The sequence below is a fragment of the Xenopus laevis genome, chromosome 9_10L (assembly GCF_017654675.1).
Source record: "Xenopus laevis strain J_2021 chromosome 9_10L, Xenopus_laevis_v10.1, whole genome shotgun sequence".
Classification (NCBI taxonomy): domain Eukaryota; kingdom Metazoa; phylum Chordata; class Amphibia; order Anura; family Pipidae; genus Xenopus; species Xenopus laevis.
This window is the reverse complement of record NC_054387.1, coordinates 5,862,631-5,995,791: the sequence shown is the minus strand read 5'-3', so window position 1 is coordinate 5,995,791 and position 133,161 is coordinate 5,862,631. Positions and strand designations below refer to the sequence as shown.

The 133,161-nt window shown below is 40.0% G+C and overlaps 12 protein-coding genes, 1 long non-coding RNA gene and 2 pseudogenes across 14 annotated transcripts in view; 13 read left to right on the top strand and 2 right to left on the bottom strand.

Moving 5' to 3' along the window:
- The window catches only part of acbd4.L (acyl-CoA binding domain containing 4 L homeolog), a 22,844-nt gene extending 8,021 nt beyond the window's left edge, over nt 1-14,823 (top strand). For both annotated transcript variants that reach the window (XM_018234847.2, XM_041576336.1), the window contains 7 exons: nt 1,155-1,275; nt 4,389-4,553; nt 8,000-8,103; nt 8,657-8,789; nt 10,479-10,657; nt 11,614-11,655; nt 12,180-14,823. In XM_018234847.2, the coding sequence (XP_018090336.1) occupies nt 1,155-1,275; nt 4,389-4,553; nt 8,000-8,103; nt 8,657-8,789; nt 10,479-10,657; nt 11,614-11,655; nt 12,180-12,284 (849 nt within the window). In that variant the 3' untranslated portion in view covers nt 12,285-14,823. The remainder of the gene's footprint in view (nt 1-1,154; nt 1,276-4,388; nt 4,554-7,999; nt 8,104-8,656; nt 8,790-10,478; nt 10,658-11,613; nt 11,656-12,179) is intronic.
- A 7,563-nt stretch (nt 14,824-22,386) lies between these two features.
- hexim1.L (hexamethylene bis-acetamide inducible 1 L homeolog) lies at nt 22,387-24,267 on the top strand. The gene is given in 1 exon segment (NM_001096569.1): nt 22,387-24,267. A coding segment is annotated over 1 exon segment (858 nt). The 5' UTR covers nt 22,387-22,715; the 3' UTR covers nt 23,574-24,267.
- A 7,258-nt stretch (nt 24,268-31,525) lies between these two features.
- Nucleotides 31,526-38,324, top strand: LOC121398286. The gene is made up of 2 exons (XR_005964223.1): nt 31,526-34,622; nt 35,092-38,324. It is a non-coding gene; the product is annotated as an uncharacterized LOC121398286 (long non-coding RNA).
- Nucleotides 38,325-43,455: 5,131 nt separating this feature from the next.
- On the bottom strand, nt 43,456-68,154 carry fmnl1.L (formin like 1 L homeolog). The gene is given in 26 exon segments (NM_001092678.2): nt 43,456-44,263; nt 44,568-44,688; nt 44,768-44,857; nt 45,337-45,438; nt 45,972-46,135; nt 46,937-47,066; nt 47,570-47,650; nt 47,795-47,863; nt 47,948-48,182; nt 48,435-48,637; nt 48,732-48,856; nt 49,136-49,660; nt 50,000-50,192; nt 50,410-50,511; nt 50,592-50,741; nt 51,056-51,166; nt 51,419-51,493; nt 53,032-53,125; nt 53,314-53,390; nt 54,160-54,265; nt 54,676-54,813; nt 55,021-55,104; nt 55,402-55,475; nt 57,522-57,605; nt 58,129-58,212; nt 67,690-68,154. Coding segments are annotated over 26 exon segments (3,477 nt in total). The 5' UTR covers nt 67,849-68,154; the 3' UTR covers nt 43,456-44,162.
- Nucleotides 68,155-72,215: 4,061 nt separating this feature from the next.
- mylkl.L (myosin light chain kinase like L homeolog) lies at nt 72,216-89,457 on the bottom strand. The gene is made up of 17 exons (XM_041577503.1): nt 89,292-89,457; nt 84,356-84,481; nt 83,302-83,451; nt 82,451-82,600; nt 79,719-79,754; nt 79,116-79,243; nt 77,873-78,026; nt 77,332-77,637; nt 77,154-77,256; nt 76,474-76,677; nt 75,841-76,058; nt 75,312-75,435; nt 74,863-75,015; nt 74,411-74,531; nt 74,237-74,324; nt 73,662-73,793; nt 72,216-72,457 (listed from the first exon to the last, which is right to left on the bottom strand). The coding sequence occupies exons 1-17, from the start codon at nt 89,401-89,403 to the stop codon at nt 72,216-72,218; spliced, it is 2,547 nt and encodes an 848-aa protein (XP_041433437.1). The 5' UTR covers nt 89,404-89,457.
- Nucleotides 89,458-97,638: 8,181 nt separating this feature from the next.
- LOC121398294 (Ig-like V-type domain-containing protein FAM187A) lies at nt 97,639-98,938 on the top strand. Its single transcript, XM_041577353.1, has one exon. The coding sequence runs from the start codon at nt 97,643-97,645 to the stop codon at nt 98,912-98,914; it is 1,272 nt and encodes a 423-aa protein (XP_041433287.1). The 5' UTR covers nt 97,639-97,642; the 3' UTR covers nt 98,915-98,938.
- A 1,575-nt stretch (nt 98,939-100,513) lies between these two features.
- On the top strand, nt 100,514-102,302 carry LOC121398274 (Ig-like V-type domain-containing protein FAM187A). Its single transcript, XM_041577270.1, has one exon. It carries the CDS (start codon nt 100,941-100,943, stop codon nt 102,300-102,302), a length of 1,362 nt encoding a protein of 453 aa, XP_041433204.1. The 5' UTR covers nt 100,514-100,940.
- Nucleotides 102,303-103,895: 1,593 nt separating this feature from the next.
- Nucleotides 103,896-105,801, top strand: LOC121398280 (Ig-like V-type domain-containing protein FAM187A). The gene has a single exon (XM_041577282.1). The coding sequence runs from the start codon at nt 104,323-104,325 to the stop codon at nt 105,682-105,684; it is 1,362 nt and encodes a 453-aa protein (XP_041433216.1). The 5' UTR covers nt 103,896-104,322; the 3' UTR covers nt 105,685-105,801.
- A 1,484-nt stretch (nt 105,802-107,285) lies between these two features.
- LOC121398277 (Ig-like V-type domain-containing protein FAM187A) lies at nt 107,286-109,136 on the top strand. Its single transcript, XM_041577273.1, has one exon. The coding sequence runs from the start codon at nt 107,713-107,715 to the stop codon at nt 109,072-109,074; it is 1,362 nt and encodes a 453-aa protein (XP_041433207.1). The 5' UTR covers nt 107,286-107,712; the 3' UTR covers nt 109,075-109,136.
- A 1,539-nt stretch (nt 109,137-110,675) lies between these two features.
- LOC121398265 (Ig-like V-type domain-containing protein FAM187A) lies at nt 110,676-112,533 on the top strand. The gene has a single exon (XM_041577210.1). It carries the CDS (start codon nt 111,193-111,195, stop codon nt 112,462-112,464), a length of 1,272 nt encoding a protein of 423 aa, XP_041433144.1. The 5' UTR covers nt 110,676-111,192; the 3' UTR covers nt 112,465-112,533.
- Nucleotides 112,534-114,054: 1,521 nt separating this feature from the next.
- LOC121398272 (Ig-like V-type domain-containing protein FAM187A) lies at nt 114,055-116,397 on the top strand. Its single transcript, XM_041577255.1, has one exon. It carries the CDS (start codon nt 114,482-114,484, stop codon nt 115,841-115,843), a length of 1,362 nt encoding a protein of 453 aa, XP_041433189.1. The 5' UTR covers nt 114,055-114,481; the 3' UTR covers nt 115,844-116,397.
- A 1,047-nt stretch (nt 116,398-117,444) lies between these two features.
- Nucleotides 117,445-119,787, top strand: LOC121398262 (Ig-like V-type domain-containing protein FAM187A). The gene has a single exon (XM_041577206.1). It carries the CDS (start codon nt 117,872-117,874, stop codon nt 119,231-119,233), a length of 1,362 nt encoding a protein of 453 aa, XP_041433140.1. The 5' UTR covers nt 117,445-117,871; the 3' UTR covers nt 119,234-119,787.
- A 1,453-nt stretch (nt 119,788-121,240) lies between these two features.
- Nucleotides 121,241-123,177, top strand: LOC121398268 (Ig-like V-type domain-containing protein FAM187A). Its single transcript, XM_041577239.1, has one exon. The coding sequence runs from the start codon at nt 121,262-121,264 to the stop codon at nt 122,621-122,623; it is 1,362 nt and encodes a 453-aa protein (XP_041433173.1). The 5' UTR covers nt 121,241-121,261; the 3' UTR covers nt 122,624-123,177.
- Nucleotides 123,178-124,656: 1,479 nt separating this feature from the next.
- On the top strand, nt 124,657-126,027 carry LOC121398123 (annotated as a pseudogene).
- A 5,798-nt stretch (nt 126,028-131,825) lies between these two features.
- LOC121398339 lies at nt 131,826-132,935 on the top strand (annotated as a pseudogene).
- Nucleotides 132,936-133,161: the final 226 nt, after the last annotated feature.

Genomic DNA, 133,161 nt, shown 5'->3' with positions numbered 1-133,161 from the left:
TTCATCTTTAAGTTAAATTTAAGCATGTTCTGGAATGGCCAGTTCTAAGCAATTGGTCTTCATTTTTATTTATTTATTTTTTTAATTATTGGCCTTCTTCTTCTTACTTTTTCCAGCTTTCAAATGGGGGTCGATCTAAAATCAAATGCTCTGTCAGGCTACAAATTGTATTGTTATCGCTGCTTTTTATTACTTCTCTTTCTATTCAGACCTCTCCTATTCATATGACAGTCTCTTATTCAAAGCAATTTGTGGTTTCCGGGGTAATTGGGACCCTAGCAACCAGATGGCTGAAATTGCAAACTGGAGAGCTGCTGAATAAAAAGCTAAGTAACCCGAAAAATAAAAAACGATTGCAAATTGTCCCAGGATATCCCTCTCTAAATCATACTAATAAATATATATATATATATATATATATATATATATATATATATATATATATATATATATATATATATATATATTATTTTTAAGAGTAATCCACCTATTAGAGTGGGTAGATCTGCAGCCCTTCCGTGCTCTTCCACAGGGGACCCTATAAGTAAAAATAGTGTGTTTACCCAACATCCCTTGGGTTTTACTCCCTGGATTCTGCTCACTTGTTTTCACTTGCTGTTTTACTTTGAAACAGTTACCAAAATCTTCAAATATAATGGAAGATAGTGGAAGGACTTTTTTCATGTTTTTTTTTAAAGGACCTGTAATCTAGTTTTTGTCTCCTTTAGGGCAGAGACACACATCGAGAGACAAATCGCCTCTTCTTCGGGCAATTATTCTTCCTGCCGGCTAGAATCTAAATCGCAGACGAGATGGCATACGGAGCGCTCGTTTTCTGAAGTAGCCTTACGAGGAAACTTCGGGCGACTTTAGAAAGCGAAGCACTCCAGGTGCCATCTCGCCAGCGATTAAGATTCTAGCCGGTGGGGAGGCAGTTCAGGGCGATTATTCGCCCGAAGAAGAGACGATTTGTCGCGGGGTGACTAATCTCCCTGAATCTCCAAGTGTGTCTCTGCCCTGAAGGGAGATTTTGGCTAAAACAGGAGCTGCTATATAGAACTCTATACGGTATTTCGCTCTGGTGCCAATCTGGATGTATAAAGACAAGGTAGGTAGGTATATTCCTTTACATATGTTTCTTCATTTGCTTTAAGGTCATAGACACTGTTCCACTAGAAGACGCCTCTCCTGAAATGTTTGAGCATTTCCGCCCTCTGTACGAAGTGATCCCAGACATGCCGCGGCCCCCGGAATCCTTTTTCAGCATTGCCCCTGGTAAGTAATCCTTCCGGCACTATCCCCTTGTTCCTATGATGTTGGCAATATGAATAAATGATGATAACATAATTTTTGGGTTGTTGGGGATTAGTGACCCCAGCAGCCAAAATATTATTTCTCTATGAGGCTACAATGTTATAACTTATCTATACATTCAGACTCTCCTACTAATCTTCCACTCTTTCATTCAAACCACTGCATGGTTACCAGGGTCAGGTGGTCCCTAGCAACCAGATAGCTGATAGCATTCCAAACTGGAGAGCTGCTTAGTAATTCAAAAACCACAAAAACCAATTGCCTCAGAATATCACCGTCCACTTCATACTAATTTTAAAGGTAAACTACCCCTTTAAGGGCGGAGACACCCTCGTATTCGGGGAGATTTAGTTACCCGGCAATAAATCGTCTCTTCTTCGGGGCGACTAATCTCCCTGAACTGCCTCCTGCCGACTAGAATCTAAATAGCCGGCGGGATGGCACTCGCAGCGTTTCGGTTTCTGAAGTCGCCCGAAGTTTACTCGTGAGGCAATTTCGGGCGTCTTTGGGAAACGAAGCAATCCAAGTGCCATCCCGCTGGCGATTTATATTCTAGCCCGCGGGAAGCAGTTCGGAGAGTTTAATCGCCCCGAAAAAGAGGAGATTTGTTGCTGGGCGACTATTCTCCCCGAATATGAGCGTGTGCCCTGACCCTAAAGCGTAAAGGAATGTTGCCACTGCCTTATTCATAGACATATACAGGGCAGAAACAGTGTTTGTTTAAGCTTTACACTCAACTCCTCATTAGGGCGGCTAAAGTCCTAGTAACAGACATGACCTTTCAATAGCTGGGTTGGTTTGTGGGAGGCCTGCAGCTGAGATGTTTGACCCCTTAGTAGAGTTGGAAACAATTGCTTTAGTTGTGTCAATAGACCTTTAGCAGTCGCCTTTCACATGTAAATATTGAGGGTGGAGAATTAGCAACGGCCCTTTTTTTTCTAGCTGGGGTGGGGGGGTCTCTAAACAGTCGGCATACAATACACACGCTCGTCTCCTTGGAGATGGTATAATCCCCTGTTCCTGGGGAAGTACTGGGCTTGTGAATAAAGCTCCCCATAGACGCAAAGATTTCTCTTGCCGAACGACTGATTTTAGCCAACCAATCTTTAGAAATGATCATGCGGTTAGTGGGATTCGATCGATCGCACATCTTACGATTATTTTGGCCGACATCTGTCAGAAAATTGATCGGCCAGGTTTAAAAATCTTTATCGGTCCCAGTGCAATCTATTTATGTTTGCAGGGCCAAATATGTTTGCAGGGCCAAGCAGGCAGCTACCCTTCAGTTTTGCTGACAATATTGCCTGAAATGGTCTTTTTAGTTGATGGACAATTCGTACGATCGTTTCGAGATAATCGTGGTCTCGCAATGACGATTACATCTATGGCCAGCTTTAGGCACAAAGACCGCCCTCCTCACATGCTGGATGAATCTGGGGTTAATTTGACACCTGACACTGGCACCCCAATTTCTACCTCCCTGTCTCTAAAGTAGGACAGCCACATATTGTGTTTTACAGTTACCACGGGTGGCCATATGCATGTCCTGTTAAAATGCTGCCCCTGTTAAAGGTCACCTAATGGCAAAAATGCCCCTATACATAACAACTTATAGCCACCTATTCCGGAGTTTTATTCTTCTGCTCAGAGCCAGACCAAGGTGCCGAGGCCGTTCGCGGCAAGTATGTGTGCGCCCATGGTACTACTACACCATTACTACATTATTTCACAAAAATTAAATGAAAATACACATTTTCTACAATTACCCTCTCCCACCCAGGCTGCACCCTACGCAGATGCATGACGCCTGATTCGGGGAGATTTAGTTGCCTGGTGACAAATTGCCTCTTCTTAGGGCGACTAATCTCCCCGAAAAGCCTGCCCGCCTGATAGAATCTAGATCGGCGGCGGGATGGCACTCGGAGTGCTTCGTTTTCCAAAGTCGCCTGAACTTTCCTCGTAAGGCAACTTCGGAAAACGAAGCGCTCCGAGTGGCATCCCGCCGGCGATGTCGATTCTAGCTGACGGGAAGACAGTTCAGGTGAGATTATTTGCCGAAGAAGAGGCGATTTGTCGTCGGGCGACTAATCTCCCCGAATCTCGACGTGTGTCTCTGCCCTAAAGGAGGCAAAAGCTTTTCTGAAGTTGCCCGAAGTTTCCTCGTGAGGCAACCACGGGTTACTTCGGGCAACTAAGCAGTCCAAGTGCCATCCGTCACAGATTTAGTCGCACGAAGAAGTGGCGGTTTGGTGCTGGGCAACTAAGGGCTCTTACACATGGCCATTTTTACCTGTGCTCCCCTGTGTTGTGCTTTCTTCCATTCAGCTGCTGGGGTAGACGCAGTCAATTATTTTAAAGGGGGCTGTACTCACACAGACGCATGTAAGTGCCGAACGCAGGTGAAATGCAACATGCTGCGTCCAAAACTGCGTTTGGCGCTTACATGCATCTGTGTGTGAGTACAGCCCCCTTCAAAATAATTGCGTCTACTACTGCACTCCCCTGCGGCTGAACGGAAGGCAAAGCGAAACGCAGGTAAAAATGGGCGTGTATAAGAGCCCTTAATTTCCCAGAATCTTAACGTGTGCCCTTACCCTTAGTGTGTAAACCTTTTCTAAGCACGTCTGCAGTTGGTCTTCATTGTTTACTGTTTATGGTTTCAAAGTATTAACATTCCTATTCTACCTCTTTCTGGCTCGTGTAACTGAAAAAATCCTCTATGGTTGTCAGGGTCACCGACTCCAGCAACCAAAGCCTAGTTTCCAGGATACAAATTCCAATCCTGACGGCTTCAAAGCATATTAATACAAATTATTTTTTTAAAAAAAAACATAAAAAATGAAGACCAGTTGCAAATTTTCTTAGGATATGGCTCTGCAGTTGCAGTGAACTATCTGCTCAGTTGTACCCCATTGTACGAGCAGTAAACACTGAAGCATAGCTTAGTTTGTTCACAGAATGTTGTCGTATTTCTGTTTATGAGGGAACTGCCACGTTTAGACAAAACTGCAGCAAGCGCAGAGGCGGAGAGGCACATGATTATGTCTTTAACGCCTGTGTGTTTTGTGTTGCAGAAGAAACACCTTCCTGGGAAGCCGAGGAGAGACGGCAGCAGGAGGGGAGCGAAGAGCTGTCACATTCACTGACACAGAACCCAGTCAGCGGGGGAACAGATGTTTCTCAAGCAGGGGGAAGTCAGAGCAGCTCCACTCGCAGAGAGAGGCGCGGAGATCCTGTAGGTCGGTGCTTTAATCCATCCATAGCATTGAATTAAATACCGACCCAACGAATTCTGTTATGGCAAGCTAAAATATTATGTACTGCGGGTTCAAGGGCTATGACAGACAGATCCTCTCCTTGCCCAGCGGGGCAGGTATTTGCACTCGCTTTATCTCCTGCAGGACAGATTTCCCACGGGCAATAAAGCTCCTTAAAGGGATACTGTCATTTTTCAAAATGAATCAATTAATAGTGCTACTCCAGCAGAATTCTGCACTGAAATCCATTTCTCAAAAGAGCAAACAGATTTTTTTATATTCAATTTTGAAATCTGACATGAGGCTAGACATATTGTCAATTTCCCAGCTGCCCCCAGTCATGTGACTTGTGCCTGCACTTTAGGAGAGAAATGCTTTCTGGCAGGCTGCTGTTTTTCCTTCTCAATGTAACTGAATGTGTCTCAGTGGGACATGGGTTTTTACTATTGAGTGTTGTTCTTAGATCTACCAGGCAGCTGTTATCTTGTGTTAGGGAGCTGCTATCTAGTTACCTTCCCATTGTTCTGTTGTTTGGCTGCTGGGGGGGGGGGAAAGGGGAGGCGGTGATATCACTCCGACTTGCAGTACAGCAGTAAAGAGTGATTGAAGTTCAGAGCACAAGTCACATGACTTGGGGCAGCTGGGAAATTGACAATATGTCTAGCCCCATGTCAGATTTCAAAATTGAATATAAAAAAGTCTGTTTGCTCTTTTGAGAAATGGATTTCAGTGCAGAATTCTGCTGGAGCAGCACTATTAACTGATTCATTTTGAAAAAAAATTTTTTTCCCATGACAGTATCCCTTTAAGGGATACTGTCATGGGGCTAGAAAAATTGTCAGCTGCCCCAAGTTATGTGACTTGTGCTCTGATAAACTTCAGTCACTCTTTACTGCTGTACTGCAAGTTGGAATGATATCACCCCCCCCCCCCAACAGCCTAACAACAGAACAATGGGAAGGTAACCAGATAACAGCTCCCTAACACAAGATAACAGCTGCCTGGTAGATCTAAGAACAAGACTCAATAGTAAAGTCAAGGTCCCACTGAGACACATTCAGTTACATTGAGTAGGAGAAACAACAGCCTGCCAGAAAGCAGTTCCATCCTAAAGTGCTGGCTCTTTCTGAAATCACATGACCAGGCAAAATGACCTGAGATGCACCTACACACCAATATTACAACAACAACAAAAAATAAATTGCTGGTTCAGGAATTAAATTTTATATGAGTGAATTATTTGCAGTGTAAATAGTGTCATTTAGAAATAAAAACTATCAAAAAAATCATGACAGAATCCCTTAAAACTCTGTCTCCAAAGCTGATTGGGAACTAAAACTACTTTCAGCCTCAGCCAACCAGCAGTTGACAATGAACCTTGATCAGAGCCAGGCCCAGAAGCTTTGACACCCAAGGCAAAGTTGGCCATTTGTGCAACCGTTCCTCCTATGGTCAGGGGGTGTAACTACAGAGGAAGCAGACCCTGCGGCTGCAGGGGGGCCCAGGAGGTATAAGGGCCTCATGGGTCCCTAATTCATATACAATTTCAATAAATGTTGGTAAAAAAGGTCAACCTCTAGACATTTCGGGGGGAAAAATGAGCTGTGGGGCCCAGTAATATTTAGTTAGGCCACTGCTTGTGGTTCTACCATAGTTATTGGCAGACTCAGACCAACAGAAAGAGGAGAGACAAGCAACTGTTATTCATAAGTGATTGGTAAATGTTTGTTCCCTAGCTGGATTTCCCTACTCCCATATCTAGAATGGAATATACATATTTAATGAAGCAAGATCTGGGCTATGGCTATGGACCCACTACATTTAAACAAGGGCCCCTCGGGCCATTTTACTCCAGGGCAAGCATTCAATAGCTGGGCCCAGTGGTGCCTACAAAGGGCTGCTGCTATGGACCGTTATCAACATTGTTCTTTTGATAAGTACATTTACTGGCGTATTCTTTTGCCAAATCAATTTTTGTTTTGGCTCTGCTTCATGTAACCTTTTCTTATCAATGCCGCTATTCTGCTTAAAGGGGAACTATCGCAAAAATAAAAATTAATATGAGCATACAGAAAGAAGACACTTTCTAAATACAATCAATTAAATATTCTGCATCATTTCTGAAATAATCTTGACTATCCCTCTCTCAGCATCTGTTTCTCTTCATTCTGTCTTCATGCAGCAGTTGGGTGTCAGATATTCACTGACAGTTAGATCCAATATATCTTATAGGGGGGGGCTCCTTTTGCCTAGAAGATGTATTAGAGGTCACTCTATTAAAATCACCAGACATCATGTCTCTCTACATGCAGAATTTGTGCAAAAGGCAGTTATTTTGTTAGATTTTGTTTGTACTGGAATCAGTTATTTGAATGATCTCTAATTCATCTGCTAGGAAAGCTCCTCCCTATAAGATATATTGGATCTAACTGTCAATGAATATCTGACACCCAACTGCTGCATGAAGAGAGAATGAAGAGAAACAGATGCTGAGAGAGGGATAGTGAACATTAACTTAATTATTTCAGAAACAATGCAGAATATTTAATTGATTGTATTTAAAAAGTTCGTTATTTGAGTATGCTGAAGCTTGTATTAAATTTTAATTTTCGCGATAGTTCCCCTTTTCTCCAGGCTACAGACAGGGCTCAGTAAGCTTAAAGGGGCAAATTCACTAAGATTCGTAGTTGCGCCAGCGTCTGCTTCGCCGCACTTCACCAGGCGTATTTTCACCAGCGCTATGCAAATTCACTAAAATCCGAAGTTGCGCTCAGGGGAAGCGTAAGGTTGCGAAGTTGCACTAGCATAATTCGCCAAGCAAAGCGAAGTTACGCTAGCGATGCTTAATTTGCATACGGCGCCAAATTGAAGTTACAATGGAGGTATATGTAGCATCACTACACAAGCCTGGGAAACCTTCAAAACAGCAAATAAAATTTTTATTTTGCCCTACACATGTGCCCACTGTATAGTTAAGGTGTTAGGAAATGTAGGGGGGAAGGAGGGGAGCCCCAAAAAAATTTTCAATCTTTTTCAGCCTATCACTCATAAAAAAGAAAAAAACGCCAGCGTTTTTTGGGACTTAGAAAAATTTTTAACTTTTTTTGAAGCAATCCCTATCTACTCTATTGCACTTCGCCTGGTCTGAGGTGGCGAAGGAAGTCTGGCGTAAAAGGTAGCGTTCAGAAAAATGCGGGCGTCAGTGAATTTGCGTAGTTACATCCGTTGCTCAAATTCTCCAGGCATAAGGGTGCGAAGTAACACTAGCGAATTTACGCCAGCGTCCGTTAGTGAATCGGCGAATTAACGAAAACGTGCTACGCTAGCGAATTAACGCTAGCGTTAGGCGCTTCGTCCTTTAGTGAATTTGCCCCAAAGTGTTTTGATTTCTTGAAGAAGAATTACATTTTCAAACGTCCCCGTTCCAGGAGAGGATTCTCACCCAGTCCAAGATGAAGAGAGAAGAGGGCAGATCTTGGGAGCAGAAACTGAAGACTCTCGTGACGGCGTGGAACAGTTGGATTCTGATAAGGTCAGAAGGATTTGTTTGGTATCCCTCCAGTCAAGGTGCCATATTTTTCTCCCGTAACGACTTGATTGCCAAAGGTCTGATTTCTTTATTTAACTGTTAAACCTTTGCGAGTTTCCTTAAAGCTAAGGGGCCGATTCACCAAGGGTCGAATATCGAGATATTCAACTGGGAATTAAAATCCTTCGAATATCGAAGTCGAAGGATTTTAGCGCAAATAGTTCGATCGAAGGAATAATCGTTCGATCCAACGATTAAAGGATTATCCTTCGAGCAAAAAAACTTAGGAAAGCCTATGGGGACCCTCCCCATAGGCTCATATTGAGTTCGGTAGCTTTTAGATGGCGAACTAGGGGGTCGAAGTTTTTTCTTAAAGAGACAGTACTTCGACTATCGAATAGTCGAACGATTTTTAGTTCGAATCCTTCGATTCGAGGTCGAAGTAGCCCATTCGATGGTTGAAGTAGCCCAAAAAACACTTTGAATCCTTCACTCGAGCTTGGTGAATTGGCCCCTAAGAGTTGGTTCCAAGTCACTAAAATAGTTCTGTTTGCAGGACACCGATGATGAAGTTACATGGATATACCCTCACCTATTTCGGCCATCCTGTGATGTCACAGGCGCAGATTCAAATGTGCGAAGGCAGAAGGAAGACTCGCCCAAGGTCGCAAACCATGGCTCTGAGAGAGGTACGTTAAATAGAGAGGTGCAGCTAAAATGATTTATTGTTGGTATTATAAAACCACTCCATTCGGTGTGTGTAACTGTAAAAGGGGGACACCTTCATTATAAAGGCAACAGCTGTAACTATTATATTTTATTTAACACATATAAATAAAAACTGATATTCTGATTAAAAAGCTGCATTGTACCTCCATAGACTGTTGCAGGTCTGATTCTGACCTTTGGAGACAGCTGTCCCCAAGGTTGCTGAGCTCATGCTGCACCACCTTCATGCAGAGATTGGCAGCGGGTCATCCAAGTAGAGCTAGGGCAGCACTTAAAGGGGAACTATTGTGAAAATTTAAAATAAGCTTCAGCATACCGAAATAAGAAACTTTCTAAATATAATCAATTAAATATTCTGTAATGTCAAGTTTATCTTGACTATTCCCCTCTCTGCATCTATTTCTCTGTCTTCATTCAGGAGTTGAGTGTCAGATGAATGATCCAATATATCTTGTAGGGGGGGGCTCCTTTTGCCTAGAAGAGGTATTAGCTCACTCACCAGACATCATGGGGCAAATTCACTAAGATCCGAAGTTGCGCCAGGCGCAACTTTGCCGCACTTCGCCAGGCGTAGTTTCGCCAGCGCTTCGCAAATTCACTAAAATCTGAAGTTGCGCACAGAGGTAGCGTAAGGTTGCGGAGTTGCGCTAGCGTTGTTTCGCTATATAAAGCGAAGTTGCGCTAGCGAAGGCTAATTCAAATTTCGATGGAGGAATACGTATCTGCACTACAAATGCCTAGAAAACCTTCAAATCTGCAAATAAAAATTTTATTTTGCCCTACACATGTGCCCCCTGTCTAGGTAAGTCTAGGTAAGTTGCCATGAGTCAGGAAATGTAGGGGGGAGGAAGGGGAGCCCCAAAAATTTTTCGATCTTTTTCAGCCTATCAGCCATCATGTAGAAAACACGCCAGCGTTTTTTGGGACTTAGAAAAAATTTTGACTTTTTTTGAAACAATCCCTATCTACTCTATTGCGCTTCGCCAGGTCTGAGGTGGCGAAGGAAGTAAAAGGTAGCGTTCACTACACTGCGCAATTTAGTGAATTTGCGTAGTTTCGTCGCTAGCGAAGATTCGCCTGGCGTAAGGTTGCGAAGTAACACTAGCGAAACTACGCCAGCGTTCGTAAGTGAATTTGCGCAGTAGCGAAAATGCCAAACGCTAGCGAATTAACGCTAGCGTTCGGCGCTTCGCGCCTTAGTGAATTTGCCCCCATGTCTCTCTACGTGCAGAATTTGTGCAAAAGGCAGTTATTTTGTTAGATTTTGCTTGTAGTGAAATCAGTTATTTGAGTGATCTCTAATTCATCTGCTACGAAAGGAAGCCCCCCTAAAAGATATATTGGATCTAACTGTCAGTGAATATCTGACACCCAACTGCTGCATGAAGACAGAATGAAGAGAAACAGATGCTGAGAGAGGGATAGCGAACAATGCAGAATATTTAATAGATTATATTTAGAAAGTTTCTTATTTCAGTGAGATGAAGCTAATAATACATTTTCATTTTCGCAATAGTTCCCCTTTTAAAGTCTCATCTCTTGCCCAGTTGCAGTCAACTGATGATTAAGCAAATAAACATATAAAAACAAGCAAATTAGAGTGATACAGACTTTTTGTTTCTTATTCTTTATTTTTAATTTGGCTACAGATGCCTGGCAGATGAACCCCACTAGCGAGTACAACCTAGACAGTACTAGAAGATCACAGAGCAGGTGGCGAAAGTCCCAGCACCAGCTGCACCCTCAGATCATGGCTACAGTGCAGTCCATGCAGAACTCCATCCAGCGTTTCTCTGAGCGTTTGGAAGGCCTGGAGAAAGCCCTGAAGGTAACAAAGATAATAGGAGCTCCAGTGGCATTCAGTTGGCATGTGCCGTGCAAACGTCTCCAGGATTAAATAAATGCTTGCTGTGAAATCCAACGGCAAAGGGGGAGCCTTCTCCAATCCAATTGGTGCATAAGCAGTAGTTTATTAATGTCCACCAGCGAGGGGATGAGTATAATATATTCTGTTTGCATTACAACAGCCAGGGGGTTTATCAATAGGCCAAGCAAATGCAGAGGCTTTCAGGGAGCGCAGGATTTTAGAGGATCAAATGGGATCTTGATTTATTAGGTGAGGTGGGGCCCCAAAAACGCCTAGTTACACCACTTCTCCTCAGTGCTATAACACAGAGCAGAGTAGATATTCTATTCACCTGTCCGTGCATCTTCTCCTGCTATCCTCGTGTGACTTACTTGCTTATGGGATCCTCTGCAGTGTAATGACTTCCCTGATGATTAAGAAACTGGAGTTCATGCGAGGATATCCCTAGAATCTCTACGGCTGGGGGTCTCAGAGCACAAGGGTCTCTAGATCTGAAGCTGTGCATTGCTGGGAAAACAAGAATTAATTAGATGGAAAAAGTCACGGTAAAAGGAGCTGGAATCCGAAGGGGTATCACCAGGTGTAAATAAGTGGGGTGTAAGCTGAAGTTTTCTGTTGCCTCCGGACAGCCAGAGGGTATATAGTTTTCTTTCCACTGACCGCTAGCAAGAAAGTCCAAATGCTTGAATTATGATTCTTGTGTTCCGGTCATTGTTCATTAATAAGTATTATGTGCGCTTGAGCTGTCTAATAGATTACATCTTCCTTGAACAGTTTCCGGAGTTTCGGGTGTCTCAGTTGGTGTAGCTAGTGCCACCATGTGTTGTGGGGAGCATGGACATGTTTTTGGCTTCTGTTTTTGGGGATGTATGTAAAATAATAATACATGCTTGAAATCTGTATCTCTTGTTTTGTAGGAACAGCAGATGGTTGAACGTTCACGTCAATACAAACCACTGGTGAGTTATCTTCTCCTCTACGTACTGTGTTGTAACTACCAGCCCTACTTCTCAGGGTAACGCTGATTATAAAAGGACTGAGTATCTCATGCCAGCAGCTTCTTGATGGAGCAACAACAGTGGCCTCTCCATCGGGAAATCTTCTTGGTTAGATCTCAGAATCCCATTTGGCAAAAACTGAATTAGGGTTCTGTTTGGAGAAATGCTGGCACATTTCTAGCGATGCTGTCATTTTCCTATGTAGATGCCAAGTATTTTTGGCCACTTTCTCATGGAAAGATTGATCGCTTATCTGATCCAGCCTTACAGTTTGTATCTACACAAGAAATAATAATAATAATAAGTATCATAGTCACGGATAAGTGGCTGTGTTGACCAGTGAATTCCAGTAGCCATGTGTATTGGATAAATGAGTGACATGCCGATGACCATCAGTTTGTGTATTTGTGTGGATGTGAAAGGTCATTGTGCAGATCTGGCAGTGCCCTGACTAAATTGTGATGTTTACTTTTCTCCTTCCAAAGAAACCCTGGTTCTCATTCTCTGCTTCGTCCCGAACTCTGTTCTTCATACTTGTTTGGCCGATCATCGTGAATTGGCTTTTGCACAGATATAGAAGAAAGAGATGACGCCCTTCACCCCCATCCATCAAGCACCCATTTCTTCAATGGACATCACGAGCTTTCTTCTAGAAACAAACTGTGAAATAGACAATGTTTTAGTGCTTATATGTTCTTTCCATAATCAATTCCAGGCACCCTGGATACACCTACAGAGGAAGCTGGTACTTTGCACTTTGTTTTTAGGCATCAGGATTCACCTTTTCTCAATATTTAGCTGATTTCCTGCCCAGGTCCAGTGAAAACATCATATCACAACCTTGAGACTATAAAGCCGACAGCAAGAGTAAGGAAACTGCCAGTTGCATTTTATCATTAGCTGGAGCTCCTTTTGGACCAGACTCTCATCAGCACAACAGAAAGAGGTTGCATTTATCATACACAGGTTTCTAACAACAATATGCTGTGATGCCGACAATGTTATCTTTTCTAGACCCAGGCTCTAGACCTTTGTTCTCCTTCCTCTAGACTCGTGCGCCATTATAGGAATGTGCTGGTAGATTAGAGTCTTGGGTGCCTTACTTGAGTGCTTTTCTTTCTGATCTGATCTTATCTAGAGTCAGAGCAATATACCTCAGAGAGAACTTCCTGCATAATCACCAGTCGAAAACTAAGGAATGAGGTATATAGTTGGCATATAAAAGTCAGGCAAATCATGGCAAAGAAGTCAGCATGGGGATGTTAAGGTGTTGGCTTATTTGCAGGGAGTAGTAGTTTCTAATGGAGAGATGTATTAATCGCATGGCCTTGCACATACCATATCACCCCTAAATGTGCAGTGTTGTGCAATTAAGCAATGGGGTGAGTAACTATCAGCAGGGTCAGACTGGGCCGGAGGGACACTGGGAAAAAACCTAGTGGGCCTCACTGACCCAGACTCACCCCCCGTTCTGCTCCATGACCTCCCCTACTGACATCACGTCAACGAGGAAAAAAGTTACGTGAAGGGAGCGAGCAGAGGGAGGTTGCGGATGGGGCAGGGGGGTGTGGGGGCCACTGATGCTGCAACCCTGGTGGGCCCCTGGACCCCCAGTCCAACACTGACCATCAGAACTTCACATTGATATCAGTGCAGGGAGCAAACACTTACCTTTCACCATAGCCCTGGAAACCCAGTAGCACTAAAGGTGGCCATAGATGCAAAGATCTGCTTGTTTGGCGACATACCCAAACAAGCGGATCTTTCCCCGATATGCAGTGTCGGACTGGGCCGGCGGGACACCGGGAAAAACCCCGGTGGGCCCCGGGCTCTTGTGGGCCCCGCCGGCCCAGATCCGCTACTTAGTGGGGCGGCACGACCCCACTTTGTTTGGGGTCGCGGTATAATAGAGTAACTGCGCATGCGCATAAAGGTAGCGCCGCACGCCTGCGCACAAACACGGCACCGCGCGCATGTGCACTAGTCCCCTAAAGCACTCCGGAGCGGTAGCGGCAGCCGGAGGGGGGCCCTGGGGCAGTAGCCCCGGTGGGCCCCACGCCTCCCAGTCCGACCCTGCCGATATGCCATTAACGAGCATGGCTATATCGGCGGTAATCTGATTGTTCGGCCTTATGGCTGAACGATCCGATATCGATGTGCAATAGGCTCCAGCGGGATCGGTCGGGTCAAAATCAAACCTGACCGATCTACCAAACGACCGATCTCCGCCGGATGAAAGCTGTTGGCACTCTCCACAGACGATACGAAAATCGTACGAATCCTCTATTCTCTATGGCCAGCTTAAGGCTTGTCAATCACTACAGGAATTGCTGTGGAAGTAACTTTTAAATAGGGATTTTGGATTTGGCTGAATACCGAATGCTGCTGAAAAAGGCTGCATGCCGAACCGAATCCTGGATTCGGTGCAGCCCTACTTTTAAATGCAAAAGTGTGTGGTTCCAGGTGGCACTTCCCATTTCCATCTGGGGGCAGCCATCCACAGCTATTTAATTACCACTTCTTCTTGTACTGTGTATAATCAGTGGCCAAACTGTGGACCTACAAACACTTATCTACATGGTGCTACATCTGGTAAATGCCATGGAGTGATGCTGGGAGTTTTAGTTCCACTCTGTGGCACTTTATTAGGAGAAAGTCACCTGTGAAGTCTGTCTCTGGTTATTTTCAAATTACTGCAATGATGCAACAAATGCTGGGCCAGTGGGACGGCTGTTTGGGCCTCTGTGTACTTGAAACGCCAGGGCCTATTTTGAATCCCAGTCCGGGCCTGGTTCCAATAACCAATCAGATGTGCAAACTGCACTAAACCACTAGAAACTGACTACTGATTAGTTGCTCCTGAACCAGGGAAACCTACAACCTCTTGTAATGCCGTGCCTTGGACGACAATATGAGTAATGTACCTATAAACCAATCAGATGTATATTTTCAATCAGGTAATTATGCTGACTGGTTGCTAGGAGTTACTAGACCCTTCCATGTCACGGAATGACATTGTGCTATGGGTACAGCATATAAACTGCAGCTAAATCTTCCTTCAGCACTGGGGAATCTCTGTAATAATAAAAGGCTTCTGGTGCACTAATATATAATAAATATTTATATCAATGTGTTGATTTGTGTCTTCCCTCGTCTCATGGAAAATGCACATGGAGCGACAACTGGCAAACCCGCTGACAAACAAAGGTTGTTTACAGTTCTGCGATGACACGGGGCTGTTGTTCAGCTTCCCCACATACATGAATATGTATTATCTTATGTATTATCTATGGCTCCACTTAAACATAAAGCAAGTGGGTTTATTCAAACAATTGACCCTTTATTTCTTAATCTAAAATTATCCATTTTGATTAAAAAACCCCTATAAAGGAGTGAGACCCAATTCTCAATGACCCAGAAGTCCTGGGCAGCCAGATGCACATATGATGATTATGTTGAAATATTTAGGGTCGAACTGGCCGACATACCCAGGGTACCAACGGCCCAGGCCTAGGAGAATTTCCTAATAAGCCAATAATAAGCCTACATAATAACCTGTACTATTTGCAACTATCTTTAAAGGGGATGGTTTACCTTTTGGTTAACTGTTAGCATGTGATAGTACGCCTAAGCAACTTTTCAATTGGCCTTTATTTATTCTTTTTTATCGTTTTTGAATAGTTTCTCTTCTTCTGACTCTTTCCAGCTTTCAAATGGAGGTCACTGACCCCATCTAAAAAAAAAAAGAAATGCTCTGTAAGGCTACAAGTGTATTCATATTGCTGAAACGGCACACTGGTGAATAAATAAATCAATAACTTAAAAACCACAAATAATAAAAAATTAAAATCAATGGCAAATTGTCTCAGAATATCCCTCTCTACGTCATACTAACAGTTAATTTAAAGGTGAACAACCCCTTTAATTGCTCTGAGGGCAGGCCCAGGCCATACCTCCCAACATTTTGGAAGTAAAAAGAGGGACAATAATTTTTTTCCCGCACGTAGTGCAGCAATTTTTTGACCACACCCTTTTCTGTGGCCACACCCCCTAATTACCATGTTTGTTTTACAAAATTTGGCAGGTTATGAAAGTTTGAAAATATTTCTCCTTATCTAAACTGTGTTTTTGTGTCTCAAAATTGTTACAAAGTATCTTATTTGCACCTGTTAGCTGTTCTGGGCTCTCTGCTAAAAGCCAATTAAGTGAGAAACTTTGTTTCTTTTTCTGGCTGTTCAGTGCATAGAAAGGAGGGACTTTCCAGTACAAATGAGGGACTGCGGGTTGAGCTGTCAAAAGAGGGACTGTCCCTCCGAAAAAGGGACAGTTGGGAGGTATGCCCAGGCCTTAGTGTAAAAGGGCACACTCCTGTGGGTACAAACTCATGGACACAGGTAAAAACACTTTTAGGGCATCTTATTACCCAAATTAGCTCTAAACTGTTCAACAGAATGCCCTGACCTTGTCTCTTAGCAAGCAGTCAGTGATTGGTTTGTTTAGACAGCTGCATGAAGAACAATAACCGAAAAAATTTGATTGGTTGCCAGGGGAGACTGCATGCTAATTGGCCCATTGTTAGTAAATGAGCCTGATATATCATTTTTTTATATATAATAAAAGGGATGCTCTGCTATGTAAAGGGCAAGGCAGCAGTACCATCATGAAATCAACTTGCACTGTGCCACTTCTCTTAAAGCGGTGCTTCACCTTCAAGTTAACTTGTAATATATTATAGAAAGGCCAACTCTAAGCAATTTTTCAATCGGTCTTCCTTGTTTATTTTTTTTTATAGTTTTTAAATGATTTGCCTTCTTCTGACTCTTTCTCTTTTCAAATGGGGGCAACTGCCCCATCTAAAAAACAAATGCTCTCCAAGGCTACAAATGTGTTATTATTGCAGTCTCTTATTCAAATCATTGCACGGCCATTTATCTGACTATTTATGGGGGTCACTGACCCCATCTAAAAAAACAAATGCTCTGTAAGGCTACAAATGTATTGTTATTGCTACTTTTTATCACTCATCTTTCGATTCAGGCCTCTCCTATTCATCTGCCAGCCTCTTATTCAAATAATTGCATGGTTGCTGGGGTAATTGGACCCCAGCAACCAGATTGCTGAAATTGAGCTGCTGAATAAGAAGCTAAATATCTCAAAAACTATAAATAATAAAAAATTAAAACCAGTAGCCAATTGTCTCAGAATATCACTCTCTACATCATACCAAAGGTTAATTTCAAGGTGAACAACCCATTTAAGGCCAAGGCTATGGTACACAAGGTGGCTAGGCTAAAATTCCTATCTTTCTTGCCTCCATGTACCCTGTTGTGGTAGCACCTCTCATGCACTGCTATAAATGAGCAATGCCAGCCTTAGTGCCAGCTTGCCCACTCTAGGGTCTGATACCGTTCTAATAAACAATACCACTGTTTTGCCTGCAGAGGCAGTAGAGGACTATTAGTATGAGGACTGGGGACGGTTACCAGGACAGATACTGTTGTGTAGAAATAATGATCATGGTTCACCACGTGGCTAAACGATCCTGCCACAAAGAACAAATTAAGCTGCAGTCGGTAGCAGAGGATACAGTGCCACTGTCGGAATACCATGCACCCCAGACGCAAGAGGAAAGCACTTAATAATGGGATCAGAATGAAGGGTGCTGCTTTAGTAACAGTGGAGTGCAAACATGGTGAATTTTGTATTCACCTGTGATGTGCACTGTGGAGTTATTTCGGAGGAGGTGAGCATAGATACAAGGGGTGCATATTTACATGTCACTAAGATATGCAGGGGCCCATGGAGGTGCCAAGAATTTAAGTATGATGTAGAAAGTGACAATTTGCAATTGGTTTTCATATTTTATTATTTGTGGTTTTTGAGTTATTTAGCTTTTTATTCAGCAGCTCTCCAGTTTGCAATTTCAGCAATCTGGTTGCTAGGGACCAAATGACCCTAGCAACCATGCACTGATATGAATAAGAGACTGGAATATGAATAGGAGAGGCCTGAATAGAAACATGAGGAATAAAAAGTAGCAATAACAATACATTTGTAGCCGTACAGAGCTTTTTTTTTTTTTTTTTAGCTGGGGTCAGTGACCCTCATTTGAAAGCTGACAAGAGTCTGAAGAAGAAGGAAAATAATTAAAAAACTATAAGGGTAGGACTACATGGACGTTTTCGGCGCGATCCGACGCGCTGCAACAAAACGCCTGCGACAAGTCACATGCGTCCGATCTCGCTGAAAACATCCATGTAGTCCTACTCTAAAAAAGAAGGCCCATTGAAAGGCAGGTTAGAATTCGCCGTTCAATAACATACTAAAAGTAAACCTAAAGGTGAGCCACCCCTTTGCTGTGCTTTTACCACCTGAATGTTTACAGCAGAAACATAACTAGAGGGGGCGGGCCCTGGCGCAGGACGTGCAGCCGGGCCCCGCCCCCCTCCGTATGCCCGGAAACTGCAGCATTCATGGCCGCATTTACCTAACAACACAGTGGCATGCATGCTGCCGGGTGGGCTTGAGGGGGTGCGGGCCCTGGCCCAATTGCACCCCCTGCTCTCCCGGTAGTTACGCCACTGGTTTACAGCTAATAAAATGTATTTTACTAGAAATTAACAATAAATATAGCATGCGTGGTAATTCACAAGCCTAACTGGTACATCTACAGATTCACTGGGACTAAGGCTGCCACCTGGCCGGTATTTTACCAGCCTAGCGGGTAAAAATTATGGTTTTTCCCAATGTTATTAATAGGGAAAAAAGATAAATATATAGGAAGGTCAGTGATCCCAATGTTATTAATAGGGAATAAAGATAAATATATAGGAAGGTCAGTGATCCCAATGTTATTAATAGGGAATAAAGATAAATATATAGGAAGGTCATTGATCCCAATGTTATTAATAGGGAATAAAGATAAATATATAGGAAGGTCAGTGATCCCAATGTTATTAATAGGGAATAAAGATAAATATATAGGAAGGTCAGTGATCCCAATATTATTAATAGGAATAAAGATAAATATATAGGAAGGTCAGTGATCCCAATGTTATTAATAGGGAATAAAGATAAATATATAGGAAGGTCAGTGATCCCAATATTATTAATAGGAATAAAGATAAATATATAGGAAGGTCAGTGATCCCAATATTATTAATAGGGAATAAAGATAAATATATAGGAAGGTCAGTGATCCCAATGTTATTAATAGGGAATAAAGATAAATATATAGGAAGGTCAGTGATCCCAATGTTATTAATAGGGAATAAAGATAAATATATAGGAAGGTCAGTGATCCCAATGTTATTAATAGGGAATAAAGATAAATATATAGGAAGGTCAGTGATCCCAATGTTATTAATAGGGAATAAAGATAAATATATAGGAAGGTCAGTGATTCCAATGTTATTAAAAGGGAAAAAAGATAAATATATAGGAAGGTCAGTGATCCCAATGTTATTAATAGGGAATAAAGATAAATATATAGGAAGGTCAGTGATCCCAATGTTATTAATAGGGAATAAAGATAAATATATAGGAAGGCCAGTGATCCCAATGTAATTAATAGGGAATAAAGATAAATATATAGGAAGGTCAGTGATCCCAATGTTATTAATAGGGAATAAAGATAAATATATAGGAAGGCCAGTATTTTTTTCCAGAAAAGGTGGCAACCCTAGCTAGGACTAGTATTGCATATTTAATGGCAATGTACTTGCTGGTAAATCTGTGATACCCCTCATCCAGGGCCACCATCCAATTAAGGGCCTCATGAGAAGCGAATGTGGGATTTATGGATTGTGAAGGGAGTAGGACTTGTAGGGAAGTGGACGGGTTTGATTTAATCGGGTTTGGTGGATCTGGTGAGGTGCACCTGCTGAGAGAAGGCAGTAGCCTAGGAGGGGGCCCCCTGTGGATGTAGCAAAGGGGCTCCACATGTCCCTTAAATGTAAAGTCATACACCTGGAATGTAAAAATATCCAAGCCACTTATACCCTTAATGGGACTGATTGCACTAGGCAAATCCATTATGGAAACGGAGCTTGGAGTCCTTGTAGATGATAAACTTGGCTGTAGCAAGCAATGCCAGTCAGCAGCATCAAGGGCAAATAAGGTCTTGAGCTGTATTAAATGGGGCAGAGAGTCAAGGGAGGAGGGGGTCATTCTTCCACTGTATAGAGCACTGGTAAGGCCCCATCTAGAATATGCCGTACAGTTTTGGTCTCCATCACTCAAACAGGACATTAGTGTATTAGAGAGGGTACAGAGAAGGGCAACTAAGCTGGTAAAGGGAAAATCTTAGCTATGAGGAAAGACTGGCCAAATTGGGGATGTCCACGCTGGAGAAGAGGTGCTTAACGGGAGATATGATAACTATGTATAAATATATAAGGGGATCATATAATAATATCTCTAATGATTTATTTACCAGTAGGTCTTTCCAACTGACACAAGGTCACCCATTCCGATTAGAAGAAAAGAGGTTCCAGCTAAATATTGGGAAGGGGTTTGTTACAGTGAGAGCTGTGAAGATGTGGAATTGTCTCCCTGAATCAGTGGTACAGGCTGATAATTAGATAGGTATAAGGGATAAGATAAAGAGGGGGTCTCCATAGAGTAAAGTATTTACTCACCACATTTCGGAAGTGGCCCAGATGCACCGCCCTGAGCCCTCAGCGTGGGGAGTGGACAACCGTGGATCAAATAGTAGAAAAGTAGAAATGATTTATTGTGTCCTCTGCCTTACGCGTTTCGCTTATGATTAAGTGTTTGTAACACGAAACGCGTAAGGCAGAAGACATAATAAATCTTTTCTACTTTACTACTATTTGATGGAAGATTGCCTTTATTTGAGTGCCTGCTCCAGATTCTTTCACAGGTATAAGAAGGGGTTGGATGGTATTTAGCAAGTGAGGGAGAGGGAATACAGGGTTATGGAAGATAGCTCATGGTACAAGTTGATCCTGGGACTAATCCGATTTAGGGTCACCATATGGCCAGTATTTTACTGGCCGGTAAAAATTATGGTTGATCCCAATGTTATTAATAAGGAAAAAAGATAAATAGACAGGAAGGCCAGTATTTTTTTCCGGAAAAGGTGGCAACCCTAATCCAATTGCCATTTTGGAGTCAGCAGGCCCGGGCCTAGGGCAGCAGGATTTTAGGTGGGAAGCACGCTGCTCAATCACACCCACATTTTTTCAGAAACACCGGGGATGCACAGGAGATATGACAGTTATTAAAATTTCCTGTGCGCCAATACCCATTGCTCCGGTCCCAATGACAAAAATTTTCCCAAATAAAGGGAGGGGGAGGGGGGCAGCGAACGGCAGTGGGCCTAATGGTGCCCACTATGTAAATCTGGCCCTGGGAGTCAGCAAGGATTTTTTCCCCCTCTAAGGCAAATTGGAGAGGCTTCAGGTGGGGTTTTTTGCCTTCTTCTTCTGGATCAACTGGCAGTTAGGCAGGTTAAAATAGAGTTCAAAGGTTGTTGAACTTGATGGAAGTGTGTCTTTTTTTCAACCTAACTTACTATGTAATTATCATCCCCTAGCAACAGCGGAGGAGGTTGCAGTTGAACAACTTCACATGTTGTAAATAAAGGGACACTGTGACACTGCCTGATTGAAGGCTGCCCATTGTGACTTCTAATAATTCTGTATCTGCTGTTTGTTGTTGAATACACTATAAAAAGTGTTATGGCAATTTATTATTTAATTACTGTATGTGGTACAGGCCCGGACTGGGAAAGGGGCTGCTATAAGGTCCCATAGAAAGTCAGTATTTAGTGGGCTGGTGGGGACTGTTTGGGCCTCTATGTGGGCTGAGTGGGCCTCTAAGTACTTGAAATGCAGGGCCTATTTTAATTCTCAGTCCGGACCTAAAGTGGTACCATTTTTAGAGCGCTCTGCATCACATTTTCACCATGTGCAGGCCAAAACACCCCACTTCCGGGTGCTGCCCACACGGTCCCTTTAAGCCGGATCTACATATGGCGAAGGCGTTTTTGTCTTTCCAAGATACGCGGAGGGATCTAGGAATGAACCATTATTATTATTAACAATTATAAATTTAGATTTACGGTGGCATTTCCCGCAGCGGGCCTTAATGTGCAACCGATCGCCGTTCGTAAGGATTTCTTCACGCCCGCTACGCGTAAATGCGCTCGTGTTTGATATTTGACGGAATACGTGTTTAACGGATAAACTAATGCCACAATCTTATTTCCAAGCTAAATATTCTTCAAAAATACAAATGGAAATATCTCGTCTTGAAATTGATCGTTCCCAAAATTATTCTATTAACGAATATTGCCCTGAGCGAGTAGGAAAGCGGTACAACCCCACGCACACGCCCTTTTGATAGTTGATTGGCTTCATGACGCTCGATGGGCAGTCAATGCGGCCAATGAGCGTCCCTATTTCCACTTAGCAACTGCCGGAGGTAATTTCAACCAATGGAAATTAACAATGGGCGCCGGAGCGTAAATTCGATCGTTCGCTGAACGTTTGTAGGGTTGTGTGGGAGTGGTAGTGCAATAGAACGCTGTTCCCTTGTCATTGATTGGCTGCGCGGACTACAACTACCACAATTCTTCGGTGCGGCGTCAACTGAGGCTGCGCAAAAGGAAAGGGGGCCGGGTCGGCTATAAAAGAGCGAGTCCCAGCCTAGGAGGCTGTAGTTGGAGAGTGGTTGGCGTGTGTATCGTATCGGGAGACGTGAGAGCGAGTAAAAGCTAAGCCAAGTTGTTCATCCTGCGTGTTCAAAAGCGGCCAGCTGGTGGCAGTGTGTAACAGCTACATTCCAGTGCAGCGTTTTTACCACACGGCTGCTTGAGGAGAAAGGCAGCCAGAAGAGAACTGTGACAGGAGAGCTCATTGTAATTGAGACTGTTACACCAAGCAGAGCTTTTCTGAGGCAAACTGCCTGTCACTTTCCCTGGCTTTACGACACTTGACTCAAAGTAAAGTTGCAGTCTTGCTCATCTGTTGCATTCCCCCCACAAGGAAGAAGCTATGTCTGAAGTGGGAATCTGCAAAAGTTTGGCAGGTGGGGGTAGCCTTCTGGCCCCTAAGGAAGGCGGTGGGTGGCACCACCCTGTGGAGAGAGAGGAGCACCCAGTGGGAGATGCCAACACTGTATCCGAGGGCCACGACAAAGAAAGTGCCTACCAAAACCCAGGGCAGCTGGTCAAGGCAGAAGCTCAAGAAGACGATTGGAAGGAGCTCGGCAAAAAGAGGCATAGGAGACTCCGATCTAAAAACAAGAGACGGTGGAAACCCTACGATAAACTCACCTGGGAGGAGAAGAAGGAGCTCGAAGAGCGTCAATCCCAAAGGGCATCAAGGATACGAGCAGAAATGATTGCCAAGGGGCAGCCTGTGGCACCCTACAATACCACCCAGTTCCTAATGGAGGACCACGATCAAGAAGAGCCAGACCTGTGCCCCCCGCCGAGAAAGTCCTCCGCCGCTCTTCCCCTGGCCCTCAACAACTCGTCCTACAAAGGAGACAGCACAGACGATGACTTGGAGGAAGAGGAAGACGAAGCGGGCAGCGACGGAATGGGGGGCTACGATGGGGAAGACTTTTTGCAGAAGGATTTCTCGGAGACCTATGAGAGGTACCATGCAGAGAGCCTACAGGACATGAGCAAGCAAGACTTGATTAAAGAGTACCTGGAGCTGGAGAAATGCTTGAGTCGGATGGAGGAAGAGAACAACCACTTGAGGGTCCAGTCGTTGGCCAGCGCCCCCGCTGCTGACCACAGGGACACAAGGATCCAGGAATTGCAAGTAGAGCTTGAGAAGCTGAAGGAGGAGAACCAACGACTTCTTCAGGAAGGGAAGCAAGTGGCAGCAGACTCGCCTTAACACTGACCATTCAATGACTTGACTAATGCCACTGAACTTTCAAAAGTCAAAAATCAGGTCAACACTTTCCCTTACAACACCATCAGGGGGGGCAGCTGGAACTACTATTGGGGGGCATTTTTTTAAAGGCCTGGACATCAATTTCCCCCCCCCCCTTTTGTAGCCGGACCCATTAGGGTCTCTTGCTCCTGGGCAGGTAAGGCACTATCTGGGCCCTGGAAGACCATACAAAGGGCCTGCTCTGCTCATGGGAGGCGGGGCCTGACTGCCTAGTGCTGAATTTCTTATTGTGGCCCTGGCTTGAATAAGCATATTGCTGGCCTAGAACTGTCGTGGCTCTATGCTAGGCCTCCAGAGTTTACCCACCCTTCTCTAAAAAAAATCCAGTTTTTTTTTTAATTTAAAAAAAAAAAAATTGAATTGTAACATTCAAAAACAACACAAATCAACTGGGGAAAAGACTTCCTTTTGACTTGATCACATTAAGACTTTTTTTTTGTTTTTTTTTTTTTCTTATAGCAACTTTACAGTGTCTATATATAAATATTAAGTATACCGTTTTTTTTTAAAATGATGTTATGATTTCTTTGTCGGTTTGACTCCTTTCTGCCTATTCTCTAAGCTCTCCCTGCATTCTAACCTGTTTAATGATTTTTTTTTTCCAGTATGAAACTTTTTAATAAATGTTTAAAAAGAAAGTCGATGTGACTGGTGGCTTTTACTTTCCCATGGTATCGGGTTGAAGGTTTGCATGTAAATTCTTGGATCAGAGGAAGGGTTTGCCACTTTATGCAGAATGTGGTTTAGTGTATCTGTGATTCTAATCCCTTCTGTGCCAGATGCTTACAATGCACAGTCCTACAACGTACGGGTTGCTCTGTGTGTTAGAGAGCAGTCTGCCTTTGCCATTCTTGCAACGAGAGCTCCTCTGTTTGGCCAAACAATTCATCACTTCAAGCATCACTTTTATATATCGTTTATTTAGCTTTAGTTATGATTTAACATTTCAAGCCTTTGAATAGACAAAGGGAACATCTACCCAAATCTGTTTTTGCCTAATTCATATAATCTTTATATCAATATACCATGAGAGCAGCTTTGCTGTTTAAGGCACAGTTCTCCCGTTTCTGAAATATATTTACTATAAAGTTTCTAGGCATGGGGTTTTTACTCCTGCCGATAAAGCAGTTCTGCTTATTGCTCCCCCCCTGGAGAAAAACGCGAAGTGCAGCGAGAGTTAAAATTAATGCTTGAGTTTTGCCTTGGGATTCCTAAAGGTTAACTAAAATGTAACATGGTATCTTGTAAATCAATGCAATTAATTATTCTTTTAACTAGGGATGCACCGAATCCAGGATTCGGCCTTTTTCATCAGAATTCGGATTCGGCTGAATCCTTTTGCCCAGTCGAACCGAATCCTAATTTGCATATGCAAATTGGGGACGGGGAGGGAAATTGTATGACTTTTTGTCACAAAACAAGGAAGTAAAACATGTTTTCCCATCTCTAATTTGCATATGCAAATTAGGGTTCGGTATTCGGCCGAATCTTTCACGAAGGATTCAGGGGGTTCGGCCGAATCCAAAATAGTGGATTCGGTGCAACCCTACTTTTAACCTGTAAGTCATTGTATCATGTATACTAAAAGTGCAGCAACCAATCAGCAATTCGCCTAAATCAGCTGCAGGTAGACAAATGGATATCTGATAGGCTGCTATAGGGGTACAGCACCAAGGCATTGGTCCTGTTTAGGACTCTTCCCATTTGACTTCAAAACAACTAGGAATTCTATTAATGGGGAATGACCAAGTAATAAAAAGTCCTAGTGTGTGTCATACTGAAAGCCTGACTTTAGAAGTACTTCCCCTTTACTTTGTGCTCCATACTATTTGCTTTATAAGCCATACATGAGAGGGTTTCCCAAGAGGACACAACTTGAACTGCAAATTCTGCACGTCCCTGCTGGCTAGTCTGTACATGCCTTCAGGTAGCCAAAACAGTCATTGACAAAGTACTGAATAACCGCTGTATAGTGAAAATCAGGAATTTTGTGCAATTATTTCTGATTCCCCCCTGTTGTGGGGAGGGGGAGCAGTGTGTTAATAATGTGTAATTATAATTACAATCTTGTGGGTTATTATGAGAAATTCAAGGCAAGTATCTCCTACGAGAGGGCAGTTATTCAAATTTTTCCTGTATATTAGCAGCGGTGTGCGATGCCATAAATTGCAGTGTTTTTCTGTTTATTGGGGTGGATGAGAGCCGACGTATTGCTAGATTTAGCAGAGAAGTATCCTTCATATACTGCTGATGAGCAGTGCTATCTATTTAAGTCTACCCGATACGTCTTTGGAGAATATTTCATGTCTAGGTAAGCAGTATGTCCGTCCCCCCTCCTGTTTAATTGTAAATACGTGAAAGAAGAATGTTTTGTGCAATAATAAAACATGGTACTTGTACTTGAAAAGAAGGTTACCCCACTGTGCATTTAGGATTTTGGCAGACCCTAAATCAAGAGGAGCTTCTTTCTGCTTCTCAAGCCCAGGCGTAAAAGGAAAGGTCATTGTCATAACAAATTGTGTAGAATTTGACCAGACCCTGCATATTTTATGCTTTGCCACTTATGGGTATAATTTTTCATGTAATATGGTTAAAGGGCAAACAAAAAAAATCTAAGTGCCAGGCATGAAAGGGTTAGCAAGTGCCAGCACCTTTGAGTCTAGTCATGTTATATATAATAGTGTGTTTAGTTCTGACCCTAGTGTGAAACTTTGGGGTACATTTCATTCATTCTGCAGTTGCTCTAGAGCCCGATTGGTTTAATAAGAAATACAGTATCAATTTTTATATTTAGAAATGCACAAACCTAAAATTATATCTACTATTTTTTGGCAATAAAAGGGGCATCCTGGCCTTTCTTAGCAGGAACAGCTCTGCCCCCTGCTGGCCACATGGAGCAGGGTGTTGTGAAAAGGGAAGGTAGTAGTGATGTGCGGGCCAGCCCAAAGCCTGCACAATGTCCTTGGGCCTACTTTTGCCTCTGTGCACGACCTTTTATATACTTTGCAGGCCCCGCCCCCTCCCATGACATCACATTGGGCGGGCGCAGGTATATAAAGATGGGAGCACAATGGGTTAGAGTAGGGCGTGGGTGTTGCCAGATCGGATGCGGGTCGAATTTTAGTTGACTCACATCACTAAAAGTAGGGATGCACCGAATCCACTATTTTGGATTCGGCCCAACCCCCGAATCCTTTGCAGAAGATTTGTCCGAATACCGAACCCGGATCCTAATTTGCATATGCAAATTAGGGGTGGGAAGGGGAAAACATTATTTACTTCCTGGTTTTGTGACAAAAAGTCATGCGATTTCCCTCCCGCCCTTAATTTGCATATGCAAATTCGGTTCGGCCGGGCAGAAGGATTCGGCCGAATCCGAATCCTGCTGAAAAAGACCGAATCCTGGATGGGCAGGATATCGGCATGGAAAGATGCATTTTTGTGCCTATATCTGACATGGGAGAACAAATGGGAGCACAACGGCTTTTGTTCACCTGCAGAGGGAGAGAAGCCAAGGCTGTGCCCCGAGTGCCATTAAAAACTACATTCGCAATGTTTTTGAGGTTTTTAAATGCTATCCAAAAAAAAAGACCAAATCTAAGAAAAGTATTAAAGTATTAAGTATAGTAAAATAACGGTGCCAAATGCATGTGCCCATATCTTGCAGTTCTTGTCCAAGGTATGCCTTGTCTGCTGTAGTAACAATGGGAGCATGGGGCAAAACAGCACATGGGCAGCAACCCATAGCAACCAATCAGCAATATTCTTTTCCAGCCAGCTGCAGGTAGCATAATAAAAGCAAGCATTTGCTTGGTTACCACAGGTTACAGCTCAGGGCAATTTTGCCCAGTGCTTATAAATGAGTTTAGACTCCTGACTACAATGTGATGTCACAAGGAAGGGGATACACCAGTATAACTCACTATTATATTCCCACGTGAAGTGGTTGTGGTTCCTTGGCCGTAGCCAAACCCCATTCATTTTGGAATCTAGAATTTGAGCAGCTGGATATTGTCCCTGGCTTCCACATTCAGGATCTGGGAGTTGTAGGTGGGGGGCATTCAGAGGGATCTCCATTAATTCTTCCATTAGGTCAGTTGGTGGAGAACTGCTGACCCTGACCCCTGCTGACCCTGACCCTGCCACCTCTCATTACACTGAATGGGAAACACCAGGCTACATTTTTGGAGTGGAAAGCGCAAGTGCATCTACTGCTCTGTGTCCCATCTCTTGCATGCCTGAGATCATTTATATCTTCCTTTAAAGGGGTGGTTTACTTTAATTTCAATTGGTCTTCATTTTTTTTAATGTATTGTTTTTAAATTATTTGCTTTCTTCTGACTCTTTCCATCTTTCAAATGGGGGTCACTGATCCCATCTAATAACGAATGCTCTGTAAGGCTACTCATTTATTGTTACTTTTTCTTAAACTGCTTTCTGTTCAGGTCCTCTTCTATTCATATGTCAAGCTCTTATTCAAATCAATACATGGTTGCTAGGATAATTTGAACCCTAGCAACCAGATGGCTGAAATTGCAAACAGTAGAGCTGCTGAATATAAAGCTAAATAACTCAAAAAACACAAATAATTAAAACCAACTGCAAATTGTCTCTGAATATCACTCTCCACGTCATACTAAAAGTGAGTTTAACGGGAATTCTACATCATTTTCTACTTGGGGACTAAATCCATTTATATTAGTGAAGATTAAATTAAAGGGAACTGAAATTTGAATTTAACAGCTAAATAGTATTTTATAAAAAAAATATGTTTTTAACATCCTAATTATAGTGGAATTTTTGTTCGCCCTTCTAGGTAAATTCCCGATCTTTGACCTTGGCACCATGTAAGTGATGGGAAAATGTGTTAGTCAGGAATAAGAAAGCCCCAAAAATATTTAGGTAATGGGGAATTTAAAGGGTTTCCAATAATTAAATTTTGAGCCTGAGCCCCTTTTCCCTAAAAGTATCTAATTCCAGCTCCTGGAAGAGTTTAAACATGCTCTGGTCAGAGAAACCAATCCCTTTTGCTTCTCTATTGCTTTTAATATGTAAAACATAAATATAAAATATTAGTTTCCAGAAAGAGTCCTACGTAATCAGCATTAGGAAGCCACTCCTGTGTAAAGACAAATATATAAACAATAACTCCCATATAACCTGGTCAGAGGAATGGAGAGCGCAGGCCGGGCTCAGCACAGTCAGCACACTCATGTATATTCATCTTATGGGGTGATTTTTCCTGCATGCAAAAATAAAATAAATAAAAACCAACCTTGATCCCAGGCCAACTAAGATTTAATTAATCCTTATTGGAAGCAAAACCAGCCTATTGGGTTTATTTAATTTTATATCATTATAATTAAGGGTGCAAAAGGGTACCAAAAAGATAAAAGTGAGTATTCCCAAAAATGATAAAAATGCAAAAGTACAAAAACATTTACAAGGACCAAAGCCTGACGCGTTTCGCGCCTCCTCAGAGGCTCAGTAATTAAGTAATTAAGGGTGCCAGTGGGTGCTCCACTATTGCAAAAGCCATAAAAAACAATATTTAGTACAGTTATGGGACCTGTGGTTTTCTGGATAAGGGTTCTCTCCGTAATTTGGATTTCTATACCTTAATTCTACTAAAATTTAATTTAAACATAAATGGTTTGTTTTTACTCCAATAAGGATGAATTATATCTTAGTTGGGATCAAGAACAAGGTACTGTTTTATTATTACAGAGAAAAGGGGAATCGTTTTTAAACATTTGAAGATTAAAATGGACTCTATGGGAGATGGCCTTGCCATAAATTTGGAGATTTCTGGATAACGTGTTTCCGGATAACAGATCCAATACCTGTACTGGTCAATATGTAACAAGATGCCCCAAATAGTCCCCCTGTACTGGGCCCTAGAGGAAAAGTAAGTATATTCGGGTTTGTTTTCTGTATTTGCCTGCACCCACATAGTTTTCCGCAAACTACACTAAAGTGTGTCAGTGGCCTATTATTTGGCAAATGGATGCACTTTATGCGCAGGGTTAATACATTACAAATGCGCAGATGGCGTGGGCTCCACCGCCTACCTGTGCCAGACACACACAACTCCTACTGTTCATGCCCTGCCAGCTGTGTGTTTGCCTTGCATATTAATACCCCACGCCACTAGTATATTTTAATTACACTTGTGATGTGCTTGTGGGATGTTTCAAGCATTAATCATTTATCATCAATCATCTATGTATCAAGATAATCATTTATCTGTATCTGTATATCCGAGGGCACAGAGCCAAAGGGTTGAACTTTGTTAATTACTTCTACACAGGGCTGAGCCTCCAGAACAACATCACACTACAACCACAACATACCTGTATGGTCTCTGACAGATGGCACAAGCATTCTAGGTAAACCCCTGGGTATATTTGTGGTGCCCATTTAAAATAGTAAAAATAAATTGCAATGCATACTGTAAGGTTATCTTATATTAAAACAATGCAGTTTAAAGGGGATCTCAATCCAATATAATTTTCAGATATACATTTATGAATTTTTAAAAGATATATGTAAATGTTACTACGGACAGCATGATTTGTTTATATCTCTGACTCCTGAAACGGCGTAGCAAATGCCTGTTCTACCCCAGGTCTGTTAATTAGCTGCTTTTGGCTACATTGTTTCAGAAGTCGTATCCAGCAGGGCAGGAGAAATTAACAGCCAGACAGATACTGCTTTCAATAGCAACTACATTTACAAATAACTTTTTTTTTCTTTAAATAACAGTTTTTAATGAAAGTATAAGTTTCTTATAATTACGTTTACTTTAATTTTGTAAAAATAAAACATTTTGGGTGATCCCCCTTTAACCTGAAATTAAGACCGAATAAAGGTATTAGAGAGAATATCAAATACAGCCTGTCTGAATGCATCAATGTAAAGGAGAACCAAACCCTTTATATTAAAATCCCCTACCCTACATAGACCCCCTTCCCTGCGTGTTACCCTCTGTAAATGCCCCTAACTCTTTCTTTACCCCTTGTTGCAGATTCAGCGCTTCAGAGTTCACTGGCGACATCTTCTTCTCTTCGGTAATCTTCGTGAAGTAAGTGCTGCATTGGCGCATGCTCAGTTGGTGAGTAGTGTAGCCCGCTCGCACACACCCTGGCCTTCGAAAGTTCAGCGCCTGGTGCACAGCGTTGGAGGGATCGGCACCCTCCTCAACAAACGATCCATGCTCAGTTGGAGCAGTCTTCTGGTTTTTGACAACTGCGCATGCGCCGAAAGTGACCGAAATTGCAGAAGCTCCAGAAGAAGACCTGAAGATTACCGAAGAGAAGAAGATGGCGCCCGTGAACTCCGATGCCTGAATCTGCAATGAGGGGTAAGTAAAGAGTTAGGGGCATTTACTGAGGTTAACACCTAGGCAGGGGGGGAGCAGGGTCTGTGTAGGGTAGGGGGTTTGGTTCTCCTTTAAGATTTCCAATTACACGTTGGGGTTATTCACAAAGGTACAGTAAATGTTAGGCATGATGGTACTTTACCTGTGATGCCAAACTGCCATTTTGTTTGCTGATTTGTGTACTGCGCATGCTCTCAGGTTTATGTGGTGACGGCAACACTGATAGTGTAGGCACAACACTCGCAGAAAAAGTACCCCAGGCTGGCGCATTATTTTGACAAAGAGGATGGCTGGCTGGGGTCAGGCCTGGACTGAGAATTAAAATAGGCCCTGGCATTTCAGGGTAAGAAGAATTTCACTGGCACACCGGAGTTGCAATAGTAGGGCAAGCCCTTGCAATTTTATTATGCGATTGTGCACAACTGCATAATAAAATTGCAAGGGCTTGCCCTGCTATCGCAACTCCAATGTGCCAATGAAATTCTTCTTACCCTTGTTGTGAGGTGGCCGATTCCTCTATCCCATGATAAGAATTTTTGGGTCTGTGTTGTGTGTGTCTTCTACAAAGCTCTTCTGGCCTGGCATTTCAGGTACACAGAGGCCCAATAAGCCCACACAGGGCCCCAACAGCCCACTAAATACTGACTTTCTATGGTATCTTATAGCAGCCCCTCTGGCATTTGCCAGAACCCACAGATTGCCAGTCCGGGCCTGGCTGAGTGTACCTTACCTGTTTCACACGCAAGCTGACACTTTATTCCATATCCCAGGCATTCAATGCGCCACTTGACATACCAGTGCCTATTCTGAATCCAAGTCAAGGCCTGGGTAGGAGGAAAGGTACTAGAATCACTGAGTGCCTAACTACCTGGCACCCTTCCTTTAAATTGGCAAAATAAAAAAAAACTTTTTGAGGTAAATAAAATGTATTTGACTTTTAGATGATTTTCTGTCACAAACCATTGTTTTAATCCTTTATAACTCCAATTCTGAGGTAAACTGCACTTTTCAGAATTCCCCACAGTGCTGCGGGTGTACATACATGAGGGGAATTACTAAGTGGGATATAAAGTACCACAGGGTAGCCCCCAGCTGGTATTTTATAAGGATGATGTTAGATGCCAGTTATATTGACAAGGCCAGCAGCAATACCAAGGGCATCGTTTATTCAGGGGGCAATACCATGGGCTGTCTCTGGAAATGGAAGACAAGTGGCACTTATACCTACTACTCTTAAACCAGAAACTACACTACACTAGTCCTGTATCTCAGCAGAACTAAAACTCCCATAATCCCCACGCAACACGCAATGGGAGGTTGGATGTGACTGTATTTACCAAAAGCGGTACCCCATTAAATACAAGTAACTCTAGTTTGTTTGTGTGAGGGGCAGTTCAACAATAAACCCATATTCGCAGTATATTGATGACAGATTCCACCAGGCCCGGACTAACAATCTGTGGGTTCTGGCAAATGCCAGAAGGGCTTCTGTAAGGTCCCATAGACAGTCACTATTTAGTGGGCTGGTGGAGGATGTTTTGGGCCTCTGTGTACTTGGAATGCCAGGGCCTATTTGACTCCCAGTCCAGACCTGGATTCCACTAGAGTCGAGCTACTTCTCAATCACTCCTGGGGCTGGAGTAGAAGCAGCCACCGTGACTAACATACTGAGCCCGCCCACCATTTTTTCTTATTTGTGACTTCGACAGACGCCGAGTTATTGTTAAATCTCCACACAGAAAGTGTAGTAGCAGTCTTTGTCTTTCGGCAAACAAATATTTATTTGACAATAATATACGTTGAGGCGCCTGCTATTGTACGAACTACAATGTCCCGCGGCCTAACTGCTAGCCGGGTGCTTCTGGGAATTGTAGTTTTTCCCCCCAGCAGGCGACGCGTACTCGGCAAAGAGCGGGATACTATGATTGACAGCTGGTACATCCTATAGGCGGAAGGCGTTCATGCTACCGGAAGCGCACTCCTATTTCGCTTGGGCGAGAGGGCGGAAAGGAGGGTGGGTGGTCGGTCGCGGTGGCGCAGTGTAATCTTACAGCTGGTTATATGTAGGATTTTTATATGCTACTTTTTTTCAGGGGACCCACAATAACGCTGTGCTAACCAGCAATTGGTTTAGAATGGACTGTGCGTCTTATTTTAGTCGCTATTTGGGAGGACAAAAGGAAGCGACTATATAAGCGAGGAGGAGGGTTGTTATTGGGCTGTAGGTTTTACTGCTTGAAATGGCCTCTTGCTTATTGCCCCCAAATAGCAGTCTCAGCTGACTACTGCTGTAATCCAGGGGCATTATACTTAGCCAGCAACAGGTCCAAGTAGGTTGGTCTGAAGGCAGAAATTATCATGGCTATACCTGCTGACAACCCCCCATTCCCTTTTAGGCCAAGTCTGGTGGCTTAAGACCAGACATAGGTAGGGTCCTCGCAAGTTGCAGCATGGTTTGCCTGACTACTGCTAATGACCTATAGCTTTACTATAATATTCTGCCTACAGTGACCTGAGAATCTCTATCCCGTCGACTTTAATGCAGCGAATCTCTTAGGGGTGTATTATTACTTTCTGGTCAGGGTTATTTAGCCAGCAAAGGGGCTGCTGTAATCCAGGTGCATTATACTTAGCCAGCAACAAGTTCAAGTAGGTTGGTCAGAAGGCAGAAATTATCATGGCTATACCGTGCTGACAACCCCCCATTCCCTTTTAGGCCAAGTCTGGTGGCTTAAGACCAGACATAGGTAGGGTCCTCGCAAGTTGCAGCATGGTATGCCTGACTACTGCTAATGACCTATAGCTTTACTATAATCTGCCTACAGTGACCTGAGAATCTCTATCCCATCGACTTTAATGCAGCGAATCTCTTAGGGGTGTATTATTACTTTCTGGTCAGGGTTATTTAGCCAGCAAAGGGGCTGCTGTAATCCAGGGGCATTATACTTAGCCAGCAACAAGTTCAAGTAGGTTGGTCAGAAGGCAGAAATTATCATGGCTATACCGTGCTGACAACCCCCCCATTCCCTTTTAGGCCAAGTCTGGTGGCTTAAGACCAGACCTAGGTAGGGTCCTCGCAAGTTGCAGCATGGTTTGCCTGACTACTTCTAATAACCCTGCTGGTATTCTGCTAACAGTGACCTGAGAATCCATATCCAGTTGATGACTTTGATGCAGTAAATCTCGTAGGGGTGTATTATTACTTTCAGGTCAGGGTTATTTAGCCTGGCAGTGTTACAGAATGAGAGATTCTAAAAACACTACTGCAACTGGCGAACCTGCTCTACTGCTTCGACCCTGATGCAGTAGCGATATTATCTCAAATTTTATCTCTATTACTTTTTTCAGTTCTGAACCTCACGGTTAATATTTCAAATGAGTTTATATAAAAGTGAAGTTATAGCTGGAATCAACTTCTAAATATTGAATGGGTGGTGCAGTTAGGTACATAGTTGGACTAACTGAGGGGCTGCTGTAATCTATGGGAATTATACTTAGCCAGCAAGTTCAATTAGATTGGTCAGAAGGCAGAATTTGTCATGGCTATACCTGTTGACAACCCCCTGTTCCCTTTTAGGCCAAGTCTGGTGGCTTAAGACCAGACATAGGTAGGGTCCTCGCAAGTTGCAGCATTGTTTGCCTGACTACTGCTACTGACCTATAACTTTAATATAACCCTGCTGGTATTCTGCCTACAGTAATCCAAGTATCTCGATCCGATAGACTGATGTAGTAAATGTCGTAGGGGTGTATTATTACTTTCTTCGCAAGTTGCAGCTTGGTTTGCCTGACTACTGCTAATGACCTATAGCTTTACTATAATACTCTGCCTACAGTGACCTGAGAATCCATATCCAGTTGAAGACTTTGATGCATTAAATCTCGTAGGGGTGTATTATTATTCTCTGTTCAGGGTTATTTAGCCAGCAAAGGGGCTGCTGTAATCCAGGGGCATTATACTTAGCCAGCAACAAATTCAAGTAGGTTGGTCAGAAGGCAGAAATTATCATGGCTATACCTGCTGACAACCCCCCGTTCCCTTTTAGGCCAAGTCTGGTGGCTTAAAACCAGACATAGGTAGGGTCCTCGCAAGTTGCAGCATGGTTTGCCTGACTACTGCTAATGACCTATAGCTTTAATATAATATTCTGCCTACAGTGACCTGAGAATCTCTATCCCGTTGACTTTAATGCAGCGAATCTCTTAGGGGTGTATTATTACTTTCTGGTCAGGGTTATTTAGCCAGCAAAGGGGCTGCTGTAATCCAGGGGCATTATACTTAGCCAGCAACAAGTTCAAGTAGGTTGGTCAGAAGGCAGAAATTATCATGGCTATACCGTGCTGACAACCCCCGTTCCCTTTTAGGCCAAGTCTGGTGGCTTAAGACCAGACATAGGTAGGGTCCTCGCAAGTTGCAGCATGGTTTGCCTGACTACTTCTAATAACCCTGCTGGTATTCTGCTAACAGTGACCTAAGAATCCATATCCAGTTGATGACTTTGATGCAGTAACTCTCATAGGGGTGTATTATCATTTTCAGGTCAGGGTAATTTAGCCTGGCAGTGTTACAGAATGAGAGATTCTAAAAACACTACTGCAACTGGCGAACCTACTCCACTGCTTAGTCCCTGATGCAGTAGCGAGATTATCTAAAATTTTATCTCTATTACTTTTTTCAGTATAGCTGGAATCAACTTCTAAATATTGAATGGGTGGTGCAGCTAGGTACACAGTTGGACTAACAGAGGGGCTGCTGTAATCTAGGGGCATTATACTTAGCCAGCAAATTCAATTAGATTGGTCAGAAGGCAGAATTTGTCATGGCTATACCTGTTGACACCCCCCTGTTCCCTTTTAGGCCAAGTCTGGTGGCTTAAGACCAGACATAGGTAGGGTCCTTGCAAGTTGCAGCATTGTTTGCCTGACTACTGCTACTGACCTATAACTTTAATATAACCCTGCTGGTATTCTGCCTACAGTAATCCAAGTATCTCGATCCGATAGACTGATGTAGTAAATGTCGTAGGGGTGTATTATTACTTTCTTGTCAGGGTTATTTAGCCTGGAGGTGTTACAGGATGAGAGATTCGAAACACACCGCTGCAACTGGCGAACCTGCTCCACCACTTACTCCCTGATACAGGAGCGAGATTATCTCAATTTTTTTCTCTTATTACTTTTTTAAAGATCTTAACCCATAATCAATATTTTAAATGACTTTATATAAAGGTTAAGTTTTAGTAGGAATCAACTTCTAAATATCGAATTGGTGAGGCAGTTCGATACATGGTCGGACTGTTAGAGGGGCTGCTGTAATCCAAAGGCATTATACTTAGCCTGCAACAATTTTATTGAGTTGGTCAGAAGGCAGAAATTATCATGGCTATACCGTGCTGACAACCCCCCATTCCCTTTTAGGCCAAGTCTGGTGGCTTAAGACCAGACATAGGTAGGGTCCTCGCAAGTTGCAGCATGGTTTGCCTGACTACTGCTAATAATCTATAGCTTTAATATAACCCTGCTGGTATTCTGCCTACAGTAATCCAAGAATCTCTATTCAGTTGACTGATGCAGTGAATCACATAGGGGTTTATTATTACTTTCTGGTCAGGGTTATTTAGCCTGGAGGTGTTACAGGATGAGAGATCCGAAACACACCACTGCAACCGACGAACCTGCTCTATCACACCCTGAATTTTGGTATGAATGGGTGAGGCAGTTAAGATACACAGTCTGTCCTGAATTAAGTGGAGATAGAGGACACTTCAATGATATTTTGTGCTGTAAATTGCTGTGTATTGGGCCTGTGGGGGGCTGTTTGGGACTCTGTGTACCCAAAATGCCAGGGCCTATTTTGATTCAGTTCAGACCTGGTATAATATATTTTATATGCCTTAAGTGCTGGATAATTATGTGGAGCATTAACATGCTATTGCACAACTCAGAATATGCTGGTACTTTATAAATATATAATAAATAATAACATGCACTGTCCATATTATAAAACTCTGTACCCTTAGAGCAGATATCTTAAGGTCTTTTTTTTATTTTAACACAGTTTTTTTTTGTAGTTAAACTTTTCAGTCTTTCCAAGGTAAACATCTATGAAAACATGATCTCGTAGCAGTACAGCCGGTCATTAGGTATAAGATTCGAACATCAAGGGCTTAACTCCATGGGAAATTTTGTAGGATCGACATAACGCACCCCGCAAGTCAGATGTAGTCACATGGGTTTAAATATAATATATAAAATCTGATGGATAAATTACATGAATCATTTGCCATCCGACACAACACGCCTGTCGGATGGATACGCAACATGCTGCATCTAAATTGACAAGATAAAAACCGATGTTGTCGGAAAGCCTTTTTTTTCCTCTTTGAAATACATTGACTGTCAGATGTAAACGCATGAGCAAAAGACTCCATCCGACTTTATCTGATTTGACATTACATTACAGTTGTGGGGAATCTGATTTTGAAGCATCCTATAAAATCTTGTGCTGTTGTGTGATGTTGCATAGATCAGATAAGATCTAACCTACAAAATGTGATCAAAATCTTTTGTGGAGTTTAGTTCTTAGAGAGGTCTTACAAAGAGTGGATTTTTACCTGATTTGGCAACCAATGTTGGGCCAAATTTAGATGACCTGATTGTTTGGCCATGGGACCAAACACCGAAGCATAATGCGGGTTAGGGGACACCTGTAAGAAAAGCAGTGCATTGACAGGTTATCTGGAGGGCCCCATACACTGCCAAATAATGTCCTACTCAGTCTGGTTGTCGGCATGTGTATTGCTTAACTCCAATATCTCTAGGGATATCCTAAATTGTAAATAAACATTTACACTCATTACACCCTATGTAGCCTCCAGTGTATCTCATATCTGCTCACACATAGCTGTATCTCCATCGCATTGCTAATAAATTCTGTTGTCCATCACATTAGGCAATTCGTGGCTGTGGTCCAAATGTCACATGCAACTAGCTGCTTCCCATTGAGTGTACAGAGATAACTGTGTGTTTAGTGTGACCCATGGCGCAACATGCTTTGGCTTTGTCCAAAAGGCAATGTCCTAACTGATTTCCGACTTTGACAGAAGTCATTGGGTGCAGGTTGTAATGGACCAACCTGTTGATTAGGATTTGATTAATAGCAGTAGGATATTGGGGTAAATGGAATCTAAAATTCTAAAAGGGTAGTCGGAATGAAAACACAATTAGATTTAATCAGGCAAAGGCCCCTAAAGTATCAGAGTATGGATATTTATGAATGTACTATAAGAATGTCAACAGATATTACGTGAAAGAAGAGACACACATAAGCCTGCCTGTCGAGATTTTTGTCACCTCTCTCAAAATAAATACGTATCTGAGTAACAGCCGTGTCGCTCAGGCCTTATTTACTCTGCGACACATTGTGTTGTGCTGTGTAATCCGGTAAAACCCACAGGCAGGGTGTACATTCTTATGTTAATTACCCGCTAAACTAACAAACTCCCTTTTTTGCACCTAATACTTTATTGTAAAGGAATGTCGACTCTTGGAGAAGGAACAGCACAATTCCTGTACAAGTTGGCCTGTGATATGACAATGTACAGCAGGGAAATAACCGCACATTATATACCATTATGGGACACTATTCTTGTACATTGTGCCTATTACTTCCATAGTTGTATGGGATCTCTCTGTACATGCTATGAGCAAACTTAGGGGGCTGTTCCTGCTGAATTGTGCTTAGTACAGGGGAATACCTCTGCTGCTGTAGTTTTATGTGATCTCTCTATACAGGCTATGACCAAACTTAGGGGGCTGTTGCTGATGAATCATGCTTAGTATAGGGTAATACTTGGAGTTTATGGATAAGAGGAATATTATTGCAGCTCGTAAACTATAATGCAGCCAAAGAAGGCTCCCTGGGCACAATAAATATTGATGGTTATATATACAGTATATATTATGCTATTGTTTCTCATTTATATTGCCCTTAAGAAATAATGATATAAAAAATGAATCATCTGACTTGGAAAGTCCCTGGCTTTAGCCTGCCCTATGTTCCCAGTCTCCTCCTCATCATCATTGCCTACCAGTCTACTTTTCACTAGACATTTCTAGCGCTGCACCCAGGTATTTGGAGCCTACATAAAGTTGGCAGCAGGTGGAGTTTTCCTTCTGTTTGATCAATCAGCTCCAGGCACTGGCCAGTGGGCACATGGCAGCCATCAGGGCTGGGGTGTAATAGGATTTGCAGGGCCCTGTTGCTTATATAAAGTAGGGCTGTCTGACGTTTGGCCCTGGGCTGATTTTTAAAGTAGAAAACAGGGTGTAAACGGATTAATCAGGGGCTCATTATAGCTTTAGGCCTTCTGCCGTCTGATCTGCATCCTGTAGAACTATTGCACTTCCTGTGCCGTTGCCCCACGCCTTGGGTGTTTTATGTTGCATTATGATTTTATAACGTCGGGGGACGGATGCTATGTGCTCCCTTCTCCTTTCTGGCAAATTGTCCGATTTTATTTCTGCGCTGGAGACCAAACACACACATTTCCAAAACACCCCCCTCCTGTAAATGCTGGCAGAGAGGCACGAAAATGTTCCTTGGAATGTGTTATTACTGTACACAGAGGAAAATTTGGCACTGGTGACAGAGATGGGCGTGGGGTGTGAGTGCAGGAGAATAGCAGGGGCAACACAACATGTGTGAGGATTGTCCTAGAATTGGACGGTTTCCATTACTCACAGTCCTGCACTGCCACCTGCCGTTGACAGTTAGTATTGTATTATGGACACAAAGTACATTTTATATACAGACAATATTTCCCTGCTCATATGTAGAAATTTCCTTAGAAATAGTGTCTGTCCATTCAGACAAATTTGAATATTTTGTGATCTGTGCATATGTAAGAAAAAAAGCTGGCGGTTTGAGTCCATCGTTGTCATTTATACCACAGATTGACTAGAGCGTCACCGTGTGGACTGGGAAGCCCCCTGACTTTTTTTTTTTTAAATGGTTGTTTTTCGTGTTCCCTCCCCATTTCCCTCCACATAGAACATGCCTATTTTAAAAACCATATGCATTGTCATAATGGACACATTTTTGGGTTGTGAATCAAATTCTTTGACTTCATGTAGGTCCCCTGAGATAAAGGAACACTGGGCAGTCTCATTGTCCATTGCTAAGCTCTGGTTATATGTGTACAATAGGCTTTTAGGGTAATGCCGGGAGTTATGATTAAGAAATGGGTAGATAGTGGGTGCTGCTTGTTTCTTTGTGTGTGAGTACTAGGAGATCCTTCTTATAATGTGTACTTGTACGAGCTGTTCCGGCATGTAATCTTAGGCTGATTTTCACTCCTCCTGCCCTTTACACATAATTGCTTTACTTAGTGACATGCAGAGCTATTCAATGTATGTTTTTCCTTCTGCATGTATTTGCTTCCTCCTGTAAGTGGCCGTTCTTATGTCTAACAAGTGCTTGAGTCAGCGTGGAGGAAACGTTCCTTTGGATAGCTGGTTGACTGACATGAAACGTGTGGGTGTATTTCTGGGATCTTTAAATGGTTTGCAGGTCTGCAATTACCATCCTCCTCCTCCAGGCAGCCCCTTCATGGCTTGTTAAACCATGGACAGGCAACCTTCATCATTCTGGCTATTATGGAATTATATCTCTGTCCACCCCCCACTTACAGTACAGGGACTCAGAAAGGACCTAAGAAAGAAGCACACAATCAGCACTTCTTTTGTCTGTACATATGGGTCAGCACCACCTAGTGAGTGCTTTTAAATAGGTCTGTGTTCCCTGTAAGCCAGAGCCTGCACTGCAAATCCTACCCTTAAATTATCTCTTCCCCCCCCGTTCACCTGTTTTGGATCCCCTATGGATGCCAGGTTGGGAAACCACTGCACTCACCTAGACGCAGCAGCTTTGACACCAGCGCATGTGATGCATTATTAAATACACTACAGCTTTTACCCATTTACACATAAAATATAATTCAAATAACCAAATTAAATTCAAAGGCAATTCATTTGCATTTATTAGCATAATTCAGTATTTGCTCCAGCTCACCCACTGCAAGCTATTTGTAAAAAGATGCTATAAAAATGTAATTACAGTGAGGGAGCAGTGAGGGATATATGCTTGAAGATGAGACCTTTGACAGAAACATATTACAACATTAGTGTGAAAACAAGGGTGTAGGAGGTCATATAGAAAGGGTAAGCCTATGACTGAGGTTTAAAATAGGATCAAATAGCCCCCGACCAGCCCAATTAATAGTGAAAGTCAATGAAATTTTACAGCAGTCTGGACTTGGTTAGCCTTTGGAACGGAGTGACCTCTACAGTGATGGCCAAGGGTGTTGGGTCTATGCTAGGTAGAGATATTAAGCTGGACATACACATAGAAATATGACTTTCTGTACATGTATAATGGGTCAGTGTTCCCGGGTGATACCCATGTGCTGTTATATCAGTTGGTTTGGACACTGGGTAAGTTTGAGGGGGGCCTCCAAAGAGATGGGAAGCTGTAATTCATGAGTTTTAAAGAGCACTGGACTTGCAGAAGAGTTAGTTGGGCAGATCATGGACACATGTTGACATTTAAGCCTGCAAAGGTCAGATGAGAGGCATGCATAGGGCCTTATTCTACTTTTTGCAAAGCCTATGGCCCAGAGGATCAGGTGACTGGTGGGCTAATATTTGGGACCCCCAGGAACAAAGACCCTTTTAACTTACTGGTATGGAATGATTACTTACTCCTAGTGTGGTCCTCTCCTGCTGTACCAGGCAGTTTAACCACTGTGTGACTTAGGCTCATATTTATTAAGCTGGAGGCCAGACACTCATGTATAAAAGGGCACATATGAGCTCATCGCTTTTTCCTTCGATTCAAGAATGATTTGCTGAACCCAATTACACAATTTTCTAGATGTAAAAAAGAACTCAAAACAAAAGAATTATCATCTCCCAGATATAAGAAGTGAATAAACTTCATTATGAGATTTGAATAATGGTATTTTCTTCGAGATGTTTCCGGACTCCGGACAAATGGCTTGAACTGCCATTCAAGAGGACCAACACAATTTGATTCTTCATAATGAATAAATTAATTCAATTAATTATTTAATACGTTCAGATTATTATAAAGCTACAATACAATTTATCTACAATGGACGGCATTTGTACTAGTAGACATAAAATGAACGTCTGTCCATTTGCATGGGTGTGGTGCCCTCTAGCAGCCCAGATGGTGGTCAGAAGCAGCAGCTGCTAATGCCATATCGAAGGCTGTCAGGATGGTGTGCCCATTATCAGCAGGAAACCCTTGCAATAAAATGCTTTTGGATCAGATCTATCTAGATAATATTCAGGAAAGCAGCCTTTTGACTTCCATTTGGTTAATGACAAACCGAATCACAGACCGATAGCAGCGAGGCCAATGGTTGGCTACTGGTTGTAAGCTGTGGTCTTTTACTTATAGCTCAGAGACATATCTGCAAATTGAAGACCATCTGGGACCTACTGACCTGCCCCACTCCTCCAAGTTCCCCCTAGTAGAGGGTGCCCAAACAGACGATTTTGCAAAGCAGACCTACCCCCATCAAATCCAGAAGTGACGTGACAATAGACTTGAAGTGGGACAAATAACCCCAGGATTGCATTTAAAAAAACTAACAAACTTTACTTCCTTTACAGGGTATCCATGGTGCAGCCACATGGTCAGAAGATCAGGACTCTTTTACGCTAGACTTGAAGTGGGACAAATAACCCCAGGATTGCATTTAAAAAACAAAGTATACTTTACTTCCTTTACAGGGTATCCATGGTGCAGCCACATGGTCAGAAGATCAGAACTCTTTTATGCTAGCCTCCACTATTCCTTTGGTACCCTCTGGTACCTGACCCAGAGGCTTCATAAGTAAATATACTGTATATATCTGTGCAAAAAAAACATTGCAATTCCAGTACATTAAAGATAGTCTTGCTATACTGATAGTAATGTTATAAACCAAAAATTCACTAGATGGCGATAAATCTCATCAAATTTTTAGGCAGAAACCGTTTTCCTTTGTGTGATTCAAAAGACAGGACTTGGCCACAATTCTGTACATAATGTTATTTCCAAGATATACACAGAAATTGCTGTAGCTGAGACTCACTCGTCTACATACATGCATACATACCATGGCTGGTGCACAAAATGGTGAACCTCTGCCTCTCCTACCAGAAAACCATTTTTGTTAATTATAAACTTTACTTTCTGGCTTTGGGGGAAAGAGAATGTGGTTGGGTGGGGTATAGGCACTCATCTTGCTGGATTAGGAGGAGTTTAAGACAAAGTGAACTGGATGTTAGTATTACAGGTAAACTTAGATTTGCTGAGGTCTACATCTCCATAAGGCGCACTAATACATGAAATTGAATACTGTTCACATACACATCTGCCATGAATATTTTATTGCTCAATACAAAATTTTACAAAAAGTTTTCTTTTAAAAAAAAAGTTTATAAATTGAGTCTTCTTTCAGATCTCATATAGTAAGTTCATGTTGATTAACCTTGGGCACGAGACATTACTAGGAGTCAAATCCACTTACAGTTATTTTCTTCTTTGCCCTTTGATTCATTGTCTGCATTTGTACATTACAGTGGTAAGCTCAACCTGCTTGGTTAATTCCCTAAGCCCATGACGTCTGTCTATATGTACACATTTCAAGCTCCATAGATCAATTATGGCCAATGAAGCAGAAGGAATTGGCTTCCAGGCACTTCACTATTGGTCCCAGCTAGCCTGTGCAATTTAGCAGTGCAATTACTGGCAATACAGTTTACTAGCTTGCAGAGCTTGCACTCTGTTGAATACACATACATTTTATACAAGGCTTTGGATATATTGTTTTAGAAGAGTAAGCAGTTGAATAAGGAAGTAATTGTTTTCCTGGGCTGTGCCTGAAATATTTATATTATTGATTCATACAGCTTATGTCTTTACAAAACACTCAACTCTGTTTTGGCAGATATTTACTGCATATATTGTGGTGATGTTGTGCATTCCAGTCCCTTTGTTCCAGTGGAGGACAGGAATATCAGCCTGTCCCTTAATGTCAACAATCAGTTAATTTCCTTGATGCTTGAGTTGTCTCCTAGACTTGTATATCAGGAGTGTTCACTGGCTGCCCACTGTTCTGCTTCTTTCCACTTCGCCTTCCCATGTCTGTCCGTCTGTAGGGCTGGTTCCTGAGATCTGATGAAGGGACAAAGGTGTGATAACTGGGACAATTGACCTTTATCGGTTGCCCCATGTTCTCAGTTTACTCCTCATGATCACCTCCTGCTCCCGACACCCATGGCACACCCATAGTACAGTACGCTAACCCTTTAAAACATTAAGATATTACTCTGCCAAATAAAATCATTGGTTATCTGATCCAAATAATTTAATATTTGCAAGTAGAAATGGTAACAGGAATGAGCAACTCGAAGATACATGGAACATGAGACCGCTATAAAAGTAAAGAACATCAGTGTTGATCTTAATGGCTCCTCACCAGTGATAATGTCCTCGATGGCCCAGTTCGGCTCATAAACGCGTGGTTCCTTCGTCTGCAGCTTTTTGTTTAGTTCAGCCATTAGATTAACCTGCGGCCGGGGACTTTTAACTACTGGGGACTGAAAAAAGATAAAGTCAAGCATCAGACTTGGTTGTTCAACTATGACATGGAATCTCCTTACCAGCCCCGTAACTCACCTGGGGTGCTTGTTTCCCAGCTAACTCTGGCTTCACCTCTTGAGCTGTGGACTCCTGCTTCTTCCATGTTTCCAGGTCCTGCGCAGCTTGCTGCAAACCAGAGAGTGTGTATTAAGAACATACCAGTAAATATGATTTTTGCCACATGTAAACATTATTTTCACTGACACACCATATACAAGCGTGGTGACTTCCATGTTTATATTATTTGGTATTTGACATGTCATTGGACTATGCCAGCTTGTGCGTGGTCAACTGTAAAAGAAGACTCAGAAGGGTGTTATCTTTCTTATAACAACAGCCAATCAAGTCGAACTTTATCTTCACCCACTAGTGTCAACGCCAACTCGGCCCATATGCTTTCGGAATCTACCACTACCAGGATGCCCCGATAAAGTATATTTTTGCTATAAATAAAGGGCAATGTTTTTCTTCTATAAACTGGTGCTGGTGTTTATCGTCCACTCTTAAATGTCTGTTCAAGAAATTTGTGCTCTGATGGTAGTCTACATGACATAAAAGAAAATATTCCATTGGTATAAAGATGGAAACCAGTGGATATGCTCTACCTTGTAAGCTCTAATGAAGCGGACAAAGATGGGGAAGAAGGTTGATGGAGGAGTGGTCTTGCTGTTCTCCCCAAAGTATCCAACAGCAGCATCATAGGCTTCCTAAAATGGGAGATCACAAAGGTACACAGTTAGAGCAGAGTAGGAAAGAGTAAGGAAGTTGAGAACCTACCAGAAGAACCATTGAGACAGGTATGCAGAATGGGGAATAAAATACAGGTATAAAAAGTTAGGAAGAATGGCCACAAGAGATGCATTCCCTTGGCACATTGGGCATTTTTCTTGCATTTTGATACTATAAGTTTACTCCAAACACGGAGGCATCTGTCACATTTCTTCCACTATGAACAGTCAATTGTTGTATAACCTCATAACATGGTTTCATACTTAGGGTGTTTCCTACTGTTGAAATTAGAAGGTATCCATGCCTGTTACAATATGCTTAAGGCTAATGTTGGCAGGTTCTATGTCACCACAATTGTTTAACATTTGTTGCCAAATTTATTTATTTGACTCCAGAATTGATCTGATTTACAATATATTTTTTAGAAGCAACCAGCTATGTAGAGTAAACACTCTAATAATGTCTTATGTAGTACTAGTTTTATTTCCAACCATAATCAAGGGATTTTCACCTGAGCAGTCTTAGCATCCGCAGAGAGTTGCTTCAGTACATCCATGTTAGATTTGATGAAATCTTTTAGAATGAGACAGTCATCCTGCTTCGTAAATTCTTTCTGTGCCTGCTCCATCCCAGTCTGCAGGGATTTGACATCAGCCAACACACCATCCAGAGAGACTGAGGAAGATAGGAAAGAAAGTGACTGATTTTAGGGAGATGTGGGAAAAATTCTTACCTTAACAACCTATTAGGCACCTTGTAACTGAGGATAAATTCCTGGTAGCCATAGGGATTGGCCACAGTTGGTCACCTAGTGGATGATACACCAAGTATTTAGCTAATAAGGCAGCTCATTCCCCATTGTTTTTACCTTGTAAGTATCTTCATCATTGCAGTGATTATGGAATTATAATGGATTACGGTTCGATTAGGTACTTCCATAAAGGGAATGGGCTAAATGTTCATGAACATCTTTAAATAGCTACTTACTGGGAGTTGTCCAGAAGCAGACCATATAAGATTTTGCAGTCTGTTATTTAGTAGATGTTTTTCATTGTGATTGAATTAAATGTAATACATTTTTTGGGCTTCAAAGAGTGCTAAATACAGTTGATGTTATCAAATGATATTGTTGCTATCATTACCTTTATTTATTAGGGCTTAACACTGGGTTGATACTGTCTAACTATTTCTTTGTATAGATCATGATCTAGCATCAGATCATGAGTTGGTAACCAGTAGAGAACATCCTCCCAACTGGCAGCATATCCTTTAGAGCAACACTATTTGGTACATCACATAAAAATTGACATGGCTATATCCCAACTTCTGTGCAGTTTCTTTGGCAGCATAACATTTTGGTGGTAGACCCTTGTCAGGTCTGGGCACCCCTGTTGTAGTGGCAGTGTCCACAGTGTTAAAGTAATTAGAGGTAGTGGCAATGAAAAACATTCAGGAAAGATCAATTCTTGGTGGTACCTGTGGCAGCCTTGTCCATGAAATGCAGATCAGAATAGAAGCCGGATAAGTGGGAATACTTTTCATTGATCACGCGTATCATATAATGCAGCAAGGTCTGTTTGCGATCAGTTGACTTCGTTTCCAGGAGCTGCTCACAGAAAGAATGCTGGGTAATCACAAAGTCTGTATGTTACAGGTAATACAGTCATAGGCTTGTATTGAGGGACACCAGGGTTTGGAGAAGATTTCATAGATCAGAAACAGTTTTTTGTACATTTTCTGTTGTCTGAAGGGTTTAGTTACACTCGTCTGACATTTTTATTTAATTGAAAATCATTAGGAATCATATGAATGGCAGCAAAAGACTTTGAAGCTAATTTCCATTCCTTGCTAGGAACCTTGGTGTATTCTGGTTGCATGATCACCAGTACACGTGACATGGTTGCTGGAAATTACATGAAAAGAGGGCTGCCAGTGGCCCCCGTGTGTTGCTTCCAACCAGACATGCCCTCTGCCATGAAGTTTCCTACTACCACACCCCATTTGTACTCTTGTATTCTGTGATTAATTTCACACTTCAGTTTCTTTCTGTGGTGGACAATCTTGATTTCAATGTGCCCTCCTTCCATTCTGGTTGATGCCCACACTTACCACATCAAGGGATTGCAGACGGAATCCATATGCTGCACCTCTCTTACTGCTGTTCATGTAATTCCCAAAAGCCAGGACCAGCTGTAGGGTCAATGGGATAAAATTAGACTTTCAGCTAAAAGGGAGGGGTGGGTTGTATCGCATAAAAGTACCAATATGAGTCTACAGGCGAGAGAGAGTAATAAGGCATAAATCTCTTGTCCATCAAATACGTTGACCTCTTACCTCTAAAATCCCCTTTAGCTTTTCAGAGGATTTAATTGACATGGAGGCAGCAATCAAAGAGTCCAATTGCTGAAAAGAAAAAAGAATTTTAGTATTGTTGCCGGTGTAAATCCAAAAATCCACGTTTTGCATGTAGCATGTCTATTCTCTTACTGGTTTAAGGCGTGAGGCCATATCAGGGAAGTTGGCCATGAATGTCATGGTGTTAACTCTCTCAGCCAGCCTGGGGATGGAGCAAAGATGGACCATGAAACGATCCTCTGCAGTTAAGTCATCCAGGGGCTTCTGATCACGGCAATATTTCGCGATCTGCTGCCTCTCCCAGTCGGTAGGCAGAAATCGAGCCAGAAGCTCCAGGAAATCCATGTTAAAAGTTTGCATGTCATATCTGGGAAGAAGAAGAAATCAATCAGCAAAAATTCTAAAATCTTTGTCCACCATTTGAAAAAACACAGACCCGGAGACCTCCAGAAAGTGTCTATTATGTAAACAAGAACCAATGTAATCTTAGAATTTTGCTTTGTGCATAATAGTTTTGCCACTTCAGGTTTCCATTAAAACACGTAGACACCTTTTGGCAGTTCAAGCTCTCCTTAGAAGATGCCTAGAACACATACCTTTCAATTTGGAATACACTCACTTTTGAATTGCAGTTGTAATAGCTTCTGGACTCAGACCTCCTTTCCTGAGAGTGATCGCCAGGTTCTTAGCCCGATTTGTTTCAATAAGGGACACCTTGTTTGGCTGGTTTTGAGCAGCCTTGACCTTCATAGAGAATGTGGTCTGGTTTGGACCCTGGGCCTTTGTTTTAAAGTTTTCCTCAAAGTCGCACATATCAAGTTCCTTTTGGCAAAAGGGACAAATATTACATTCTAATTTGATGCAAAGATACCCATGGTGCCCTATGTACCTCTGTAGCAGACTTATATCTATGTACCTGCAAGACCTTCTCATCATTCAGATGTGTGAAAACTGTTCCATTGATCTGCGTTGGTTTCAATGCCACCCAGTTGAGGACTTGCATCCTTAGTTTGGTTTGAATTGGCTTCTTAATACTCACGCCTAAGGTTTTGAAAAAGTGAGCTGAAGATTATCTAAGGGATTTTTACATGTGTTAAATTTTGCATTTGCTTAGTTGCCCCTGAAGCATTAATTACAGGACTGAAATATACCAATATGCCTGCCAAACAGCAAGACATGCCAACTGCTTTGGCCTGATCCTTTCAAGCACAAAAACTAAATTTGTTTTTGTGCTTGAAGCCATTTTTGAATAAATGAAAGGACCAGGAGTATCTAAGATTATCAGTTATGCAAATTTCAGTGCTAGTGATGATGTTTTACCTGTGTTTAATGTGGATGCTGGTTGACCTCCTGGAGGTGGCGGTGGGGCAGGTCCAAAGCCAGAGGGAGGAGGAGGAGGAGGTGGAATACCTGATGACCCCATTGAGGGAGGAGGAGGAGGAGGTGGAATACCTGATGCCCCTATTGGGGGAGGAGGAGGAGGTGGTGGTGGTGGTATTCCTGATGTTTCAGGTAGAGGTGGAGGAGGTGGAACATCAAATGATATAGGTAGAGGTGGGGGAGGGGGTTGTTCAGCTGATGATGGAAGAGGTGGAGGTGGTGGAGGAGATTGACTTTCAGCATGTGTTCCAGAAATGGACTGGGCAGTAGAAGTGTGAGTATGATCTATTTTAGATGGAGGGGGTGTGACCTGAGACTCTGGAAGTGGAGTGGGGGCAATGACCGGTGAACCTGAACTAGGCATTGGAGAGGGAGCAGTAATTGGGAGGACCTCTGATTCTGTTAGAGAAGAAGGTAGAAGTGGTGTAGTGGATCTAGGAAAATCAACTCTGCTGGGTAAATCACCTGGAAAAGAAGATGAAACATTTCTATTGCCATTTCCTAAGTACCTGTTCTTTACCTCGTCATAATGTATTTATTTATATAACACCAACAAGTTACATAGTGCTTTACCTTAGTTTATAACAAACGGAGAATAAATGGTGAATAACAAACAAGAGTTTACAGAGTACAATAGGATTAGAGGGCCCTACATTGGAGAGTTTATAAACTAAAGGTTAGGGTATAATTGAGACATTAGGATTAGTTATTTCCTTGGATGTCCCTAATGCAATACCATCTCCCATTTCAGTGTACTTCAGCATAAAAACAGATTTCCATCAAAATAAATATTCATATAATCACCTGTACTTGTTACCAAAGGCGATATCAGTGTGATTCTGATGGCAGATGGGGACACCGGAGGAGAACTAGTAGCAGGTGGAGAATCTGTACATGTATCCCCTGCTGGTTCCACCCAAAGAACTCCACGCTTCACAGGTTCTGTATTTTGCACAGTATTCTGGGTCACCTGGGGTGGTTGAGCAACAAGCTTCTCCTGGGAACACAGGCACATAAGAACGTACATGTATTGTGTGTAGACAACTCAAGAAACAACAGCCAGAAGGACTTTATCACAAATGTATGATTTATTGCAGACTGAACAAGGGCTGGTTGGGTCTACAAGCTTAAAATAAAGTAGAGAGCTGGTTATCTCAGTATGGTTATTGGGTTCTTTTTGCCCCTCTTCCAATACATTGTTCCACTGTACTCACCTTTTCGGCACTCAGCTCACGGCGGCATTGATCTAGTAGTTTTTCCAATTCAGCTACTCTCCTCACATATTCATTTTCTGTCTGCTGCAGTTTCTCTGTAACCTAGGAAGTGATTATAGTTTAATCAGTATAGTAATGGTAATACTCAGTGTCTTTGAGGAAACACATTCTTTACTACCTACATGAGTCAAGTGTTCTTGAAGGTCCTCTACATGTTCCAGCATTTCATTCTTAGTGTCTGTATCATCCAGGAGACTGTTCACGTCAAAAATGTTATCGAGATAGGCCTGGATCTGAACCTGGAGTCGCTCACTCTCTGTGTTCTTGAGAATCTGCCCATCATGCACAGTGTGTTAAAATGTAGAGTGTTGGATACATGAGACTAAAGCTTAGAAGTTCACAGAAGTGCAACTAGCTGGCTTATGATTTGGTGGTCTCCTGCATATTGCTTGTAGGCCAACAAGGCAATATGCAATATGTCTGTTACATTTTGGATCAATGAACATTTGCTATCCTAGCACAATCCAAAATAGTTACAATTTAGATTTGGCCCAAGTACTGCTGAATTCTCTCTTTCTGTCTTATCCACCCCTGCAGGATGTCTAGTCCTTAATGCTTTCCTTTCAGTAATAAATATTAAACCTACCTCCAGAAAGTCATCTAGTCCTAGGAGGGTAAACTCATACTGCAAGAAGACTCGGAAATTCATGTTCTTCACTGAATGTACAACAATATTGATAAACTGCATGCATGCCACCTGCAAATATAGACACACGTATAATTAAATCTGCCATTAGGCAGGTGCTTATAGGAGTATCTGCCTTAGGCTTCACATATAGAGCTGTTGGGATGAACAACACATAGTGCACAACATAGTGACTGTAGGACAAAATGACAACATCAGAGCAAGATTAGTGCCCAACTTACATTAGAACAGACTTGTTTAATACATGACAGATTCTTAACATAAGAAAGCTCATAACTTCTACATACACAACACTCCTCTCACCATAAAATCAATGTTTGAATCTTCTGTCCGGAAATATTCCATGAGTTTTGCGAAGCGAACACCTTCCCCACACACCTGCAATAGGTTGGAGTTAATAACCAAGAACGACAATGTCTTACCCAATGCCCACAACAAAATCAGATATATGGCTAGCATCAACATAAACTTCTATGGAGCCATAGTATTTTAGGAAACATTTGATTTTTACAAAATCATTTTGACTATGTAGTGGTATAGTGCAGAGCATTCATGCAATCAATCAATGAGAAGACTTTATGACATGGTTTATCACATGAAAAGGAGGTTTGAGGTTCAATTTGAGGAGATAAAACTTTTCTCCTAGTCAGTTACAGTTTTCCCCCATAGACTTTAATAGAGTTTTCATGTTGAATTGGATTAGGAGATATATTTTTCTGATCTAATGGATTCTGGACCAATGTTTGATAAATATTCCCTTAAAATTATTATTAAGGTTCCTAACATTGATACACATTATGGTCAGACTCTTCAGGAGGTAATTAACCAGTCTGTATATTTTTGGTGTGTTGGAGCAAGCCAACACTGGAAGAATATAAAAAAGTCCTTGCATATAAAGGCTCTTGCTGGAATAATACCAAGGACATTTAGCCCTTTGAGATGGCGCAGTGCCAGAATGTTTTTATTTCTTATTCATGCGTGTTTTGCTTGCTTACATTGTTCCCTTAGCGTCTTGGTTTTGACATAGCAGATCCACTTAAACATGCAAGGTTAAATGTTCTACTTTACATATCATTTCTACCATTCAACCAACATTTTTGTAGACCAGATTTGGTTTTGAAACCATTGCCTCAAATGGATTTGATATTGTTGCTGCTGCTGGTAAATTATTGCTTAAGAATGACTTCATTGAATTACATCAGTGAGATAAAGAGGAAGAAAGAACTGCTAACAAATGCGCTAGATTAATGGGGAAGGAACAAAAGCAGGCATGATGATGACAGATGGTATGTTTCTGCTGCTCATGAAAAATGTATTAGTCATTTCAAATAATAAGTGTCCTTTGCCTTTACTGATTCAGCTTCATTCCCACATGGGCACTAGCTTCAAGGAATTTGTATGTTCTCCCCATGTCTTCATTTTATAGGTGTTCCAAGCTCCCCCCAAACTCAAGAAACTCACAGGCAGGTTAATTGGCTTCTGTGGCTTGTATGGATATGCTCAACTCGAGGTCCCTCTTCAAGTTATGTCGCTTTTCTATAAAAGCAAGAGCAGCTTCCACATGTTTAGCATACTGTCTAAACATGTGGCCCTTTAGCTGAACCCAAAACAGAAGATGGTTGTCACTGGTAAATGTAATTTGTAGTTTCACAACAAAATTTACGGGTTAACAGATGTACAGTGTTGCTCACCCCGAGCAGTTTCCATGCCTTTTAATCCTGAAACCCCATTGGGTAGCTTAATGTTGCTTGTGGTCTGTTGGAAGCAGAACATCAAGTAGACCAAATGTATTATTTTAAATATATGGTTGGTTCTTATTATAACAGTAGACAACAATATGCACCAATTGTACTACATGGATTCCAAGATACTTCCACCTACAAAAGACCCGGATACTGAATGGCTCTGCTTCTCACCTCCATGAAATAGTTGAAAGCTGAGAGTATTAATTCATGGCCTCCTCGGACCAAACAGACAGCAGCTAGGAGCTCCAAGACAAGGGCCTTAGTGCTGAGGGAGAGAAGAAAATACAGATCAGATAAAAAAAGATGAGGACAACAAATACCTTATAACATTTCTCTTTTTTTATGGTTATGGAGGAAGCAGTAAGTAAGTCAATGGCATTGTTGGTAGAAGAGTAAAAATAGATATAGTATAGAAGTAAAATAGCAAGGGAAGAATTTGTGCTGCATACTTACCGAGGATTCTTATTGCTGAGACTGAGGGTGATTTGGTTGACACATGATACATGTGACATCACCATGCTGAACCCTGACTGCGGAAAGAGAGGGAAAGGTTGGGCATTAAAACATCTCATCTTTTCACTGGTAAATCTTTATAATTTGTCTCCACCAGACTGACTGGTGACCCTTATAACCTGAGTGGGTTCAGATTTCATGGTTGACCATTTAGGGATGTCCTAAAAAGAAATGTTAAAACAACTACACAGGGCAGTGTTACTGATGTAAACAAGACTGTCTAACGTGCCATCTATAGTGTCTAGAATCTCCTAACAATCTTTGGTGGGTGCTTACAGTAGTTCTGCAAAAAGCAGATGGTTGCAAAGCCTTGAGTGTCCTCATCTCATGCTGTAGTTACCACACCAAGACTGGTCCTATGCTAATCTCATGCTAATTTTATCATCATCATAATGGAAATTCATAGTGTGACAATAGAAGTTAATGACAACTTCTTAGTCTGCTTGGAGCTTGCAGCGATGGCTTCTGCTGTCGTTGGTGAAGTTATCTTTAACTATACCTCATTTACCAAACAGGAAACCTCATAACTTATTTTATTGACACTGTAATCTAATAAAATGCAGAATTATCTCAAAGGGAATATATAGTAACAAACACAGAAGAGCAGAATGTGTGCTATTGAGAACAGAAGAAACAAGAGTTTTATTGGTTTATTGGAGTTACCGTGGATTGATTTAAATGAAGTAAATTAACAAAGGTCCAAAAGCCTGTTACTATTATACTTGTACACATAGTGTGTTGAAGTTCTGACTGTAGAGGTATTTGGGCTATATACTTGCCATTTACCTGGTAGTTCATGATGGCCCGCAGACACATGATGCATACATGGACATCATCTTTCATATTTGCGTGTTTGGAATTTCTCATTGTCGCCCGATTGTGCAGGGTGTATCTGTAAAGCCAAGGAGTAATGGATACGTTTTGGATACAGATCCATACCTTCTGTGTTATAAGACCGTTACATAATGGAGCATAGAGGAATGTAGGGGGTGCATATACTAAAAATTATCAAAAAACATGACACCCCCTATGGCCTCATTTCTCAGCCTTGATAGGATGCTATGCAGTGGTTCCACCAGTACTTGAAGTTGATTTTTATTATAATGAAGTATAAATATGTCTTAAATTGTATCTTTATTTTTTATTTTTATTTTTTATAAATCTGGCTCTTAAAAATTTGAGAGAGCTGGGATGAGTGTGAAGGAAGCCTAAATGAGCCACAAAACTGCTGTGCTAAAATGGGACTGGGTCTTACTACTGATGACTTTAATCACTTAGACTGATGAAGGCTGCATAGTTTACCTTGCTGTAAGATTTCTTGACCGAGATGGGGTATTTGTGGGTGATGGAGATGAACTGCTCTTGTTAATGTCCTCTAGGGAACGCTGCAACGATTTTGATTTCTCTGGGGTTCCATTATCAGAACATTCCATGTCGATGCTAAAGTAAGATTACAAGATAAAAGGTGTGTGCTTTTGGATTAGTGAAGGCTGGATAATATAGGAAGGAAGGATTGCAGAGAAGGGGTTCACTGCAGTATAATTATAGCTAGAGAAACAACACTGAAATATTGAGCAGATATGAAAAGAGCAGATATATAGCAGATAGAAGAGAGTTGTTACATGACTTGTTAATTTAAATACTCACGGGAAAGAACCCTGAGCATAGGACAGATAATCCACCAATGCATCCAGTCCTCCAACCTCTGGGCTCAGAAATTCCTCTACCCATCTGAAAGATAATTATATTTAATACTCATGCTCCATATATTATAGTTTGGTGGCAACTGACAATGCTTTCATATATAACCAGGATGGGGGAAACAGATTGACCAACTGTTGAAGTGCAAATTGGGGATTGAAAGTCACAAACCCTACATTCCTAGTATGGAGCATATGTAGGTCTCCCTGTTATAATTGTGTATTCAGGGCCGGAACTAGGTGGTAGGCAGGTGTGGCTCATGCCTTGGGCACAGTTGATGGGGGGGCTCAATTGGAAAGGGAGAAAGTGAATAGAGATTTTTCTTACCCAATATGATTGGTCCTCAAGGAGATCTCAAGTTCTCTCAGTACTTGAGTGGATTCCTGAACCCGTCTCTTGAACTGTAATGCATATATATATACACAAATGTTAAATAAAACCTTCAACCTTTATGCAATATGCGGCAGGGTTTTGAGGCATATTGTAAGAATTTAAATAAAGGACCGATAGAGCAGGGCAATCCAACTGGAGACTTCTAAAGGACTTTTATAAGCCCTGTCTACTCAAGGGTTTCTTTGTATGACAACATGATTTAAGTACACTCTCATGGGATTATGTCATAAAAGGTGCAACACATCTAGTAACCTACAACCATACAGCTGGTAGCAATTACTGGGCAGCTGTTAAACAGTGAATATTATATTGGTTGCTATGGGTTACTAGACCTGAGAAAATGTTGTCTTGTATTAGTCTTTTTAAGTGAAATGGAACAGTGATATGTATATATGTCTTGGTGTTTTGTGAATGTTTAATTGGGTGTGTGTATTGGATCCCCCTACTACTTCATAGCTCTGTGTAGTGTTTATTGCTCATAGGTAAGATGTCAGACACTTCTCATAAATCAGCATTCTCTGCCACTTGCTCACGTGCAGAAGAGAGGAAGTGCCAAAGCATGTGGTTGTAATGGACAATGTTATCTTTTAAAAAGGGAAAATATTGTCTAACGGGTTAATTAGTATTGTCTGGGGCAGCATTTTGCCCTTTGCCTGTTCTAGGGCTTTCCTAGTTCTCCCTGGGTAGAGGGGCGGAAGTATTACAACACTTTGTAAAAAAACACAGAAGTTAAAACTTTTTCTAATGCCTGTTTTGTGAAAGAGTTGCTACAGTAGTGATGGTGTCCCCAAATCTTTTTACCCATGAACCTCATTTAAATTTAAATAAAAGTTAGAGAGCAAAGCAAGCATGTTAAAAGTTCCTGGAGGTGGCAAATATGGGCTCTGATTGGCTACTGGTAGCTCCATTGTGGACTAGAAGCCAACAAGAGGCTCTGTTTGGCAGCACATAAGGTTTTTATTTACCTAAAGCATGACTTCAAGCCAGGAATTCAAAAATAGGCACCTGCTTTGAGGCCATTGGGAGCAACATCGAATGGGTTGGTGAACAACATGTTGCTCACAAGCCACTGGTTAGGGATCACTGCTGTGGTGCATGCGGGAATTCTCCTCATACAGCAATTTCCTACTGACATCACTTCTATAAGGTCCTGCACTCAATGCTTATACAGTACTATTTTGAGGAATACAAGCTTTAACTTGATTTGTCTTTAAATCCATTAGTGGAGAAGTCCTCCTACCATTTTGTCATCCTATTTCTTTTTGTGTTTTTATGTAATTTGACTATAAACCAGGACCGAGACTGAAATGATTTGCTTCATCTTCATCTGTACCTTGAAAGAAAAGGTCCTTGACTCCAAGCAGTTATCTTTGATTTGCCAACTCCAAACAGCTAATGAAAGTAAAAGTCTTATCTTTAGATTAGACTCTGTCTTTGTATCTACTATATCTATCATATATTATTAGAGCAAGCTGTCTTGGCTGACCAAGTTAGACCAAAGTATTTGCCTTGGAATAGTCACCAGTTGTGACATTTATCTTGTCGTGACAATGATGTGTGCAGCTAATGAAAACTGAAAGTCAATGTTCTGAATTTATTGAAGAGCACAAGGGGATGTGCCTTATCTACTCGGCTTATTTGCACAACTGAGTAATAAAAATGAGCCCAGTTGATTGGTTTTCATGTCAGGGTGTGTTACATTTCCTTTTACTGACATAATTGCATTGTGGTTTTATGGCTGATCTGTGTGCGCTGTACATAGTAAGTTAGTCATTATCTTATGAGCTGCTATGTGTCAGGAAGCTGTTAGGACCGAGTGCAGAACCACCCCAGTTTCTGTACATTAAAGTAATTATACTAGGGTTGATCCACATACCCCCTCATGAATGAAACACAGTGGAACAGATCTAAAGTGTTTTTACCAACCAGCTGTCTCTATTCCTGACTTTAGGAACAGCAATGAAATAACTCAAAATAATGAGTAACTTTAGACTATTGCCAGTAGATGCCATAGTGGGGGTAGTAGAGTAGATGCATGGAGGTAAAACTCTTACCTTTCTACTGATTCCTCCTGTGTCCAGGTAGCTTCTCAGTTTCTGGATATAGGCTGCTGGTGGGTTCTTCACTTGAAAGCGTTCCTGTGGGGTGGTCATGGGAGAAAATAAATGAGTAAGATTTTAGTGATTTAGTACCCACTCGATGATCAGGGCAATATTTAAACCTTGGCCTAACATGTAAACCCAACTTTGATGCACCCTCACTGACTTGTTAATTTGTCTGGGAAACATCCTTAGGGCATGTACACATGGGGAGATTTCAAGCATTTTGCCACCCACCAAGCTAGAAATCACTTGGACAAGATACCCTCTGAATTTCCCTATGTTCTAGTGTGCTCTGATGGTCAAGACAATAAACAGTGAAATGAGGGGCAGCAAATTTGCAATGGGTATGTTACCGCCCTTAAAATGCCTGTCCTTAACATGTAACTCTAGTTTTGTTACAGGCAACACTGGGTTTAGACTTTTTTTTTGTATCGTCAGTCCTTAAACCTAATTTCTAAAAAGTCCCAGCCTGGTATCCAAACCCAACACTTATTCCAACAAAGCCATTACGCTTACTGTAATTTTCTAAACAGCCAGCACCTCCCATGCTAGCACTCACCTGATCACATACTAGTTCCCACTTTTTGTCTTGGTCATATTGGCGAAGAACCTGGATCTTGTCTGGGGGAAGATTCATGGCATTCTGGAAAAGAAGAAAGAAAGCATGATAGGGATGAATGCAGTTAAAATTTGCATCAGAAACATGACACTGGAGCCTGAATTGCACAAATTGTCCAATGTCCGTTCTACTCAACTAGACCCTTTGCTGTGTTTGACCCTATCATATAACTAGAGATCATTACATAGTTAATGTGGGTTGAAGTGTAAGTTCAAACCTTCTAAAACAGCCCCAGCACATATAGTTGAACACTATTATTCACGGTAAAAGTGGTGGTCTTTTGCGCTTTTCTATGTAAAAACGTTTCTCAACAATCTGTCTATAATGTCTTACTCCTTACATTCCCTTTTTATTGCTTCTTTTCGGCCTCACAGAGAAATGGGAATAGCCATGGTATAAGCATACAATGCTATGGGTTTGGTGAGCAGCAGAGCCTACTGACATCTGGGCCCACCCCGGTGTTCTGGTATTCTGATGGTCCAGTCCCACACTGTGCACTTTGTAGTTATTCATATGAAGAACCATTTACCCCTTGGATGACCATATGTATTTTCTATTGACTAGAGAACATGATTGCAGAAGACTTTTTTGAAGTCTGCCCATTGCTTACCACTGGAGCATATTTGTTGCCATCATGAGGATTTTATGACAAAGGTACCAGACATAGTTTACGAGCAACCACTAAGAAGTTATCTGTGTCTAGTTCTGTTTCTTCGTTTACTCATTTTCTCATGGGTTTGGTCTGCAACATTTCCTGTTAGGACCATGAAGTTGAGTATGAAAATCTACCCATTCTAACACATAGGAATACTTTAGAGATCCTCATTTGAATGTGTGTGCAGACATACACATACAGGCATGAAAACGTCTTGAGCACATTTATAGCCTAAAATGATTTTGGACTGTCAATGATATAGAGCAGTGATCTCCAACCAGGTTGCTCACAAACTCCTTAGATGTGGCTCCCAGTGGCCTCAATCCAGGTGCTTATTTTTGAATTCCTGGCTGGAGGCATAAAAACCAAGTGTACTGCTAAACAGAGCCTCATGTAGGCTGACAGTCCTCATAGGGGCTACAAAAAACAATCACAGCCCTTATTTGGCATCCCCAGGGAATTTTTTCATGGACATGTTCCCCAACTCTCTTTATATTTGTATGTGGCTTGTGGGTAAAAAAAGGTTGGCGACCTCCGGTATAGATCAATAATTTGCTTAAGGGTTCATGAACTCTCCATTTTTACAAGATGTGTCTATGATGGTTTTCATTCATTGTTACATACAGTTTTTAATAATGATAAGTCTAAGTACTGGACTTGAAATCTTAATAATAAGTGGCTTCTTTGGTTTAAATGTGTGGTAGGGCATTATCTAGCATTTCAAACCCTTCATGAAAATATAATAAACAGTCCCTCCTTTTTCTGGCCTTAGTCTCCGTCATTGAGAGTAGACACATGCACACTGGAGCCAACCCAAGGTGCTGTCCCTTTAGACTTGCCACTACTGAGTACTTTGTACCTGATGATAAAGTTGGTGTTATTATGCAAATTATCCAAGGGGGTTCAGACTAAATAGGGTATTTCTGACACTGAAAAATTCCACACTGAACCAAACAATCTGGTCTAAGATTCAACTAATAAACCATTTTAGCCTGTCAATTTCAACATAACACTAAAGTATTGCGCTTCCTTCATTTGCTTTGTTCTCCCACTCAAGTCACTCTTTATATCTCTATGGGCTCATTCTGTGTTTTTTGTTTACATATATTTATATTTAGTAGACATGTAGGAGGAACTGACTCATTATATTTCTGCAGAAAGTACTGGTGCATTGTCTCTAGGTACTGTAAACCACACTTTGGTTCAAGGAAACTGGTTATTGCTTTGAGACAGATGCAAGAGACAGTGACTATTTAGTGGGCTCGTGGGGAGCTGTTTGGGCCTCTGTGTACTTGAAATGATAAGGTATATTTTTAATCCCAGTTCAGTCCTAATTGCCTTTACTGATTTCTTCTTCTGGCAGCTTCTCATGCCACCCTTTCATACAGTAGGTGCTTCATCTTCCAACTACATGATAGTGTGCCATTTCTTGAAAGCTTTTCATTGGTTCCACTTGTTATTCCCTGTTTTTGTTAGGCTCTGCATTAGGCCCCATGAGCCCTATGCTATTAATAGTACAAACTGGTGTGATTTACGGCTCATGCCATGTCACTCTCCAAGGTTGCAGATTGACTTAATAAAATTGACCATGACCCTCAGTTAGCATGCCCGCATTAGCTTTTGAACTATATCCATAGTACAGAGATACTAGTTGGGTCCATCTGCCCCAAGATTTTGGAATTGGGACACCTTCTAGTGGTGTGACTCCCTGCCTAATATCAATTCAATCAGTGTAGTTGATGTAGAATAGATATTTACCTATATCCAAAGTACTGAAATACTGGTTGGGTCCAGCTGCCCCTAGATTTTGGAATTGGGAGCACACCCTACGTTTACAAAATGCTTCACCTTCTGGTGGTGCGATTCCATGACATATGGTCATGTCAATCAGTGTAGTTGATGTAGATCAGTGATGCCCAGCCAGTGGCTCGTGAGCAACATGTTTCTCACCAACCCCTTGGATGTTGCTTTTAGTGGCTTCAAATCAGGTGCTAATTTTTGAATTCCAGGCTTGGAGACAATTCTTGGTTGCATAACAACAAGGTGTAATGCCAAGCAGAACCTCCTGTAGGCTGCCAGCTCACATAGGGGCTACCAAATTGCCAATCACAGCCTTTATGAATGTGTCTCATGGGTAAAAAAAGTTGGGGACCTCTGATGTAGATAAAGGGGGCCCAGCACACCAAGATTAACTTTATTGAGGCATACCAAATAGAAACAACGTTTCAAGGGGCAATAGCCTCCCTTCTTTAGGGTTCATCTGCCTAACATACACATATCAAAAATGGTACAAAACCAAATTTTATCAGTACATCTATGGCTTGCTTGAGGCAACTACTATTATATCCAATGAGAGGCTGAATAGCTTTTTTTTTCTTTTTTAAAAATAGTAGACGTTTTTTCCGGCCTCCTCAATCATTTTGTCAGTAAAATAGCATTTAAGTGACGTTATACAGTTCCAATGAAATATCTAAAAAATATTCTTTGTTGCATAACAACAAGGTGTAATGCCAAGCAGATCCTCCTGTAGGCTGCCAGCTCACATAGGGGCTACCAAATTGCCAATCACAGCCTTTATGAATGTAGCTCATGGGTAAAAACGTTGGGGACCTCTGATGTAGATAAAGGGGGCCCAGCACACACCAAGATTAACTTTATTGAGGCATACCAAATAGAAACAACGTTTCAAGGGGCAAACGCCTATAAAATATCTAAAAAATATTTGACAGATTTTGCTTTATTTTAAAGAAACAAATGCAAAACTAGGAAAGATTTTACTTTAGCTTGATACAAATAGAGCCCTTACATATAGATAACTTTTTGCCTGGTAGCTCTAGTCAAGTTCTAGCAAAGGTTATTGATAGAGACGCCAACAGTAGCTATTCCAGTTAACTTAACCTTTTGAAAAGTGTAATGCTCTGCAGTTACAGGATCTGCGCCCCCTAGATTTATACCCCATATGCTGTTAATTGGACTGAGCCATGAAACATTGTCAAGCTTTTGCCTGGTTTGCAGTGCCTGGCAGGTGTAAAGTCGTTCCTCCTCCCTGTGGGTTTCCTGTTTCCTGTTTCTGTTTTTGTTCTGCTCTTCCGGTACTGCTTACTAATGTGACAGAAAGAAAACACTGATTCTAAAGGGATGTCATCATATCATCTATGCTCTTTATAATCCCATTTAATTTAATTTGTAGCAGGTATCTAACTCCAGCAAATGCACCTTTCAGATCAAGGGTAACATCCTGCCGACCATTACAGTGGTTCTATGTCACTGGGTCCTGAACTGTGGCCTACAAAGGGGCACCCAAAGCAGTGGTTGTAACGGTCAAATGTACTTGCTTTTTATGATGTACCAAGGGATTGTAGTTGTGCGGTTGGTCTTCATAGAGATGGCTTACTAATGTTAGGTCTGTTGGTTTTGGTGATGCTCATTGTACATAGATAGAAATCTGGTTGACTGTAGAGTACAGCGTTTTAAATAATGCTAGAAGTACATGTGGATAATAAATGTAACTGTATCAAGCAATGGCAGTCAGCAGCAGCAAGAATCACCAGCAAGGTAGTATCCTGTAGTAAATGGGGTATCGATTCACAGAGGGGAGGAGAGAGGAGACAAGAGTTTTCTGCTTTACATACTAGCAAAGCTCCATCTAGTACAGTGGTCCCCAACCTTTTTTTTAAGCCTAGAGCCACAGTCAAATGAAGAAATATGTTGAAGAGCAACACAAGCATGCAAAAAGTGCCTGGGAATGCCAAACATAGGCTATGATTGGCTATTGGTAGCCCCTATGAGGAATTGCAGCCTACAGAAGGCTCTGTTTGGCAGTACACTTGGTTGTTATGCAACTAAAACTTGTCTCCAAGCCAGGAATCCAAAAAATAAGCCCTTGCTTTGAGGCCACTGAGAACAACATCCAAGGGGTCAAAGAGCAACATGTTGCTCATTAGCCACTGGTTGGGGATCACTGATCTAGTATATACAATGCAGTTTTAGTCTCCAGTGTGCTGAGTTAAACATAGAAAGTCCAGAGAGTAGAGACTAAGATGATTAATTGTAAGAATATGCGTATTCTGGGATTGTTATGTCAATGGCACTCGTCCTCAGGGTTGGACTGGGCCAGTGGGACACCAGGGAAAAAAACAGGACCTGCCGACCCGGACCCGATTCCTGCCTGAAACCTTGGGTTCAGCACCATGACCTCCCCCATGGTCCTTTTTCTCCCCTGGCAGAAACACAAAATACCCTCTCATGCCTCTTGTCATTGACATGAATGTAAACCACCTGTCATGCATTGTAACTGGTTAATAGCGGCTATATTAGGTGGTTCAGGACACTCTCCAAGAGGAGCTTGTGTGTATTCAGAGTCTCCAGGCAGGTTCATTGACTCCTGATAAAACAGACTCTAGTGTCTGTGTGAATGATCGACCCCTTTAGATTATAAGCTCTAGTTGGGCAGGGACTGATGTATAATGTCTGTAAAGCATTTTGGAATAAACTATATAAATAAAGAATAATAATTTCAAAGAAAGACTGGATGCGCTTATATATGAGAAAAGATATGGAATCAGTACAAAAATAAACCAACTGATCGGTTTCAGCTCTCAAAATTGTATGTATCTGTAATACTACAGAACATAAATATCCCTGCCCAGATGCACAAGGAATGACACATTGTGCGTTATACACAACAACACTGACAAATCTTTGCTTGTGACTCCCCACCTGGGCACCGGGTGATTTCATACACAGCTGTTGTAATAAGCTGTTTTTTACTCATTAAGCAAGAGGTCAAGTGTGTTTCTTATGGTATATAAAATATCACATGCTTTCAGTAGCTTTAATATTATTTGTAATTGCTATTGGAAGCAGTATCTGTTGGTTTTGACTGTAGAAACAATGCAGTAGGTCCTGTTAGATTCTAGGCTGTAAGCAAGTCTAGGAAACTGTTTCTGCACAAAAGTGCATTTTATAAAGAAATACCCGTGTTCTAGTATCACTTTGTAAAGTTATTCACTTCCTAATATTTCAATTACTGTATACAAAATGAAAATAAATGTAGGAAAGGAAGAAACAGAATGGCTGCACCCCATCTCAGTTCTCTTGCCCGTTGGCCTTTCAGCGCTCAGTCCTCTGACTGATGTGTCATTTTGCTTGTATTTTCACTTCCTATGCTTATGAGTTTTGGTCTTATGATCAGGCTGTGGTCAGGCATCTCCCTTTTCCTTTCTGCATGTGGCTTTTCCTTCCTGTCTTTTTGCTGCCTGGATTTTGGTTGAACTAGAGGGGGCCTCTTTACAATCCTTTACTATTGCAGGTTCTAAAGGCTGCCTATCCAAAAGTATATAGATATATCTAAAGTATTTGTATGTCCCTGTGTACTCTTTGTATACAAATGTGAGTGCACAACCCCTTTCAGCACACACCTGACACCACACCTGTAAGCCCCCCTCCACTCTTAAACATCTGATAACAACAGGTGAATGAGAACCTGAATTAAACATGAGCCCTGTTCAATGTGACCTTCTTCTGACATCTATATCAAGTGTCATCTCACTGTGCTTATGGTATTCCAACTACACATTTGGAAGATTATCCATGAATACAGTCCATGGACCGGGATGGGTTTGCTGGTGCAGAACGCCATTTTCCCCCCAGCTGGCCTGTAAACTGCCTGCCGCTATTTTGTGCCATTGTGAATGGTTTTTGGTGCTTTGTGGAACTGGCAGTTTTAGGTGGTGGGTCCAAACGAGCATTGGTAGGCAACTTACAAAATTCTGGATATGCAACAAACCCACAAAAGCATAATAATATAAGGCAATAGTTAGTATAGCTAAGAGTATATATATATATATATATAATTTTGTATGGAGTGGTTTGTGTATGGATGCTGGGTTTTCATTTGGAGGGGTTGAACTTGATGGACTTTTTTCAAACCGATTTAATTATTGATAAAAAAAAAAGGTAGAAAAATTAAAATCAAACCCCAATAAAAAAGTACCCTATATAGAGTAATAAATGGAACTGGGGAGGAACAGCACATACACTTTGGGTTTCTGAAGTTCCTTGCAGGAATTCGTATGTCTCATGTGCCATTACCCTTAGGGGGTCATTTACTTTTACTCCCAAGAAAAAGTAAATGACCTTTTTGGACTTTCCAAGACTACACAACCTACACATGTTGCAAAAGTCATATGGTGAATGTCTAAACATCCAGATTACACAAATCAAATAGATAATGGCTACGTTACACAACTGTCACACTTAGGGTGCGGATTTTGAAAACTGAACATCCTATGTTGACACTGCTAGGATTAAAAAGTGGACTGTCTAGTGTAGTGAATCCTTTTGAGGTCCACTACTGCAAACCTCACAACTACTGTGTATTTTTAACACACATTTCATCAACGTTAAAGGGGTACTTCAATTTCTTTTCAATATAGTATAATGAATAGATTTGAGTTGTTTTCCCTTATGTCTACCTTGCCATACCACCAACCTGCCCAAACGTTATCACGTGGAGCTCACCATTAATGCACCAGGATGTGCAGATCAACAGGAATGCAGCAGAATGTATAGCTCACAAGAACTGCACCACAATTTGCAGCTCACAATTACTGCACTGGATTGCAAAGCTCACTTGGATGCTCCAATCTGACCAGTTCTAATCATTTTTTTGGAATACACAGAATGCAATCACGCAGCACCACTCTCACTTAGGGTAAGGCCACACTGGGCCTTGCCTCACTCTGCGCCGGCTAAAATGAAAAATCGCCGGCGCTAATCACGTGGTGGTTCGTTTTCCAAAGTTGCCTCAAGAGGAAACTTCGGGTGACTTCGGAAAACGAATCGCCGCGTGTGATTAGCGCCGGTGATTTTTCATCCGGCGCAGAGTGAGGGAAGGCGTTTGGGGAGATTGGTCGCCGAAAAGACTCCGCAAAACGCCCAGTGTAGCCTTACCCTTAAGGTGCTACATTACATGTATTGCGTCATTCTCTAAACTGCTTATGTGCTAAAAGCAGAGTTCTTTAAGTTCCCCATTGGTAGGTATAAATAGGCAAGATTCTAGGGGTTTTCCTACTTGAGCACAAAGGAGAGTGTGCTATCTCACTTGTTGGCTAATTCTGATAGAGCCGAGCCGTTTGTGTTTAAACAGGAAGATAAATTGAAAGCAGTCTGATAAACCATAGCAACCTATCCCACCTCCACTTTCATTATTTTAACTGCACCAGATTGGTACAATCAGCTCTTCATTGCCGTTGAATGGACCAGGGCAGAGTTTTGTGACACACTGTAACCTCTTGTATTGATGAAGACACTCACTGATGACTGGTTCTACATAAATGGACATCCCAAGTCCCCCAAAATTGTGTGTCCTCTATAAACATCACATTGAACCATGATTGTTGACGCCATTCATTACAATGACGACCAGTACAATATTAAACTTGTGTCTGTGTCACTGGTTCTCAATATATTGTTTTCGTATGGTTCTTGCAAAATACATTGTAGTTATTTTCTTCTGAATTGCCATGTTTAACCCTTGATCTATATGCCAAGGCTATATTCTAAAAACATCTGATCTAAGCTTTAGAAAATGGTAACATGATGGAAATTGCCACAATGCAAGAGACATTTGATTCCTGTCTCTGCCATATTGCTTACAGTTTCCTAACATGGGGTCAAGTAGCTACTGCCAGCTCTATGACATGATGGAATTCCAGGGTGCCCTTTCTGGCCTATCACCTTAAAATATTGTGCAGGGGTGCAAAGTCATTGCCAAGTACTGCCCTAGCTGAAGTTTCACATGCTACACTTCTGTGATCACAAATAAGTTCCTTCTACAGCCTCCCAAATCTTGTAAATAACACATAAAGTAGGATTGTACTGTACATAGAATTCCATCTATAAATATAACCCCCCCCCCCGATTTCTCCTCCACTTAACAGAAAACTTGCGGAATGTTTTGTTGTGAAATGAATGGCCCTGTAAACATCAAACCAACTCAACTTTTTTTTACAGATCACAATGATAGTTTAGGGGTTTTCAAATGTTAAGGCTTTATACATATACTCTACAGAAAAAAAGTTATAAAGAGAACTATTGGAATGCTTCAATTTGAAATTATGAAGTAGGTGAGACAGGTCTAGGGGAAAACCATGTATGCAAACCCCGGTGAAAGGTATGCAGGCCAATCATTTCAACGTTAGGTTAAGTTTATGAGCTCTAGGACAGCCACTATCTGCCCATCATTTCTTACTGCCAACAAAAATATCTTTAGTGGGTTGTGAGTAGGGTCAGTCATTGGTCCATACAAAAGCTGTATACTGAAATATAGTAAGGGCAGGGACTGCATGGTGGGTGTAGTGTAGCAACAGGTAGGGCCTGATTTAACCTTCATGCCTACATACTCCATGTAGCTAAAGCCCCTTTAGAACAATGGCCCCAGATAGTATCTTTCAAACATGTTGCTTTCTACTCCATTTACTGTTACTCCCAAGGATATACCAATGTCATGGCAGAAGCTGCTGGAGGCTGGCAGTCCACATGGGGCTTATAAACAGCCATTCATAGCTCTGAATTGTAGCCCCCCTCTCTTGTGTGGCTCCTCAACACTTTCTTTATGTGAATGTGGTTACAGGCACAACATTTTTAATAATAGATGAACTTCACACATCCATATTGTCACATATTTGTCAGGGCCCCCAATAGGCCATATACACCTCTGACTCCGCCTATAACCACTGGACTTGTGGTTCTTATTATTGCATTTTTAGCCCTGTAATATTAAATTAAAGACCATTTTGAAGACATTCTTGGGCTAAACACTTTTTTTTTATATCTGTACTCACCAAAACTACGTTGAATCTCTGTTCCAGTTCTACTGAACTTGGCCTTGGTAGTTTGGAAGGGGTCCCTTCTTTCTGTTTTTGTGGTGGAGTCCCAGAAGACGATTGTCCTCTTGTATCCCGGGCCTGGAACATATCCAGGCTTCCGGCGGCATTCCCCATGATCCAGTCCGCTCCGCGCTTTAGCAGTCCAAAATCCAGCCTGGGCACCTGCACAAGGGGAGTCAGAAGATCGGGCAAAAACTACAGTCCAAATTAAAGCCGTAGCAATGGTGAATTTCAGGTGGCACACACCCAGCTTCCGATTTACTTGTCACCACAACTTGAGGAACCACCCAGAGAACAGAAAGTTACAGTGGATTAGATGTTAATCTCTCATTAAATAAAGTGCATTGGGAAGCAGTGCAGAACTGAAAATACCAATAACGGCATCACTTGCAGACCTCCATTTACATCAAGTCCAGTTGCGACCCCGTCAGTTTGTAGCTGTAGTTAAACGAAGGTATCTTCTGTAGCATTTGAAATGAAGACCACAAGGCAGAAGGAAGCTGGGTTTCAAAATCACATGGGGGAGGGAGCAAGGGGTCCGGAAGCTTACTTCTGATGCAGGCAGTTTCCACACTTGGTGTTGTGGTGTCATTAGAGGAGTACGTTTGTTGAATGCCACTCTAATTTCATGTGGGCACCCAGGAGTGGAGAGAAAGAGGTGGAGAGAACAGAAGCGCAGTATAGACAGATAGGTTTGGCGCATCAGCTGAAACAGGATCCTGCTGCCTTGTTACAGGATCTCTTGTTCTTTAACTTGCAGAATCTGTTAACCCTTGAAATGCAAGACTGACGGAGCTCGTTGAGATCGTTCCTGAGTGTGCTAAATGCGAGACCCTTCTAAGATCTCGCAGGAAAGGGACTATGTGAAAACAGAGAAATTCTACAGTGCAATGCACCAGGATTCGATTCGATATAAAACCTTTGATAGGTTGTTGTTAAAAATTAAGACAAGCTATATGTAAGTAGGGGAAATGTGTTTCTAAGATATTTACAGCACAGGAGAGAATCAACATATATGCCATTTTTAGAAACTACATTTTACTGACCTTTTCTCCTGTCCTTTGGAGCAAAGTCAAAACCAGTGGCAGCCTTACAGTGGTCGCACACTGGGCATATCCTGGTCGTGCCTGTGCATTGACTGGAATCTGACTGCCACTGACTGGTGTTTTGAGGAGATTTTGAGCAAAATAAAAGCATTTAAAAAAAAATCATGGGCATGGCTAAAATTTGGATGCTTTTTCTGCAGACAGGCTTGGGCCTAAAGTCAACCTGGAAAATCTGTTCTTCAGAGGATGAGATTCTCTGGCTGGCCAATACTTGGATGAGTATTGTTCTAGATAAGTGATCCCCAACCAGTGGCAGCAAATCGGAGCCAATATTTGGCACCACCATAAACTTTTTGTATGCTTATGTTGCTCTCTAACTTTTTTTTACATTTTAATGTGGTTCATGGTTAAAAAAGGTCAGGGATCCATGTATGCCCACAAGGACCAGACCAACAAAGACCAGTTCTGTTTGGTTATTTATTTTTTTGGGTGGATCTTGAGATCATTCTTATATCCTGACCTTTCGTATTTGTTCTTATATTCTTGTCCTTGTTCTTATTTCTCTTGTGTTATCAATAGTAATATGAGTCAGTGAGTTATATATATATATATATATAACACCAGCAACAAACAGTCTGTGGTTGACTTTGGCCAGCACCTCCCTTCTGCTAATAGCATTGAGTATTTCACATGCTGCAGTGCTGCCTGGGTCACCTCATATAGGGCACAATAAATTGCAGAATTATTTATCCCCACCCCTTGTATCAGCTTTGTTTCTCCACCAGAAAATCTAAGTCTTTTGGGTCACATTCCTAGCTCTCTTTGCAGTCGGCAGTTGTATTTGATGGGTAACATTTTTGCTGCCCCAGTCTTCATGCCCTGCTTGGCACATTTGCTGCGAGGGAAGGCACATAATCTTTCCTGTAAGAGGGTTTTGACATCCACCTTTGCAGTACTGTACCAACAACATCAGTTAGATATTAAAACTTTTCTCCAGGCAGTTAGGTGCATTACAGCAGCCCACCAATGATCATTCCACTTGTACTGCAGGTATTACACTTCAAACCCCTGACCTTCATTGGCGTTAGAAAGTGGTCTTCTTAGTAGCAATATATTTAGCAAGAAGGGTTTCTGAGACAGCAGCTGCAAACCTCCATTCTGGACCTTCCATGAGGACAATGCTCAGTGCTAAATTTTGTTACCTCCAGCTTTTGTCTGGGTCCCACTTAGGCAAGCTGTATATTGCCAAAGGGCAGTCTCGTGTTAAGTGGGATATGAACGCTAGATATGGATGAAACTGATAGAGTGGCAGATTTGATTCAGTGTGCGTAAATATTAGGGTATGCTTATTCATTTTTTCTGCTGAATGGGACCAATTAAGGTATATAATGTACCTAAAAGATAACTGACATAGCTGGTCCATGTATTGGCACAAAATGATGCCTTCACTGATCAACTGCTGATTGAGGCTCAGTCATATATTGATTGCACAAGAGGATAACCTTATAGACCAATGACTTCATTGGGTCTGGATCTGCTGTGCTGGGGGGATAATCCTGTTGACTAATGACCTCACTGTGTCTTTATGTGTTCTGATAGGGCTGAAAAATCCCTTCATTTGAACCAGTCATTGCCCGAGTGCTAGTCGACCCCAATATTTGGGTAACAAATCAGGCAGGCATCTGCTCTAGGGGGGGCCTGATCAAATGGTTGGCTCTTGACTTGTATGGCATACTTAAACGATTGTTAAGGGAATGGAAGACAGGCTGGCCAAGATGGGATGGTTTATAATGGAGAAATTAAGGGGGATATGATCCTTTTGTTTATATAGATACCATGGGATCCTATCCCCTGTAGTTATTTCACAAGGACATCCTCTTAGAGTAAAAAAAGAGCTGGGGTTGTTTTATACAAATATAATGGACAGTGTTGATAAGTGTCTTTCTTCAACCGCAGCTACGAAACTCTGCATACTACTTGATAAATATTAAACAAGTGGCTTTTAGAAATTTCCAAGTTCGTCTTGAACTTGGCATAGATATTTTAAATTAAACCACATCTACGCAGGTTTTAATGTGGCTTTCAAATGTGGCTTTTACGACTGAGAGTCATTTCATCCATTTGCATGTAGCGTTGTCAGCTGCCAGGCAACCACCAAAATGTTTGAGGAAGTGTGCAGTTACACAGTTAGTACCTCATCAACTCTACCAGGATACGTATTGTTTGTATGGTTACAATATACAATACGTAATACTGATCTATGTACAGGGCAGTGGATGAACAAGAGGGGTTTGTACTGGCACTGATGTTTTTTTCTCAGGCTGTTGGTATGTGGGCATATTCTCTGCCAGCACTGAAGCATTTTTGCATTTCAATTAGATATTCTTAGGGTATGGACAGCAACTTATTTATTGTTGGGATCAGAAGCTCTGACAAATGCCGGTGTAAGGACCCCAAGAGTTTAGTTGTATTTCACTCAGGCCGTTTCCCCTATAGTTTGGACACCCAAGGTGGTCCTCAGTAAGGCCTGGGTGATAAATTGATATAATCGCAATTCAGTGTTTGCCCAGTAGGGGTTTAAGTAAATAAAAGGAAGAGCACACATGCTCAGTGCTCTTTCCTGGATGCCACCTAGCAGGGAGGTGGGTACGGGATTGGGTCTGGGCAGGTGCCAGGCCTGGTTAGGAAAAGTTAAGTGATCAATATCCTTGTTATAGTCACACTCCAGGAGTGAGAGACAGGCAGGGTTCAGTTAGCCGAGCAGCCCAAGGCTCCAACAAGGAGGTTAGTGGGGTTAGTACCACCTGGTAGTCAGACCACCAGTTTAGGGACCCAAGAAAATAAAGGTTAAGGAACATTGATCTAAAGAAAGTACTAAATAGCCATTCACTTCTTATTATGCACGTGTGTCTGTATATAAAGGGGCAAGGTGGCAACCCTAAAAAGCGAACTATGGCATAACAGTGAAGTAAAAGTATTGGGCTTTTAATAGCACAGAAAAAAGACACTGTAAGGTTCCTATAATGATTATCATTTTTAGCTATTAAAAGTATGGCTTATACTGTCATATGGATTGCACCGTGACCCATTTTGACCTCCAGAAGAGACACTTATAATGGATTTAGTGTATCAAAAGTTTATTTTAGCACCCACCACCATATACAAATAAATCTTTTATGCACCCTACACTAAAGGGAAAAAAAATCACTAATCGGTAAGACAGAGTTGAGGACACTAGTGTGATGGGCTAAAGAAAGAATTGGGGTTGCACCCCTCCATAACCAGACGTTGCTATTGCATTGTGTAGTATTATATTGGATCCACTGCAGAATATTAAGGATTTAGCATGGATATACTCGATCCCACTGGTACTGCCTCCCAGAATCCAGGTCCCAAGCTTGGCTGTCACAGTGATCCATACCCACACCAGGCAGTCTATTGAGCGCTCTCTCTTGCCCGACGTTCTGCCAGCAGGGAATGAACAGTTAATTTGGCTGAGCTTTCAGCCTCCCCCTGGGCGTTTGAGGCTCGGCAGGTGTAAATCCCAGAATCTGTCCGGGAAACGTCCGATATAATGAGAGCACAGCTACCGTTATCTTCATACTCAATCTGCCGACGTCTGCATTCCTGAACTGGGCACTCGCCATGAAACCACAGCACTTCTGGGTCTGGGAATCCTGTTTTATAGAAGATGGAAGAGTGTTAATGGATTATGAGCTGCCAGGACTTGACCCATTATTGATATCATTAGAACTATCCAGTCTAGCTGTTTTTGACTTGGAAGTTGGAAGAAGCTGCTGGGAGTTATCACTTATCAAAAGCTGTCTGGAAATAGGAGAATGCTGGTGTAAAATAGGCCAATTACCCCTCCAGTGAAATCACTATATTAAAGTTAAAAGGAGAATTTACAAGAGATTATTATCAGATTATTCTAATATTATCAGAGATTTATATTAAACATTGCTTTGCTTCTCAAGTTTCCTTGCACTACTTAAAGGGGAACTCCGGCTTCCAAAGCAAAATTTGATAAAGAGGTTCACAGAAACCCCTTATATACCCATCACAGTTACTTGTTTCTTCAAAAAGTATAAATAAATGCCATTTTCTATGCTGACATCCAGCTGGTTAACAGTTCTTCTCTTTCTGCATCATTTGAAATCCTGGCAGGGAAGGGGGGACTAAAACACTGATGTTACAAATTGTAACAACTACTCCACAGCTTACAGACAGCATGTAGGAACTACAACACCCTCAATGCATTGCACTGTAATGTTCATTTGCTTATTGAAATCACATGTGCAGGGAATTGTGGGGTTTGGAAGATGTAGACTGAGGACAGATGGTGATTGATACAAAGTAACAGTAGTCAGCCAGCTCAGCAAAGTAGTCAGACAGATCAGCAGGAGAGCAGAGACTAGGCTTAGGGAACTGTTCCAACTGCATATTTTTTAATTGATGTATAATGCAAAGTTGCTTGAAATTATTTACTTTTTAAGCAGTCCACGAAAGAGTTAAAAAAAAACCTCACATCCTTAAAAGAAAAAAAGGACTTCCTTTTAGCGAATAACTGAATTTTTAACGGCTCACACTTCTCAGAATGCAACTTCCCTGACACCAGCCATGGGGGTGAGAGGTACAAATGTTGCAACCAAAGAACCTTCTAGCAGCCCCCCCTATAAATGATACATAGAGTCATTATATTCCCTGCAGTGCATGCTGTGACAAAAGCCAGAGAACTTTAGTATTAATATCCCTTTCAGTCTTGTAGACGTAGGCAGGAGACAGTTGGCAAAAGTGCATAGAACAGTGAAATTCTAGTGCCCCTTAGTGTGGCACCAGTATAATACTCTTTGGGCCAGGAATATGCACAGTCTACATTACCTTCAATGTGGCACTGGAAGCGAGCTGTGCTGCCAACTACCTCCACCTGGTCCTTTAATAGAGTTGAAAAGACTGGGGCAGCCTGGAGCTGCTCCTGGAGATTCACGGAGACTTGCAAGCCGTCATGGGCACCTATGGATAGTTTCATCAAAAGGAGATCATGCTCATCAGTTATAAAAGCAGATCTCTATTGAATGTAATGGGGTTGCTTCTTTGTCTGCGAAGTGTTGCTTCAAATCTAATCGCTGGGGAAATCAAAGCTACAGTAGCAGACTACAATGTTTCATGGCAAGATGGCCAGCAGGAGACACTATTTCGCTGCAGTCTAGGGATGAGGTTAAACAGTTTTCTCTGTAATTGTGTAGGATGATGAATGACATTTTAATAGGCAAAACTATGCTTCCAATTCATCTTTGTGCTTTTAAAAAATAAAGAGAAATAAAATATACCAGTTATTGCAGTGGGTGCAGCCATGTATTTGGCAATTATTTACAAGCAGATCATTTATTTAGTTCACTTTTATGAATTATCTATATTCATATAATAAGGTCTGTGCCAGGGAAGTGGACGTTTACCATCTTTGTGTGTTGAGCTTGTGCTGTTGTCAGACTTGGCACTGAGCAACGTCATCCGGTTTAGAGCCAGTACGGCTTTGCCCGTTTTCTATATAGAAGAGAGTTTAGATCAGAGAGTGCACTGCCGTTTTTCACCACTGGAGGGTACAATAGCACTTATAATGGTGTACAAACCTGCCACTTCTGTCTCGCCAGAAACTTCTTGATACGTTCTTTTGATAGGGTCCTGGTTTTGGAGACAGGTTTGTGCTGAACCCAAGGGTGGTCCAGGGCCTGAATTGCAGTAAGTCGAGACCTAGAAAAAATTGTCCAGAATTAAAAATCATTGAGGGTCCTATCTTCTTGTTGGGGGTTTAGGCTTGCAAAGTTTTAAAGCAGTGAATGGACCCAGCACCAAAGGACCAGTGGCCATCTTGTTGTATTGAATGTATAGCAGGGTTCTAGGACAGTACAGTGTATGGCTGGGGTATTGAGGAGATGCAGTGTACACTAGGAATAACTTGGGGACTGCAGTGTATTATTGAGAGATGAAAATAGGTTTAATTATGCAAGAGGGACACTGTTGAAAGTAGGTAGGGGCCTTGAATTTTCCCCCAGTTTGTTCTCCTCTTTTGACTTGACCTCACCTCATGTTCTTTTGCAGCAGTCGCCTGACAAAATCCTTGGCTGTTTCAGACAAAAGATCATTTGTTTCTTCATCGAAATCCCATAAAGCTGATGTGATATTCTGCATAGTCTCCATGTCATTGTTACCCTGAAATGGGGACTCACCACTTAACCTGAGACGCAAAATGTGCAAGAGTTATTGGTTAAGGGGAGGTGGACTGGTAATGGAGGAAGGACAGTTCTTATCAGATAAAGAAGACAGAAAAGACCTAAGGAACTAATTAATAGCAAAAGCAAAGCAGGATGGTTTGAGGGTTTGAACATGGAAGAAACAAAAGTTTGGTAGCATAAGTCATAAAAAAGAAGGGAAGAGAAAATATGCAAAGGGATTGGATTCAGCACACAAGTGCACAGGATCCCCTATGTCCTGTTAGATAAGGTTGAAAAAAGACTTTGTCATCTCACATACAGGATGTAACAGATAACTCCGAGGCTCCACATGTCTGTGGTGAACCCAACGGGTTCAAAGGCGATGACCTCTGGAGCCACAAACTCAGCCGTGCCCTGTAGCACTTTCATTGGGACATGGGGATCTGAGAAATGAAGAAAAGAAAGAAAAGGTAGTCAGTTCTGGACTTATAGGGTTGCCTTCTCTTTTCTACTCCACCAAATATCAAGTCACTATAATGTAACAAGAAGTTGGTAGGAAATGCAAACCCATTCCTACTGGTGGTCAGTCACTTAACTATTTTTCTCACTAAGGGACATATTTATTAAAGTGTGCTAATGAAGCTCATCATAGCCCACTAGAATGAAATTCCACCTCTATTTTCTCTCTCTATTCCATACATTCCTGGCCTACTTATCTATTCCTCTCAGGGAAACAGCAGAAGAAGGTAGTGCTGTGACCAAGGGGTCTACTAGACCTTTCTCTCCCCGTGAGTTACACAAAGCGTTTTGCCCAGGTTTGGGATATTAGTGATCTAATTTCTTCTCACCCAGCTCTTTTGCCAAACCAAAGTCAATGATTTTGACCCGGTTGCTGACTTTGTTCATGCAGATAATGTTCTCAGGCTTGAGGTCCAAATGAACGATGCTATGGTTGTGCATATATGCCACCCCATTTAGAATTTGGGATATGTATTCAACACACATGACCTCTGTGTGCGCAAAGTCATCTGCCACAATTCGTTCAAACAACTCTCCTCCTGCAATACTGAGAAGAGAGAGAAATAGTACAAATGTACACATTAACAAAGAACTATGTGCAGAATAACCAGTGCCAAATGTTTTACTGAACTTTTATTTAGTATACTGTATACAATGTAACCCCTACAAAGAAACCTGGAAAGATAAGGTAAAATGTACTGTATGTAGGTTACTGGGACGTTTGGGCAGAATAAAGAGTAAAATGAAGTAAATAACAGACAGGTCTGGAACATGGCTAGAATAATCAAAACAATCTTGCAATACATGACCTACATAGTTGTGCATTTGGGGGGAAATTTGCTTAACTGCCGACTATTGGTGCATCTTTAAGGAGGACACTGGGAAGGGATTAATACAGAAAGTTATACTTCAGAGCAGCAGCATGAACAGTGTTCTACTTGAAGGGAATATCTAGGACTTACTATTCCAGCACCATGATCACACGCCCAGGTTCCTGGAAAGCAGACAAACAACGCACCAGTTGGGGGTGGTGAAGTTTGTTCATGAGTTCCACCTCTGCTCGGGCTCCCTCCATCTCTTTCTGTGTCCGTGCCTTAGAGAACTTCCCTGCGTAGATCTTACCAGTAGACTTCTCCTTCAGCTTGTACACCTGCCCAAACTTACCCCTTAGAGATATAAAATGTGCATGGAGTGTTAAGCATTTAGTAAGGGTATACTCGCTATGGCCATGGCAACAATTATTCTACCATATTTGTTTATTCTTATTGGCTCCCGTGATTGGTTATTAGGGTTCTTGATATATAGAGGATTAAACCCATTTAAAATTCATAACCTCCTCTGAACCTTATATCAAGCCCACCATGACTTGAAGCAATCCATTTAAGAGACATTCCCAACAGAGATAGCACATTTATTCTACTACTGAAAGACATGTAACAACCAATAAGGAATTCCCATCACATCTCATCATCTCAAAATCATTTGTGTTAGATTTGTACCCTAGGCAATTCTGATCTGAGCCTCCATAAAGTCCTGCATGAGAAACCATAGCATCTTCACCATCCATCTAACCATCTTCTGCAACATCTTGATTTGTAATGATACCTCCCTCTAGTGCCCCAGCTTTCCAGTAGTGACTCACATTCCCAGCTTCTCCAGCTGTATGTAAAAGTCATTAAAGCTCTCTGTTGTGTTGATGGAGATCTTAGTGTATCCATTTGATTCTTCACACTCTGTTTCCTCATCTATAGAAAAAGATTAACAACACAATTTACTTTTGTTTAAGGAATATTGAAAGGAAAAGTTTTTTATGAGCTCACCTCCAACACAAGGCATGGTAACTATATCTGACTCCTCCCCTGGGTCGCTCACTCCATGGGCATTAGCTGCTCGCACACGGAATCGGTATTGGCCTTCTGGTTCTAAGCCTTTTTCTACCCGATAGGAAGTGTTGACACAGGAGTCTGTGAGCAGCTTCCAACCATCTTCCTCAGTGCATTTCATTTCTACCCAGTAGTTCAGCACAGCACTGCCACCATCATAACATGGCCCCGACCATGAGAGAGTCAACAAATTAGGTTGCATGGCTGACACAAGTGGCTTTCCTGAGGGTGGTGAGGGGTGCTCTGAGGGGGGCACAATGACAAGTTCATATAGACATAGTATTATCTTTTATCTTCTTTACCTTCTTTACAAAGGTCTTTGACTTTGTATCTTCTATCTTTTTAGTTTTATATTCGTTAAATATAAATGTGTCACTTAGCTTAGATAGATTATTGCATCTGCTGCTGCATTATACTTGGTTTTTATATCAGAGAGGCTACTGTATACTTCACACACTTTTTAAAATGGATCACTTACCTACAACAGTAAGACTGATATGATGTTGAGTGCTCCCAGTCCGGTCTTGTACATAAAGTGTATAACAGCCAGAATCATCCTCGCAAACCTGGTCGATCACCAGCCGGCTCTCCATGTCAGATGTATGAATTGATATTCTTGGGTCTTCGCTGACCTTTAATAAGGAATGGGATGTTTGCCACAGTACAGTGGGGTGCATATCCTAAATAAATTGGCATTCTGGGGGTGATGTATGTAATGTAGTGTAAATGTTTGCTTCGGTTTTGTATGTTAGTAGCCATGCACCAGTCTGTTTATCTTCTTTGTGCAGATCAAAGACACAGGCAGATTGACACATAAACCCACCGTCCGGTCTGACTTCCCTTTTTGATTAAAATTAATCAGCCAAACTTCATTATGCAGAACAGCAAGACCAGATCTCAGGCTACTCATCACTGAGAAGCTCATTTGCAGGGAGAAGGTTTAAATCCGGGGGTGTACTTATTAATTATAGAGGTGATGTGGTGGTGCTTTGTGGAACTTGAGGAACCTGGTAGATATGGGTGTGTCTGACAGCACAAGGTTGAATGTTCACCAGATCACACTTGCCTTGTGTTTTAACCATGAGACAACATACAGTATGAGTATGAGAAATGCTAGACAATCAGTGATGTCAGTATAGAGTTAGATTTGAACATTATCTGCAAATAAATTATACTGAAACCCAAAGGAACAGATCAGTTGACCAAGACTAGTTGTGTAGATGTAGAATACACGGGGTCCAAGGATCAAGCCTTGTATTAGCCCCGATAGAAAGAGAATGACAGCTTCTCATTCAGAGGAAAGCTTTGAGCTGGGTACAAGGGTGATAACGATGGCTAATTTGGTCCGTTTCAGTTAACAGTTACATGTATCTTAAGACTTTAGGCTTATCATGTTAGCCTTTATATAAGTTTTAACCATATAGATGTATAGCTGTTCTTCCTGATGTTTTTATTTTGGGGAGCACATCTTGGCCTGTATTGGCCCTTTAGCTCATCTTGTGTTGTTAAATTGTCCATTAATCTATTTATTCCATAAGTAAACCATGTGGATCTGCCTGTATTTACCCAGCTTCAGTACAATATAGACTGTCAAAATAGTTTCCCAATCCAAATGACCCATTCAAGTATTTGGATGATAGGGCATCAAGCTTTGGGGCCCTTAAGGATTGTGGCACCCATAACCTAATTAAAATGAGTTTGACATAAACATCTCTAATCACCTGTTTCTTGTTCCTCAGCCAGGAGGCAGCTATTGGTGTCGTGCCTCTAATCGCACAGTGCAGCTCTACTTTTTCTCCCACCCGTGCTTTTATCTGGTCTACACCATCCAGAATCTTTAGACTGTCCCCTGAAAGACATATAACAAAGAAACTAGTCTAGTACATTAAAAATAAAATTATTTTATTTTTACAAAATTTGTTTGACCTATGGGTTCTCAACACTTTGTGGCCAAATCCTAACTGTTCAGCTAAACCAAATACAAACCCGAGGTGGCGGGGATGTCCCCCCTGGGGGGCTGCAGTAGTGGAACGAAGGGCTCAGCCTTAAGATCAGCTAGGTGAAGACTTGGTTGGTGATACTCATGCTCTTCTAGATAAAGCTAAAAGTCCAGCTTGAAGGTCAGTTACATTGGTGTTTTGAGTGAAAAATTGCTGTGCTAGATATTCTTGGAACTATAGTGGAATAACTGATATACTAATATTTCTTTTTATAAACTTGTTGTCGAACAAGACCACCAAGCAGGGCCTGAAGTTTGACAACCACTGCGATAAAGTGTTCCCAAAAAACTAAACACTATCACAAACAAAATGTAGAAATCTTACCAGGTCTGTTAGGTTTTCTTTTTGGGGAGACTGGTCCTGAAAGAGAGGTAACATTAACAGTTAAGAGGGATATTCTACATGTTATACATATCTCAACAAAAGCCGAATTAACACAACTCTCTCAGCTCACAAAGAGCTGTCACACGTATCTGCCGCTTTGCACCACTGATAGGCAGTATCTGCATTAGTTCAGCTTCCTGTTGGCTTTTTAGTGTTAAACGGGATCTCCACCCCCTAATTTTTCTGTTTCTTAATGAAAGAATGTTATTTTAAGCAAATTGAGGCTCCTTTAGATACGACCATGGGCTCAAGTATGAAAGTACTAAGGGGCAGCCTGTAGAGCTCATTTTAGAAGTTCTTGCATCCAGGGTCTGTGCCTCCCAGGCTGGCCAAGATCACTTATGTGTATAAGTAGTATATTTTTTTCTCTGCTTATTCAGTTAAACATATTGGCACAGATTATTCTTGATAGTAGAATGTTTGTTTAGAACTACTGATCGCTTTCTTCTGAATGCAACCTTTCTAGACTTAGTGGTCCCTTTGTTGTACCTTTTGTAAAAAAAATGTTGTGGGCATCCAACCAGTGAAGCCATTGTGGATACAGGTGTTATAGTTGTAGGGATTGCCTGGGTCCTTTAAAGAAAAAACTTGCTGTCCAGGATCAACTGCAGTCTCTCACCAATTAGGTTAAAACGTAATTTCTTTATTTCTTCATTTAAAAGCTTGTAGTGTTCAGCTACATTTTCAATGTTTACATATCTGATTGCCTGGGTCCTTCAAACCAATATTAAGTAAGCAAAAATAAGGATTCTCACTGTGGTCCTGCTTCCTATTAAGATGGGAATTCTGGCCCACTTGGAGGCTATTTGTTGACCCGTTTTTTTTTGCCTTATCACATAAGCCTTGGTCTCAGCCTTTCAGGTTGGGTATCTAGCGCAAAATGTCCGGGTTTTTCAATTAAAATGTCTCTTATTATAATAAGACCCTGAAGAACGATGCAACGTTGGTATATTGAGTCACATGACCACAAACGCTTGCATTTAATTTCGAATTTGGCTGAATCCATAATCAAATCTCGGTTTCAGTACACCTGTAATGTGTAGTCAGTTCATGTAGCTATATGACACATTAAAATACTAATCCCAGAGAATACAGAGATGAAAAGCTCCACAGAAACTCTCTTTCAGATACCTGAATAGAAAGAAATTTGATATGACATATACAGGGTAAAACAAATGCAGCTGCTGGTGTATCTCTGATGGTGAGATCTTGCTACTGACGCATATACATACATTGGTTTATCTAGACATACATTAAACTCAACCTTAAGGTACCTGAGACATTCCTCCACCAATCATGGAATCACCCAGTCAGCTAACTAGTTCCAGATGAGTTCTCTCTTCCATCTGCAGGTATTTATTGTATTCTATAACTTTCATGTGGAGGTCCAAAAGGAGTAATGGGGAAAAATAGGAATAGCATAACAATAAAACTCACAATGCAATCTTCAAAGGTAAGAGTTGAAAGCGTCTTTGTACGAGGAGATGATGCACCACGGTGCATTCGAACCAGTTCTCTCTAGATGATACAGAATATTGTACACTTCCTTTTGGGCTACTGTTCTTCCAGATCACCCCTCCTGTTATGTCACACCCAGATGGTTTCACCCAACCAGGTGTATTCGGAATTGTGTTATAACCTTCTTTCTGGAAGGTTCATTGCTGCCTTTTGTTGTCCATTATTTTACATTTCTTTGTGTGTCTGATACAGGTAATACGTTTACAAAGAATTAATCTCATTCATCTGGTACAATAAGATGATCAAGGCATTTAAAGTTTGCATCTATGCAGGTTAAATGAGACCAGTCGGACATCCTTAGGCGTCTTTAGGAGAAGTTACATAGTCTATATCTTTTGGCCATAAGTCTTGTATAAGTATTCTGCCTTTGTGTTGAGAAGTCTCTATAAGGTCTCTATAGAGTCTTTAGAAAGCAATGAAAATGCATGATCTCAAAATAAATACTGTATACCTAATTTGGGAAGACCTTGTTAAATTTATGGAGGACTGTTTGCAGGTAACCTAAAACTATGGAAGCCTATTAATTACAAATATGCTGTAGTATCCTTTTGGGGAAATATGTACAAGCTGGCAATTTGAGAGGCTAAGTGGCAGATAAGATTCAATGTTGAGAGATGTAAGTTCATGTACCTGGGATTTTAAGGCATGCACTTACACCCTCTAGCACTTAATTAAATATCTGCTAGTCTATGAAGTAATGAAGTAATGAGATTGTGAAATGGGCACATTTTAATATATAGTGTTTGTTGTTCTTTGCTGGGGATAGATATAATTATAATAACTACTATAAAAATAATAAATACACTCTAATTAAAACGAAATATGTCTCACACAGATTACATGTCGGAGATTTTTGGGTCAACTTACATTTTAGAAAAATGAGATAGTAAGTCCTCCTAACATTTATATGACATAGATTTAGTATCTCCTTACCTAGTTTGATATTAAATCTCAGATTAATTCTGGGAATCAGTATCTGCCCAAATCATTATTCAGAACCAGTTGTGCACATTATTTTAATTATTGTAGGCTGCTGTATCAAAGGGGATCATGGAGAACCACCATAAAGCATGAGGAGCCAGTTCTGGGGACAGACCCATAGGTTATGGAATTTCTAAAAACCATTAAACAGCATGGAATATATTTGCTCTTACCATTTATTATGCAGATAGATGGATAGCCTGACCTATAAGGTGCAGTGGAGGTGCTTTCCGTTCCCAGTGATGTGACTGTTGTTGCAGACAGAGGGTTGATTTCTCCCACATGAGAGCTTTCCTCTTTAATGGGAGTCTTGTTTTCCCTTGCTGTTATAAAAAAAGGAAATGGACATTTCCTATAGAAGGAAAGGTTTGGTCATAAAGAACCTACATTCCTTCTGGTGGGTGATTAATTTTGGGCAATGGTTCCGGAGCCTTATAATAATAAATAAGCACTATGTGCAGTGATGTTCATGTTTCCATGATAATGGTAATTATATCTATTTGTAACAAGGGTAACTCAAGTGCATCAGAAAATAACTACAGATGGCATCTAATATAATAAGGAATCATTTTGGGGGCTACCCTAATTAGGTGTGGTAGGCACAGAAATTAGATTTTTCTTGAAACGACATAAGAGCTAGTTACAATAGACATATAACATATTTGAATTCTGAACCTATACAATTTTTTGTAGTACATGTTTCTAATTCCATATAATTCTTGCATTTAGGCTTTTATTGTCACTGCCCACCCCATCCTCTTACTTTTTATCCTGCAAGTATTCTGTAACTAAATAATATACTGGTTATTCATCTTCTGAAGGCTGAGAGTTAGGTGTGGGATGTCTCGGCTACAAGCAATTCAGCAGTTTACTGAAAGGGTCAGATCTATATATCCCCACACCTTCTACCTTGATCACTTCTTACACAGAATGATGTGCACTAACTAAACACTGTTGAAATGCACATGATTTTGTGTATGGAGTGGTCAAGATAGGTAGCAGTGGACCCGTTCCATATACTTACCTATAGATGGCACAGTCAAGTTCGTTTCTTGTTGCGATACCCTTCGGACATATATACCACTGCCATTCTGAGGACAAATCTCAAGTATAAGGGTAAGGAAACGGTCAGACTTTGTTACTGCACGATTGGAAAACATCTCCGCTGAGGTCACTGGAGGAATACAGAATTAAGAAAGCCAGTCGAATGACTAGTGAAACGTCTTCAAATACAGCAAGTCCAGTTGATTTGACTTATTAGAATAGATAAAATACAGAAAAGTTAGCTTGTCACTTAGAACACTTATTCATTGATTTTTCAGCTTTGGATCATCTTTGTGATTTCCAAAATGATGCTGTGTATGGAAACGACCCCTTTAATAAGCATATAGTGTTAATTCCATGCCCCTTCTACCACGGTTGGGATAGCCTGCCAGGGTACTAGAGGACCTCACAGCTGGCCCTTGTTGGTTGCAGCGTGTCTCTTTATTCCCACCATCAATGTGTGAACCAATGCTATGCAAGTACACGTGGTGGCCTATATTTCAAGTAGACATGCATTCAGTAATTTCTGGTGGGTGCTAGAGTGCCTAGTGCTCCTGTTCCCTGAGTTTTGGTATACAGTATGTGTAGGTGGTGGTTCTTAACATAAATGTAACCTTGAGGAACTCCAATAACTGTGAAGTGGTAGGGACTCCATGACTACAGAGTCTTGGTCCTCAAATATTTTAAAGATGACACATATAGTTAAAGAGTTCCAGTCTGGTGACCTGATGGACAACACTAATTATGAAGTATGACATTTAACAAATATTATAGGGCCCTCTAGGACTGCTTAACCAATTGTTAAGGTGAATCAATCTTGAGGACGATATTATTTGAATCTCTCTAGGCTATGATCTCAAGAGTATATATTGATGTTCCACTACTATATAATTACCAGTATATATGATGAATGAGACACAGGCCTAGAGGAATTAGGAGAATGAATGAACTACTACTGGCAAGGAAACAATAGGAAAAGACTGTATCTGGTTTCTGGCAGTGATTATGAACTGACAAATATTCCAGTACGATACCTTTTCTCCTCTCCACCTGTGTGCCAACTACACATCTGCTTTCCTTCACGACTGTCTGCATGCGTAAAGCCCCAGGTTGTTTGGACTCACCAATGGGTTTCTCACCTACTTTGGCTGATGAACTTTCTGTAAGTGAAGAAATGTTCGTGTGATATCATTACACGCGATTTCAATTTTAGCAGGTCTACACACCTGCTAAAGTATCGCCAAGTGGGTGTAAAATAACAGTGTAGCTCTTATTAAACATGACAAGCATTCATTAGAATTTGGGAAAACACGATCCATCTGCTCTTGACAAGATCGGGACATGTCGGCATTATGAAATCACTGCCTATTTGGAACTCCGCTCCTGGTGCAGTGGCAGCAGTTGCTTACCAAACCTATGACTTCACCTTAATATTGCATTACATTTGGGTGGTTCACAAGATGAACTTAAACAAACTATCTGGTCAAATAATAAAATAAAACAGGATTCTCTCAAGTGTTCCATATCCTCCTGAATGTATGTTGGAAAATCCATAGCTGCATAAATTGTTGGTTACATTGCCATCAGCATTGGGCTGGGTACCACTGCCAACAACACCTGCATCATGTATGTACTTGTGCACCAAATCCTAACCCATCCTTTTCCAACTTGGTGCTGAGATCTCTTATTTAGAAGGCCCCAATGTCATGCCAATGTCACCGGGTAGTAGGACAGGTGCCCGTAGATAAAAGATTACTGTGGTAGGGTCATGTATCGGAGGGGCCTGCCAAAGTTTTCCCCCGTAGCTCAATAGGCCAGTCCAACACCGATTGCAGTGAATTTACACACCATTTCTGGGACTCCATAATTTGAGAGACCTCAATATTTGTCTGGATAGAGTACTGTACAATACCAAACTTTTGTAAACCATATTTTGGATTACTAGTTGTGAGATACAACAATGCTTGGGTGAGTGTTTGTGATCTTTTCATCACCAATGGGGCAACTTTTTAAAGTGAACCTGTCCCCACTGATAACATTGTGTATCTCTTCTCCTGGTGATGAACCATGTTTGGAATACTGGCATAGAATGGGTTATTTGTTTGGGGTTCACAGAAATGGATAAAATTGAAGATGAAGGTCTAGAAGGATGCCAAAAGTTGTGATGGTTCCACGTATACCTTTCTTTATATCACATTGAAGAAGTTGGTTCATCCCTGGAATGCATTTCCTTCTAGGTATTACCAACTGAGATATTTATGGAATTTTAGGTGTCAGCTGTGATGTATCTTGTACATTGTTAAGTCCATTAAATTTACCCATGAACCACATTCAAATGTAAAAAGAGTTGGAGAGCAACACAGGCATGCAAAAAGTTCTTGGGGGTACTAAATAAGGGATGTGATTGGTTATTTGGTAGCTGGTAGCCTACAGGAAGCTCTGGCAGTACAGTTGGATTTTTTGCAACCAAAACTTGCCATCAAATAAGAAATGTAAAAATAAGCACCTATTTTGAGGCCACTCAAAGGGGTCGATGAACAACATGTTGCTCGTGAGCCACTTGTTAGGATCACTTTCTTAAACTATATGTTTGAACTTGCAGAAAATAGGTGAATTGATACCTTCTATGTATCACCAACTGAGATATTTATCGAATTCTAGGTGTCAAATGGGATATGTATCTTGTACATTGTTAAGTCCCTTAAACCAAAGGCCCCCAACCTTTTTTACCCATAAACCACATTGAAATGTAAAAAGAGTTGGAGAGCAACCCAAGCATGCAAATAGTTCTTGGGGGTACCAAATAAGGGCTGTGATTGGTTATTTGGTAGCTGGTAGGAAGCTCTGTTTGGCAGTACAGTTGGATTTTATGCAACCAAAGTCAGAAATGTAAAAATAAGCATCTACTTTGAGGCCACTCAAAGGGGTCGGTGAACAACATGTTGCTCGCGAGCCACTGGTTGGGGATCACTTCCTTAAACTATATGTTACAACTTTCAAAAAAATGTGAATTGTTAGGCATAATAACCCAAGGCAAGCACCCACATTTCATTAATATTTACTATAAGTAGTTTTGAAAACAACTGGACTTGCTGAGTAAGCATTGAAGATGTTTCACTACTCATCCGAGCAGCTTCTTCAGATAAACTGACTGGTGTGGGAAGTCCTCTTCCATTTCATTAACCAAGTGTTTGATTGTTTTACAGCATTCTGCCTTAAATTGAATTTCCTGTTAGTGTGCATCACACAGAAATGTCCCTTGATTACTATGGGTTATGATAAGTTAAATAAGATGGTCCAAGTCCTTTGACAAACCAGCAGTATCCATAGGAGCCCCTTCTAGTGTAACTCATTCCCACACTAAAGTTTACAAGAGTTTGATAACGTCTTTTGTCTTTCTCATGCAATTTTAATTTCTCCTCTCGCTATACAGAATTAATTGGTGCTTTTAGAAGGGATGTGTGTATTGGGAATATGCCAGTTATGAGGTTAAGAAATAAAGCACAATAAACATTCATCTTGTAAATGGTGAGGTCCCAAAGGGAGGCTGTTTGGAACCACTGAATCAATTGCATTTGCCATAGTGGTTGTAACAATCTTTTCCCATATGCAGCATGTAAGACATTACTGTCTATTTATAAAAGTACAATAGCATTATTATCACAGTAGCAATAATAGCAGGCAGTTGAGATTTGTCCCCCTTGTCTTTTTTGTAGGTTCATGATATATTGATATGGGCAGAAATCTAAATTAGAGAATTCATATTTTTTGAATTTTGATGAATACTGATTCCTTGATGAAAAAGATTCAACTGAATACTGAACTGAATCTAAAATTAAAATTTGAGGAAAATCTACCTAAAAATCTTTTTTTTTTTAATTATACAGCCTCAAGGGATTTGACTTAGTTCAATTAAATTTGAATCCTGTAAAAAAAAAAAAGGACTCCTACTATGATATGATAATGAATGTATATTGGAAAGTAGCTTAGAATTATATTTTCTTCCATTAGGTAAAAAAAAATATTTGGTGGAGCTCTAAATATTGAGGTCAGGCAAGGTAGGCTGAGGAAGGACCATGATATATCCCCATCCTCTGATATGGGAACTCATTTTGGTGTTGCTGTATCACATAAAAAGAATTTGTTGAGGGTTCATAAACACCAACCTATAGGGCCGCCATCAGGGGGTACAAGTGCACCGGCCCTAAAGGGACCGCTGAAAACCCGAACTGCCGAAGGCACGAAAACAGCTGAACTACCAAAACCGCGAAAAGACCCGAAGTCCCAAATGTTTTATTTTAATACTCCACAGGCCCCTGCCAGCAATGTTTTTTATGGGTTGCCCTGACCACCAATGGTTTTTAAACATTTTTTTATGGGGCTCCCTGAACCAATCTTTTTTTTAAAAATAAACTTTTATGGGGGCCCCTGATGCCACCGTTTTTTTATTTCTTATATGGGGGCCCTGAATGTCAACAGATTTTTAAAATTTGTGTGTGTGGGAGAGGTTTACCGTTTTTAGTGCTGATGTCTGTGTCGTCTTATAACTGTGATGTGCGGTGGGCAGGTTCTGGGGTGGGGCTTGGGGACTGAGATGGGCGGGGCCCTGGGAGCCCCGTAAATTTTATTGCATGGGGCCCCTGTCATTTCTAATGGCAGCCCTGTCTACCTATATTTGTGTTTACACAGTGCTAATAATATACCCAGACTGTCGCACACACCACTACTTTCATCTGTACAAATGATGAGAGGTGAGGCTTCTATCTCTGTAGCACAAGTGGTGCTTTGTCTCTGTCTCTGGGGTTTCATCAGAGACAAAACATGGTTACCAAACACCAGTCTCCATTTGCTACCCATTATGGAAAGTAGGAATCCTTGTGCATAAACATCTAGTGCCTAAACAAGGCTGGACCTTGTGTTTTATTCTGTAAGCCATAGATCCCTGTTTTGATATCATAGAGGAGTGCTGATATCTTGAGTGATAAATATTGCTCCCATCACCTCCATTACCCTACAGCTCTGACCAGCATTAAATTAATATAATTCATAACGTTCTCTCAGTCTCCTGCAGCTATGTACGATTATTGGGTACTTTAGTTTAACATCAGTGGTAGAATTAACACCGCAACAGCAGGTACACGGTAGTCTAACCAGTTTTTGAGGCTCATCAAAGTCTAAACTTTGGAATCTGCAACCACACTAACAAACGTAAATGAGCCCTAACTACTTTTGGTTGACCATAACATATAATACACAGAAGCCATGGATAACCATTTAAAATAATGATGTAATCAATACATAGTGATGTCATTTGTGTCACAAGAGTCAAATATAAGCCTATTAAATGTCAGCTTGGAGCTCCACAGTCTGTATAAAAGCACTGTAGGCCCCTACTCTTTCATAGGCATCTGCTATCTGGAAACCTGTTATCCAGAAAGTTCTGAATTACAGGAAGGGAATTTCTCGTAGACCCAATTTTAATTAAAAAAAAAAAAATGATTAAAACTGAATTCCTTTTTCTCTAAGGAAACAGTACCTTGTACTTGTTCCCAACTAAGATATAATTAATATTTATTGGAGGCAAAACAATCCTACTAGGAATGGATATAATTAATATTTATTGGAGGCAAAACAATCCTACTAGGAATGGAGAAATTATGGAAAAACCCTTATCCGGATAACCCCAGCATTCTGAATAACAGATCCTATACCTGTACTCCGTAGTGGTTTCTAATATCCTTATATATTATAATATGGAAACATTATAACTGTTGCAATATAAGTGTACAGAAAAAGTTCTATGCCTGCCAATACAGATGTTTGTGTTCCTGTATAGTTATTAATGAGTAAGCTTACCCCTGTCTTTGTTCTAGAGCTGTAGGTCTGTGCTATTAACTACTGTACACAAAATGATGCTCGTTTATAAATCAAGGTAATTCATTACAGTTGGAGCTTTGGTTCAGTACCTACCTATACAGTAAGGTCTCCCCATTCCATTCTCAGTCCTGCAAGGATCTCCCCTGTTTGTCTCCCTGAGGAGGGGTTTATCCAGCTGGATTCTGAGGGTAGTTGTGTAGCTCATTGCTGTGTTCTTTCTGAACAGAGAGAGGCTGAGAAACTAGAGGGAATAGACTTCACCTTCTGCCAAACCTCTCACGGAATTGTCACTACACACCCAACGTCTGCCCACAACTCTCTGTGGGGCTTGTTATCTCCGTACGACAGAGCTCAGCCTTCTGTGTCTCTTTCATCATTTAATCAGGGATCTTATCCCAGCAGAAACCTAAGAAGAGGCACAGTGGAGGCACTCCCACGTGATTGAGTTCAAGTTGGGCAAAAATGTCAGGATCCTCAATAGAGAGACACTGATTTATATTTACTATGGACAAATTATTATAGTGATTAAATAAGGGCTGAAAGGACAGCGTTTGCCTGAGATGATCCTTTGGTGGGAATGATAATTCCACTTAGTTAAATTTTGCAGAATCCCCACCACCACCATGGCAGTGTATTTGTAGGCATGGACCGATGATGGGTCTGATGCAGTTGAAATGCACAACCCCTGTGTTGTAGTTGCTGTTTTTTTCCCTTCTGTATGTTGCCTCACCATTATAGATATTAAGGTTTTGGCAACATTTATCTCCCACTGTTTGTGTCTTGTGTGTGTCCTATCTAGTTTGATACTGGAGCTGGGTATATTGAGGTGCAATTAGGGTTGCCACCTGGATGGTGGAACTGTTGGACCTAACCATCCTGAAAACCACTACGGCGATCATCCGTTTTGCACACATATATTCTGTATCTGGAATTTCTGTTATCCCCCTGCAGGAAGGAAGCTTTTCCCTCTGATAATGGTCAGATCTCACCACCTCCCCACCCCAACACAGCTTCCTTTTTCTTAAGTGCCCTTGCCTTTTATCTGCTCTTTTATCACCTCCTTTGGGGACAGACACCAGAGAAATGGCACAGCAGCCTTGCCAATGGTTTATGTTCTGTGTGATAATGTTCATTCAAGGAATGTTAAGCTATCATAGAGCTTTATTTTTATGCAAATATTCATTGAAAATATGGCAGCAACATACCATTTTTGATTGTGGGATCCAATGTTATTTGGCAGCAGCCAGTAGCATAACTACCATGCAACAGACACTGCCATTGCAGGGGGGTTGGGGCAAAACAAAGCCTCGACCACTAGGATTCCTGTATGGTTCTACATGGTACCTGCTTGCCTTGCTCCTCTTCTTGTACTAAAAAGTAGCTAGCACATGTCCATGAACATAGGGGTGGGTGGACAGTTATAACTTAGGGTGCAGGTCTTCATAGGTGGTGGAGACCAGGCCCGGACTGGCAATCTGTGGGTTCTGGCAAATGCTAGAGGGGCTGCTATAAGGTCCCATAGAAAGTCAGTGTTTAGTGGGCTGGTGAGGGCTGTTTGGGCCTCTATGTGGGCTGATTGGGCCTCTGTGTACCTGAAATGCCAGGGCCTATTTTAATTCTCAGTCCGGACCTGGTGGAGACCCTGAAAATTATTTTTGTGGGAAGCCCAATTGAGGTATGTTACGCTAGTGGCAGTATCTGAGAGCCCTGTGTTGAAGATCCAAGCAGTTCTCAAGCTGATGAAGCAAATAGCAACATGGGTGGCAAGAACTGTTGCCACCTGTGGAACTGACCTACTAGTACTGCAGTTTGCTAGCTGGTTGCAGTGAAGTTTCCATCATCTAATGGCCCTTGGTGGGTAAATATTTGAGGCCATCCACTTCAGGACATGCTGATCTTTCCATGTGTAGTCAAAATGATTAGCTTGACCCAAGGCTGAATTATTAGATAAAAATTAGAATTGACATTTGTGTAATAAGTCATCTGTCCTGTGGGTTCATTAATTGCCTCCTAACATGTTGTCTTATCACTTCCATGCCCTGTCCTGCATTTCATTATTAGGGATTTATATTTGTATGTAATCCTCAGAGAGCCATATCCTTTCTTCTAAACTCTGGATTCCTTTCTCATTTACCTCCATTAAGAACAGTTCAACTATAGTAATTCGCTGGAGTTAGACAAGGTGGGGACCCCATTTTAAAGAAAACTTTGATTGGAAAAGAGGATGAAGGGCCGTGGGTTGCAGAACTTGTATTTACAGAACAAGCATATAACTGGGCGTTGCTGGGTCAATTTCACATACATCCAAAACGGAATGGTTATCTGATAGGGGATTGTTGTCGGAATATAGTTGTGCTAAATGTAATTGTGTAACAATGTGGAAAAGTATGTAGAAAAAGTTATAGTCCCTGTTGGTGTTTACTCTCAAGATATAATTCTCCTTACTCAATAGAATCAGGGGCTTTAACCATGGACATGTTCAAGTCATCAGGTCATCAAGTTTGTGGGCGCTCAAGGCAAGCCCTCCCCTCAAACTCCACTCTCATGACCACTTGTTTCCTTGGCTGGACTTGGATGACCACCGCAGGCACGGGCAACTCACCCATTGAATCCCCTGGACTTACAGATGGTCAAAACTAGGGGAACACATGCAGAAGAGGTACATTCCCACCATTGAACCTTGGGCATGCGCCTCTTCCTATCCCGAGTTCCGACCTGTCCTGAAAAGCATTACGGGTGCAAATGCATGTCTCATTAAAAAGGTGTTCTGGGCCAGACAGCAATCTGCACCTAGATCTGGGTATAGGACTCCATAGTGGCTTGTGTCAAAACCATTCTGAATGACGTTCAAGTCAATAGATGGGTTCAATAACATTGGGATCAACTGGCATTTTTACCCACCAGGCCGGTAAAATACTGGCCAGGTGGCAACCCTAGGGGCATCTATATGCTTCCCTCAGTCTGCCCCTCATAAATACAATGCAGGGCAGAGCTGTGTTCAAAGTTTGAAAAACAAGATGGACTGAACCCTTGTCTTGCACCTTTGTCTCACACTTAATAATTGACCCCCCAATCTCAACTTCTAGACTGGAAAAACAACTGCCATGTCGTGTATTCAGTTCTGACACGACTAACATAGTAAGTAAGGTTGAAAAAAGACACACGGCCATCAAGTTTAAACATTTAAGTCTATTACATTACCTGCCTAACTACTAGACTAGAACCAAATAGACATAACTATGTCAAATTAGACCCTCTAATAGGCAAGTAATGCCACCACTTAAAGGGAAACTCCACCCAAAAACTGCTCTTGCACAATAAAAGGAAAATATTATTTTAAGCACTTTCCAAAAGACGTTCATTAAAGGTTGCAAGTAAATGTAATTGCTATCGAAAGTAGTATTTGTTTATCCCTGTTTAGCAGAAACCATCATGATTTGTATTAAAAACAGCAAGAATGAAAAGAAAAATAAACAGAATATATTTGACAAACACAGCGAGATGGGGATGGAATGAGACTCCGAATAGACACAGAGAGAGAGAGAGTAAAAGTCTTGCCCTTTCTCCAGGGGCGAGGAGGCGCCTCGGGGACAGTGGGTGCAATACACGAGACTGCACCTCTCCTATTCACTCCCTCCCATTTCTGCCAAATACAACACACAAACAAAAATACTGGAGGTGCTTTGATGGCGGAGCAAACTAGGGAGCAGCTGAGACTCCCTCCTAATTTCACCCACTCCCAGGAGAATCCAAACAGTGTGTTACATCTGCTACAGACCAAACAATAGAAACACAAATAATCTTTGTTACTCTCTGAGGTTCCCGATTACATTGTTTACAGCGACTCTCTCCCGATGAAGTGCTGCGGTGTAGAAACATTTCTTTTAACCCTTTAATCATGTTACCTTTCTGCAAGGAATTAAGGGGCAAAATTCACCAGCGCAAATTCGCCAGCATGACGTCATTTCGTTACTTCGCTGATTTACTAACGGGTGCTGGCGTAAATTCGCTAGCGAAGTGGACCTAGTCTGGCGACACTTCGCACCCTTACGCCAGGCGAAGTTGCTACGCTAATTCACTAACTTGAACATTTTACTGAACGTTACCTCTTGCACCAGACTTGCCTTCGCCACATCAGACCAGGCGAAGTGCAATACAGTAGATAGGGCTTGCTTCAAAAAAAGTTTACATTTTTTTCCAAGTCCCAAAAAACGCTGGCGTCTTTTACTTTTTAAGGGTGATAGGCTGAAAAAGATTGTAATTTTTTTTGGGGGTACCCTCCTTCCCCCCTACATTTCCTAACATATGGCACCTAAACTATACAGTGGGCACATGTATAGGGCAAAATAACAACTTTATTTTATTTTATAAAGCTTTCCCAGGCTTGTGTAGTGTAATGTATTTGCTGCTACATATACGTCCATTGTACTTTAACTTGGCGCCGTATGGCAAATTAGGCATCACTAGCGTAACTTCGCTTTGCTTGACTAATTAGCACTAGCGCAACTTCGCTACCTTTCGCCTCCCCGAGCGCAACTTCGGATTTTAGTAAATTAGTGGCGCTCTGGCAAAACTTCGCATGGAGAAGTGCGGCGAATTCAGATTTATGTTAACTTTTAGTATATTATAGCATGGCTCATTCTACGCAACTTTTCGATTGGTCTTCATTTTTTTTTTATAGTTTTTGAGTTATTTGCCTTCTGTTTCCGACTATTTCCAGCTTTCAAAAGGGGGTTACTGACCCCAAAAACAAATGCTCTCTAAGGCTACAAATTTATTGTTATTGCTACTTTATATTACTTATTTTGCAGGCCTCGCCTATTCATACTTCAAATCAATGCATGGTTGCTAGGGTAATGTCGACTTTAGCAACCAGACTGGTAAAAATGCAAATTGGAGAGCTGCTGAATACAAAACTAAACAACTAAAAAAAAATTAATTATTAAAAAAATAAAAGTTTAAAGGTGAAGAACCCCTTTGGTTTAAATTCCGCCTCCAAAACTGCATTGAATCCTCCCCATTAGTTGCCCCTTTGCCCTGTACCTTGGCTGAGAGTAGCGCAGAAGAAGGGTTGGAGGCCTGATCCTTTTTCGCGCACCAATCATGTATCTACGTTATTATGAGACTGAGAGGGGAAGAGGGAAATATAACACCCTGGAGGCAGTTGGCCTTATTATAAAAGAGTCAGCACATTGAACAAAGTGCAAATCACAAAATTCGGACCAAGGCATAAAGGAGAACTTAACTAAACCTAAAAAATGCTGTATTTTATATACCGTACTTACTGTATTAGCCTAAAGGTATAGAATCACCAGAACATTAAAGATTCAGGCCTATAACATTGTGCATAGGGGGTGGCCATCTTGGATTTTGTTGCACGTGCCAATGGCACTGCACATGCTCAGTGTGTTCTGGGCAGCTTAAACAAAATATAGGGTTCGTTGCAAATCAATAAAGGGGTTGTTCGCCTTGGAATTAACTTTTAGTATGCTGTAGAGAGTGATATTCTGACACAATTTGAAATTGGCTTTCATTTTTTATTATTTGTGGTTTTTCATTTATTTAGCTTTTTATTCAGCAGCTCTACGGTTTGTAATTTCAGCAATCTGGTTGCTAGGATCCAAATTACCCTAGCAACCATGCATTGATTTAAACAACAGACTGGAATATGAATAGGTGGGGCCTGCATAGAAAGATTAGTAATAAAAAGCAACAATAACAATACAGCTGTAGCCTTACAGAACATTTGTCTTTTAAATTGGGTCAGTGACCCCCATTTGAAAGCTCAAGAGAGTCAGAAGAAAAAGGCAAATAAGTACAAAACTTTAAAAAATAAATAATGAAGACCATCTGAAAAGTTGCTTAGAATTCTAAGGCCATTCTATAACTAAAAGTTAACTTAAAGGCGAACAGACAGCAGTGCTTTAAATCAATAGATAAGAAGAAGGGTATCTACCGGTGGTAGAGACAAAACATCTTATAGGGTTGAAATGCAAAAACCGAATTCTCTTTGTTAGTGTATGTAATATTTCAGTCCTCACTAGGCGCTTTCTCATGGGTAAAATAACCACCCATCTATCACAATGAAATCCCCTAACCTGTAATTGAAACAAAGGCCACAAAGTGGAGGAGATAAACCAGTACAAAAATTCAACGACAGTGTAAAGTTAATCTTGTAATTCCTCAATGAGTCCACTAGAGTTCACTAGTCTCTTGCGTTTTATAAACGCCGTTTATCTGAAAGGAGAACAAAAGCCTAAAAATGAATGTGGGCCGAACTGCCTCCCCGCCGACTACAATCGAAATCGTCTGTGGGATGGCACTCGTGCTTCGTTTGTCGAAGTCGTCCGAAGTTTCCTCGTGAGGCAACTTGAAAAACGAAGCCATCCCGCCGGTGATTTCGATTGTAACTGGTGGGGAGGCAGTTCGGGGAGATGAGTCGCCCGAAGAAGAAACGATTTGTCGCTGGGCCACTAATCTCCCCCAGTAGCTTTGTGTGCCCCTGCCCTTAAAGTTGTCCACAGCAAGGGGGTGTGTGCGCCAGGTGGGGGTGCAACTCACAATCAAATCCAGCCCTTTATGTAATGTAAATCTGAATTAAATACTAATTAGTAGCGATGAGCGCAATTCTTACGACTTCCATAGACTCTTAACGGGTGAAAAAAATTTGTTGCGCGTCAAAAATTTGTTGCACATCCAAAAAAAAATATATGTCCCCATTGATTTCAATGCATTTTGTCGAATCTTAACCGTTTTGCTAATTATGGCCAAGCAAAATGGGTTAGATTTTTCCATCACTACTAATTAGCCTTGTATTGTGACTTGTATATTGTCTATGTATCTATCTACTCGGGGTCATCTTCAGACATCAATGCTAATGGGCTGTGGAGGCCTTGGGCTAGAAGCAAAATGCTCAAAATCTCTTATTTGCTGCAGATGTCCAAAGGCTTTTAGAACTTAGCAGAGGGCACATGATACTGCTTGACTGTTTTAGGGATCGTTTTCCTCTGCTGTAAGATATTAGGTTATTAGATGAGTTCTAGAAGTTACAATAACCCATGGAGGCTCCTGCTATCCCAATATCTCAGCATAGGGCTGCAGTGTTTTACATAATACCCAGTCAATAACTTTAAATAAAATTCCCTCTTTATGGCCTTTATTATCATCATTATTATTATTATAGAGTGTGTCTTGGGCTGAAATGAAAGACATTGGGGTTCATTTATAAACACTGCGCAAATTTGCACCTGGGCAGTAACCCATAGCAACCATTGCTTTCATTGTTCAACCTGCAGCTGACTGAGAAAAGCTAGTCATTGATTGGTTGCGATGGGATACTGCCCAGGTGCAAATTTGCCCAGTGTTTATAAAATAGGCCCCATTATCTTTGTTGTCTATAGTTTGGATATTCACACAGAGTTCAGACACTAAGTTGAATGCGGTTATCTTATATTCTGTTTGTTTTCCGCCCATTGTGATGTCATAGTGGTCTGTGCACTGTGTAGGCTGTCACATGACAGGGGAGCTCAGTTGTGATCTGACAACACTCTTGTTCAGACCCTTCTAAACACCTACTTATAACCAGGTAAATTTACGTTATAAAAATTAATTCTATCCACTCAAGCTATTATTATTATAGCACATGAGTTGTTTATGGGTGGGCTGAAGTTAAAGATATAACGTTTGTTGTGTATAGTTTGATTATTCACTCAGTGTTCAGACACTAAGCTGAATGTGGTTAGCTCCCATTCTGTTTGTTCATCATGCACTGTGATGTCATAATGGTCCCTGCGCTGTCATGTGACAGATGAGCTCAGTTGTGATCTGACAACACTCTTATTCAGACCCTTCTAATAACCAGGCAAGTTTATGTTATGGAAATTAATTTTATATATTCAAAGTATTCATTTAAAAGGAAAAAGTGTTTGGGAAATTTTTTTTTGATGGTTTCGAATTTCAAGCTTGAAATTATTGTTTGTTCTCCATCCTTTATGATGTCATTGTAATGTCATTGTGATGTCGTTGCAGTGTCATTGTGATGTAGTTGCAATGTCATTATGATGTCATAATGGTCCCTACACTATATATTTATCAGGCTAGCAAGCCAAAGCTCAGTTGTTTTCTGACAACACACTTGTATAGACCTTTCTAACAAGGTAAGTTATAGAAATTAATTGTATCTATTAAATTGACACTATGGGTCAACAAAATGTCTTTGAATATATAGAAATGTGTAATATTTAATAAGAAGGCGAGTTATAGAAGCAGATAATATCTTATAGCCTGGACATTACCGGGAAATCGAACTGTATTTAACTGTATTACTGGGGGTTCAGAGGCAGTTGGAGGAAATGCTCTATTGTAGGTTTTCTTGTCATTCCCAGTTCATTAGACTAATTGCTGTATTTTCTTTCTGTTTCAGAAACTACACCAAAAAAAAAAAAATGAATACACTTTTTATTATCATTATTCTGATACGGATAACATTCCAAATGATTGCTTTAGAAAGCGATGCAAAGATTGATTTACCCAAGATGGACTGTCCTGCCACCTTAATGTTTGAGCAGATTGCATTTCTGCAGGATATGAATGTTGAACTTCCTTGCCGATGTAAGCCTGATGGCACCACATCAGTGATATGGTACTACAAAAGGCATCTTAACAGCAAGCACATCACATTGTTTAAGGATAGCGTCAAAGATAAAGTGATAGTGGATAGTGCAAGAGATAAGGACCAAAACGATTTGTATGCAAGGTTTGATGTCATCGACTTAGACCTCACGATTGTCGGCGCCCATCCTGATGACTCTGGCATTTATATCTGTGGCTCAAAGACAGGCGAGTTCTATTATGGTTATGAACTTGATATCCAGCGATCCACTGATGCCCGAGTGATATTCAGTGACAAGGATGAGCAACCCCTTCCAGATATTAATACAGACGGATTTCAAGCCTACACCAGTTTTGGACAATGGTCCAAATGCGATCGATGTGGAGTTAGAGGAGAGCAAAGGAAATTGGGCCTGTGCACTGCCAGGAGCCCCTACATGAATCCACGTTTCCAAATCAAAGGCGACGACGTTTCATGTGGTTCAGACGCCGTCCCTGAAAGATTCAAGCCACTGATTGCCAATCGGCCAGCGGAGATATTTTTCAGGAGTTGCGAAGTCGCCTGTGCCGAGAACAAACCAGGCATGCTGGGAAAAGTTGTGAATGCCGCAAACAATCTGTCAGCGTATTTGAAGAAACGCTTTGGTTTTCTTCCAACACACAAGTTGCCCACTCAGAAGTATGTTTCTACTTTGGGTGGAAAAGTGACGTTTACATGTCCAGGATCAAAACCAGACGATGCAGTAGCCTGGGACAAAGATGACGAGAGATTGTACCACAGCGAATACCTGATAGGAACAAGCAAATACATGAACCTTTTCATTGACCATGGGAACAATCTACACATTAAATTTGCACAATTCACGGATAAAGGACTGTACACTTGCTGGCTTAACGGAAAGCAAATATCATCTATCAAGTTGACTGTGAGCAAAGAACCACCCAAGCGCCGCAAACTCACCGATGCAGACACCCTTTTTGCTGCCAAGGTCCTTGGCTTCTGTTTTCTAGTCTGCACAGTATTATTTTTCATCATCTTTTTCATCAAGTGTTGCTGCTACTACTGCAAATGCTGTCCTAAATTCAGTCCTGAAAATGAAGTTTAAAAACTGCCAAGCCTACTAAGATGTTCCTAGAAAACGTGAAACTAATATTTTTTATTTTTAACATTTTAACTAACTCAATAAACTTTTTATAAAAAAATAAATCATCGTGTCCTATTTTCATTGTATAGTGACTTCTGCAACCTTTTAAAATGAAGAGGAATGAGGTGGGGTTGGGCAAAATGTCCAGGATATTTCAGGCCACCAAGTTGAAGAATAGTCATTTTCTTTACTGCTGTTTATTGATTGGGGTATTTGTTCTTAATTGCAAGGGTTGTGGAAACAAGTTTATAATGAGGATTAGTCCATAAGGAGCCAACATCACATGGGGCTAATCTTGGAATTTCATCCAGTACAACCCAAGCTACTTCTTTATTCGGTTTTTCTTTGCTGGGTCTTTCTCACTCCTCCTGTTACACCAAGTTAGAATCCTCAATATCAATATGTACATGACAGGTGAGCTCAGTTGTGATCTGACAACACTCTTGTTCAGACCCTTATAATAACCAGGCAAGTTTATGTTATGGAAATTCATTATATATATATTCAAAGTATTATAAATTATTATAATTTGTTTTATTATAATTATTATTATTAGGATTTTTGGTTGTATTATTAGTAGTAGTATTGTTATATTATTGTTGTTATTAATATTATGGATTAGGTAGCTGTAAATATCAAACAGACATATTATTCAGTCGGTTTTGTTACTGCCTGAGAATTTTACAATTTTCAGACTCTAATAATGAGAGTTATTAATTTACACAATTGCATTTAAAAGGAAAAAGTATTTGGGATTCTTTTTTTTAATGGTTTTGAATTTTAAGCTAGAAATTATTGTTTGTTATCCAACTTTATGATGTCATTGCAATGTCATTGTGATGTCATTGCAATGTCATTATGATGTCGTTTGCAGTGTCATTGTGATGTCATAATGGTCCCTGTGCTATATATAAGGCTGTCATGTGACAGGTGAGCTCAGTTGTGATCTGACAACACTCTTGTTCAGACCCTTCTAAACACCTACTTATAACCAGGTAAGTTTACGTTATAAAAATTAATTCTATCCACTCAAGCTATTATTATTATAGCACATGAGTTGTTTATGGGTGGGCTGAAGTTAAAGATATAACGCTTGTCGTGTATAGTTTGATTATTCACTCAGTGTTCAGACACTAAGCTGAATGTGGTTAGCTCCCATTCTGTTTGTTCATCATGCACTGTGATGTCATAATGGTCCCTGCACTTTATATAAGGCTGTCATGTGACAGATGAGCTCAGTTGTGATCTGACAACACTCTTATTCAGACCCTTATAATAACCAGGCAAGTCTATGTTATGGAAATTCATTATATATATTCCAAGTATTCTAAATGATTGTTATTTGTTTTATTATTAGGATTATTGGTTGTATTATTATTATTATTATTAGTAGTAGTAGTATTGTTATATTATTATTGTTGTTATTAATAATATGCATTAGGTGGATGTACATATCAGATCTATTATTCAGTCTGTATTGTTACTGCCTGAGAATTTTACAATTTTCTGACTCTAATAACAAGAGTTATAATTCATGCAATTGCATTTAAAAGGAAAAATTGTTTGGGAAAAAAACATTTTTGATGGTTTTGAATTTCAAGCTTGAAATTATTGTTTGTTCTCCATCCTTTATGATGTCATTGCAATGTCATTGTGATGTTGTTGCAGCGTCATGATGTCATTGCAATGTCATTGTGATGTCATAATGGTCCCTACACTATATATTTAGCAGGCTAGCAAGCCAAAGCTCAGTTGTTTTCTGACAACACACTTGTTTAGACCTTTCTAACAAGGTAAGTTATAGAAGTTAATTGTATCTATTAAATTGACACTATGGGTCAACAAAATGTCTTTGAATATATAGATATGTGTAATATTTAATAAGAAGGCAAGTTATGGAAGCAGATTATATCTTATAGCTGGACATTACCGGGAAATCAAACTGTATTTAACTGTATTACTGGGGGTTCAGAGGCAGTTGGAGGAAATGCTCTATTGTAGGTTTTCTTGTCATTCCCAGTTCATTAGACTAATTGCTGTATTTTGTTTGTGTTTCAGAAATTACACCAAGAAGAAAATGAATACACTTTTTATTATCATTATTCTGATACGGATAACATTCCAAATGATTGCTTTAGAAAGCGATGCAAAGATTGATTTACCCAAGATGGACTGTCCTGCCACCTTAATGTTTGAGCAGATTGCATTTCTGCAGGATATGAATGTTGAACTTCCTTGCCGATGTAAGCCTGATGGCACCACATCAGTGATATGGTACTACAAAAGGCATCTTAACAGCAAGCACATCACATTGTTTAAGGATAGCGTCAAAGATAAAGTGATAGTGGATAGTGCAAGAGATAAGGACCAAAACGATTTGTATGCAAGGTTTGATGTCATCGACTTAGACCTCACGATTGTCGGCGCCCATCCTGATGACTCTGGCATTTATATCTGTGGCTCAAAGACAGGCGAGTTCTATTATGGTTATGAACTTGATATCCAGCGATCCACTGATGCCCGAGTGATATTCAGTGACAAGGATGAGCAACCCCTTCCAGATATTAATACAGACGGATTTCAAGCCTACACCAGTTTTGGACAATGGTCCAAATGCGATCGATGTGGAGTTAGAGGAGAGCAAAGGAAATTGGGCCTGTGCACTGCCAGGAGCCCCTACATGAATCCACGTTTCCAAATCAAAGGCGACGACGTTTCATGTGGTTCAGACGCCGTCCCTGAAAGATTCAAGCCACTGATTGCCAATCGGCCAGCGGAGATATTTTTCAGGAGTTGCGAAGTCGCCTGTGCCGAGAACAAACCAGGCATGCTGGGAAAAGTTGTGAATGCCGCAAACAATCTGTCAGCGTATTTGAAGAAACGCTTTGGTTTTCTTCCAACACACAAGTTGCCCACTCAGAAGTATGTTTCTACTTTGGGTGGAAAAGTGACGTTTACATGTCCAGGATCAAAACCAGACGATGCAGTAGCCTGGGACAAAGATGACGAGAGATTGTACCACAGCGAATACCTGATAGGAACAAGCAAATACATGAACCTTTTCATTGACCATGGGAACAATCTACACATTAAATTTGCACAATTCACGGATAAAGGACTGTACACTTGCTGGCTTAACGGAAAGCAAATATCATCTATCAAGTTGACTGTGAGCAAAGAACCACCCAAGCGCCGCAAACTCACCGATGCAGACACCCTTTTTGCTGCCAAGGTCCTTGGCTTCTGTTTTCTAGTCTGCACAGTATTATTTTTCATCATCTTTTTCATCAAGTGTTGCTGCTACTACTGCAAATGCTGTCCTAAATTCAGTCCTGAAAATGAAGTTTAAAAAACTGCCAAGCCTACTAAGATGTTCCTAGAAAAACGTGAAACTAATATTTTTTATTTTTAACATTTTAACTAACTCAATAAACTTTTTATAAAAAAAATAAATCATCGTGTCCTATTTTCATTGTATAGTGACTTCTGCAACCTTTTAAAATGAAGAGGAATGAGGTGGGGTTGGGCAAAATGTCCAGGATATTTCAGGCCACCAAGTTGAAGAATAGTCATTTTCTTTACTGCTGTTTATTGATTGGGGTATTTGTTCTTAATTGCAAGGGTTGTGGAAACAAGTTTATAATGAGGATTAGTCCATAAGGAGCCAACATCACATGGGGCTAATCTTGGAATTTCATCCAGTACAACCCAAGCTACTTCTTTATTCGGTTTTTCTTTGCTGGGTCTTTCTCACTCCTCCTGTTACACCAAGTTAGAATCCTCAATATCAATATGTACATGACAGGTGAGCTCAGTTGTGATCTGACAACACTCTTGTTCAGACCCTTATAATAACCAGGCAAGTTTATGTTATGGAAATTCATTATATATATATTCAAAGTATTATAAATTATTATAATTTGTTTTATTATAATTATTATTATTAGGATTTTTGGTTGTATTATTAGTAGTAGTATTGTTATATTATTGTTGTTATTAATATTATGGATTAGGTAGCTGTAAATATCAAACAGACATATTATTCAGTCGGTTTTGTTACTGCCTGAGAATTTTACAATTTTCAGACTCTAATAATGAGAGTTATTAATTTACACAATTGCATTTAAAAGGAAAAAGTATTTGGGATTCTTTTTTTTAATGGTTTTGAATTTTAAGCTAGAAATTATTGTTTGTTATCCAACTTTATGATGTCATTGCAATGTCATTGTGATGTCATTGCAATGTCATTATGATGTCGTTTGCAGTGTCATTGTGATGTCATAATGGTCCCTGTGCTATATATAAGGCTGTCATGTGACAGGTGAGCTCAGTTGTGATCTGACAACACTCTTGTTCAGACCCTTCTAAACACCTACTTATAACCAGGTAAGTTTACGTTATAAAAATTAATTCTATCCACTCAAGCTATTATTATTATAGCACATGAGTTGTTTATGGGTGGGCTGAAGTTAAAGATATAACGCTTGTCGTGTATAGTTTGATTATTCACTCAGTGTTCAGACACTAAGCTGAATGTGGTTAGCTCCCATTCTGTTTGTTCATCATGCACTGTGATGTCATAATGGTCCCTGCACTTTATATAAGGCTGTCATGTGACAGATGAGCTCAGTTGTGATCTGACAACACTCTTATTCAGACCCTTATAATAACCAGGCAAGTCTATGTTATGGAAATTCATTATATATATTCAAAGTATTCTAAATGATTGTTATTTGTTTTATTATTAGGATTATTGGTTGTATTATTATTAGTAGTAGTAGTATTGTTATATTATTATTGTTGTTATTAATAATATGCATTAGGTGGATGTACATATCAGATCTATTATTCAGTCTGTATTGTTACTGCCTGAGAATTTTACAATTTTCTGACTCTAATAACAAGAGTTATAATTCATGCAATTGCATTTAAAAGGAAAAATTGTTTGGGAAAAAAACATTTTTGATGGTTTTGAATTTCAAGCTTGAAATTATTGTTTGTTCTCCATCCTTTATGATGTCATTGCAATGTCATTGTGATGTTGTTGCAGCGTCATGATGTCATTGCAATGTCATTGTGATGTCATAATGGTCCCTACACTATATATTTAGCAGGCTAGCAAGCCAAAGCTCAGTTGTTTTCTGACAACACACTTGTTTAGACCTTTCTAACAAGGTAAGTTATAGAAGTTAATTGTATCTATTAAATTGACACTATGGGTCAACAAAATGTCTTTGAATATATAGATATGTGTAATATTTAATAAGAAGGCAAGTTATGGAAGCAGATTATATCTTATAGCTGGACATTACCGGGAAATCAAACTGTATTTAACTGTATTACTGGGGGTTCAGAGGCAGTTGGAGGAAATGCTCTATTGTAGGTTTTCTTGTCATTCCCAGTTCATTAGACTAATTGCTGTATTTTGTTTGTGTTTCAGAAATTACACCAAGAAGAAAATGAATACACTTTTTATTATCATTATTCTGATACGGATAACATTCCAAATGATTGCTTTAGAAAGCGATGCAAAGATTGATTTACCCAAGATGGACTGTCCTGCCACCTTAATGTTTGAGCAGATTGCATTTCTGCAGGATATGAATGTTGAACTTCCTTGCCGATGTAAGCCTGATGGCACCACATCAGTGATATGGTACTACAAAAGGCATCTTAACAGCAAGCACATCACATTGTTTAAGGATAGCGTCAAAGATAAAGTGATAGTGGATAGTGCAAGAGATAAGGACCAAAACGATTTGTATGCAAGGTTTGATGTCATCGACTTAGACCTCACGATTGTCGGCGCCCATCCTGATGACTCTGGCATTTATATCTGTGGCTCAAAGACAGGCGAGTTCTATTATGGTTATGAACTTGATATCCAGCGATCCACTGATGCCCGAGTGATATTCAGTGACAAGGATGAGCAACCCCTTCCAGATATTAATACAGACGGATTTCAAGCCTACACCAGTTTTGGACAATGGTCCAAATGCGATCGATGTGGAGTTAGAGGAGAGCAAAGGAAATTGGGCCTGTGCACTGCCAGGAGCCCGTACATGAATCCACGTTTCCAAATCAAAGGCGACGACGTTTCATGTGGTTCAGACGCCGTCCCTGAAAGATTCAAGCCACTGATTGCCAATCGGCCAGCGGAGATATTTTTCAGGAGTTGCGAAGTCGCCTGTGCCGAGAACAAACCAGGCATGCTGGGAAAAGTTGTGAATGCCGCAAACAATCTGTCAGCGTATTTGAAGAAACGCTTTGGTTTTCTTCCAACACACAAGTTGCCCACTCAGAAGTATGTTTCTACTTTGGGTGGAAAAGTGACGTTTACATGTCCAGGATCAAAACCAGACGATGCAGTAGCCTGGGACAAAGATGACGAGAGATTGTACCACAGCGAATACCTGATAGGAACAAGCAAATACATGAACCTTTTCATTGACCATGGGAACAATCTACACATTAAATTTGCACAATTCACGGATAAAGGACTGTACACTTGCTGGCTTAACGGAAAGCAAATATCATCTATCAAGTTGACTGTGAGCAAAGAACCACCCAAGCGCCGCAAACTCACCGATGCAGACACCCTTTTTGCTGCCAAGGTCCTTGGCTTCTGTTTTCTAGTCTGCACAGTATTATTTTTCATCATCTTTTTCATCAAGTGTTGCTGCTACTACTGCAAATGCTGTCCTAAATTCAGTCCTGAAAATGAAGTTTAAAAACTGCCAAGCCTACTAAGATGTTCCTAGAAAAACGTGAAACTAATATTTTTTATTTTTAACATTTTAACTAACTCAATAAACTTTTTATAAAAAAAATAAATCATCGTGTCCTATTTTCATTGTATAGTGACTTCAGCAACCTTTTAAAATGAAGAGGAATGAGGTGGGGTTGGGCAAAATGTCCAGGATATTTCAGGCCACCAAGTTGAAGAATAGTCATTTTCTTTACTGCTGTTTATTGATTGGGGTATTTGTTCTTAATTGCAAGGGTTGTGGAAACAAGTTTATAATGAGGATTAGTCCATAAGGAGCCAACATCACATGGGGCTAATCTTGGAATTTCATCCAGTACAACCCAAGCTACTTCTTTATTCGGTTTTTCTTTGCTGGGTCTTTCTCACTCCTCCTGTTACACCAAGTTAGAATCCTCAATATCAATATGTACATGACAGGTGAGCTCAGTTGTGATCTGACAACACTCTTGTTCAGACCCTTATAATAACCAGGCAAGTTTATGTTATGGAAATTCATTATATATATATTCAAAGTATTATAAATTATTATAATTTGTTTTATTATAATTATTATTATTAGGATTTTTGGTTGTATTATTAGTAGTAGTATTGTTATATTATTGTTGTTATTAATATTATGGATTAGGTAGCTGTAAATATCAAACAGACATATTATTCAGTCGGTTTTGTTACTGCCTGAGAATTTTACAATTTTCAGACTCTAATAATGAGAGTTATTAATTTACACAATTGCATTTAAAAGGAAAAAGTATTTGGGATTCTTTTTTTTAATGGTTTTGAATTTTAAGCTAGAAATTATTGTTTGTTATCCAACTTTATGATGTCATTGCAATGTCATTGTGATGTCATTGCAATGTCATTATGATGTCGTTTGCAGTGTCATTGTGATGTCATAATGGTCCCTGTGCTATATATAAGGCTGTCATGTGACAGGTGAGCTCAGTTGTGATCTGACAACACTCTTGTTCAGACCCTTCTAAACACCTACTTATAACCAGGTAAGTTTACGTTATAAAAATTAATTCTATCCACTCAAGCTATTATTATTATAGCACATGAGTTGTTTATGGGTGGGCTGAAGTTAAAGATATAACGCTTGTCGTGTATAGTTTGATTATTCACTCAGTGTTCAGACACTAAGCTGAATGTGGTTAGCTCCCATTCTGTTTGTTCATCATGCACTGTGATGTCATAATGGTCCCTGCACTTTATATAAGGCTGTCATGTGACAGATGAGCTCAGTTGTGATCTGACAACACTCTTATTCAGACCCTTATAATAACCAGGCAAGTCTATGTTATGGAAATTCATTATATATATTCCAAGTATTCTAAATGATTGTTATTTGTTTTATTATTAGGATTATTGGTTGTATTATTATTATTATTATTAGTAGTAGTAGTATTGTTATATTATTATTGTTGTTATTAATAATATGCATTAGGTGGATGTACATATCAGATCTATTATTCAGTCTGTATTGTTACTGCCTGAGAATTTTACAATTTTCTGACTCTAATAACAAGAGTTATAATTCATGCAATTGCATTTAAAAGGAAAAATTGTTTGGGAAAAAAACATTTTTGATGGTTTTGAATTTCAAGCTTGAAATTATTGTTTGTTCTCCATCCTTTATGATGTCATTGCAATGTCATTGTGATGTTGTTGCAGCGTCATGATGTCATTGCAATGTCATTGTGATGTCATAATGGTCCCTACACTATATATTTAGCAGGCTAGCAAGCCAAAGCTCAGTTGTTTTCTGACAACACACTTGTTTAGACCTTTCTAACAAGGTAAGTTATAGAAGTTAATTGTATCTATTAAATTGACACTATGGGTCAACAAAATGTCTTTGAATATATAGATATGTGTAATATTTAATAAGAAGGCAAGTTATGGAAGCAGATTATATCTTATAGCTGGACATTACCGGGAAATCAAACTGTATTTAACTGTATTACTGGGGGTTCAGAGGCAGTTGGAGGAAATGCTCTATTGTAGGTTTTCTTGTCATTCCCAGTTCATTAGACTAATTGCTGTATTTTGTTTGTGTTTCAGAAATTACACCAAGAAGAAAATGAATACACTTTTTATTATCATTATTCTGATACGGATAACATTCCAAATGATTGCTTTAGAAAGCGATGCAAAGATTGATTTACCCAAGATGGACTGTCCTGCCACCTTAATGTTTGAGCAGATTGCATTTCTGCAGGATATGAATGTTGAACTTCCTTGCCGATGTAAGCCTGATGGCACCACATCAGTGATATGGTACTACAAAAGGCATCTTAACAGCAAGCACATCACATTGTTTAAGGATAGCGTCAAAGATAAAGTGATAGTGGATAGTGCAAGAGATAAGGACCAAAACGATTTGTATGCAAGGTTTGATGTCATCGACTTAGACCTCACGATTGTCGGCGCCCATCCTGATGACTCTGGCATTTATATCTGTGGCTCAAAGACAGGCGAGTTCTATTATGGTTATGAACTTGATATCCAGCGATCCACTGATGCCCGAGTGATATTCAGTGACAAGGATGAGCAACCCCTTCCAGATATTAATACAGACGGATTTCAAGCCTACACCAGTTTTGGACAATGGTCCAAATGCGATCGATGTGGAGTTAGAGGAGAGCAAAGGAAATTGGGCCTGTGCACTGCCAGGAGCCCCTACATGAATCCACGTTTCCAAATCAAAGGCGACGACGTTTCATGTGGTTCAGACGCCGTCCCTGAAAGATTCAAGCCACTGATTGCCAATCGGCCAGCGGAGATATTTTTCAGGAGTTGCGAAGTCGCCTGTGCCGAGAACAAACCAGGCATGCTGGGAAAAGTTGTGAATGCCGCAAACAATCTGTCAGCGTATTTGAAGAAACGCTTTGGTTTTCTTCCAACACACAAGTTGCCCACTCAGAAGTATGTTTCTACTTTGGGTGGAAAAGTGACGTTTACATGTCCAGGATCAAAACCAGACGATGCAGTAGCCTGGGACAAAGATGACGAGAGATTGTACCACAGCGAATACCTGATAGGAACAAGCAAATACATGAACCTTTTCATTGACCATGGGAACAATCTACACATTAAATTTGCACAATTCACGGATAAAGGACTGTACACTTGCTGGCTTAACGGAAAGCAAATATCATCTATCAAGTTGACTGTGAGCAAAGAACCACCCAAGCGCCGCAAACTCACCGATGCAGACACCCTTTTTGCTGCCAAGGTCCTTGGCTTCTGTTTTCTAGTCTGCACAGTATTATTTTTCATCATCTTTTTCATCAAGTGTTGCTGCTACTACTGCAAATGCTGTCCTAAATTCAGTCCTGAAAATGAAGTTTAAAAACTGCCAAGCCTACTAAGATGTTCCTAGAAAAACGTGAAACTAATATTTTTTGTTTTTAACATTTTAACTAACTCAATAAACTTTTTATAAAAAAAACAAATCATCGTGTCCTATTTTCATTGTATAGTGACTTCTGCAACCTTTTAAAATGAAGAGGAATGAGGTGGGGTTGGGCAAAATGTCCAGGATATTTCAGGCCACCAAGTTGAAGAATAGTCATTTTCTTTACTGCTGTTTATTGATTGGGGTATTTGTTCTTAATTGCAAGGGTTGTGGGAACAAGTTTATAATGAGGATTAGTCCATAAGGAGCCAACATCACATGGGGCTAATCTTGGAATTTCATCCAGTACAACCCAAGCTACTTCTTTATTCGGTTTTTCTTTGCTGGGTCTTTCTCACTCCTCCTGTTACACCAAGTTAGAATCCTCAATATCAATATGTACATGACAGGTGAGCTCAGTTGTGATCTGACAACACTCTTGTTCAGACCCTTATAATAACCAGGCAAGTTTATGTTATGGAAATTCATTATATATATATTCAAAGTATTATAAATTATTATAATTTGTTTTATTATAATTATTATTATTAGGATTTTTGGTTGTATTATTAGTAGTAGTATTGTTATATTATTGTTGTTATTAATATTATGGATTAGGTAGCTGTAAATATCAAATAGACATATTATTCAGTCGGTTTTGTTACTGCCTGAGAATTTTACAATTTTCAGACTCTAATAATGAGAGTTATTAATTTACACAATTGCATTTAAAAGGAAAAAGTATTTGGGATTCTTTTTTTTAATGGTTTTGAATTTTAAGCTAGAAATTATTGTTTGTTATCCAACTTTATGATGTCATTGCAATGTCATTGTGATGTCATTGCAATGTCATTATGATGTCGTTTGCAGTGTCATTGTGATGTCATAATGGTCCCTGTGCTATATATAAGGCTGTCATGTGACAGGTGAGCTCAGTTGTGATCTGACAACACTCTTGTTCAGACCCTTCTAAACACCTACTTATAACCAGGTAAGTTTACGTTATAAAAATTAATTCTATCCACTCAAGCTATTATTATTATAGCACATGAGTTGTTTATGGGTGGGCTGAAGTTAAAGATATAACGCTTGTCGTGTATAGTTTGATTATTCACTCAGTGTTCAGACACTAAGCTGAATGTGGTTAGCTCCCATTCTGTTTGTTCATCATGCACTGTGATGTCATAATGGTCCCTGCACTTTATATAAGGCTGTCATGTGACAGATGAGCTCAGTTGTGATCTGACAACACTCTTATTCAGACCCTTATAATAACCAGGCAAGTCTATGTTATGGAAATTCATTATATATATTCAAAGTATTCTAAATGATTGTTATTTGTTTTATTATTAGGATTATTGGTTGTATTATTATTATTATTATTAGTAGTAGTAGTATTGTTATATTATTATTGTTGTTATTAATAATATGCATTAGGTGGATGTACATATCAGATCTATTATTCAGTCTGTATTGTTACTGCCTGAGAATTTTACAATTTTCTGACTCTAATAACAAGAGTTATAATTCATGCAATTGCATTTAAAAGGAAAAATTGTTTGGGAAAAAAACATTTTTGATGGTTTTGAATTTCAAGCTTGAAATTATTGTTTGTTCTCCATCCTTTATGATGTCATTGCAATGTCATTGTGATGTTGTTGCAGCGTCATGATGTCATTGCAATGTCATTGTGATGTCATAATGGTCCCTACACTATATATTTAGCAGGCTAGCAAGCCAAAGCTCAGTTGTTTTCTGACAACACACTTGTTTAGACCTTTCTAACAAGGTAAGTTATAGAAGTTAATTGTATCTATTAAATTGACACTATGGGTCAACAAAATGTCTTTGAATATATAGATATGTGTAATATTTAATAAGAAGGCAAGTTATGGAAGCAGATTATATCTTATAGCTGGACATTACCGGGAAATCAAACTGTATTTAACTGTATTACTGGGGGTTCAGAGGCAGTTGGAGGAAATGCTCTATTGTAGGTTTTCTTGTCATTCCTAGTTCATTAGACTAATTGCTGTATTTTGTTTGTGTTTCAGAAATTACACCAAGAAGAAAATGAATACACTTTTTATTATCATTATTCTGATACGGATAACATTCCAAATGATTGCTTTAGAAAGCGATGCAAAGATTGATTTACCCAAGATGGACTGTCCTGCCACCTTAATGTTTGAGCAGATTGCATTTCTGCAGGATATGAATGTTGAACTTCCTTGCCGATGTAAGCCTGATGGCACCACATCAGTGATATGGTACTACAAAAGGCATCTTAACAGCAAGCACATCACATTGTTTAAGGATAGCGTCAAAGATAAAGTGATAGTGGATAGTGCAAGAGATAAGGACCAAAACGATTTGTATGCAAGGTTTGATGTCATCGACTTAGACCTCACGATTGTCGGCGCCCATCCTGATGACTCTGGCATTTATATCTGTGGCTCAAAGACAGGCGAGTTCTATTATGGTTATGAACTTGATATCCAGCGATCCACTGATGCCCGAGTGATATTCAGTGACAAGGATGAGCAACCCCTTCCAGATATTAATACAGACGGATTTCAAGCCTACACCAGTTTTGGACAATGGTCCAAATGCGATCGATGTGGAGTTAGAGGAGAGCAAAGGAAATTGGGCCTGTGCACTGCCAGGAGCCCGTACATGAATCCACGTTTCCAAATCAAAGGCGACGACGTTTCATGTGGTTCAGACGCCGTCCCTGAAAGATTCAAGCCACTGATTGCCAATCGGCCAGCGGAGATATTTTTCAGGAGTTGCGAAGTCGCCTGTGCCGAGAACAAACCAGGCATGCTGGGAAAAGTTGTGAATGCCGCAAACAATCTGTCAGCGTATTTGAAGAAACGCTTTGGTTTTCTTCCAACACACAAGTTGCCCACTCAGAAGTATGTTTCTACTTTGGGTGGAAAAGTGACGTTTACATGTCCAGGATCAAAACCAGACGATGCAGTAGCCTGGGACAAAGATGACGAGAGATTGTACCACAGCGAATACCTGATAGGAACAAGCAAATACATGAACCTTTTCATTGACCATGGGAACAATCTACACATTAAATTTGCACAATTCACGGATAAAGGACTGTACACTTGCTGGCTTAACGGAAAGCAAATATCATCTATCAAGTTGACTGTGAGCAAAGAACCACCCAAGCGCCGCAAACTCACCGATGCAGACACCCTTTTTGCTGCCAAGGTCCTTGGCTTCTGTTTTCTAGTCTGCACAGTATTATTTTTCATCATCTTTTTCATCAAGTGTTGCTGCTACTACTGCAAATGCTGTCCTAAATTCAGTCCTGAAAATGAAGTTTAAAAACTGCCAAGCCTACTAAGATGTTCCTAGAAAAACGTGAAACTAATATTTTTTATTTTTAACATTTTAACTAACTCAATAAACTTTTTATAAAAAAATAAATCATCGTGTCCTATTTTCATTGTATAGTGACTTCTGCAACCTTTTAAAATGAAGAGGAATGAGGTGGGGTTGGGCAAAATGTCCAGGATATTTCAGGCCACCAAGTTGAAGAATAGTCATTTTCTTTACTGCTGTTTATTGATTGGGGTATTTGTTCTTAATTGCAAGGGTTGTGGAAACAAGTTTATAATGAGGATTAGTCCATAAGGAGCCAACATCACATGGGGCTAATCTTGGAATTTCATCCAGTACAACCCAAGCTACTTCTTTATTCGGTTTTTCTTTGCTGGGTCTTTCTCACTCCTCCTGTTACACCAAGTTAGAATCCTCAATATCAATATGTACATGACAGGTGAGCTCAGTTGTGATCTGACAACACTCTTGTTCAGACCCTTATAATAACCAGGCAAGTTTATGTTATGGAAATTCATTATATATATATTCAAAGTATTATAAATTATTATAATTTGTTTTATTATAATTATTATTATTAGGATTTTTGGTTGTATTATTAGTAGTAGTATTGTTATATTATTGTTGTTATTAATATTATGGATTAGGTAGCTGTAAATATCAAATAGACATATTATTCAGTCGGTTTTGTTACTGCCTGAGAATTTTACAATTTTCAGACTCTAATAATGAGAGTTATTAATTTACACAATTGCATTTAAAAGGAAAAAGTATTTGGGATTCTTTTTTTAATGGTTTTGAATTTTAAGCTAGAAATTATTGTTTGTTATCCAACTTTATGATGTCATTGCAATGTCATTGTGATGTCATTGCAATGTCATTATGATGTCGTTTGCAGTGTCATTGTGATGTCATAATGGTCCCTGTGCTATATATAAGGCTGTCATGTGACAGGTGAGCTCAGTTGTGATCTGACAACACTCTTGTTCAGACCCTTCTAAACACCTACTTATAACCAGGTAAGTTTACGTTATAAAAATTAATTCTATCCACTCAAGCTATTATTATTATAGCACATGAGTTGTTTATGGGTGGGCTGAAGTTAAAGATATAACGCTTGTCGTGTATAGTTTGATTATTCACTCAGTGTTCAGACACTAAGCTGAATGTGGTTAGCTCCCATTCTGTTTGTTCATCATGCACTGTGATGTCATAATGGTCCCTGCACTTTATATAAGGCTGTCATGTGACAGATGAGCTCAGTTGTGATCTGACAACACTCTTATTCAGACCCTTATAATAACCAGGCAAGTCTATGTTATGGAAATTCATTATATATATTCAAAGTATTCTAAATGATTGTTATTTGTTTTATTATTAGGATTATTGGTTGTATTATTATTAGTAGTAGTAGTATTGTTATATTATTATTGTTGTTATTAATAATATGCATTAGGTGGATGTACATATCAGATCTATTATTCAGTCTGTATTGTTACTGCCTGAGAATTTTACAATTTTCTGACTCTAATAACAAGAGTTATAATTCATGCAATTGCATTTAAAAGGAAAAATTGTTTGGGAAAAAAACATTTTTGATGGTTTTGAATTTCAAGCTTGAAATTATTGTTTGTTCTCCATCCTTTATGATGTCATTGCAATGTCATTGTGATGTTGTTGCAGCGTCATGATGTCATTGCAATGTCATTGTGATGTCATAATGGTCCCTACACTATATATTTAGCAGGCTAGCAAGCCAAAGCTCAGTTGTTTTCTGACAACACACTTGTTTAGACCTTTCTAACAAGGTAAGTTATAGAAGTTAATTGTATCTATTAAATTGACACTATGGGTCAACAAAATGTCTTTGAATATATAGATATGTGTAATATTTAATAAGAAGGCAAGTTATGGAAGCAGATTATATCTTATAGCTGGACATTACCGGGAAATCAAACTGTATTTAACTGTATTACTGGGGGTTCAGAGGCAGTTGGAGGAAATGCTCTATTGTAGGTTTTCTTGTCATTCCCAGTTCATTAGACTAATTGCTGTATTTTGTTTGTGTTTCAGAAATTACACCAAGAAGAAAATGAATACACTTTTTATTATCATTATTCTGATACGGATAACATTCCAAATGATTGCTTTAGAAAGCGATGCAAAGATTGATTTACCCAAGATGGACTGTCCTGCCACCTTAATGTTTGAGCAGATTGCATTTCTGCAGGATATGAATGTTGAACTTCCTTGCCGATGTAAGCCTGATGGCACCACATCAGTGATATGGTACTACAAAAGGCATCTTAACAGCAAGCACATCACATTGTTTAAGGATAGCGTCAAAGATAAAGTGATAGTGGATAGTGCAAGAGATAAGGACCAAAACGATTTGTATGCAAGGTTTGATGTCATCGACTTAGACCTCACGATTGTCGGCGCCCATCCTGATGACTCTGGCATTTATATCTGTGGCTCAAAGACAGGCGAGTTCTATTATGGTTATGAACTTGATATCCAGCGATCCACTGATGCCCGAGTGATATTCAGTGACAAGGATGAGCAACCCCTTCCAGATATTAATACAGACGGATTTCAAGCCTACACCAGTTTTGGACAATGGTCCAAATGCGATCGATGTGGAGTTAGAGGAGAGCAAAGGAAATTGGGCCTGTGCACTGCCAGGAGCCCCTACATGAATCCACGTTTCCAAATCAAAGGCGACGACGTTTCATGTGGTTCAGACGCCGTCCCTGAAAGATTCAAGCCACTGATTGCCAATCGGCCAGCGGAGATATTTTTCAGGAGTTGCGAAGTCGCCTGTGCCGAGAACAAACCAGGCATGCTGGGAAAAGTTGTGAATGCCGCAAACAATCTGTCAGCGTATTTGAAGAAACGCTTTGGTTTTCTTCCAACACACAAGTTGCCCACTCAGAAGTATGTTTCTACTTTGGGTGGAAAAGTGACGTTTACATGTCCAGGATCAAAACCAGACGATGCAGTAGCCTGGGACAAAGATGACGAGAGATTGTACCACAGCGAATACCTGATAGGAACAAGCAAATACATGAACCTTTTCATTGACCATGGGAACAATCTACACATTAAATTTGCACAATTCACGGATAAAGGACTGTACACTTGCTGGCTTAACGGAAAGCAAATATCATCTATCAAGTTGACTGTGAGCAAAGAACCACCCAAGCGCCGCAAACTCACCGATGCAGACACCCTTTTTGCTGCCAAGGTCCTTGGCTTCTGTTTTCTAGTCTGCACAGTATTATTTTTCATCATCTTTTTCATCAAGTGTTGCTGCTACTACTGCAAATGCTGTCCTAAATTCAGTCCTGAAAATGAAGTTTAAAAACTGCCAAGCCTACTAAGATGTTCCTAGAAAAACGTGAAACTAATATTTTTTATTTTTAACATTTTAACTAACTCAATAAACTTTTTATAAAAAAAATAAATCATCGTGTCCTATTTTCATTGTATAGTGACTTCTGCAACCTTTTAAAATGAAGAGGAATGAGGTGGGGTTGGGCAAAATGTCCAGGATATTTCAGGCCACCAAGTTGAAGAATAGTCATTTTCTTTACTGCTGTTTATTGATTGGGGTATTTGTTCTTAATTGCAAGGGTTGTGGAAACAAGTTTATAATGAGGATTAGTCCATAAGGAGCCAACATCACATGGGGCTAATCTTGGAATTTCATCCAGTACAACCCAAGCTACTTCTTTATTCGGTTTTTCTTTGCTGGGTCTTTCTCACTCCTCCTGTTACACCAAGTTAGAATCCTCAATATCAATATGTACATGACAGGTGAGCTCAGTTGTGATCTGACAACACTCTTGTTCAGACCCTTATAATAACCAGGCAAGTTTATGTTATGGAAATTCATTATATATATATTCAAAGTATTATAAATTATTATAATTTGTTTTATTATAATTATTATTATTAGGATTTTTGGTTGTATTATTAGTAGTAGTATTGTTATATTATTGTTGTTATTAATATTATGGATTAGGTAGCTGTAAATATCAAACAGACATATTATTCAGTCGGTTTTGTTACTGCCTGAGAATTTTACAATTTTCAGACTCTAATAATGAGAGTTATTAATTTACACAATTGCATTTAAAAGGAAAAAGTATTTGGGATTCTTTTTTTTAATGGTTTTGAATTTTAAGCTAGAAATTATTGTTTGTTATCCAACTTTATGATGTCATTGCAATGTCATTGTGATGTCATTGCAATGTCATTATGATGTCGTTTGCAGTGTCATTGTGATGTCATAATGGTCCCTGTGCTATATATAAGGCTGTCATGTGACAGGTGAGCTCAGTTGTGATCTGACAACACTCTTGTTCAGACCCTTCTAAACACCTACTTATAACCAGGTAAGTTTACGTTATAAAAATTAATTCTATCCACTCAAGCTATTATTATTATAGCACATGAGTTGTTTATGGGTGGGCTGAAGTTAAAGATATAACGCTTGTCGTGTATAGTTTGATTATTCACTCAGTGTTCAGACACTAAGCTGAATGTGGTTAGCTCCCATTCTGTTTGTTCATCATGCACTGTGATGTCATAATGGTCCCTGCACTTTATATAAGGCTGTCATGTGACAGATGAGCTCAGTTGTGATCTGACAACACTCTTATTCAGACCCTTATAATAACCAGGCAAGTCTATGTTATGGAAATTCATTATATATATTCAAAGTATTCTAAATGATTGTTATTTGTTTTATTATTAGGATTATTGGTTGTATTATTATTATTATTATTAGTAGTAGTAGTATTGTTATATTATTATTGTTGTTATTAATAATATGCATTAGGTGGATGTACATATCAGATCTATTATTCAGTCTGTATTGTTACTGCCTGAGAATTTTACAATTTTCTGACTCTAATAACAAGAGTTATAATTCATGCAATTGCATTTAAAAGGAAAAATTGTTTGGGAAAAAAACATTTTTGATGGTTTTGAATTTCAAGCTTGAAATTATTGTTTGTTCTCCATCCTTTATGATGTCATTGCAATGTCATTGTGATGTTGTTGCAGCGTCATGATGTCATTGCAATGTCATTGTGATGTCATAATGGTCCCTACACTATATATTTAGCAGGCTAGCAAGCCAAAGCTCAGTTGTTTTCTGACAACACACTTGTTTAGACCTTTCTAACAAGGTAAGTTATAGAAGTTAATTGTATCTATTAAATTGACACTATGGGTCAACAAAATGTCTTTGAATATATAGATATGTGTAATATTTAATAAGAAGGCAAGTTATGGAAGCAGATTATATCTTATAGCTGGACATTACCGGGAAATCAAACTGTATTTAACTGTATTACTGGGGGTTCAGAGGCAGTTGGAGGAAATGCTCTATTGTAGGTTTTCTTGTCATTCCCAGTTCATTAGACTAATTGCTGTATTTTGTTTGTGTTTCAGAAATTACACCAAGAAGAAAATGAATACACTTTTTATTATCATTATTCTGATACGGATAACATTCCAAATGATTGCTTTAGAAAGCGATGCAAAGATTGATTTACCCAAGATGGACTGTCCTGCCACCTTAATGTTTGAGCAGATTGCATTTCTGCAGGATATGAATGTTGAACTTCCTTGCCGATGTAAGCCTGATGGCACCACATCAGTGATATGGTACTACAAAAGGCATCTTAACAGCAAGCACATCACATTGTTTAAGGATAGCGTCAAAGATAAAGTGATAGTGGATAGTGCAAGAGATAAGGACCAAAACGATTTGTATGCAAGGTTTGATGTCATCGACTTAGACCTCACGATTGTCGGCGCCCATCCTGATGACTCTGGCATTTATATCTGTGGCTCAAAGACAGGCGAGTTCTATTATGGTTATGAACTTGATATCCAGCGATCCACTGATGCCCGAGTGATATTCAGTGACAAGGATGAGCAACCCCTTCCAGATATTAATACAGACGGATTTCAAGCCTACACCAGTTTTGGACAATGGTCCAAATGCGATCGATGTGGAGTTAGAGGAGAGCAAAGGAAATTGGGCCTGTGCACTGCCAGGAGCCCGTACATGAATCCACGTTTCCAAATCAAAGGCGACGACGTTTCATGTGGTTCAGACGCCGTCCCTGAAAGATTCAAGCCACTGATTGCCAATCGGCCAGCGGAGATATTTTTCAGGAGTTGCGAAGTCGCCTGTGCCGAGAACAAACCAGGCATGCTGGGAAAAGTTGTGAATGCCGCAAACAATCTGTCAGCGTATTTGAAGAAACGCTTTGGTTTTCTTCCAACACACAAGTTGCCCACTCAGAAGTATGTTTCTACTTTGGGTGGAAAAGTGACGTTTACATGTCCAGGATCAAAACCAGACGATGCAGTAGCCTGGGACAAAGATGACGAGAGATTGTACCACAGCGAATACCTGATAGGAACAAGCAAATACATGAACCTTTTCATTGACCATGGGAACAATCTACACATTAAATTTGCACAATTCACGGATAAAGGACTGTACACTTGCTGGCTTAACGGAAAGCAAATATCATCTATCAAGTTGACTGTGAGCAAAGAACCACCCAAGCGCCGCAAACTCACCGATGCAGACACCCTTTTTGCTGCCAAGGTCCTTGGCTTCTGTTTTCTAGTCTGCACAGTATTATTTTTCATCATCTTTTTCATCAAGTGTTGCTGCTACTACTGCAAATGCTGTCCTAAATTCAGTCCTGAAAATGAAGTTTAAAAACTGCCAAGCCTACTAAGATGTTCCTAGAAAAACGTGAAACTAATATTTTTTATTTTTAACATTTTAACTAACTCAATAAACTTTTTATAAAAAAAATAAATCATCGTGTCCTATTTTCATTGTATAGTGACTTCTGCAACCTTTTAAAATGAAGAGGAATGAGGTGGGGTTGGGCAAAATGTCCAGGATATTTCAGGCCACCAAGTTGAAGAATAGTCATTTTCTTTACTGCTGTTTATTGATTGGGGTATTTGTTCTTAATTGCAAGGGTTGTGGAAACAAGTTTATAATGAGGATTAGTCCATAAGGAGCCAACATCACATGGGGCTAATCTTGGAATTTCATCCAGTACAACCCAAGCTACTTCTTTATTCGGTTTTTCTTTGCTGGGTCTTTCTCACTCCTCCTGTTACACCAAGTTAGAATCCTCAATATCAATATGTACATGACAGGTGAGCTCAGTTGTGATCTGACAACACTCTTGTTCAGACCCTTATAATAACCAGGCAAGTTTATGTTATGGAAATTCATTATATATATATTCAAAGTATTATAAATTATTATAATTTGTTTTATTATAATTATTATTATTAGGATTTTTGGTTGTATTATTAGTAGTAGTATTGTTATATTATTGTTGTTATTAATATTATGGATTAGGTAGCTGTAAATATCAAACAGACATATTATTCAGTCGGTTTTGTTACTGCCTGAGAATTTTACAATTTTCAGACTCTAATAATGAGAGTTATTAATTTACACAATTGCATTTAAAAGGAAAAAGTATTTGGGATTCTTTTTTTTAATGGTTTTGAATTTTAAGATAGAAATTATTGTTTGTTATCCAACTTTATGATGTCATTGCAATGTCATTGTGATGTCATTGCAATGTCATTATGATGTCGTTTGCAGTGTCATTGTGATGTCATAATGGTCCCTGTGCTATATATAAGGCTGTCATGTGACAGGTGAGCTCAGTTGTGATCTGACAACACTCTTGTTCAGACCCTTCTAAACACCTACTTATAACCAGGTAAGTTTACGTTATAAAAATTAATTCTATCCACTCAAGCTATTATTATTATAGCACATGAGTTGTTTATGGGTGGGCTGAAGTTAAAGATATAACGCTTGTCGTGTATAGTTTGATTATTCACTCAGTGTTCAGACACTAAGCTGAATGTGGTTAGCTCCCATTCTGTTTGTTCATCATGCACTGTGATGTCATAATGGTCCCTGCACTTTATATAAGGCTGTCATGTGACAGATGAGCTCAGTTGTGATCTGACAACACTCTTATTCAGACCCTTATAATAACCAGGCAAGTCTATGTTATGGAAATTCATTATATATATTCAAAGTATTCTAAATGATTGTTATTTGTTTTATTATTAGGATTATTGGTTGTATTATTATTATTATTATTAGTAGTAGTAGTATTGTTATATTATTATTGTTGTTATTAATAATATGCATTAGGTGGATGTACATATCAGATCTATTATTCAGTCTGTATTGTTACTGCCTGAGAATTTTACAATTTTCTGACTCTAATAACAAGAGTTATAATTCATGCAATTGCATTTAAAAGGAAAAATTGTTTGGGAAAAAAACATTTTTGATGGTTTTGAATTTCAAGCTTGAAATTATTGTTTGTTCTCCATCCTTTATGATGTCATTGCAATGTCATTGTGATGTTGTTGCAGCGTCATGATGTCATTGCAATGTCATTGTGATGTCATAATGGTCCCTACACTATATATTTAGCAGGCTAGCAAGCCAAAGCTCAGTTGTTTTCTGACAACACACTTGTTTAGACCTTTCTAACAAGGTAAGTTATAGAAGTTAATTGTATCTATTAAATTGACACTATGGGTCAACAAAATGTCTTTGAATATATAGATATGTGTAATATTTAATAAGAAGGCAAGTTATGGAAGCAGATTATATCTTATAGCTGGACATTACTGGGAAATCAAACTGTATTTAACTGTATTACTGGGGGTTCAGAGGCAGTTGGAGGAAATGCTCTATTGTAGGTTTTCTTGTCATTCCCAGTTCATTAGACTAATTGCTGTATTTTGTTTGTGTTTCAGAAATTACACCAAGAAGAAAATGAATACACTTTTTATTATCATTATTCTGATACGGATAACATTCCAAATGATTGCTTTAGAAAGCGATGCAAAGATTGATTTACCCAAGATGGACTGTCCTGCCACCTTAATGTTTGAGCAGATTGCATTTCTGCAGGATATGAATGTTGAACTTCCTTGCCGATGTAAGCCTGATGGCACCACATCAGTGATATGGTACTACAAAAGGCATCTTAACAGCAAGCACATCACATTGTTTAAGGATAGCGTCAAAGATAAAGTGATAGTGGATAGTGCAAGAGATAAGGACCAAAACGATTTGTATGCAAGGTTTGATGTCATCGACTTAGACCTCACGATTGTCGGCGCCCATCCTGATGACTCTGGCATTTATATCTGTGGCTCAAAGACAGGCGAGTTCTATTATGGTTATGAACTTGATATCCAGCGATCCACTGATGCCCGAGTGATATTCAGTGACAAGGATGAGCAACCCCTTCCAGATATTAATACAGACGGATTTCAAGCCTACACCAGTTTTGGACAATGGTCCAAATGCGATCGATGTGGAGTTAGAGGAGAGCAAAGGAAATTGGGCCTGTGCACTGCCAGGAGCCCGTACATGAATCCACGTTTCCAAATCAAAGGCGACGACGTTTCATGTGGTTCAGACGCCGTCCCTGAAAGATTCAAGCCACTGATTGCCAATCGGCCAGCGGAGATATTTTTCAGGAGTTGCGAAGTCGCCTGTGCCGAGAACAAACCAGGCATGCTGGGAAAAGTTGTGAATGCCGCAAACAATCTGTCAGCGTATTTGAAGAAACGCTTTGGTTTTCTTCCAACACACAAGTTGCCCACTCAGAAGTATGTTTCTACTTTGGGTGGAAAAGTGACGTTTACATGTCCAGGATCAAAACCAGACGATGCAGTAGCCTGGGACAAAGATGACGAGAGATTGTACCACAGCGAATACCTGATAGGAACAAGCAAATACATGAACCTTTTCATTGACCATGGGAACAATCTACACATTAAATTTGCACAATTCACGGATAAAGGACTGTACACTTGCTGGCTTAACGGAAAGCAAATATCATCTATCAAGTTGACTGTGAGCAAAGAACCACCCAAGCGCCGCAAACTCACCGATGCAGACACCCTTTTTGCTGCCAAGGTCCTTGGCTTCTGTTTTCTAGTCTGCACAGTATTATTTTTCATCATCTTTTTCATCAAGTGTTGCTGCTACTACTGCAAATGCTGTCCTAAATTCAGTCCTGAAAATGAAGTTTAAAAACTGCCAAGCCTACTAAGATGTTCCTAGAAAAACGTGAAACTAATATTTTTTATTTTTAACATTTTAACTAACTCAATAAACTTTTTATAAAAAAAATAAATCATCGTGTCCTATTTTCATTGTATAGTGACTTCTGCAACCTTTTAAAATGAAGAGGAATGAGGTGGGGTTGGGCAAAATGTCCAGGATATTTCAGGCCACCAAGTTGAAGAATAGTCATTTTCTTTACTGCTGTTTATTGATTGGGGTATTTGTTCTTAATTGCAAGGGTTGTGGAAACAAGTTTATAATGAGGATTAGTCCATAAGGAGCCAACATCACATGGGGCTAATCTTGGAATTTCATCCAGTACAACCCAAGCTACTTCTTTATTCGGTTTTTCTTTGCTGGGTCTTTCTCACTCCTCCTGTTACACCAAGTTAGAATCCTCAATATCAATATGTACATGACAGGTGAGCTCAGTTGTGATCTGACAACACTCTTGTTCAGACCCTTATAATAACCAGGCAAGTTTATGTTATGGAAATTCATTATATATATATTCAAAGTATTATAAATTATTATAATTTGTTTTATTATAATTATTATTATTAGGATTTTTGGTTGTATTATTAGTAGTAGTATTGTTATATTATTGTTGTTATTAATATTATGGATTAGGTAGCTGTAAATATCAAATAGACATATTATTCAGTCGGTTTTGTTACTGCCTGAGAATTTTACAATTTTCAGACTCTAATAATGAGAGTTATTAATTTACACAATTGCATTTAAAAGGAAAAAGTATTTGGGATTCTTTTTTTTAATGGTTTTGAATTTTAAGCTAGAAATTATTGTTTGTTATCCAACTTTATGATGTCATTGCAATGTCATTGTGATGTCATTGCAATGTCATTATGATGTCGTTTGCAGTGTCATTGTGATGTCATAATGGTCCCTGTGCTATATATAAGGCTGTCATGTGACAGGTGAGCTCAGTTGTGATCTGACAACACTCTTGTTCAGACCCTTCTAAACACCTACTTATAACCAGGTAAGTTTACGTTATAAAAATTAATTCTATCCACTCAAGCTATTATTATTATAGCACATGAGTTGTTTATGGGTGGGCTGAAGTTAAAGATATAACGCTTGTCGTGTATAGTTTGATTATTCACTCAGTGTTCAGACACTAAGCTGAATGTGGTTAGCTCCCATTCTGTTTGTTCATCATGCACTGTGATGTCATAATGGTCCCTGCACTTTATATAAGGCTGTCATGTGACAGATGAGCTCAGTTGTGATCTGACAACACTCTTATTCAGACCCTTATAATAACCAGGCAAGTCTATGTTATGGAAATTCATTATATATATTCAAAGTATTCTAAATGATTGTTATTTGTTTTATTATTAGGATTATTGGTTGTATTATTATTATTATTATTAGTAGTAGTAGTATTGTTATATTATTATTGTTGTTATTAATAATATGCATTAGGTGGATGTACATATCAGATCTATTATTCAGTCTGTATTGTTACTGCCTGAGAATTTACAATTTTCTGACTCTAATAACAAGAGTTATAATTCATGCAATTGCATTTAAAAGGAAAAATTGTTTGGGAAAAAACATTTTTGATGGTTTTGAATTTCAAGCTTGAAATTATTGTTTGTTCTCCATCCTTTATGATGTCATTGCAATGTCATTGTGATGTTGTTGCAGCGTCATGATGTCATTGCAATGTCATTGTGATGTCATAATGGTCCCTACACTATATATTTAGCAGGCTAGCAAGCCAAAGCTCAGTTGTTTTCTGACAACACACTTGTTTAGACCTTTCTAACAAGGTAAGTTATAGAAGTTAATTGTATCTATTAAATTGACACTATGGGGTCAACAAAATGTCTTTGAATATATAGATATGTGTAATATTTAATAAGAAGGCAAGTTATGGAAGCAGATTATATCTTATAGCTGGACATTACCGGGAAATCAAACTGTATTTAACTGTATTACTGGGGGTTCAGAGGCAGTTGGAGGAAAATGCTCTATTGTAGGTTTTCTTGTCATTCCTAGTTCATTAGACTAATTGCTGTATTTTGTTTGTGTTTCAGAAATTACACCAAGAAGAAAATGAATACACTTTTTATTATCATTATTCTGATACGGATAACATTCCAAATGATTGCTTTAGAAAGCGATGCAAAGATTGATTTACCCAAGATGGACTGTCCTGCCACCTTAATGTTTGAGCAGATTGCATTTCTGCAGGATATGAATGTTGAACTTCCTTGCCGATGTAAGCCTGATGGCACCACATCAGTGATATGGTACTACAAAAGGCATCTTAACAGCAAGCACATCACATTGTTTAAGGATAGCGTCAAAGATAAAGTGATAGTGGATAGTGCAAGAGATAAGGACCAAAACGATTTGTATGCAAGGTTTGATGTCATCGACTTAGACCTCACGATTGTCGGCGCCCATCCTGATGACTCTGGCATTTATATCTGTGGCTCAAAGACAGGCGAGTTCTATTATGGTTATGAACTTGATATCCAGCGATCCACTGATGCCCGAGTGATATTCAGTGACAAGGATGAGCAACCCTTCCAGATATTAATACAGACGGATTTCAAGCCTACACCAGTTTTGGACAATGGTCCAAATGCGATCGATGTGGAGTTAGAGGAGAGCAAAGGAAATTGGGCCTGTGCACTGCCAGGAGCCCGTACATGAATCCACGTTTCCAAATCAAAGGCGACGACGTTTCATGTGGTTCAGACGCCGTCCCTGAAAGATTCAAGCCACTGATTGCCAATCGGCCAGCGGAGATATTTTTCAGGAGTTGCGAAGTCGCCTGTGCCGAGAACAAACCAGGCATGCTGGGAAAAGTTGTGAATGCCGCAAACAATCTGTCAGCGTATTTGAAGAAACGCTTTGGTTTTCTTCCAACACACAAGTTGCCCACTCAGAAGTATGTTTCTACTTTGGGTGGAAAAGTGACGTTTACATGTCCAGGATCAAACCAGACGATGCAGTAGCCTGGGACAAAGATGACGAGAGATTGTACCACAGCGAATACCTGATAGGAACAAGCAAATACATGAACCTTTTCATTGACCATGGGAACAATCTACACATTAAATTTGCACAATTCACGGATAAAGGACTGTACACTTGCTGGCTTAACGGAAAGCAAATATCATCTATCAAGTTGACTGTGAGCAAAGAACCACCCAAGCGCCGCAAACTCACCGATGCAGACACCCTTTTTGCTGCCAAGGTCCTTGGCTTCTGTTTTCTAGTCTGCCACCAGTATTATTTTCATCATCTTTTTCATCAAGTGTTGCTGCTACTACTGCAAATGCTGTCCTAAATTCAGTCCTGAAAATGAAGTTTAAAAACTGCCAAGCCTACTAAGATGTTCTAGAAAAACGTGAAACTAATATTTTTTATTTTTAACATTTAACTAACTCAATAAACTTTTTTATAAAAAAATAAATCATCGTGTCCTATTTTCATTGTATAGTGACTTCTGCAACCTTTTAAAATGAAGAGGAATGAGGTGGGGTTGGGCAAAATGTCCAGGATATTTCAGGCCACCAAGGTGAAGAATAGTCATTTTCTTTACTGCTGTTATTGATTGGCGTATTTGTTCTTAATTGCAAGGGTTGTGGAACAAGTTTATAATGAGGATTAGTCCATAAGGAGCCAACATCACATGGGGCTAATCTTGGAATTTCATCCAGTACAACCCAAGCTACTTCTTTATTCGGTTTTTCTTTGCTGGGTCTTTCTCACTCTCCCTGTTACACCAAGTTAGAATCCTCAATATCAATATGTACATGACAGGTGAGCTCAGTTGTGATCTGACAACACTCTTGTTCAGACCTTATAATAACCAGGCAAGTTTATGTTATGAAAATTCATTATATATATTCAAAGTATTATAAATTATTATAATTGTTTTTATTATTTAGGATTATTGGTTGTATTATTAGTAGTAGTATTGTTATATTATTGTTGTTATTAATATTATGGATTAGGTAGCTGTAAATATCAAATAGACATATTATTCAGTCGGTTTTGTTACTGCCTGAGAATTTTACAATTTTCAGACTCTAATAATGAGAGTTATTAATTTACACAATTGCATTTAAAAGGAAAAAGTATTTGGGATTCTTTTTTTAATGGTTTTGAATTTTAAGCTAGAAATTATTGTTTGTTATCCAACTTTATGATGTCATTGCAATGTCATTGTGATGTCATTGCAATGTCATTATGATGTCGTTTGCAGTGTCATTGTGATGTCGTTTGCAATAGCTTGTGATGTCATTAAATGGTCCTGTGCTTACTATTATAAGGGCTGGCATGGACAGGTTGAGCTTCATTGTTGATCTGGACAACACTCTTGTCAGGACCCTTCTAAAACACCTACTTATAACCAGTAAGTCTACATATAAAAATTAATTCTATCCTAACTTCAAGCTATTATTATTACAGGCACGAGTTGTTGAGGGTGGCTGAAGTTAAAGAATTATACGCTTTGTGCGTGATAGTTTGATTATTCACTCGTGTTCAGACACTAAGCTGAATGTGGTTAGCTCCCATTCTTTTTGTTCATCATGCACTGTGATGTCAAATAGTCCTGCCCACTTTATATAAGACTGTCACTATGACAGGTGAGCTCAGTTGTTGATCTGACAACACTCTTATTCAGACCCTTAGTTAATAAACAGGCAAGTTTATGTATGGAAATTCCATTATATAATTCAAAGTATTCTAAATGATTGTTATTGTTTTATTATTAGGATGATTTGTGTATTATTATTATTATTATTAGTGTAGTAGGTAGTTAGAGTATTGTTATATTTTATTTTGTTGTTATTAATATTATGCATAGGTGGATTTACATATCAGAATCGACATATTATTCAGGTCATGTATTGGTACTGCCTTTGAATTCTACAATTCTCATTACTTCTAATAACGAGAGTTGATTTAATTTATGCAAACTGCATTTAAAGGAAAAAGTGTTTGGGAAAAAAAACATTTTGATGGTTTGAATTTCAAGCTTGAAATTTATTGTTTTTCTCCATCTTTTGATGTCATTGGCAATTGTCATCTGTGATGTCATAATGGTCCGTACCTATATATTTAGCAGGCTAGCAAGCAAGCCAGTTGTTTTTCTGACAACACACTTGTTAGACCTTTCTAGCAAGGTTAAGTTATAGAAGTTAATTGTATCTATTAAATGGACCACTATGGGTCAACAAAAGTCTTTGGAATATATAGAGATGTCTGTAATAGTTTAATAAGAAGGCAAGTTATGAAGCAGATTAGATCTGTATAGCTGGACATTACTGGGAAAATCAAACTGTATTTAAACTGTATTTACTGGTGGGTTCAAGAGGCAGTTGGAGAATGCTCTATGTAGGTTTGCTTGTCATCCCAGTTCATAGACTAATTGCCTGTATTTTGTTTGTGTTTCAGAAATTACACCAGAAGAAAATGAATACACTTTTTATATCATTATTCTGAACGGAAACATTCCAAAATGATTGCTTGAGAAAGCATGCAAAAGATTGATTTAACCCCAAGATGGACTGTCCTGCCACCTTAATGTTTGAGCAGATTGCATTTTTTGCAGGATTTATGAATTGTTGAACTTCCTTGCCGTGTAAGCCTGATGGCCACCAACAATCAGTGATAATGTACTACAAAAGGATCTTAACAGCAAGCACATCACATTGTTTAAGGATAGCGTTCAAAATAAAGTGATTAGTGGTATGCAAGAGATAAGGACCAAAACGATTTGTATGCAAGTTTGATGTCATCGACTATTAGGACTCACGGATTGTCGGCGCCCATCCTGATGACTCTGGCATTTATATCTGTGGCGCAAAGACAGGCGCAGTTTCTATGATGGTTATGACTTGATATCCAGGCGTATCCCCACTGATGGCCCGAGTTGATATTCAGTGAACATAGGATGAGCAAACCCCTTCCAAGATATTAATACAGACGGATTTCAAGCCCATACACCAGTTATTGGGACCAATGGTCCAAATGCGATCGGATGTGCGAGTTAGAGAGAGAGCAAAGGAAATTGCGGCCTGATGCTTACTGCCAGGAGGCCCCTACATGAATCCACGTTTCCAATTCAAAGCGACGACGTTCATGTGGAGTTTCAGACGCCGTCCCTGAAGAGTCAAGCCACTGATTGCCATCGGACCAGCGGAGATATTTTTCCAGGAGTGCGAAGTCGCCTGCTGCCAGAACAAACCAGGCTATGCTGGGAAAAGTGTTGAATGCCGCAAACAATCTGTCAGCGTTATGTGAAGAACGCTTTGTGTCTTTCCAAACCACATCAAGTTGCCACTCAGAAGTATGTTTCACTTTGGGTGGAAAAGTGACGCTTTACATGTCCAGGATCAAAAACCAGACGATGCAGTAGCCTGGGACAAAGAATGTACGAGAAGATTGTACCCACAGCGAATTACCTGATAGGAACAAGCAATACATGAACCTTTTCTATACCATGGGAACAATACTACACATTAAATCGTTGCACAATCACGGATAAAGCGACTGTACACTTGCTGGCTTAACGGAAAGCAAAATATCATCTATCAAGGTGACTTGTGAGCCATAAGAACCACCAAGCGCCGCAAACTCACCGATTGCAGACACCCTTTTTGCTGCCAAGTCCTTGGCTTCTGTTCTAGTTCTGCACAGTATTATTTTTCATCATCTTTCTTCATCAAGTGTCTGCTTGCTACTACTGCAAAATGCTGGTCCTAAAATTCAGTCCTGAAAAGGGAAGTTTAAAACTGCCAAGCCTTACTAAGATGTTTCTAGAAAACGTGAAAACTAATATTTCTTCTATTTTAACATTTCAACTAACTCAATAAACTTTTATAAAAAAAATAAATCTCGTGTTCCTATTTCATGTATAGTGACTTTCTGCCAAAACCTTTATAAAAGTGAGAGGAATGAGGTGGTGGTTGGGCAAAATGTCCAGGATATGTCCAGGCCACCAAGTTGAAGAATAGTCATTTTCTTTACTGCTGTTTATGATTGGCGGTATTTGTTCTTAATTGGCAAAGGGTTGTGGGAAACAAGGTTGTTATAATGAGGATTAGTTCATAAGAGCCAACATTCACATGGGGCCTAAGCTTGGAATTTCATCCCAAGTACACCCAAAAGCTACTTCTTTTATTCGGTTTTTCTTTGCTGGTCTTTCTCCACTCCTCCTGTTACACCAAGTTAAGAATCCTCAATATCAATTGTACATGACAGCTGTGAGCTCAGTTGTTGATCTGAACAACACTTCTTGTTTGCAGACCCTTATAATAACCAGGCAAGTTTATGTTATGGAAATTCATCTTATATATAGTATTCAACAGTATTATAATATTTTATTAATTTGTTTATTTATATTATTATTATTAGGATTTTTGGTTGTAATTTATTCAGTAGTTAGTATTGTTATATATTTATTGTTTTATTTAATATTATTGCTTAGGTAGACTGTAATATCAACAGACATATTATTCAGTCGTTTTGTTACTGCCTGAGGAATTTTACAATTTTCAGACTCTAATAATGAAGTTATTTAATCTTACACCAATTGCATTTAATAAGGAAAAAGTATTTTGGATTCTGTGGTTTTTTTAATGTTTTGAATTTTAGATAGAAATGATTGTTTGTTATCCAACTTCTATGATGTCATGCAATGTCATCTGTGATGTTCATTGCAATGTCATTATGATGTCGTTTGCAGTGTCATTTGTGATGTCAGAATGTCCCTATGCTATAGTATAAGGCTGTCATGTACAGGTGAGCTCAGTTGTGAATCTGACAAACACTCTTGGTTTAGACCCTGTAAACACCTACTTGATAAACAGGTAAGTTTACGTTATAAAATTTAATTCACTCACTCAAGCTATATTAATTATAGCACATAGTTTGTTTATGGCGGGGCTGAAAAAAAAGTTAAAAGATATAACGCTTGTTCGTGTATAGTTTGATTATCACTCAGTGTTCAGGACACTAAGCTGAATGTGGTTACGCTTCCCATTCTGTTTGTTCATTCATGCACTGTGATTCATAATGGTCCCTGCACTTTTTATAAGGGCTGTCATTGGGACAGATGAGCTGGCAGTTGTGATCTGACAACACTCTTATTTCAGAACCCTTATAATAACCCAAGGCAAGTCATATGTTATGGGAAATTCGATTATATATATTCCAAAGTATTCTAAATGATTGTTATTTTTTATTATTAGATTATTTGGTGTATTATTATATTTATTAGTAGTAGTAGTAGTATTGTTATATTATTGTTGTTGTTATAATAATATGCATTTAGCGTGGATGTAACATATTCAGATTCTATTATTCAAGGTCTGTATTGTTACTGCCTGAGCAATTTTACAATTTCTGGACTCTAATAACAAGAGTGATATAATTCATGCAATTGCATATTAAAGGAAAAATTGTTGGGAAAAAAACATTTTTGATGGTTTTGAATTTCAAGGCTTGAAATTATTGTGGTGTTCTCCATTCCTGTATTGAGGTCTTGCAATGTCATTGTGAGTTGTTGCAGCGTCAGATGTCATATGCAATGTTCCATTGTGATGTCATAATGGTCCCTACACTATATATTTAGCAGGCTAGCAAGCCAAAGCTCAGTTGTTTTATCTGACAACACACTTGTTTAGACCTTTCTAACAAGGTTAAGTGATAGAAGTTAATTGTATCTATTAAATTTGACACTAGGCGTCAACCAAAATGTCTTGAATATATGATATGTGTAATATTTAATAAGAAGGCAAGTTTTGGAAGCAGAAGTATATCTTATAGCTGCGACATTTACTGGGAAATCCAAAACTGCTATTTAACTGTATTTACTGGCGGTTTCAGAGAGTTGGAGGACAATGCTCTATTGTAGGTTGTTCTTGTCATTCCAGTTTCATTAGACTAATTGCTGTATTTTGTTTGTTTTGTTTCAGAAATTACACCAAGTGAAGAAAATGATTACACTTTTTATTATCATTATTCTGATACGCGATAACATTCCAATGATTGCTTAAAGCGATGCAAAGATGGATTTACCCAAGATGGATTTTCCTGCCACCTTAATGTTTGAGCAGATTGCAATTCTTGCAGGATATAATGTTGGAACTCCTTGCCGATTTGTAAGGGCCTGATGGCACCACATCAGTTGATTATCGGACTACAAAAGCATCTTAACAGCAAGCACATCACAGTTGTTTAAGGATAGCGTCAAAGATAAAGTGATAGTGATAGTGCAAGAGATAAAGACCAAACGATGTATGCTAGGTTTGTGTCACGACTTAGACCTCACGATGGTCGGCGCCCATCCTGATGACTCTGGCATTTATATCTGTGGCTCAAAGGACAGGCGAGTTCTTTATGGCTTATGAACTTTGATATCCAGCGATCCACTGATGGCCGAGTGATATCAGTGACAAGGATGAGCAACCCCTTCCAGATATTAATTACACGGATTTCAACCATACACCAGTTTTGGACAATGTCCAAATGCGGATCGATGTGGAGTTAGAGGAGAGCAAAGGAAATTGGGCCTGTGCAGCTGCCAGGAGCCCCCTACATGAAATCCACGTTTCCAAATCAAAGCTGACGACGTTTCATGGTGGTCAGAGCCGCCCTGAAAAGATTCAAGCCACTGATTGCCAATCGGGCCATTCAGGCGGAAGATGATTTTTCAGGAGTTGGCGAGTCGCCTGTGCGGAGAACAAAACCAGCATGCTGGGAAAAGTTGGTGAATGCGCAAACAATCTGTCAGCGTATTTGAAGAAACGCTTTGGTTTTTTTTCAACACACAAGTGCCCACTTCGAAGTATGTTTCTACTTGGTGGAAAAGTGCGTTTTACATGTCCAGGATCAAAACCAGACGAAGTGCAGTAGCCTGGACAAAGATGACGAGAGATTGGACCACAGCGAATACCTGATAGGAACAAGCACAATACAATGAACCTTTTCATTGACCATGGACAATCTACACAATTAAATTTGCACAATTCACGGATTAAAGGGACTGTTACACTTGCTGGCTTACGGGAAAGCAAATATTTCATCTATCAAGTTGACTGTGAGCAAAGAACCACCAAGCGCCGCAAAACCCCTCAAAAACGTATTGCAGACACCCTTTTGGCTGCCAAGGTCCTTGGCTTCTGTTTTTCTAGTCTGCACCAGTATTATTTTTCATCATTCTCTTTTCATCAAGTGTTGCTGCTACTACTGCAAATGCTGGTGCCTACAACTTCAGTCCTGAAAAGAGGAGTTTAAAAACTGCCAAAGCCCTACTAAGATGTTCTAGAAAAACGTTGAAACTAATATTTTTTATTTTGAACATTTTAACTAACTCATAAACTTTTATAAAAAAAGATAAATCATCGTGTCCTATTTTCATTGTATAGTGACTTCTGCAACCTTTTAAAATGAAGAGGAATGAGTGGGCGTTGGGGCAAAATTGTCCAGGATATTTCAGGCCACCAAGT

Coding starts and splice junctions, on each gene's coding strand:
- LOC121398262 (XM_041577206.1), top strand. CDS start 117,872: ATGCTCTATTGTAGGTTTTCTTGTCATTCCCAGTTCATTAGACTAATT.
- LOC121398277 (XM_041577273.1), top strand. CDS start 107,713: ATGCTCTATTGTAGGTTTTCTTGTCATTCCCAGTTCATTAGACTAATT.
- LOC121398268 (XM_041577239.1), top strand. CDS start 121,262: ATGCTCTATTGTAGGTTTTCTTGTCATTCCCAGTTCATTAGACTAATT.
- mylkl.L (XM_041577503.1), bottom strand. CDS start 89,403: ATGAGCTACACAACTACCCTCAGAATCCAGCTGGATAAACCCCTCCTC. Junction 83,452..84,355: donor ACAGGTGGAGAGGAGAAAAG/GTATCGTACTGG, acceptor GTATTCCTCCAG/TGACCTCAGCGGAGATGTTT. Junction 82,601..83,301: donor CTTGACTGTGCCATCTATAG/GTAAGTATATGG, acceptor TTTTTATAACAG/CAAGGGAAAACAAGACTCCC.
- LOC121398272 (XM_041577255.1), top strand. CDS start 114,482: ATGCTCTATTGTAGGTTTTCTTGTCATTCCCAGTTCATTAGACTAATT.
- LOC121398294 (XM_041577353.1), top strand. CDS start 97,643: ATGAATACACTTTTTATTATCATTATTCTGATACGGATAACATTCCAA.
- LOC121398265 (XM_041577210.1), top strand. CDS start 111,193: ATGAATACACTTTTTATTATCATTATTCTGATACGGATAACATTCCAA.
- LOC121398280 (XM_041577282.1), top strand. CDS start 104,323: ATGCTCTATTGTAGGTTTTCTTGTCATTCCCAGTTCATTAGACTAATT.
- LOC121398274 (XM_041577270.1), top strand. CDS start 100,941: ATGCTCTATTGTAGGTTTTCTTGTCATTCCCAGTTCATTAGACTAATT.